This window comes from Rhamphochromis sp. 'chilingali' (genome assembly GCF_963969265.1).
Source record: "Rhamphochromis sp. 'chilingali' genome assembly, chromosome: 1".
NCBI classification, from domain to species: Eukaryota; Metazoa; Chordata; class Actinopteri; order Cichliformes; family Cichlidae; genus Rhamphochromis; species Rhamphochromis sp. 'chilingali'.
The window spans coordinates 70172027-70316205 of record NC_137929.1 but is presented as its reverse complement, the minus strand read 5'-3'; the positions used below and the strand labels follow the sequence as shown (position 1 = coordinate 70316205).

Here is a 144179-nt window from a genome sequence, read left to right as displayed (position 1 = left end):
TGGCTTCGATGTTTTTATCGTATGAGTAGTCTATTAAATTAAGTAATCTACGAGTGTTTGTTGAGGAGTGCCGACCTTTTATGAAACCAGTTTGGTCAGGATGAATTAAGAGGGGGGTCATTTTCTCTAATCTCTTTGAGAGAGCTTTGCAGATTATTTTAAGGTCTACATTTAAAAGAGAAATTGGACGATAGCTTGAGGGAAATAAAGGGTCTTTGCCTGGTTTTAGCAGGAGACTAATGTTGGCAGAATTCATATTTGGTGGTAGTCTGCCCTTTTCCTCGATTTCCTGCAACATGCTGTGGAATACTGGTGCCAAAATTGTCCAGAATTCTTTGTAGAATTCTGCAGGGAAGCCGTCTGGACCTGGAGCCTTATTATTGGGCATACTTATCAGGGCTTCCTGGAGTTCACTTGGCGTCAGTGGCGAATCCAATTCCATTGCTTGACTGTCTAGTAATTTTGGAAGAGTTACGTTGTCAAGAAACAGATCAATTTCATTTTTAGATGGGTTTATTTGTGGTGAGTATAAAGTTTCATAGAAATCCCTAAAAATGTTGTTTATTCTTCCAGGATCATATATTGTGTTCCCCGATAAATCTTTAGCAGCACATATAGTTGTTTTTTCTTTATTTATTTTTAGCTGGTTAGCTAGAAATCGACCTGATTTGTTACTGTGTTCAAAATTCTGCAAGCGAAGTCTTTGTATAAGGAATTGTGTTTTTTTATCAATTATCTCATTTAATTCTAGTTTTGTTTTGCATATTTTGTTCAATGTTTCCTGATCTTGGTGGGACGCGTAGGCTTCTTCTAGTGATTTGATGTTTTTTTCTAATTCCTGAATATTTTTGTTTTCTTCTTTCTTTTTGTGTGATGAGAAAGAAATTATTTTACCTCTCATCACAGCTTTCCCTGCTTCCCATAGAACAGAAGCAGATATTCCGGGAGTGTCATTAAAGTCTAAATATGAAGTCCATTCCTTTTTAAAGTATTTAATAAAGTCTTCATCTTTAAGTAGTGATATATTAAATCTCCAGTTTTTACTTGGCGTAGTATTATTCTTGTGCATTAGTGTTAAAGATACAGGAGCATGATCGCTGACAGCTATAGGATGAATCTCAGTGTCTGAAATGTCACACAGCAGTGAGCTGCTGACCAAAAAATAATCCAGACGAGAGTAAGAGTGATGAACATGCGAGAAAAAAGTATATTCCTTACTGGTGGGGTGAAGAGAGCGCCATGCATCGCAAAGACCAAAGTCGTTCATATACTGTTTGATTATATTTGTGGACTGCCAATTACGCTGAGTTCCTGTTGTGTTGAGCCTATCCATTTCTTCATTTAGTCCAAGGTTGAGGTCACCGCCAAGAATGAGTGTGCAATCAAGGTGTTCAGAGAGTGCACTAAAAAAACCGTGGAAGAATGAGGGTTCGTCAACATTTGGACCATATATACTAACAATACATAGTTTTTTGTTCAATATTGATAGTTTAATAATTAGAAATCTACCCTCTGGATCTATAACTGTATCGAGTACTGTAAAATTAACATTTTTATGTATTAAAATTGCTACTCCCCGTTGTCTAGAATTATAACCGGCTGCAAACACGTTAGGAAACTCAGGTGTTTTAAGTTCATTTAAACCTGTGACAGGTTTGTGAGTTTCTTGTAATAAAACAACATCTGCCTGTAGTTTTTTAAGCTGGTTAAATATTTTTAACCTCTTTCCTCTGGTGCCAGCTCCATTTACATTCCATGTGACAAACCTCAGCATGCCCTTAATTGTGCGTGTATGTTTAATGATGTATGCTGGGTGTTTCGTTTAGACAGGTGGAGAGAATATGGAAACATCCCTTGTTTGTAAATAGAAAGAGAAAAAGAAGTGTGGTGAGAGACTCCATAAGTCTGACTATGTGTGTGAATATTCACTAATATGAACAAGCGTGGCTTGCTTATGTGTCCTGCAAGTCTGTGCGTGCTGTGAGGCTGTTGTGAATGTGCTGCCGTTGAGCTGATGTGTTTGCGTGATCGTGTTGTGAAAATATGTAGAAATAGAGGGTGTTGTTTGTAGGTGAGTGGGGAAGTAGGTGACCACAGCAGTGAAAGACAAGAGAAAGAAAGAAACCACATGAACTGTGAGCGACAACAAAAAAAAGAAACGAAACGGAAACATTCCAATTAAAGCAATGACGGAGGGTGACGGTGTTATATCTGCTATGACATCATATTGATATTACTAGGTTAAACTCATGTTAAAGGAGAGAGTGTGAATGAATAAGAAAAGAGTGTAGCGGGTTCTTATCTGGAGTGCAGTCAGTATGACCACGGTGTGGTGCCGGGGTCGCGGTACAGCTGTCCGTCCACGTAGAGCCGGTCCACAGCGATGACAGCACGGGAGCCTTTCTGGATAAAGCTACGTCGAACTGGGAACAGGACCTTGCGTCGTTCCAGGATCTCTTTGGGGAACTGGTCGTTCACGCTGAAGTCCGTTCCTTTCAGCTCTCTGCCGCGACTCTTCACCTGTTCCTTTTGTTTGAATTGGCTGAATTTGGCCACGATAGGCCGTGGTCTCCCGGTCCGCGACCGCGCGCCCCCCAAGCGATGTACTCTATCGAAGTCGATGTTCTTTACGGTGTCCTCCGGCAGCTTCAGGTGGATTTTAATGAAGCTTTTCACCGTTGCCTCTGCGTCCTCTCCGGCAGTTTCTGGAATACCGGAAAACACAAGATTATCTCTCATGCTACGGGCTTGTAGATCGATAACGGACTCTTTTATTTTTTTATTTTCAATGTTTAGCTGGGTCACGTTATCGGTGAGAGATTTGACCGACTCCCGTAGCGTGGCATTTTCAGCGGCAAGCGTTTCCACCTGCCGCTGGCTGAATTCCAGGGATTCTCTCAGAGATTTAAATTCCCGGTGTAAGATCTCCACCAGGGACAGCCTCGCATCGAAACTGGACAATCGCTTGTCGATGGACTCCAGGATTTCTGCGATGTCTTTGCCGGCAGGCGATGTTGTACCGGGGGAGTCTGCCTGGCGACTTCTCTTCGATGACGGCGTCTCGATTTTGGCCGGGGAAGATGCACTCTGGGCCTTATGCATTACTAAATCTTGAAAACAGCGGTCGATGTAATCTTGGAGAGCGTCTAAACTCTCCCCGTTGTCCTCCAGGGTGTTAGAGATGATAAAACAGATGTTGTTAGTTATATGACAATTGATTAGTATTTTTGGTAATACTGAAGCTTGGAAAACCTTTGTTAAACTCTATGCTACCATTTGCTTTTTCTCCGCCAAAATCTCCGGCGTCTGACGTCACCTACAACATCACTTCCGTCACTTACCTCTCACTTCCGTCACTTCCGTCACTTACCTCCACTTACCTTGATTGTCACCTTTGTTTTCTTGCAGATTATCATCGTACACGTGAGCTCTGCTGATCTCTCCACCTTCTTCTACTTCTTGACACCTTTAAGTGACATCATCCAGGTGTGTTTGTGCTGATGCCTACAGGTGTGTGTGTGTGTGTGTGCAGGTAATACCCTGGAAGAGGTGAACATGATGAATGTTTCAGGCTGCTGTGATGTAACATGTTCTAATCAGGCCCAGACACAGAAACCATTTTAAAAGACAAATTCATATTTTATTTCTTCTTCTAAATCTTTGTAAACAAACTGAATCAGTTTTTCAAATAAAGTTTGTTTTATTTTGAAAATCATCAGAGGGGAAACTGATGACGATAAACATTATTGTGAAGAGTCTATAAATACTGATGATTGATTGGAGCTGTCTCCAGCTGTTTGTAGATCGTTTTCCCTTCAGCTGCCTGGATACTGATGACATCATGGGGTGTGACCTCTGTGATTGGCTACTCTGAGTTAGTGCTCAGCTGCTGCTAAACTTTCAGTCGGTTCACTCACACACACACACACACACACACACTCACACACAGTTTAACGGTCAGAGAGCTGCTGATGAAGATGAAGGAGCTGCTCCTCTTCCTCTCCTGTGTCCTCTGTGTCTCTGCCGATGGTGAGTTTGTCTCGGTAAACTCTGGCAGGCCGGCAGCAGCTTATTGATCGGTGTTTCATTTCAGGTCTGCACGGTGACGTTCATATAAACGGCTGTTCAGACTTCGATGCAGAGGACATGTATGGACTGGATGGGGAGGAGGTTGCCTACGCAGACTTTAACAACCACACGGAAGTCTACATGCTGCCTCCTTTTGCCGATCCTATGACTTACCCCGGCGCTTATAAACAAGCTGTGACTGAGCTGAAGGTCTGCAGACACAACCTGAAGGCTCTTGGCGCGGTGATGAAGGACTACCCTTCCAATAACCGTAAATACAAACATTTAACGTGTGTCTCACCTCACCTGTGTTTACCTGAAATGATCAGTCCAATCAAACACAGCCAGTGAAACAAACTGATTAAAGGTATGAAATCATTCCACCTTAAACACATTTAGAAACTGACATGTTTCTATTTGTGTTTCTATTAAAGACCACATTTATTTTTCTTCATTAGTTTCTCTGGAGCTGAGCAGAGTTCTGTCTGTGCTCCTGTTTCTCTAGTTTCTCTCACACAGACAATGATGGCATCATCTCAGTGAATGACTGAACAAGTCATTGATGTTTATCACGATCACCTGCTGATGGGAACCAGCTGAAGCTCTGATCCTCTGCCTGATGTGTTTGTGCACAGATGCTCCTTCAGCTGTGATGATCTACACCAGAGACGAGGTGGAGTTTGGAGAGGAGAACACTCTGATCTGTCACGTGACTGGTTTCTATCCTGCTCCTGTCAACGTCTCCTGGACCAAGAACGGACAGAAGGTCACAGAAGGATCCAGCACCAACGTTCCCTATCCCAACAAAGATGGACCCTTCACCCAGATCTCCAGACTGCAGTTCACCGCACAGCTGGGAGACATCTACAGCTGCACAGTGCGACATCTGGCCCTGACTCAACCACTGACCAAGATCTATAGTAAGAAAACTTTATTTAAACAAAAGACTGAGGCCAGTGTTCATCAGAGCAGCTGGATCTGATCTGATAGTTTGACACGATGATTTTTGTCACACATTTTGGAGCCAATATGATCATCTCATCCCACCAATGATGGGAACAGAGTTTAACACACTGAATCATATGAACAGTAAGTAAGAACATACAGAGAACAGCAAGACGACACAGAGCAAAGCAAGCAAAGCAAACTGTGGGCTGTAGAGCCTTAAGTACAGACAGCAGAGCAACACAGAGACAGACAGAGCAGATGTCTCTGTGGCTTCTCTTTATAGGGGCCAGTAACTCCACCTCCTGCTGCTGCTGCAGGGTAACTTTCCACTCGTCCTCCAGCCAAAAACAGCTGGTGCTGGGTCAGGGGCTGGTCAGGGCTCTGGATCAGGGTTATCTGCAGCTGGGGGCCCTTTGATGAACTCTTTGCTTTGCATTATCACAATAGGTCACGACACAGTCAAACGCCACATATTAATCCTGGTTGTTAAATCTCGCAACAAGCAGAATGCATCAACAGGTGCTCTGACAGCAAGTGGCATAATCTTATGATAAACATGTTAATAATAGCTGACCTAATTATACAGGTTATATACAGTAGTATTGTAATGATCGTTAAGGTGACTTTACTGTGATGTGTTCAGTATCTGTTACAACGTAACCACCTTAATAACCCACGGTGAGGGCAAAACTACTTGAAAGTTACAGTACATATGTTCACTGCACATAGATATATAGTGCATATAGTTATATAAGTATACTTTCCCAACATTCCCCTGGTCAACCAATTTAAGACAAATGAATTCCTGTTCGTTTGCAAAGCAGACGACACAGCATCCCTGAAAGAATTCTCAAGAAACTTAAAACGAGACTAATTATAGGAAAATGAAAATAAGGCATGAAACATACCAGTAGACACAAATTACATACGTGGATTACATGACACCATATGTGAAATTGATATAATTAAACAATTAATTCCCAGTTTTGGATTTCATCTTGGTGCAGCTTCTTTTTCTGAACAAAGGTCTCAGTGTGAGCTGTGAAATGTCCTTTGATAGCTTCAAGGTTTATTCTGGAGTTCCACAGGGCTCAGTGCTAGGACCAGTTCTGTTTACATTACACATGCCTCCTTTAGGTAACACCACAATAGGCACAACATACCTCCGTCATGCAGATGACACCCTCCTCCATGTATCCAATACACACCAGTCAACCTGCAGGAATGTCTCCAGAAACCAAAGACCTGGATGACCTCGAACATTTTGCTCCTACATTTAGATAAGACTGAGTTTACTGTCCTAAAAAACCTTAGACATATATGGTATCTAACCAGATACTTAGTCTGGATTTTTAACCAGGATCTGTCCTTCAATGCACATATTGAAAACTGCTTTCTTCCATTTTTGCACCCATGCTTCTATCTCTAAAGTTAGAAATATCCTGTCTCACACTGACTGAAACATGAGTTCATGCATTTGTTACTTCCAGGCTGGACGACTGTCATTCTTTATTATCAGGATGTCCTAAAAACTCCCTGAAAAGCCTTCGAGCATGAATACTGGCAGGGACTAGATGACACAGTATATCTCTGTCATCCGGTCGGGGGCAGGGATAGCTCAGTGGGTAGTGTGGACGCCCCCACTGAACGGCTACCCTGAGGCACTCCTGAGGGTCCCTGCACATTGCTCCTCGGGCGCCTGATTTTTCTGCTGCCCACTGTTACACTGAGTTACATGTAAGAGAGTAATTTCCCCACGGAGATCAATAAAGCATACGTTATTAGCATGACAGCCTTTGTTCTTACGGTAAAGGAGCCATTGAAAAGCTAAAGCAGCTGTAATAGACTAATCATACACATTTACACAGACATGCATGAATTTCAGTTTACAGTCATACAAAGTTCCCTAATTGGACCTTGTTACATATTTGGGTGGTTGACTCTGAGGCAGACAGTTTACCCTATAGATTGAACTAAGACCTTACAAATTTAAGAAGCACAATGACAACATTCAACAATTAGACTTAACAACCCCATTTCCCTTAATTTTAAATAATACATGTAACTGAAATCCTTCTGGTTTGCACCGTAATATAGCAGCACAGACAGGAGCTCTGAGTCAGCAAGACTTTAAATGAGACAGTGAGAGTGAGGAGGTCCGACAGATGTTTGAGGGTGCAGCTGATGGCAACATCAATGAACTCTGTCATTGGATATAGTGGAAAATGCATGGACGATATCATCACTAAAACCACCGTCTGCAAATATCCAAATCAGAAACCCTGGTAGATAAGGACATTCTTGCTAAGCTCAAAGTGCGGACCTCTGCCTTTAACTCAGGGCGTTCTGATGCATATGAAGCAGCCAGGTACGACCTCTGAAAAGGGGCCACAAAGGACTACAGGGACAAAGTGGAGTCCAGCTACCACAGCTTTGACGCCAGGCGCCTGTTGAATGGACTACACTCCATCTCTGACTACGAGAAGGAAAACACAGCACTGTCCAGCCCACAGCGTCTCTTGCAGACGAGCTCAACAACTTCTACGCTCGTTTTGTTGCAGACAACGAGGAGCCGCTGCTCTATCCTCAGGAGCACAGTGAGGCTGTAACTTATACTCTTAAAACAGAAGCTGTGAGATGGTCTTTCAAAAAGGTCAATCTTCACAAAGCTCCGGGACCGGACGGCATCTCAGGCCGGGTTCTCAGAGCATGTGCCGACCAGCTGGCAGGGTGTTCACCAACATCTTCAACCTCTCCCTGAGGCAGTCAGGGGTCCCCACATCCCTCAAAACAACCACCATCATCCCCATTCCTAAGAAATCAGAGGTCTCCTGTCTGAAATGCTACCGCCCTGTTGCACTGACATCCGTCATCATCAAGTGCCTTGAGTGGCTGGTCAAAGGTCACCTCTGCTCCTCCCTCCATGTTACATATCTGCAAAGTTTGGCATGAACGGCAACATCCCTCCAAATTTCTACAATCTAAGACCGAGAGCTTGCTGACGAGCTGCATCACAGTTTGGAACAGAAGCTGCTCTGCAGCAGCAGGAAGCCACAGAGCATCACTGGCACGAGGCTTCCTGCCACTCAGGATGTTTATCTCCAGCAGTGTCTCAAAGCACACAGCATCATCAGGGACCACAGCCACCCAGCACATCAGCTGTTCTCCTTGTTACCATCTGGCAGACGTTACTAAACCTTCAATAATATTCTAATGTAAGAGTGTTAATAATGAATATGTCTTTATGATCTCCTGTTAATGCTCACATGTGGCCTAATTCCTGTTATTTGTCTTCTTTTAGGATTATGAGTGAACTTTATTGTCATTGTTGTCATAAACATATAAATACAGAGTAATGAAATACAGTAACAGGGCAGGAGCTCTGGGCTTTAATCTTGGGAGTTTGTTGGGAGGGTCACTGCTGCAGCTGCTTCATGTGGTCCACTGCAGATATGATGGATAGTTAGGTGATAGTTGTTCCCCTCCTACGCCTGCCGACCCTTAGACGTCGTCCTCCGCCTGACTCCTCCACTCCACCTTTGTGCAGGCCCCATCGCTGACCCTGGCCTGCGTACTGCCGGTGTTGCTCCTCCACAGGCTCTGGCCTGCTGATCTGTGTTGTACCCTTCAGTTGGTGAGCTCCTTCATCTGTGAGCAGTTATGTTTTCCTTCATGTCAGGAGAGTCGTTATTGCGAGTGTGTGCAAACATCAGTTAAGTAACTGTTTTCTCGTCCTGTGAGCTCGACCTCTTCTTACTCTCCCTTTCTTTAACTTCCTTTTCCTCTCGCTTACATGTTTCCTCTTCCACAAACTGTCTAATCACACTCTCCAGTGTGTGTGTGACTTCCTGCATCTCTTACTTTCTCATTCTCAGTTTATTCCTTAAACATATAAAGTGCAATTTGCTTCTTTTGTTGAGCAGTAAAAATCCCTCTGATGTTGTGGGACTCTCAAAAACTTAGTTCCTGGTTCAAGCCTGACACTTTGGGCTTTGCAGGGTGAAGGCCTCGTGTTTCATGCTCCTCTGATGCTCTTTGAAATGTTGTTTCTATTTTAGCCATAGAAGAAGGATTGCACACAGTCTGACCAGCATCAAGGCAAGTGTTTCAGATACCACTGATCTCTTTATACTTCTCTCCCACACAACACCTAACTGTGCTCTTACTGTCCCTCCTAAGACCCTCCCTCTCTCTCTCTTTCATGGCATTTCTAATCTCTCTTTGCTGTTTGGGCTGATTGGGACCTGATGAGTGTAGAAACAAAGAATTACCTGATTTTTTTAAGCCTGATTTCTGTTTCTGAGAAAAATGAGATCCACATATGAGGACATTTGTTTTAAATGCTGATCGAGCAGTGACAGTTTAATGTCTATAATGGTCCAGACAACCTAAGATGTGATGTCCACATATGTGGAGGTTAATCAGCTATTCTAGTGATTCAAATAACTTGATCAGTTCTGCATCACACAGCTGTTATTCCTGTTTTTCTTTTCCCAGACAGATATTTCTGTTCTTTGAATTTAAATGTTTCTTTTCCTCTAAAATGCTCAAGTGTAGCTACTTTGCCTTCATTCCTACTTGTTTGGGAAGAGCTGTGATCCAGCTGTTTGAGTTTTTCATAGTTACCTCATTCTTGGGGCTCTTCAGGTTGTTTTGTTGCTTTAACTAATTTATTATTAACACCCATATAAAATTATGCTTAAAATGAATGACTAATGTAAAAAATTGTGTTTTCTTTATATATGTTTGTTATGTAAATGTGCTTTTATTTCTTCACTCCACATAAAATGTAAAAAATAGTTGTTTATTGTATTTTATAGCCTATTTACAAATTCAAATTTAAACTATTTACATTTTTTTTGCTTTGGGCTCTGGGTTGGTTCGGGTGGATGTGGTGGTGTACTGCATGCTGCTGTAGATGCAGCAGCAGCAACAGTTGCAGACACACTGGCACCTTCACACTCAACTGACTGTGTTTCATCTTCCCATTGCACTGATGGGTGGACAGCTGTCAGGAGCCTGTGCAGTTTGTGGAGCGGCTCCATGTGATATCCTCTACACTCTGCCTTTGTGTTGTCAACAACATTAAAATGCTTCCAGATTTGGCTTTTCTTGGTGTCACTTAATGACCCAGGTGTTTAAAAACATCTTTAAGAGTCTACGTGAAAGTTACAGTGCACATGCTCAGTGCAGGTAGATGTAGAGTGTATATAGTTACATAGACATACATGTCATCCTGTGTCCTGTTTGCCTCCAGATGTGGAGCTTCATGTTTCTCTCTGTGTGTTTGTGTCTCCAGAGGTGGAGGCGTCTGCTCAGCCTGATCCAGGTGTTGGACCCTCTGTGTTCTGTGGAGTGGGTCTGACTCTCGGTCTGGTCGGTGTGGCTGTTGGAACCTTCCTCCTCATCAAAGGAAACGAGTGCAGCTGATTGGCTCACGGTGACGATGTCATTCTATGACGAGCTCCTAATCAGTGTGACTGTGCTGTAGGTGAGTGTGCAGAGTTCGCCTGTAATGAGCATCAGATCCTTTGTTCTGTCTGGTTCCTGTTTACCTGCCTCAGCTGACGTGCTTAATAATGGAACATCTGTATGAGCTGTGCCGTCAGCCGCTGGTGTCAATAAAGTTTAACTCTGGAATTCAAAGCAAAGCTATTTTCAGCTGCTCTCGCACCACCAGCAGATTTTACCTGGACTCTGTTCCTGCCACAAAAGTGATGAGACTGAGATCAGTTTGATGTGACCTCAGTGTTCATAAACTCCTATAATGTGTCTTTGTTTACCAAACCGTGTTTCAGATTTTCATATATCAATAAAGTTTAATGACGGATTGTGTGTGTGTGTGTGGAGTCAGACTTTGAGCTCTAACAGAATGAACATTAATGATGTCTGAATTTGTCTTTGCAAACACAAAGATGTCAAACTAAATCCTGATGAAGACTCTGCTGATGAAAGCAGGTGAAAGAAAAATCAGTGAGTGTTTATAGAAACGAATCTAACATGTTTGTATTCCAGATGTTTTAATATCTGGCATTTAAATTTACTCTGAATATGGATAAAATCTCATTCTGATTTCATTCAGTTTAATTTCTACAGCACAAAATCACAACAACAGTCAGCTGAAGCAGCTTCATATTGTGATGTAAATACTCTTCAATAACGCAACATTAATATGAGCTGAGGTTCATCTGCTGCAGTCTGACTGGTTTATAAATGTGAATCTGAATTTCTCTGCTTGAATATTTAAATGCAGATTGAGTGTAATGTTAATGTAACAGTGAAATGTGATCCAGCTGCTCTGAAGAGCTCGCCATGATGACATCACACTGTGGCGTCCACGCAGGAACATCAGCCACACACGAGTCCCACACACCCACAGAGCTGATTGTAAATCTGATCACTGTCATTGTTACAGGTTCTTCTCATTGTTACAGCAGGTCTGACATCAGTGTTGGGTGCAGATAACTATTACACACGAATATGTTTCCATGACTGCAGACTGTGACTGAAACGTAAATGAAAGCAGGTTTTCAGTTTGCTCTGCTTTCAGAGCTTTAACGGACAGAAACACACGTGGAGGTGAAGGGTGTGAACTATGAGCTGATCCCACAGTAACAGATGATGCTGTGGTCATGTGACCTGACTTCCTGTTTCTCGAGCAGCTCTCCGTCAGACTGAGTCAGTTTGTCTGCAGAACTTAGAAACATGGCTTCATCCTTCCTCTGCCTCCTCTTCATCAGCCTCAGCACAGCAGGTACCATCAACACGCTCACCAGTGATCACTAATACACTGATCGGTGACATGATTCGCCCTCGGTCTGATGTTCTGTTTGTTCTCAGATGGATTCATGACTTACAGACTGTCTCGCTGTGACTTTAACTCCACTGAGCTGAAGGACATCCGGTTCACCGACTCTTACTATTACAACATGATAGAGATCATCAGGTTTGACAGCAATGTGGGGACGTTTGTTGGATTCACTGACTTTGGAGTGAAGACCGCAGAGGCCTGGAACAATATTCCTGCAAGGCTGGCTACCATGAGGGCTCAGAAGGGGACGTACTGCAAACCAAACATTGATGTTAGATACCACAACCTTATGTCTAAATCAGGTGAGCGTGCGTGGTCTGTGTGACATCATCAGGTGTTCCTGCTGACCTCACTCTGAATCATTTATGATGGACTCACAGCTGCAGCTAATTTTGATAAATCATCGATCACCGAACATAAGACGCCGGAGAACGACTCTGACCTGCGGCGCCCCCTGCTGGTGACACAGGCAAACTGCAGCTGTTCCTCATAACACACTCATTGTGATATTATTTTTTTAAACTGTTTGAGCTGAAAAATCATCCACAATTGTTTTTTAATATTTCCATATACATATTTTAACAGCACGGAGCAGCCTGACAGGTTAATTATTTCCTTCTTTTCATCTTATTCATCTATTTTAAATATGACAAATATGAAGCACTGATGTCTGCAGTTCATTTATTGGTTGTGACCTTCACAGCTTGTTTAGCAGCTTCACACCTGCAAACATTTACAGCTCAGATCTATGACTCAGTGTAACAGTGGAGTTATTCAATATGAGGCAACACTTATAAAGTTATCATCAGAACACACACATATAAATGTGACTGCTGTTATTTAATCTGTGTGTGTTTCACTCTCTACAGCATCTCTGCAGTAAAGTGAGCTAAAATGCTGAAACAGCTGCTGTGCTGACAGGCTGACCTGACTGATCAGTGAAATGTAAACACACACAAGCTGTGACTGTGTAACATCAGAAACAGAGAGTGCAGGGGAAGCTGTCCGATAGTGCGAAGTCATCCTGTGTGTTCTGCTTTTGGGTTATAGATGGTTCGATCTACGAGTGCACCTAAACACAGCATGAATGTTGAACCGCACGAGCAGGCTGTTTACAGCAGTAACTTCCTCTCCAGAGTGAGACGGTGCAACCTCAGAGAAAGAAACGTGTGAGAAGTTTCCTCCATCAGGCTGCAGCTCTTATCTGACCCATCTGTGTGAGACTGGTTACAAATATGATTAATTAAACAGGCAAAGCGCCCCCTGCAGGCCCCGGATGGTACAGTCTGATCAAAGTGCCTTCCATTGGGGCCTCGATCACAAGCTCCTCCACCGTTGTTTGCAGCCCACAGATTTACACGATCAGCTCTTCCAGTTCAGGTCCTGTCGCCTAGCAACCACCACCTAGAATGATAATGTAAAACTTTCATTAATCAGAAGCTCAGAGTTTTGACTTTAATTTTGTTAAAATTTTAAATCTAAACATATTGTAAATCAAATAAACGTATCTATCAAATATATATAACTTTGACTACAACAACCAACAGCAGCTTTCATTCTGTGCTGTCACCACAGCAGATTTTGGATTTCCGAGAGATATAATCTCTCCAGTGTGTCGTGGGCAGTGTTGGGTGTAATGCGTTACTAAGTAACGCGTTACTGTAATTAAATTACTTTTCCACTGAAAAAGTAGAGTAACTGATTACTGTTCATTTTTAGGTATTTTAATTACAGTTACTTACAATGTACTTGTGTTACATTGTAAAATAATAAAACTCGCTGAATATCATTATTTAATTTCATTAATTTATCTTCTAAACGTAAAAGTAAACTCTGCTCTTTAACATGGCTGTAGTGCAGCTGCACGTCATTTCGCGCCAGTTTGCTGCACAGTCGTATTCTACAGCGTAAGATGTCGGACTCGGCTGAAGCGAGTGGCTGTTTTATGAAATGGACATATTCCCGTATCTTCACTTTTCTGAAACAAGCAGACAAGAACATTACAGTAATATGTAAAACTATCGGCCGCTGTTAATAGTAATCTACTGAAGCGCCTGACACAGAGCATAGACGAACACTTCTGAGTGATCCTTGTTCATCATCCATGGATAACATGGCAACTCCTGCTAAGCAGCAAAACCTGATTTTACTTCAGCAGCACAGAAAGCATCTGAAGGTGAGCTTAAAGAATGATTGCAGGCTACACTGTGGAAGAGATGCTGCCGCTGCGTACTGTAGTCTCCGTCTTTAAAAAATATTTATTATTAAAGAGTTTAATTTCTATTGTTTGCCCACTCAAGGTTTATAGGGATTTTAAGAAGTATTTAGTTAAACTACTTATTTAGTAATTAAGTTACTTTTCTGGCACAGTAATTAGATAAGTATTTTAAATACAATATTGACTAAGTAATTAGTAATTAGTAATTAATTACTTTTTTAAAGTAACTTACCCAACACTGGTCGTGGGTCTGCCTTTGGGCCTCCTCCTGGTGGGATCTTATTCAGACCTCGCTCTGTCGGTCACTACCCACAGCTGGTGAACACGGGTGAGGGTGGGGCAGTAGATCGACGTAGATCGAGAGCCCTGCTTTTACACTCAGCTGTCCAATCTGTTTGTCAACCTCCTGTCACTCGTGAACAAGACCCCAAGATACTTCAACTCCTCCACTTGTGGCAAGGACTCGTCCCCAACCTGGAGTGGGCACTCCATTCTTTTTCTGAGGAGAATGGCTGCAGATTTGGAGGCGCTGATTCTCATCGGCTGTGAACCATTCCAGTGCGAGCTGGAGGCCACCTCCTCCTGACCTCCTGCCTGGTTGGGCAAACTCCCTCAATGCACTCAATGCACCCTTGAGTATCCTTAAGAGGATGAAGAGCTGGTCCAGTGTTCCATGTATAACGGACGGACTGTCCTTTCCAGCACCCTGGCATAGACCTTCCCAGGGAGGCTGAGTAGTGTGATCCCCCTATAGTTGTAAGACATCCTCCAGTCCCCCTTCTTAAAGATGGGAATCAATCCAGAGGTACCACCCCAAACACAACCAAAACATCCCCAAAACATCCAGAGTCTTCAGGAACTCAGGCTGAACCCAGGGGCTCTGCCACCAACGAGTTGTTTAACTGCCTCAGTGACTTGACTCAGTGGACATTGGCGGGTCTTCCCCCTCAACACCAGGCTCTGCTTCCTCCACGAAAGACGTGTCAGTGGGATTATGGAGGTCCTCGAAGTATTCCTTCCACTGCCTGACAATGTCCTCAGTCAAAGTCAGCAGCACTCCACCCGCACTATTAATATGCACTGTGCCTTTTAAATAAATGCATTCAAATTATACAGAGAACGTTAATGATAATACAAACTAATAATGTCTTGCAGCTCCGCCCACTGTCAAACTTCACTCCACCACGCCTCTCTCCAGTCACCATCCTGCCATGTTGGTCTGCAGTGTCTATGACTTCTTTCCCAGTAAGATCAAAGTGAGCTGGCACAGAGACGGACAGGAAGTCACCTCTGATGTCACTTCCACTGAGGAGATGGAGGATGGGGATTGGTACTACCAGACCCACTGCTACCTGGAGTACACACCCAGGTGAGCATCATGATAATAATAGTGCTAAAGTTTAAACATTTAAAGTCCAGATCTGAGAGTCACTAAAGTTTATGTTGAAGGTCTGGAGAGAAGATCTCCTGTGTGGTGGAGCACGCCAGCCTGGAGAAACCTCTGATCACTAACTGGGGTAAATACCTGTCTGCTTGTATCTACACACCTGTACATACCTGTCTGTCTCTCCACCTGTCTGACCCTCACCTGTGTGACTCAGATCCCTCCTCATCCTCATTCATGCCTAAGACAGAGAGGGACAAGCTTGCCGTCGGCGCCTCAGGACTGCTCCTCTGTCTGATCTTGTCTCTGGCTGGGTTCATCTACTACAGACAGAGAGCTCGAGGTCAGAGAACCACTCTCACTCACAGACCAGTTCAGACCAGAAACCAGTTCAGACCAGACTGAAACCGTTCAGAGATACAAAATCTCAAACCACATACGATGGGTCTAAAACTGGTTTACATCAGTATTTTTTTTTTTAAATATATTGATGTTTTAAAATGTACACTTTTGGGCAGGTTAAGGCCAGTTTCACACATTTCTAGAATAATACTGTACATTTTCAGACAAGTGTTAGTTTTTGGCTGCATTCAAACGCAGGTTTTCTACTGGTTTCAGAGAACTCTTGGTCCTTGTCCAATCCCTAAAACATGAAACTTTTCTGAATCATCAGTATTGCTCAGTTTAAAATCAGCTTCCATGAAGTGCTTTCAGAGTTTGCTGGTGACTGTGTCCTCATCTCTTCTTCTTTCTCCAGGTCGTATCCTGGTTCCCACAAACTGATGCTGTTCCTGGTCCTGGTTTTCTCTGATGTTTTAAAGTCAGCTGCTTCCTGTGTTTAGCAGACTGATGACGGTGTAGCCAATATGTCAGCACACCAAAGAATAACTGAAACAATATCTGTGCCAAAAGAAGAAAATGTATTCAGGATCTGACTGCAGTTTACCATCTGTGCTTAATATGTTATAGAGCAGCGGTCCCCCAACCCCGAGTCGTTTGGTGCCGGGCTGTGAGAGTTGAGGTTCGGGTGTAAAATGTATGGTTTTCAGGGTTTTTAGCGGTTTTTAGTGTTATTTTTGTTTTTGTCGTTAACTCTGTTTTTGTGGGTCTTTAAATGCGTGTTATGAATAAATCTTCTTTTTTCGTTAGCGGTGCTAATTTTCTTTTGTGGTGTTTATTTGCGACACCTTAAAGGCCGTGAAAACATTGTCAGGCATAAACCGCTCCGTGGCGCAAAAAAGGTTAGGGACCGCTGCCATAGAGATTTCTGGATTGGAGCATGTCATCCTTCAGGACTCGCATCCACTTTGAAAAGATGAGAAGCTGTTCTTTACGGGATATTTGGTGTATTACGGTAGCACAAAGCATTCACAGGCTACTGCTGTCTGAACTCTGCTTAGGTTTTACCGTCAGTGTTTTGCAATGCCGTAGCTCCTCCACCAACTGGGCTAGAGAGACATTTCAAAGACGAGCTTTACTAAACTTTACTGTGCATCATTACAGTCCAATCACAGATAAGAATTGATGATTGATTGATGATGATGCACGGAGCAGAGAGGCAGGAATGGAAAAGTGGCAACGCACAAAAAAAGAGCAGGAGATTTAAAAACTCCAGTGTGGCCCAGGCTGAAAAACCTTTTTATACATATTTTTTATATTTCATATTTAAAGTTGGTGTTGTGTTACATTTTGTTCATGTTCAATATCAGTTTCCACTTAAGTATAAAGCTGAAAAACCTGTCTGTTTTGTTTCTTTCTAAATGTCTGTGTATAGTCTGGCCAGCAAATACTAAAAATGAAAAGAGCTACAGCGGCTTGCAAAAGTATTCGGCCGCCTTGAACTTTCCCACATTTTGTCGCATTACAGCCACAAACATGAATCAATGTTATCGGACTTCCACATGAAAGACCAACACAAAGTGGTGCACATGTGAGAAGTGGAACGGAAATCATACATGATTCCAAACATTTGTTATAAATAAATAACTGAAAAGTGGCGTGTGTGTAATTATTCAGCTTGAACATGTGACTGCTGCATCAGTGCACACAAAAGTCTTTGATAGGTTTATAAGATCATGTCAGCGTCAGAGCGATCCAGCGATATTGATCAGTACAGGCAGCGTTATGTTTATATTCTCAAAAATCAACAGACTCATATTCATGTTTCTGTCACAGAGTGGTGACCTGTTCAGGTGCACCTCTGCTGTCATATTTGGATATTAGAAACTTCCTCTTTCTGCTTGTTGGACAGTCCAGTGTTTCTTCTTTCCAGAGCTTAATGTAAATGAGTCCCTATGTAACTGATATTAACAGTGTGTCTTTGAGTCAGTGGGAAAAACTCTATATTTTCATATTGAAATACTGAGTACAAAGAGAGAGTGTGTTAGTACAGATGGTTATTTACTGCACAGCTGTCTGCATGAACACCAGAGAAGAACCAGATGTAAGTTTCAAACCTGCAGGCTCATTTCATGTCTGTGTACAGAGGTGCTGTGTGGACCACATTTGAACTGTTGCTTTTTTCTTCATGGACAATTTTAAACAGATGATCATTTATTAAGAACAATCATATATTTCTTACAGCAGTGTGTGACAAACTAGATATCTGAGTTTAATATAAAGTGCTGCGTGTCCATCAAACACTGAAGAGCTGCTGGATTCATTGTTTCCTCCAAATGACAGAAAAGTCATTTTCATGTGACAGAGCGACGATGCAGTGGAGTCTGTTTCTGCTTCTTCTGATGGGTGAGTGATCATTTTACCAGGGCTCCTGATTGTTTCCACCTGAAATCCTTTAGTTTGATCAGGACTCATTAAACAAATGAACTCTTACTGAGAAAATCAAGGATTGACCTGTAAACTGGACAGTTTGATGGGAACATGAGTTTCCTGCTTGTATCAGCAGATATTCAACAGTATTTCTTCTGTTTCAGGTCAGTGTGTCCTCATCACATGTCAGCTGTATGAGTACCACTTTATTAAAGAAGAGATGAGCTGGGATGAAGCACGGGCATACTGCAGAGAGAACTACACAGACCTGGCCAAAGTGTTTGACCTGACAGACATGAGAAGACTTCAAGACTCTGCACAGAATCAAACAGAAGCCTGGATTGGACTGTACAGCGAGCCAGGAGACAACAGGATGTGGCACTGGTCTCTGCCGGGGGAGGAATACACTGAAAATAAGACCTGTTGGGGAGGTACAGAGCCAGATGATGGAGCATACCCTGAGAACTGTGTAATGACAAGCATGGCGTGGATAGATTTCCCATGTACTCACACATTTCAGTTCATCTGCTATAACGGTGAGAATATGTGGACAGTAATATGATAATACAATATTTAATAATGTTATAATGTAGTTTATAATCTGTGTTATATCACATGTTCTTGAAAGAGGCAGTTTTAAGAATGAGACGGATTAGCTGATAAAGATGTTTTTGTGTTTTTCTGTTGACTCGACAGAAACGATGAAAAACAACAAAACCTTTCATTTGACTGAGACGTCTGTGACCTGGACTCAGGCTCAGAGCTACTACAGACAGCATCACACCGACCTGGCCAGTGGACTCGATCAGATATACAGTGAAGAGTTTAAGAAGCTGAAGAACTCTACAGCCTCGTGTATCGGCCTGTTCAGAGACAGCTGGAGGTGGTCAGATGGGAGTAACTTCTCTTTCAGATACTGGGACTCATTTAATGATGGACTAAACAACAGGACATGTGCTACGACTCTGTTGGGGAGATCAGGAAGATGGAGCTCTGCTGGATGTGACCAAAGAAAGCCTTTCTTCTGCTATGATGGTGAGTTTACACAGATTTATCTCAGCTGTTTGTCCAATAGATGAACTGCTGGAGTCACTGAGAGGATTTAGGTCAGTGTGTTTCTTCAGCCACTTATTTTTTTTTTTTTGCCTGTCCCGTTTGGCTCTTTTGCATCAGAATTGTTGTCTAAAGGCAAAGAAAGATGCCCAACGGATTCACTTTACCAAATTGACCATCCCAGCCTTGCCGTAATGGTCTATTTGATTCACCTTTTATTGTTTATTTTATTTATTTTTTATTTTCACTTGCTAGATATGGGACAGACTTGAATGAGGAAAAGAAAAGGGAGAAAGGAAGAGGGGGAAAAACAGCTGAGAAGAGGGACGGGGATAAAGGGCAAAAAAACAAAAAACAACTAAATAAGCAGACAACAAAAATGCATATATCGATCACCTGGATCACCTGTTGAGAAAGAAAAAAGAAAACAAGCTGAAGAAAATGAGAGCAATACAGTAAACAACATCATGATGATATATGGGAATATGACAGTAAATACTAAATATTAAACATTATTGTGCAGCACATAAGATCAACAGCACACAGTGTGCTTTGAGGTAGGAGCCAAAAAGGGTGTAGTTTGTGGGTGTGATCACCCGTGTGTACACCTGTGAGCATGGACGCGCTTGTTTTTTTTAAAAGGTTCCTTCATGTAATGATCTGCTAGAGGGTGTGGGGGGGCCACAGCCCCGTCCTCCAGGGCATGAAGCAGGTATGGAGGAGATCAAAACTCCAGACATCCAGAGGCCCCCAGAACACAAGAGACCATGGAAGACCAACAGAGGGGCAGCCGCGCCACTGTCCCAGAAAGAGCTGAGGAGAGTCCCAGATGAGGGTTCACCCAGCAGCCGCGGAGCAGAAGCCAGGGGGGGTTGCAGTGACGCGCCCGTGAGCTCCACCGGCAGCCAGCTGTGCCTGAGTGACCGAATCCCAGGCCGAGGGGCCGAGGGCACCCAAACCCCCGAAGTGGCCCGAGCGAGCCCCAGGCTCCAGGCCCCGATAAGCGGCTGCCAAGGAGTGAGCCGGTGTGTACCTGGACGCCCATCCCCGGACACAAAGAACCACCAACGCACCGATGTCTGAGGGAGTCCGCCACTGGCAGGGGAAGTGGTGGTGGGGGGAGATAGGCCTCCAAACCTTGGAGGACCTGAGATGTCCCCAGAGAGGTGGCGTCTGATACCCAACCTGACATATAGACACAGACATACAGGCACACACAGACACAAACATCCATTCCCACCCTCATGCTCTCATATGCACTTACTCCACACTCAACCAACGTGGAGACAGACATAAAGAGACGCTGTACACACAATCACACTCCCCAAGCGTACTCTACGAACCGGGTCTAGGTACCCTTGCCCCTGGTGGGGGAAACTGCACCCAGACCCAGGTGGTGTTACCCTTTTCCCTGCAGTGGGGAGAAGCAGACCGCCCTGACTCTGCAGCAGCAGGGAGGCCCCACACTCCAGACCCCAGTCGGACGGCCAACTCCTCCTCCCAGACCCCCGCTCCAGCAGGCAACAGAGAACGGGGGTGAGAGAAGACTCCAAACCTCCCTCCACCCGCTCATTGTAGTGTTGATGCATATGTGTTCTAAGGTGCATTTAAAACCCAGGAGGGCATGGAGCTACCTGCCAGAGAGCAGCAGGTAAGCGCATAGTCCCTCCTGCTAGCCCTCAATGTCTACGTTTATTTAAAATTGAGAGGTGGGCAACGACGCCAGGGGTGAGGTGTACACCCCGATGGTAACTTGGACTCCGTGTAGCATGCCCACCCCCAAGATCCTATATGTATGTGTAATGAGGGTGTGAGTAATGTGAATGTCTAAGTTGTGGGATAAAATTGAGGCAGAGGCAGCCAGAAGGGGACAGAGGGGGGGGGGGGGGGGTAGCCTCCTCTGCACCCTGGTGACATACCTTTACCCCAAGGCCCTGCATGTGCGGGTGGTTGTGGTGGAGCGGGAAGAGGGAGGCAGCTGGAGATGGGGAGGAAAGGAAGGGAGGGGCAAGTGACCCCTCCCTGGGGCCAGCTGTATGGGGGTCGAGCCCCCATACACCCACCCGCCCACAACCCCAGCAACATACCAACCAGGACCCAAGCCCCCGAGGCCCAGCCAGGGCCCCAGCCCAGAGACGGAGCGCCCCCAGATCCTCACGCCTGTCCCGGACCCACCCAGGGGCAGCCAGACTACCAGGTCAGTAACCCACGTCCATCAGCACAGACCCTCCCCTAGCCCCGCTGCACGCAGCCACAAGGAAACCGTCACCTAAGAGTCAACAGAGCCCTTAATAGGCCATGACCGCTACCCCGGGTTGAGCCCCCCAAGGAAGATGCTCCTAGGGAACCCCCTGATGCCCTAAGCCTGTCCCTACCCCCACACCAATCACAACAGCGAAGGTGGGACCAAACTATGACCCCCCACCCCCACTAGGTGATGGAGCTGATCAAAGGAGCCCAGAGCAATTGACCTGATGTGGTGGCAGAGGCTGTATCAAGACTAATGTAATCTAATAGATAATTTCTATATTGGTTAGAATTAAGATTATTTTTATTTTTCCAGTTCATGAGGACAGTTTTCTTGGCTATGCATAGGGCAGTGAAAACCATATGGGCGATATTCTTTTCTGAAGTGACATTATCTAAGCTGCCCAACAAACACACTAAGGGGGAAGTTGGAATGTTACATTTCAGACACTTTGATAAGTCTTCACATATCTCGCGCCAAAACTTCTGAACTGGTGGACAGAACCAAAGAGCGTGGATGTAATTGTCCGGTGAATTGCCTTGACAGTGTGAGCAGTTGTTGGAGGATGTAAAGCCCATCTTGAACATCCGATGACCTGTATAGTGCACTCTGTGTAATATTTTGTATTGAATTAATTGAAGACTGGGATTTCTAATTAGATGAAAGGTTTTTAAGCAAATCTGAGACCAGAAGTTTAGGTCTAAGTTAACTGATAAATCCGCTTCCCATTTTGCAATAGGAAGTGATATTGATTCATCTGTTTTAGAAAGCATTCTGTATATTTTGGATAGTAATTTGGGGGTTTTAAGAGTAAGAAATTGAACCACACTTGGTGGTGTTTGTAGTTCAACTTGACCCGGTTTAAATTTCTTTTTTACTATGGATTTAATTTGTTGATATTCTAAAAATCTTTTCTTGTTGATCCCATATTGTGTAACTAGTCCGTCAAATGAAATAAATTCTGTTCCTTCTAGTATATGTTCTAAATATTTGATTCCTTTATCACTCCAATCTGAAAAGTTTATCATATTATTGTTTTGTAATATGTCAGGGTTGTTCCAGATAGGTGTACGTTTGCATGGGATTAATGAAGACTCCGCCAATTTTAGAAACTCCCACCATGCTGTCAGAGAAGAGCTGATGTTGATGCTTTTAAAGCATTCATGTCGTTGGATGTTTGAGCTGATAAATGGCAGATCTGAAATCTCTAGATTATTGCAAAGTGCTTGTTCTACATCTAGCCAAGGTTCATCTAAGAGGGTGTGTTTTAGCCATCCTGAGATAAACTGAAGCCTGTTGGCTAAGAAGTAGTGCTGAAAGTTAGGTAGTTCTAATCCTCCTTTATCCTTGGTCTTTTGTAGTGTTTTTAAGCTTATACGTGGGGGTTTATTTTTCCAAAGGAATTTGGACATACATGAATCTAGAGATCTGAACCAATCTTGTGGCGGTTTAGTTGGGATCATTGAGAATAAATAATTTATTTTGGGTAATACCATCATTTTTATAGCGGCAACCCTTCCCATAAGTGATATGGGTAGACATTTCCATCTAGCCAGATCACCTTCTACTTTCTTCAAAAGTGGGATATGGTTTAATTTAATTAGATCTGCAAGCTTGGGAGAAACATTAATACCTAAATATTTTATATTTCCTGATTGCAGTGGTGTAGAAGAGGAATTATGGAAGGAGCAATTAATCGGTAGGACTGTAGATTTTGACCAGTTAATTGAGTAATCTTATATTCTTGCAAAAGAGTTTATCAATTCAATCACCCCAGAGATATTGGTTTGTGAATTTTGGAGAAAGAGTAACACATCATCCGCATAAAGGCTGATTTTATGTTCCACGTTCTTGCATTTTATGCCTTTAATTACTGAATTCTGTCTAATTGCTGCTGCTAGTGGTTCAATAAAAATTGCAAACAGTGAAGGGGAGAGTGGGCATCCCTGCCTGGTGCCCCTCAAGAGACAGAAGCTGGAGGATGTCTGGTCATTTGTTCTGACAAGCTGTTGGGGAATTATATAATATTTTTAACCAGTTTATGAAAGAGGATCCAAAACCAAATTTGTGTAAAGTTGCAAATAGAAATTTCCAGTTAACTCTGTCAAATGCTTTTTCTGCGTCTAAAGAGAATATTGTAGTTTCTAGGTTTTTACTGTATGAGTAGTCTATCAAATTAAGTAATCTACGTGTATTTGTTGATGAGTGCCTACCTTTTATAAAACCAGTTTGGTCAGGATGAATTAAGAGGGGGGTTATTTTCTCCAGTCTCTTTGAGAGAGCTTTGCAGATTATTTTAAGGTCTACATTTATAAGGGATATTGGACGATAGCTTGAGGGATATACAGGGTCTTTGCCTGGTTTTAGCAGGAGATTAATGTTTGCAGAATTCATATTTGATGGAAGTCTGCCCTTTTCTTTGATTTCCAACAACGTTCTGTAGAAAACTGGTGCTAGAATCGACCAGAATTCTTTGTAGAATTCTGCAGGAAAGCTGTCTGGACCTGGAGCCTTATTATTGAGGCGATCGTGGCTCAAGAGTTGGGAGTTCGCCTTGTAATCAGAAGGTTGCCGGTTCAAGCCCCGGCTTGGACAGTCTTGGTCGTTGTGTCCTTGGGCAAGACACTTCACCCGTTGCCTACTGGCGGTGGTCAGAGGGCCCGGTGGTGCCAGCCTCGCCTCTGTCAGTGCGCCCCAGGGTGGCTATGGCTACAATGTAGCTTGCCATCACCAGTGTGTGAATGGGTGGATGACTTGATATGTAAAGCGCTTCGGGGTCCTTAGGGACTAGTAAAGCGCTATATAAATACAGGCCATTTACCATTTATTGGGCATACTTATCAGAGCTTCCTGGAGTTCACCTGGTGTCAGTGGTGAATCCAGTGCCATTGCTTGAGTGTCTAATAATTTTGGAAGAGTTATGTTGTCCAAAAACTGATCAATTTCCTTTTTAGACGGGTTTATTTGTGGTGAATACAACGTTTTATAGAAGTCTTCATCTTTTTTTTTTTTTTTTTCATGTTTAAGTAGTGATGTATTAAATCTCCAGTTTTTACTTGGCGTAGTATTATTCTTGTGCATTAGTGTTAAAGATACAGGACCATGATCGCTGACAGCTATAGGATGAATCTCAGTGTCTGAAATGTTACTCAGCAGTGAGCTGCTGACCAAAAAATAATCCAGACGAGAGTAGGAGTGATGGACATGTGAGAAAAAAGTATATTCCTTACTGGTGGGGTGAAGAGAGCGCCATGCATCGCAAAGACCAAAGTCGCTCATATACTGTTTGATTATATTTGTGGACTGCCAGTTGCCCTGAGTTCCTGCTGTATTGAGCCTATCCATGTCTTCATTTAGTCCAAGGTTGAGGTCGCCTCCAAGAACAAGTGTGCCATCTAAGTGTTCAGAGAGTGCACTGAAAAAACCGTGAAAGAATGAGGGATCATCAACATTTGGACCATATACACTTGCAATACATAGCTTTTTATCACGTATAGATAGTTTAATGATTAAGAATCTGCCCTCTGGATCTATAACTGTATCGAGTACTGTGAAATTAATTTTTTTATGTATTAGAATTGCTACTCCCCTTTGTCTAGAATTCTAACAAGCTGAGAACACATTAGGAAACTCAGGTGTTTTAAGTTCATTCGAACCTCTAAGAGGTCTGTGGGTCTCTTGTAAAAGGACAACATCTGCCTGTAGTTTTTTGAGTTGATTAAATATTTTTAACCTCTTTTCTCTGGAGCCAGCTCCATTTATATTCCATGTAATGAACCTCAGTGCACCCATAGATGTTTGTGTGTAACTAGGGGTGTATGCTGTGTGCGTCGCTTAGCCAGGTGGAGAGAATACGTCACTTGTTCATAAATAAGGAGAAGGAGAGAGAGAAAATGTGTGGCGAGATGCTCCCTGAGTCTGACTATGTGTTTGCATATTTACTAATATGAGTAGGCTTGGCTTAAGTGTGTGTATCCTATACGCCTGGGTGCGCTGTCTGACTGAAGTTAATGTGCTGCCGTTGAGCGCATGGTGCGTATGTGTCGAAATAAAGGATGTTGTTTGTGGATGAGTGTCGAAGCAGGTGATCGAAGCAGTGAAAGAAATAAAGAAAGAAACCAAGGACAGGGGTGAGCAGCATAAAACCAAGAGGGAGGAAAGAGAGAAAAAAAAACAAGAAGGAAAAAAACAAACAAACAAAAAAATGAAACATTCCAATCAAACCACTGATGGGGAGTGACGGTGTTAATTCTGCTATCATATCACACTTAAGATGCGATTTGATACCGGTAAGTTATACAGATGTTAATTTTAAGTTAATGCAAGTTAGTGTGAGTGGATAGGGAAAGGGTGTAGTGGATTCTTATCTGGTGTGAGGTTAATACAGCCACGGAGTGATGTTGGGGTCGCGGTGCAGCTGTCCGTCCACGTACAGCCGGTCCACAGCGATGACAGCGCGGGAGCCCTTCTGGATGAAGCCGCATCGGATTGGGAAGAGGACCCTGCGTCGTTCCAGGATCTCTTTGGGGAACTGGTCATTCACGCTGAAGTCCGTTCCTTTTAATTCCCTGCCGCGGCTTTTCACATGTTGCTTTTGTTTGAAGTGGCCGAATTTGGCCACAATAGGACGTGGTCTCCCGGCCGTAGCCCGAATGGCGATGTACCCTATCGAAGACGATGTTCTTCACCGTGTCCTTCGGCAGCTTTCATTTCATTTCATTTTCATTTATTTATTTATTTCACACTTGGTACAACAATTCAAACAAACCAACCACACTTTCTATCAATAAAGCACTACAACCATGTGTGAAAAGGAGCAGGAAGAAGAAAATATTCTTATTAAACCCTGCCCCTATCTACAATCCAATTTATATTACAAGTGGGCACCAAAAATCAGGAAACAAACTAACATTAACATTTATCTCCGGTCCTAACCCAAACTAAACAACAAATTTACAATCAGAATATACCACTCCACATAGTAACAAGGAGAAAAATAAAATTAAAATAAATAAAACAAAAATTATAATGGATCCTTTTTCAATGAACTCCAATTTCATTCACATTCTTCATATTGCGTTATCGTTTTAAGCATGTAACGCTTTTTAAAACAATGTAAACTTATACAATTCTTTAAATTATAATGAAGTGAGTTCCACAGTCGTATACCCCTAACCGCTGGACTCATTAATCTTTGTTGTCCTAGCTAACTGATGCTTAAAATAAAATTTCCTTTTGCTATCTTCTCCCCCTGAACACAATAAAAATACTGTCATGGTCCTGGGTCGTGCGACCCAGTGTTTTGTGTTTAGTCTATTTTGATGTTTATTGTTTGTTTAGGTTCATTAAGTTATTCCAGCTCATTTGTAATTATATTACCCTTGTATTAAGCCTCCCTTGCCCTTCATGTGTTTATGTGTGTGTGTCTTGTGTTGTCAAGTTCATGCTGTCGCTTCTGTCATCTTCCCCTGTACTCCGTCTCCCTGGTTCGTGCGTCTATCTGTCATGAGTCATGTCTGCGTGGTTATGTTTAGTTCATGTCATGTCTAATCTCCATGTTTCCTGTTTTACTTTGTAAGTCTGTATTCAATGTCAGTGTATTCAGTTTCACTTCTCCTGTCCTGTCGTTAGGTTCATGTGTTTCAGCTGTGCTCCCATGTGTGGCCACTTCCCCTGATCATTATCTCGGCAATACCTCTGAAAGATTGAAGATTGTATGTGGCGTTCCTCAAGGTTCTATTTTGGGATCTAAACTTTTAAATTTATATATTAATGATATCTGTGACATATCAAAAAGGTTAAATTCTATTTTATTTACAGATGACACAAATTTGTATTGCTCTGGAGAGAATTTGAAAGATTTGGTTGAAATTATGACTTCTGAGATGTTAAGATTAAAAAAATGGTTTGATGTAAATAAATTATCTTTGAATCTGACAAAAACGAAATTCATGATATTTGGCAATCGTGTAAAGGAAGATGAAGTCATTATGTCCATTGATGGAGAATTGATTGATAGAGTTACTGAATTTCGTTTTTTGAGTGTAATAGTAGATGAAAATTTATTAGACTAAAAAACAATGCACATTTTATATTTTTCATTGTTTTTCTCATATTTTAGTTACTGTATTGAAGTCTGGGGGAATACATATGAGAATACTATAAAACCTCTAAACTTATTACAGAAGAAAGTGATACGAATGATTCAGAATGTTAAATATAGAGAACATACAAATAAATTATTTATAAAATTGAAATTATTAAAATTAGGAGATTTAGTGAAATTACGGACACTATTAATTATGTTTAAGGCTAAAAATAATATTTTGCCCTTTAACCTCTCACACCATAATTATACACTTCAGAAATCAAAATAGAATGTTGTAACGTATCAAAAGCTATTTTTAAATCAACAAATACCCCAACTGTATATTTATTATTATTGGTTGCAGATGAAATATCGTCAATGAAAGTCAACAATGCTAATGCCGTTGATCTATTTTTACGAAATCCAAATTGATTTTCATTTATTAGTTGATATTTTTCAATAAAACTATCAAGTCTTTGCGCAAAAAGTTTTTCGAGCACTTTTGAAAACTGTGACAAAGAGACACTGGCCTATAGTTGTTAAAACTATGCTTATCTCCTGATTTATATAAGGGTATCACTTTTGCCACTTTCATTCGATCAGGAAATACTCCTGATTGCAACGAAAGATTAAAAATATAGCAAAGAGGAATACTTATACAATCTAAAGTCTTTTTAATTACAACCATGTCTATACCATCACAGTCAGTAGATTTTTTATTTTTAAAGTTTTCTACAATTGCTGCTATTTCTTTTATGGTAGTATCAGCTAAGAATATAGAATTAACCACTCTACTTTCTCCTTTCCAGGCTTCGTCATTTTTTCTAATTAAATTTGCTAAAGTGGGTCCAACATTTGCAAAAAGGAATTGAATTCGTTTACTACTTCAGTCTTGTCATCGACAACTTGATTATTCTTAATGAAATAATTAGGCCGATCTAAGGGTGTGTTCTTGTTACCCAATACCTCCTTAAAAATATTCCAAATGCCCTTAATATTATTCTTGTTTTCCTGAAAAAGTTTATTATAGTAGTCTTTCTTGGCTTTCCTCAATATTAATACCAACTTATTTTTATAAACTTTAGATTTCATTTCCGCATTCTTAGTTCTCTGTGTTATATAGTCCCTATATAAATTATTTTTCTTTTTACACGCATTTGCAAGACCCTTAGTTATCCAAGGTTTCATATTCTTATTCTTTTTCTTATACTTAAATGATACCAATGGACAATGTTTATCAAACAAGGCCAAATATGTATTTAAAAATGCTCCGTATGCAACGTCGACCTCATTAACATAAACCTCCTTCCAGTCCACTTCCATGAGATCTTGTCTAAACTTGTTAATTGCCTCGTTATTTCTTAACCTTCTATGACTCACAAAACCAACCTCTTCCTTTCTTTTCACATTTAAATCAAAAGTAAAAAAGACTGGTAGATGATCGCTTATATCATTTATGATGAGGCCACTCATAATATTACTCTCCAAACTATTAATGAAAATATGATCAATTAGTGTTTCTGATTTATCTGTTATTCTACTCGGCTTTATAATTAAAGGATAAAATCCCTTACCAAGTAATAATTCAAAAGAATCTGACGCAGCCTTATCATTTGCCTCTTTACAAAGATCAATATTGTAATCACCACACAAACATACAGTCTCTTTTCCCTTAGCCTTACTCAATAAGTCTTCTACTGCCTCTGTAAATAACTCAATCTGTGACCCCGGTTTCCTATATATGCACGTTACAATTACTTCTTCTTTCTATGTCCAACTCCACTGTCACAGACTCCATTACATCGTCTATAGCCACAGACATATATTCAACTTTTTTACATTTCAAATCACAATTAACAAAAAGTGCCGTCCCTCCTGCCTTCTTCTTAGTTCTGTTTACAAAGTATAAATCGTACCCTTCCATACAGAAACCCCCTCTTCTCATCTAACCATGTTTCAGACGGAGCAATTATTTGAAACCTGCCTCTCAAACTATACAGAAAATCTTTAATCGAAGCAAAACTTCTATAAAGACTTCTGCAATTAATATGAATTAATGAAAATGTATTAACTATTTCAACTGTATCCCTGAATTGCTCCTCTGTATAATATTCACATGTGACATTAATTGTATTAAGCACATTGCTTTCAGGGTCAATACCTACTTCAATATCATATGATTTATTATCTGAGTCGTCGAGCATTATGCATAATTATTCTAAAACTATTAACCTCAAAAAGAGAAAGGGATCCTTAGCAATCGCACATTCATTTATCGACATATTTTAAAGTCCGTTGATCTTGTTTTCTTCCATGTCCAATTTACAATTTCCTTTTGTCCTTTTCCACCCGAAGTAGCATCTGTTCTTGTAAAGGATGAACTAATTGTTTTTAGGCTCATAGCCATGATTGGTCGTAACCGTTTGCCTATCTTCAGGTGGGTTTTGATGAAGCTTTTTACCGTGGTCTCCGCGTCCTCTCCAGCGGCTTCTGGAATACCAGAAAATACCAGATTATCACGCATGCTACGAGCTTGTAGATCAATAACGGTTTCTTTTATTTTTTTATTTTCTCTATTTAGCTGAGTAACATTGTCTGTGAGACATTTCACCGACTCCCTTAGCGTGGCATTTTCAGCAGCGAGCGTTTTCACCTGCTGCTGGCTGAACTCCAGGGATTCTCGCAAGCATTTAAATTCCCGGTGAAGAATCTCCACCAAGGACAGCCTTGCATTGAAACTGGACATCGTTGGTCGATTGACTCCAGCATGTCAACAATATCTTTGCCGGCTGGCGATGTTGTGGGGAATCTGCCGGACGAAGTCTTTTCGACGACGGCGTCTCAGGTTTGGCCGGGGAAGCTGCACACTGGGCCTTCTTCATCACGAGATCCTGGAAGCACTGATCAATGTAATCTTGGAGAGTCTCTAAACTCTCCTCGTTGTTCTCCAGGGTGTTGGAGATGATTACCAACTCCGGAAGACGATCAAAGCAGCCAAACATGAGTACAGGGACAGGGTGGAGCGACAGTTTTACAACCCTCGGAGTATGTGGCAGGGACTAAACACGATCGCAGACTTTAGAGGGAAAACCAGCACACCGCAGACCACGGCCTCTCTGTGTGAGGATCTAAACGTATTCTACGCTAGATTCGACACAGCGAACACCATGAGACCGGACAGTGTGCGCACCGCGGATGACGTCAGTGCGCACACTGTGTCTGAGGAGGATGTGCGGAAGTGCTTCAGGAAGGTGAACGCACGCAAAGCTACTGGTCCGGACGGGATTCCCGGCCGCGTCCTCAGGTCATGCGCGGCTCAGCTGGCTGGAGTGTTTACACACATCTTCAACCTTTCCCTCTCTCTGTCTGTAGTCCCAGCCTGCTTCAAAATGGCCACCATCGTCCCTGTACCCAAATCCTCCACCATCTCCTCATTGAACGACTGGCGACCTGTAGCCCTGACCCCCATCGTGAGCAAATGCTTCGAGAAGCTGGTCAGGGACTTCATCTGCTCTGCACTACCCGACTCACTGGACCCTCTACAGTTTGCATACCGCCACAACAGGTCCACTGATGATGCCATAGCCCTGACACTACACACTGCCCTGTCACACCTGGAGAAGAGAGACACGTATGTTAGGATGCTGTTCTGTTTGTAGATTACAGCTCAGCATTCAATACCATCGTTCCCTCGAAGCTGGACAGGAAACTGCAGGATCTAGGACTGAGCAGCTCCCTCTGCAGCTGGATCCTTAGCTTCCTGTCTGACAGACGCCAGGTGGTCAGACTGGGCAGCATCACCTCATCCCCCATCACACTGAACACTGGTGCTCCACAGGGGTGTGTACTGAGCCCTCTCCTGTACTCACTCTACACCTACGACTGCACAGCCACTAACAACTCCAACATCATTGTGAAGTTTGCGGAGACACTACAGTGGTGGGTCTTATCACCAACGGTGATGAGACGGCTTACAGGGAGGAGGTCAGCGCCCTGACCCACTGGTGTCAAGACAACCATCTCACCCTCAACGTCGCAAAGACAAAGGAGTTGATAGTGGACTTCCGGAGGTGCAGAGAAGTACACACCCCCATCACCATCAACGGCGCTGCTGTGGAGAGAGTGAGCAGCTTCCGGTTCCTTGGAGTACATCTGGCTGAGGATCTTACGTGGTCAGTACACACAAACAAAACAGTGAAGAAGGCGCAGCAGCGCCTCTTCTTTCTCAGGAGACTGAAAAGATTCGGCATGAGCCCCCGCATCCTCAGGACCTTCTATCACTGTGCCATTGAGAGCATCCTCACTGGATGCATCACCACCTGGTATGGCAACAGCACCGCCTACAACTGCAAAGCTCTCCAGCGAGTAGTGCGGTGCTCTGAACGGATAATTGGAGGTGAGCTTCCCTCCCTCCAAGACATCTACAGGAAGCGCTGCCTGAGGAAAGCGGGGAGGATCATCAAGGACTCCAGTCACCCCAGCCATAAACTGTTCAGACTGCTTCCATCAGGAAGGAGGTTCTGCAGCATCCGGTCCCGTACCAGCAGACTGAGAGACAGCTTTTTCCATCAGGCCATCAGACTGCTGAACACGTCATAGACACCTCAGCTTCACTACTGGAACTTCAACACTATGCACTCCACACTGTATATAAATGCCACTTGTTCTGCACATATTCAACTCTGTATATTTTATATATTTTATTATTATTATTATTATTATTATTATTATTATTATTATTATTATTATTATTATTATTATAATTATTATTTTATTATTTTTTTTTTTTACTATTTAATTTGTAAAAATGTGTATACACACACACACACACACACACACACACACACACACACACACACACGTAGGAAAATATTTAGTATACACATCCAGAAATGCATACACTATTATATATTGTACATATATTTATTAGTTTCAGGTTGGCCATTCTTGTATTTTGCTCGTTTGTGTTGTTGTGTTTGCACATCTCTGTTGCTTGTGGGGCTCGCACACAAGAATTTCACTCGCATGTGCTGTGCCAGTGTGCCTGCACATGTGATGTGACAATAAAAGTGATTTGATTTGATTTGATTTGATTTAGACAAATGTTGTTAGTTATAAGACAATTGATAAGTGTATTTGGTAATACTGAAGCTTAAAGGAATTTGTTCAAATCTAAACTACCATTCGCTTTAATTTTCTGCCAAAATCTCCGGCGTCTGACGTCAGTTACAACACGAGTCGCTTACCTTGTCCGTCACTTACCTCCTTACGATGAAGGAGAAGGAACCGCAGCCACTTATTTCTGCATGTATGTTGAACTTCTGTCACAGGTGAAGATGTTTAGCTGATGGTTGGAACAGAGATTTCTCTGTAGAGCTGCTGATTCGTCTGAAGAATCACTGAAATGTTTTCTTTTGTTCTTCCAGTGAAACTGGACCAAACATCCAGAGACTTGAAGTCCAGATTTAACTGATTTCATGTTGTCTCTGATTTTATGGCAGATAAACTGATTCTGATCAGGGAAAACCAAACCTGGGAGGAAGCCTTGACTTACTGCAGACAGACACATCATGACCTGGTTACAATCAGCAACCCTCATCAGCAGCGATGGGTCCAGGAAAGAGCCAAAAACGCCTCGACTCCTTTCGTGTGGCTGGGACTGCAGTACTCCTGCACTCTGGGTTTATGGTTCTGGGTCAATGACAACCTAGTGTGCTATGAGAGGTGGGCTTCAGGGGGAAGGACTGAAGACTGTGACATGTCTGCAGCCATGACCACAGGAGGGCAGTGGGTCAGTCAGTGGAAAAGTGAGACATTTAATTTTATTTGTATAAAACACTAAAGTTTAAACCTAAAGTCACTTCTTAGCTGCACATGTAGATTTTCTGGGGTGAACTCTGTGTTTCTGCTCAGTGTTTACAGTCTCTGGGTTTGAAAATGACCAACAGATTTTTACCTGCAGCTTAGACATTTGCAGAGAGCAGTCTGTTTCATGTCCTCTCCTTTACCAGAGTCAGGAGCATCTTGGTTTCTTCCTTCATTGTTGCTGGATTGGTTCATTATTAAACTGTAGCAGGATGTTTGTTGTATTTAGTTCAGATAAGGTGATGGTTTTAATGTTTCTGCTTCATGTGCTGTAAATCTTTGTATCGCACCATTGTATCCTCAGCTTGAATTACAAAGCCTGTCACTAAAAGCAGGTAAAACCATGTTTGTGTCATGACTCCATATGAGCTCTATGATCTGATCATGTGTTCATGAAGACAAATAAACCTTCATTTAACCAAGTCTGTCACTGTTACAGCTTTCACAGGAACAAATACAAACAGCGCCACCTAAAGGTAAAACCAGGAAACTAACATGTAGCTCCATGACATTTCCACAAATGAAGATATGCAATGAAATGAGGACTGTGTGAACCAATCAGTGATCAGAGCTGCCGCCAGTTATGTTAACAGTTTTTTACCATTTTGGTAAAATGTTTTTGTCAAAGTCTTGATTAAATATAATGATGTTGTCAGGCTACTCTGCAGCTCCTCTCTCCTTTGTTAAGTAACTTGTTCTGGACAAAGCAGCAGGACAGATCTCTCCCCATCTCTGTGCGACCTCTGTAAACCTGGTCCTGTTTATCTCGCTGATTTTTTCCACTCTCATTCACGTGGACCTTCATCTGTTCAGCTTCAGTCAGTCTCCAATCCACTATGACGTCCTGACAAATATCAGATTTGGTTATAAGTGGCAGCATGTCAGACTCCTCCCTCTCTGTCTCCTCCACCATCTGAACCTCAGGAACTGAGAGGAGAACACGAGACAGACAGATGTCAGTGATGGTGATCCTCCATCATCTACAGCCACTGTTGTTGGGTCATTTCCTGTTTTATTTTGATAGTTCTACTCTGAGTTCCCTGATCTTCACTCCTGTTTTCAGTCACTGTGGACAAACAGCTGTTACACTCACCTCTGACTCTGAGAGTCACTGATTTCTGTAGCAGCATGAGTCCATCCTTGTTGTAGATGGTGCAGGTGTAGACTCCACTGTCAGTGAGGTGGAGGTCTTTCAGGGTCAGACTGAGGTCTTTAGTGTTCAGTGGGTCTTTGTTCATCTCAGTGCGCCCTTGTATGTCAGGCTGACTCTGGCCTCTCTGATACGTGTGGACCGTCACATTTTCATGTCTCCACAGCAGAGTTACATCCACAGGCAGGTTGTCTTTGATTCTGAAGGGCAGAAGGACAGACTTTTCCCCCCGGGTCACCTCCACCATCTCCACCTGCAGAACTGACAACAGAACATGAAACAGACTGACATCAGTGAGGTGGATCCTCCATCATGTCCTCTGCTGTGTAACCAGCAGCTCCTGTTTTCAGTGTTTCTCTGACTTGGGGCTGAAATGATGTGTGTTGATGTGTGAGGCTGCACAAACAGCTGTGCAGCTTTTATTCTCACTCAGCTGGAAACAGCTGGACCCACACACAGGTTTACACATCTGGGATTCAGAATATTTTTCTCACCTGTGATATTTAGTAACAGTACTTTGTGTAGCAGGATGTATCCACCCTTGTAGACGGTGCAGGTGTAGCCACCATGGTCACTAATTTGGGGGTCTTTCAGTTTCAGACTGAAGTCTTTAGTTCTCAGAGGATCTTCATTCATCTCTGTGGTCTCTGTGATCCTGGTCCTGTAAGAGATGCTGGTGTTCATTGTTCTGATACACATGGACCGTCGTATTTCGGTGTTTCCAGTCCGCTTTGATGTCCTGAGGAACATCATCTTTGTTTTTTCCTTTGTTTGTTTTCTGTTTTCAGGGTCAGACTGAGGTCTCTGCTTCTCGTGGGTCTTTTCTGTATTTCTGCTCCTTTAACACAGCTGTTCTAACACCTCAGATACACCTGGACCAAATCTCCTCAGGTGAGTAAAGGATGCCTTTAAATGCTGTGAGCTGAAGAAACATTCTGAGCTCTTGTCTTGATGCTTGATGCTCAATCATGCAGATGAGTAAATCCCAAAAAGTGGATTCTGTTCATCTGGAGCGTTTTCAGTGGGAGGAACATTTCTTCTCTCTGATGAAATGACAAAATGTTTCTTCCACTGAAAATGTTACGTCCAGATGAACAGAATCCAGCTTTTGGGATTCTGAGATCTTCATTAACCAAAGGATCCTCCTATCACAGCTCTGCTCTATCTATATTTCAGGAAGTACAGGATTTCCTTCCCATCTTTCAAAATGGGGAAAAAATGCTGTGCTTTCTTAGGCACAGGCCATGTTTTCAGGTAACTTAGCCTTGCCAAACATGCAGGGATTTTATAGGAAAGGACACTAAGGAAGAAATCTCTACAACCAGATCGAGCCAATACTGTAGCCAATTCCCTGCATTGCTATTAGGCATGCAATGTAGAGAACTGGCTGGAAAGACAGCTATAGGATTTACTGCAGGTTAGTGTGGTGAAAGATAGAGATGTACAATGAGGCAAAAAGTATTTATTCAGCCAACAATTGTGCAAGTTCTCTCATTTAAAAGATGAGAGAGGCCTGTAATTTTCATCATAGGCTGGGAAGACTGAATCTGCAATAGGTAAGCAGCTTGGTGTGAAGAAATCAGCTGTGGGAGCAATTATTAGAAAATGGAAGACATACAACATCAAACATTGTCTCCTGTAGCTGGTATAGTTGAGATGATTACAATGTTTAACTTGGGTTATATGCATTTATGTTGTCTTGGAGTTACAAGAAAACTCGTGAACATGTGGATGAAGGTACCTGCAGCTGTCCAGGCAGACTGTCGGGGAACTTTCAGTAAGGTTGAAAGAACTGGGAACTTACACACCAGTCGAGTTTAACCGCAGGCCAAGTAATCAGAGTAATCAGAAACTGATAGATGGAAAACAACAGAGCTTCAGTACTTTATGTTGTGTGCAGGGCCTGTGCTTAGGAATAGCATACCAGGAGAGCTCTATGATAACTTTGTTTTCTGTTGCAGTGCATCTGCTGTTTAAATCTAAATCCTCCACCTGTCACCTTGACCCTCTGTTATGACCCTCTGAGGCTGAAGCATCATTGACGTGCATGATCCACAAGCTTCAACTAGGATGTATAAATGTGTGCAGTGATGTGTGTGTGAAGCCTTTGAGGACTCACGGTGTTATTAGCTGTTAGTGAAACGCAGCTTCAGACGTTCAGTTATACGAAGCTGTGAAGGGCTGTCAGCAGGTGATGGCTCAGGTCACAGCCCACCTGTGTGATGTCACTGAACACCTGTGTACGAGCGCTGCTTCAGCCTCTGCAGTCGTGATGTGTTTATAGGACATCAGACAATCCTGCGTCCATGGACAGAAGTCAAACAGTGTTTAGTCTGGGTCACAGGTCCTCTGATGTTCACACAGTCTGAGGAAACTTTGTGTTAACATGTTTCTGTTCTTATAAAAACAGCTGATGGTTTTACAGAAACATGATGCAAACATGAGAATGAACAAATGATTTTTATTAACAGACACTGTTTATTTTTCACTTTGCATGACGTCATCAACACTGTGACACCAGGGGGCGCTCATCACCAGCTGAAGAAGTGTGCAGTGATAATGGGGGGAGTATTGTGTGTACTAGAGCTGTGCTGTGGGTACTGCAGTAATGACACCAGGAGAAACTTTCTGTTTTTCCACATAATCTATGATTATTGTTCCCACGGCGACACACACAGCATCATGACCTGAACAACATGATCCCTGATCTGATGTTATAATCCTGTATTTTACACGTGTGTCAGTTTTGGCCGGCGGTCATGTGTCCCTTCCAATAATACGACGCGAGACTGGAATAAAATCCATGGACTGGAAAACTTTATGAAAGAAGACACATGTTAACACAGCACAACACCAACTAAAAGCAAAACGGCTTCACTTTTACTCTAAAAACTAAACTAATAAAAATACAGACGAGGTAATGGACCCCTCCTCTGCAGCAACCTTGGTGGGAGCCATGGCAGACATGCTTCCACGTCTCAGGAGGAGGAGGACACCAAACTCTGAGGTCAAAGGGGAGCTGAGGTATGAATAAGTTGTTGGCCATGTTTGCAGAGCCCTTTTAAAAATATGCTTTCATGACATTATTGTGTGTGGGGTGGTGGTCAGGACTATCCAGACTGACCAGGGGGACGCTGAATGTCACCTCTCTGGTGGGGAGGGAGCCTGAGATTGAGTCTAAACTGAGGTCTGTTCTATAGCAAATGCAGAAAAATATGTTTTAATAAAGCAAATAAGTTGTTGTTCTAAAGAATTCCAGATCCTGTGTTGGCATGAAAAACAAATGTGTTGTTTGATGTAGAGACTGAACAATAAATACATTTATATTGATTATATCAGTGATATAACTGCAAAACACAGTTTCAGAATCATTAAACCTGGGACTTTGTTCCATTGTAAGATTATAACAATGATGGAAAGATAATAGTTTGTTGTTCAGCAGAACAGTGTCCAGGATGTTGGCTCGTATACTTTTTTGCATTTCAAAATAAATGTTGGGCTGATTTTGACACCATTACAGGAAGTGTTGTGATCAGGTTTCCACTAATTGCTTTTTAATTTAGTGAAACTTGAAATGTTTGTCAGTGGATACACAGACTCTGTTAGGACAACTTATTGCAAGTACTAAGAATAACTTGATGTTTCTGACTGTGCAGTATAAGTTTAAGTTGTGGGAACTAATGAGGTTTTACAGTGTATGAGGTCAAAGGGACTGAATGGGGAAGATTGGCAGCAGACTGCCACGTTCATGTTGGGAGAAGAGAGCCAGAATAATCTTGTTGTCACAGTATATAAGCTGCACGACTGTTTCAGGCTGATCCTTGGTGTGAGGCAGACTATTGTCACACTGGGATCCTGTAAACTTGTCACTTCACCTGCTGAAAGAAAATCTTTTTAAATCTTTTTCTCCTGAATTCCTTCTGAAAACATTCGAACACAACAAATCGATGACCCGACGTGATTTTTGGTTTGGAAAGAAGAAAGGAGGATTGGAGAGGCTCCTGACGGAGCTGCTGTCAGACGCCAGAACTGGAGGAAACTGATTCACCCTCACAAGAAGGCCTTCAAAATAAAGCAGAGCCTGTTATATCAAAAGCTGCAAAATTGGCCATAAACCAGATTAAAATGTGAGCGGTGATGGTTCAGTCACACTGATCGAGTGTTTATATGATAAGATACATGTTTAATACATAAAGTTGGAATTACAAGTTAGTAAGAAGCTTTTTAACAAAGGTTTGATTTAAGCCTGAAGTTTAAAGGTGAAAGAAATTTCAAGGCTAACAAGGAAATGGGTCAAAGGTTAAGATTAAGGATTAAGATGAATCAGAAAATTATGTAATGAAATGAAAATGTGAGATAAAGGAATAAATAGGTCAAAGGTCAGGTTAAGGTAAATTTTAAGCCTTTGTCAAACTAAATAAAATAATCAGAATAAACGATTGGAGGAAAAAAGCAAAGATGTTGTGATCAAATAGTTTGTACGGCAGAAAGAAAAACATGTTTCAGTAGATTGTATGTTGGAAACCACAGTAGACACAGTAGACTCAAATCATTGTTACTGAGGAATTCTGCCTTAAACAGTAAAGTGTTCTTTAACAGTGTGTGTGTGTCTGCAGCTGTTCTTTGTGTTGTTGCTGCATCGTTGCCTCAGGGGGAAAGTTGTGTGTGTGTTATGCAGACTAGCAGAGACTGCAGCTGTCAGCAGCCACACACACTTTCTATTCTTCAAATCAAATCACAGTGAAACATGTTCACTGACAGCTCAGCTTCAGCATCGTCTTCATGCTGTGACTGCAGCCGTTCAACTCTGTTTGTCTTTAACCCAAATCATCACAACATGCAAATATAATCATCAAAATGATGTGACTGGAAGGATGCAGCAGTCTGTGCTCCACCTTTCTCCTCCACACCTGCAGGTGGAGAACATGGATGCATGAATCTCTACAGAGTTCTTTGAATATTATCCGTCTCATCAGTTTTCAGTGAACAAAACTCCTCACAGAGCCAAAATAAGCAGTTTGTATCCAACATAACTCAGCTGGACTCTGATGCTCCGTATAACAGCCACACATGAGTCTGGATTCACTCAAAGCATTGAACAAACTTTATTGGAAATGAAGCTTTTGGACATTTGTTCTCTGATATTTGCTCTTCAGCTCGAGTCTCCATCAGTGGGAACATTTCCTGATTCAACTTTTCTTCTGTTCAAATCAAACTCCATGAGAATCAAAGTGTGAATCAGAGTCCTGATGATCAGATTCTATAGAAACATGGAGACTGTAGAGGATTTACACTCAATATGTTCATTTGTTCCCTTTAATACAAATTATCATAACGACGCTCTGTACACCTGAACCAGGGAAATCTAAACCTTAATTGATTGACAGGACAGATGATCAGAGGTGCAGAGTTTTTACCACCCTGATTGATAAAGGGACAGAAGAATGGGTGGAGTTTGTGAGTGAAGGAGCAGCCAGTAAAGGAGTAGATCAGAGCTGCAGCACCTACATCATAAAAGGAGACCAGACCCTCCTCATAATCCACAAACACCCCCACCTTCTCAGGACCAGGATGAAGACAGAGACGGACTGGAGGGTCAGCATTAGCTTCGTACTCATTTCCATTTCTCCGCCCTACAGTCCAGAAACCATCCTGAGGTCTCAGTGAGATGTTTCCCTTCCTGTTGATCGACTCTGTGGCCACTCCTAAATCCCACTCAGTCTTTCCGTTAACCTGAACCTCAAAGTAAAATCTGCCTGAAGAGAAACTCTGCTCTCCTAAAACACAAACACACACAGAAAATCTCTCTGGGTTGTCTGGAAGATTCTTCCTCACATCACTATGATAAACTTGTTTTCCATCATCAGACAGGATGAGATAAGGATGAGCTGTATCAGGATCCAGAGTCACATCCACCTCATGCTGCTGCACCCTCTTCAGCTCAGCCTCAAACAGCTTCTTCTTCATGGGTTTCCAGACTGTCTCCTCCAGCTGAGCCACAGCTCTCCCCACAGTCCCCTCATATGATGGTGGATGAACTCTGACCTCTGTCCAGTCCTTGCTGGGTGGAGCTTTCAGGGAGGAGAAGCTTTGGAGGAGGTGGAGGTGGTCTTCAGAGCGTGAGAGCTGCTCCACCTCAGAGCTTCTCTCCATCAGCTCAGAGATTTCCTGTTCCAGATCTTTGATGAGACCTTCAGCCTGTTTCTCTGTAGCTTCCTGTTTGTCTTCGATCTCCTTCATGAGCTCCTTCAGGCGTCTCTCAACAGACTCCATCAGAGCCGTGAGGACCTGAACACCTTCTGCTTTCTGTCTGTCTGCAGCATCTTTACTCATCTTCACCGACTCTGTGATCTCCTGAATCTTCAGTCGTCTCTTCTGGATCATCTGCTGAATCTCAGCCTCTGTCTTCTCCAGCTCTGCCTTCTTTCCTTCATATTCTTCTCTCAGAGGAACAAACTCGTGGTTCTTGTGGTCTAAAACAGAGCAGAGCATGCAGACACATGTCTGGTCGGTCTTACAGAACAGCTCCAGGAGTTTATCGTGCTTCGTGCACATCCTGTCTTCCAGGTTCTCCACAGCATCAACCAGCTGATGTCTTTTCAGATGTTTCACTGTCAGATGAGGCTCCAGGTGAGTCTGACAGTAGGAGGTCAGACACACCAGGCAGGACTTCAGGGCCTTCAGTCTGGTTCCAGTGCAGAAGTCACAGGGAACTTCTCCTGGTTTGGCAGCTTGTTGCTCTGAGCTGCTGCTGCTGGCTTTCTGCTGAGCTTCACGTCTGAACTGAGCAACCATCTCAGAGAACAAAGTGTTGATCTTCAGCTGAGGTCGAGTGTAGAAAGTCTCTTTACACATGGGACACTGACAGCTCTGATTCATGTCCCAGTGTTGACTGATGCAGGTTTTGCAGAAGTTGTGTCCACATGATGTAGTGACTGGATCAGTGAACACATCCAGACAGATGGAGCACAGAAACTGATCTTCAGATCGCAGATTGCTGGCAGCAGACATGTCTGCACTCTGAGGGAGAAAGAAGAGAAACATTTGATTCAAAATTCACTTTAAATTTCATTTTACAAAGAGAGAAACAAGCGTCAGTAGTCTGAGGAGCTTGGAGAGAAAAGCGTCTGGACTTCTTTGAGTTTCTTGAAGACGTTTCATCAGAGAAGCTTCTTCAGTTCTCAGAGTAACTGGTGGAGACCCAGCAACACACTCAGACACAAACTGGTTCATCCAAACACAAACCTAACATCGTAGTGTCTGCTGTACAGTGCAGCGTCCAGATGGACAGGATCAACGTTTGGGGATGAAGATAAATACAGTCGTTACAAAGATGTGAAATTGTTTCTCTGTTTTACAGAAGGTCCAAGATTCATCCAGATCATTTGTATACTTGAATAAATCAGTTTTGTTGGATATTTTCCATAAATCACTGTGAAGTAAACTTCGACCTTGTTGGTGACTGAATACTTCTTATTGTACGTCCAGATCAACGAGCCATTCATATTAAACAGTGACTGTTCCAGTAGAGCTGACAGTGAGGAGGACGATGAATCACAAACCTCAGAAATGTGTTATTAACTGTTGATCCAGTATTTTAATGGCATTGATGAGAACATGTTTATTCAGAGGTGTCTGTATATTTGGTCCATTTGTGCGTCAGTAAAAACTGTCCTGTTTTCTCTCACAGATACTGGAACATCCTCACAAACTCAGGATGTGGAAGAAGATGAACTTTTCCAGTCACTCGCTGGGATACATCATTCATGTTATTCTGGATCCTCAGAAAACATTGATTTATTTTTGTGTTTCACATATTTGTTTGTCCAAATCAAAGATTGATGTTAGTAGAGAAGAAGCCACCATGATAAAGCCTGTGTGTGAAAACGAGATCAGTGGATTTGATCAAAATCCCATTTAAGGAGGAATTCTGTCCTCCAGTTTGTTTAAATAAGCTTTGGGATTAAACAGCATCATCTATGTTTGTGTCTGATGACATGTTTGATCCAGGTCAGCTTGAATATCACAGCTGATGTGTGGAACTCTGACATGTTTAAAGCCTGATTATCAGGATGATTCAAACACATCTGTCTAAATAATGAGATTCATGTTTCCACACAAAGTTATAAAGTGCAGCATCGACTGTTTTCTGAATGATTGAGGATCATCTGTGACTCTTACAGGATACACTAAGTCAGATAATCTTTGTAAAATGTTTGAATGACTTTTTGAAGTACTGACCAAAATCTGCTGGTTTACAGTATCAAAGGCTTTATATCAATAAAGAATAAATAGGTGTTTTCACGTCTGTAATCCTTATGATCAATCAGATCCAGAATCAATCTAAGAGGAACAGGAAGTGATGAATAACCAGGAAGTGTGGAGTCAGTCTGAAGTCCAGAGCACAGCCTGAGTCCACAGTCCTGAGCAGAGCCACAGTGAGACTGAAGCAGCAGCTCGATGCTCCTACAGTGGATCTGTGGTTACATGAGCAGCTTTCTATGGATCCAGTGTGACTGTGATGAGTCCTGATGAAGTGAACAGAGTGAAGATTTGTGTAGAAGCAGGAAGTGTGATCAGCTGCACTCACCACTGTTGCTGAGAGGAACCTGATGGACTCCAGTGAATCTTCTTTTAGAGACAAACAGGACTCGACTGCAGCTCTGCTGCTGCTCTCTCACACTGTCACTTCTGCAAAATGACGTTGAGCTTCTTGTTTTTCAGCTGTTGCTCCGCCTCTTCCTGCCTCTCCCTTTACAGGAATCAGCCGGTCTGTACTCAGTGACTGTGTGCAGCGGGTGGAGGAGTGAGGAGTGGTGTGTGGGTTCACACAGTAATGACGGCCTCAGGTGATCAGGAGAAACTCACCTGGATTTCCTTTTTCCACAGCAGACTGAGAGCTTCAGGTGGACCCTGAAGGAGGTCTCAGACACAGGTGGTAAAAGTACACACAGTGTGTACTGAAGTAGAAGTACTACTGTTAAAAATACTCCAAGTACTAATTCAACTTCTTTACTGAAGTAAAAGTAAAAAGTACTGGCTGTGAAATGAGAGTAAAAAGAGCTGATTGAAGAACATTTCTAACACGTGTTTATACAAAGCTAACTGAACCATGTGCTGCATCAACGTGATAATAAAATAATATTATTCACTTTGTTTCTAATAAATATTCCCAGCTTGAATCAGACAAGTTGAACACGAGCAGAGAAAAAGAAGCAAATCCAAATATTCCTGTGTTCAGCAGCTCTGCATTAGGGGGCAGCACTGTGCTATGCTGGCCTTTGGCCTGCCGGAAATGATTAGAAGAAGAAGAAGCGTTGCCATGCTACTGTAGCTAACAGGCGCGAGCATGGAGAAGGACGGACCTTTGGGCGGAAAGTTTTACTTTAAGAAGTTGCCTAACGGCGTGTTGGACAAAACGAGAGTAACGTGCACGATTTGCGAAGCTGAGTTCAGGTACCACAGAAGCAATTCGTCTCTGGGGTATCACCTGAGAGCGAAGCACCCGGCTGAATCGCAGGACTATCGTGGGCTAAAAACAGAAGAAGTGAGTGAAAAGTTAACCAGCGCCTTGGTTGTTTGGATAGCTAAAAGCTGCCGACCAGCGAGCATGGTAGAAGATGACGGACTGAAAGAAGTCCTTCGCGCTGCATCGGGAGACATGTGCTACAATCCGCCCTCCACAGAAACCATTGTGTCGAGACTGCGCGCTGTGTATGAGGACCAGAGGGCTCAGCGGCACACCACGCTCCTGGGAGCAATGAACGTCGCCCTCACCGGAGACCACTGGACGTCGGTGGACAGCGATAACTACTGCGCCGTCACAGCGCACTTTATTGATAACGACTGGGCTCTACAGTCGTTTGCACTAGCGGTGAGTAAAACTGAAGAGAGACACTATGCTGACCATTTTCTGAGTGTTGCAAACGAGTGGAAAATCGGGGACAAGCTAACCACGCTCGGCACCGACAGTGCGTGGCTGTATGGCAACATGGTCGATGTGGCCAGCCTGCTTCCATTTGAACACATGCCCTGCACGGCCCACATTCTGCACAGTGCCATCACAGTTGCTCTGAACGACAGCGGCTTTGAAAGAGTTCTGGCCAAATGTCGCGAGATTGTTGGACATTTTGAGGATAGTCCGGCGAACGCTCAGGAATTAAATGCACAGCAAGCTGCACATGGACATGACACGGAAGCACTGGTTCAGGATGCTCAGACTAGATGGAACTCCACCCTGGAGATGATCAAGCAGATCCAGAGAAACAAATCCGTGCTCACCTCCATCCTGGCTCAGCAAAACAGCACGGTGACCATGCTGACTGAGCAGGAGCTCGACAGACTGCAGAAGCTGGAGGAACTGCTGGAACCTTGCAGGTAAATCATCCTGTTTCTCGTTTGTGCGCGTCTACGTTCCAGCTCCGTCTTCAAGAACACTCCTGTGTGTTTTCACGTGTTTGTCTCTGTGCGGTTGTGTCTTAGCATAGTTAGTGTTTGGGCTGAGATCAGGTGGTGCAGTGGTTAGAGCTGTTTCCTCACTGAATGAAGCTTCGGGATTCAAACTTCCTGGTTGGGATTCTGTGCAGTTTGTATTTTCTCCCACAATTCAAATGTATGCTTGTGATCTTAATGAAATGATGTTGATTGACACAGTTAATGTGATGTTGATAGGTGATTATAGATGGGGTTTTAAAGGGGAATGGTTTTCTGTCTCCGTGTTAGCCTACAACACACGGGAAAGCTTTGCAGGGTGAACCTCTCTCCCCTCCCACCCCAGCTCTTGCTTCTATTTTCCAGCACACAGTGCTAACAGTGAGTGAGATAACTGCAATACTTTTCAATTAGAGGATCACTTACTGACATATTGTGGTATTTGTGTTCGTCTCTGTGCGATTAGTAGAAAAATACACACTTGTTCTTTCTGTTGCAGATATGTGACCGAACTGCTGGGGGGAGAGCGCTATGTCTCCTGTTCCATGGTGCTGCCAGCCTTGCGTCATTTGTTCTGGGTCATGGAGCCCTTGGATGATGACCCAGTCTACGTTGTGACGTTTAAGATGGTTTTTACCACAGACCTAGCTCAGCGGAGGGCCAGCAGCAATCTCACATGGCTGAAGATCGCTACTGCCCTTGATCCCAGGTTTAAAGACCTCAAGTGTCTTCCCAAAGATGAAAGACGAGAGGTGTGGACTCTGGTACATGACCTTCTGATGGCAGAGACACAAGCACAACAACCATCTGTCCAGATAAAAGAGGAACCGTCACCAAAGAAGAGCAAGATGTCCATCTTCCTCCTGGGTTCTTCAGATTCAGATACAGAGGAGGAGGAAGACTCTATCGGCCGCTGTCTGGATCGGTACAAAGCAGAGCCCAAAGCGGGCGCAGGGGAGTGTCCTCTACAGTGGTGGTCAAAGAGAGAAGGGGCGCATGCCAGGCTGGCATCTATTGCACGCAAGTACCTGTCAACCCCTGCAACCACAGTGCCCTGTGAGAGCTTATTCTCACTCTCAGGTGACGTCACTGAAAACAAGCGTGCGTCTTTGTCCTCAGAAGAGGTGAACAGGATAGTCTGCCTCAGTAACTGGCTGAGCGCACAGAAGGACTGAGCTGGGTCGCTTCTTTGGAGGGAGAAACGTTCAACACTCGGAGGTTTTAAATATTGACTTTCGTCCCTTTTTGACATTCAGCTGGCATTAAGATGTTACACATTTTGTCTTCTACATTTCTGTGATAGTTGGATCATTGTTAGGCCTGGTTTCAGTATTATTTCCTATCAGCAGATGCTAGAAAGATGTCTTTAATCTGAGTCGTGCTGATCCTGAACACTATTAAACTTCTCTGAATTTAAGCATTCTTTGTGTTTATTCTGTATTAACTTCATTAACTCAGCATTAAAGGATTTAGCCTTTCATCCTTGTTCAGAAGCAGGATGGAGGATTTTTAATCATTTATATTACAGCCAGGAAATCATCCTAATATTTCTATTTGTTGCATGAATTTTGGTGTGCTGACAGACAGCCTAGTCAGAAAAGGTCAGGTCATCATCTTACAGGGCGAGACACCAAATAGGTCAGTTATTACTGTTATCGTCAGAATAACTAGCATAGGAGATGGCTAATGTGACGGGTTTAGAAAGTATTGTTTGTTACAAAGGTTGAACCCCTCTGAGAAAATGATTTCCAAATCCTAACTTGGGAGAACGTCCGAGGCCTGGCGAGCCTACATTCAGAACCCTTCTTATGTTGTGAAACCCTCGATGCTTTCGTACAACGCTAACTAAATGTGCGATCCAAGGGTCTAATAGAAGTATTTTAGTGTCCACCCCCATCAGAGTCATTGGTCTGAGTGATGAGCGCTCTGCAGGAGGTTTACCAGGTAAACAAGTACTCATTGCCGTCTCAGTGGGTGGAGAGCCTCACTTTGATATGCTTCTTCATCCATGTTAAAAAGTGAAATTATTCATTTTTCTTGGACAGTTTTGTAAAATTCAATCAGAAGGCCTCCGGCCCGGGTGCTCTTACCACTGTTAATGCTTGGATAGCCTGGGGTACCTCAGTGTCTATGACTGAATGTGAGCTAAGGTTCCTGTTCTGAAGCATGTTCCGATTTATAAACATTTTCATAAAATTCTCTAAAACTGTCATAAATTTCACATGGGTATACTGTTACATGCGCTGAAGAGGTCTTTGTGCTATTAAAGACTGCATTTCCTTAACTCCATGCCGAGGGCCTTCCCACTTTCTCCCACTGATCATAATAAGATCGCCACAGACTTTTTGTTGCTGTATCAGAAGATAATTGATTACATTCACTTCTCAAACGTAACAGTTTGATTCATCGCTAATATTTAAGTCTAATTCCAAAGATTTAATTAGTTTGTTCCATTTTTTTGCTGTTTGCACTCATAAAGCCGACGACTTCACCTCTAATATATGCTTTGAATCCTTCCATCTCACTGAGGCGCCGGTTTGATCTTTAACTCAGTCATTTTCTGTTTTCTCCTCTATGAATTTAACCAATTTTAGATTTTCTAGCCATCTTGTTTGAAACTGCCAGTTTGAGTTGTTATGGATAAACGTTGTTATCATACTGACCTGAATGACAACATCATTCGGTTTTATCGGGGTTTTGTTGATACATAATATAAACTGAGTGATTAATTGTCCGGTTTTGGCTTCATATCTGAGCCTGCTGATCTAGACTCAGGTTTAGAGCACAGTTAGAGTCCATGTATATGAAGCCCTTGCAAAGTGAATAACTGATTTTAAAAATGTAGGTTTATTTGAATTTGGGCTGTACAAACTCATGAAGTTCACAAATACGTTTTGAATAGAGTAAAAACAATAAATGGAGAAAGGAAACCACGTTACCAAGCAGCCGTATCTTATCATAGTGGAGGATCGTGATCGTCTGCCATGGATTATATTGAAAACTGCAGCGAACACTTTGCTGATGATGTTGAACTCGGCTCGCTGCGATGGACTTTCTTTCCATCGTGCTCGATGTTACGTTGTTTTGTGGAGCGGAAAACAAACTCCCAATCTTGGAAGTTCAGGGATCGGACGGTTTGGCTCAGTTTCCCTACCACTGTATTCTCTGAGTGTGATGAACTTGTGGAAGCTATAAAGTGATTAATTTTCAAATGTAACCTGAATTGTTTTGAATAAACAGACTGGGGGTCGTGGTCGAGCTCCGACGGCCCGACTTCACCCCTCCAGTGGACACAGCCACACAGAACCAGCTCGTATTAAATCAACCACCAACACTAACCTGATCTAGTTTACTCACATCCAGCTGATTCTCAGATCACAGCTGGCGACTCACAACAGCTGCCCTGCTGTAGCCACAGTTTCACTCCTGGTCTCCAGCTCCCTCTAGGGATCACTCAGTGGTGCTGAATGATGCCAGAACACTGACGATTTCCACAGCCAGGCATAAAACCACAATGACCTGGTGCATGCACGTCACCATGATCCACTAGAGGGCTGCAGAAAGCCCTGTGATGATCATTATATAAATAAATACACATTAAAATACTTCGTTCATCACTTATGTATATCACAGTTGTTCCTCAGTGCTGCTGTGCTGTTTCCGTGTGTTCTGATGATCCATGGAGCGTCCTGAATGCTTCCATCAAACACAAATATCCTGGAAGCTTCATGTGGGTCAAAGGTCAAAGCTGCCGACTGTCAGGAAACATCAGAGCTTTAGAGAAGATCGGCTTTTTAAACAAACAGCAGAGAAGAACATTTTGATCGTGCATGTTTCTACGTGTGTGCTGAACTGTAATGCTGCATTACAACTCACCTTAATCTACCTGTTTATTATTTATTGATCAGGTACTGTAGAGATTTAAAATGATTACATAAACATGTGAACAGGAAGTGATGTGTGATCAGAGAGTGAAGGCGGGGCTTCAGATGAAGCTCCTCCTTGTTGGCGCTCCTACATCGTGGGTGCAGCTTCACCTATGGATGCAGACCTACCTTCACCTGTCCCCTTGACAGATATTATTGATAGAGCTATTGTTTCTTTGACCTTGCTCTGGTTCACGCCCACATTCCTGCACAATCATGAATCTGTAACTTTTCTATTTTGATCATTCTGAGTGTTCTGGAGTGCGATTAACCACTACAGTGATCTACAATCAATTACAGTCTCTGCACTATTTGCTGGCACTGGATTTGTAAACCAAACTTTTGTAGTCTTCACAGTAAGCATCATGGTTTCTTTGCTTACAGGAACATCTTCTGTGAATAAGACTGAGACCTTAAACTGTTCTTGAGTCTGTGGGTACTGATGCACCTGTGGGCAGCAGGTTGAACAGGTCAAAACCAGGGTGCAGCTGTTCTTGATGATGTTTGTTGCTCTGCTGAGGCAGCGGGAGGAATAAATGTCCATCTGGGAGGGGAGAGGGCAGCCCATGGTCTTCTGTGCTGCCTTGACTTCTGTTTGAAGCCTCGCTCTATCAAGTATGTGATGGATCCGAGCACAGACACTGTTGGCTTGTGTTCTCCAGCTGAGATCCAGATGAACTCCCAGGTATTTGAAGTTAACTTGCCGGATGTCTTGGCCGTGTGTTATCTTCTTTTCTCCTCCCTGTTTAGGATTTGTGTGACTGCAGTAAAAGTGCCTCCATCCGTCACTGATCCAGCTGAATATGAAGCATCACCAACCACCATCAACGGCCCCGTGATCAGACTGAGCAGTCGAGGCATCGAGGCTGCAGGATCGCATCAGAACAGGGCCTGTGGGTGTGGTCTGGACATCAGACCGTCGTACCCGGGTAATCCCACAGTTTGACCCCAGAGCTGCAGGAAGGAGGAGACCATCAAGGTGTTTCAAAATAAAACCATTCAATCTGACCTGCATGAAAACTGTTAACTGCCAGATGGACTTGCCTCCCAGCAGCAGCAGGAGGACTTTAAGGGGATGAAGAATTTTGGAGTGATGATCTGCAGCTTTCAAAAACAGAACTCGCACACTTCTAATAACCCATCGCTGTGAGGTCTAAGTCTTTATGTGCAACATGAAAACTGTCCAAAACTTTAAGTCAACACTTCCTGTGTCCACTGAGTGTCTCTCAGAACTTCTTCTTGGTCCTCTGGAGCTTCTCTGTGATTGTTAACAAACTGAAACTGCAAAAACACAAAACTAAAAGAGCTAAACTGGCTGTGAGCGACTTATGACGCCACACTGAGTCAGGCCTCGTGCTTCTGCAAGGGACGTATCATCTGTAGTACCACTGAATGACCACTAGGTGGGAGAAAGAGACAGAAATGAAGCCTGTTCAGTCTGAGAATCAGCTGCTGCTGTAGATGATGCTGAGCGTTGGCATTTGATGGAAGACTGAGACGTCGACAGTTATTTGTACAGGCCGATGGTGAAGTGAACGTGAGCTTCATCAGCTCTCATACTCTGAGCTGTGTCCACTCCACTTAAAGTTGTAGGATCCCGTTAAAGTGGAAACAACACTCTTAAATGTGTAAAGGCTCATTTCCATCACTGAGCTCTGCTCTCAAAAACTGATGTAACTGTGAAGCTGGATTTAACAAATAAGAGCTTAAAGTTTTAAAAACGTGTAGCGCCATCTTGTGCGCATCATGACGTGATGTGGTTGGTTGAATGGCTGCAAATGACAGACTTAGTTTATGTTAGCTAACTAGCGACAGGCTCAATAACAGAGGAAAATAAGCAGAAGTACAGATACTACTGTTCAACTGGACCTCGTGTCATATTAATATAATAACATCAGTAGATGGAATTACAAACTTCGTTTCAGTCTAAATTATATTTCCAATAAAGATTCTCAGCTTTACTCAGGTAAGTTAAACACAAGCAGAGAAGGAAAATGTAAAAATATATCTGTCCTGTTTCTTACATTGAGGAGGATGACTTTGCCTCGAAACAGGAAATGGGCAGAGAAGAGGTTGGAGTGGTGGAGGTAGCTTTAAACCAATCACAGTGCAGCAAACTAACCTGCAGACGACTTTAAACAACACAGTCAGTCTGCCTCAGTTTGTTTAGCAGCAGGTTTCACAGTGTGAACAAACATAACGTAATTTAAACACGAGGACTTACATCAAAGCTTTAAATGAGCATCCTCCCCTTTAAATCCAAGCTTTCTTCTTCCTCTCCTGTCCTTCTTTCCTTCTTTCTTTCTTTCTTTCTTTCTTTCCTTCTTTCCTTCTTTCTTTCCTTCTTTCCTTCTTTCTTTCTTTCTTTCTTTCTTTCTTTCTTTCTTTCTTTCTTCCTAGCATCGATTTTCTGAGCGTGTAATAAAACATCTTCTCTGGCTTCATGTTTTATTTTATAATAAATAATAATGCCCCGGCTAACGTGTCCTCCTGAACCCACAGTGAGTCAGTGTGGGTGAGCTGTGGGCAGGACAAACCCACAGTTATCACCCACAGGGCCCCTGCAGTTTCACACATAAAGGCCTATAGGTTTAGTAAAATGTAGGTGGGATCACGTGGACTAACTGTGGGTTTGTCCTGGCCACAGCTCACCCACACTGACTCACTGTGAGCTTGTTTTACTTCTTATTTCCGACCACCTGCATTAGAACATCACTCCGGCGCATTTCACATATCTCCTGTCCAACACGAGCCACTGAGAGTTAAAAACACTCGTGTCTGGACACGAGACCCACTTTAGAGGTCCAGTAGAAGAGCTGGAGGTCAGATTCAAACCAGTCACTGCTGGTCAGACGTGGTCTGCAGCTCTGTGTGTGCATCCAAACAGAAGCCTCTGAACTCACAGGCAGGTGATGTGAGCGGGTGAGGAGCTTCTGTGCTGCAGGAACTCATTAGCTCAGAGGTGGCGACGCTGCCGTCATGTGACTGTGGTGCAGTTTGTTTATAGACTAACAATCTCAGCTGTTGTGTTTTCTTCAGACTGACTGAAGGACCTCTGATAGACTCACACAGCTCGCGAAGGATTTCTAAACTGCAGCGTTTGCAGGTCAGTTTTAAGAAGGCCGTACTTGAACGTGATTGGCTGAGAGCTCAGACCTTTGCTCCTGTTACCCCTCCTTATACTGAGGCTTCCGTCTTTAATGTGGTAACAGGCGGCTGTGAAAGAGCTGAAGTGAAAGTCTGCAGCTCACACTGACCCTCGGTGCTCATCCAGACACCATGAAGACTGCACCTGTGGCTCTGCTCCCCGGTGAGTCACACACAGCAATCCTACACCCACTCACCCACCCACTCACCCACTCAGTGAGTCCAGCTTCAGGTAAAGGACGGACACTGGATGAATCCTGAGAGTTTACTCCGTGTTGTCGGGGGAGAAAACAGGAAGTCTGCTCCTTTCTGTTCTGTGTAAATCCAGAAAATAATCCAATCAGAAATGTTTAATGCTCAGCAGGGTCTGTAGTTTAGAGTCAGGGTCTCTGTAAAAGATGTGCTTGTTTTTTAAATGTTTATTCTTAACATAGACACAAACAACAAAGGACACAATAAATATTACAAATGAGGAAAGAAAACCAGCAACTGGGAGTCTGGAAGGTTTTTGAAACCTTTAAAGTTTTTATATTTTGTCCCGTATGAGGAAACTTACACAATGATCTAAAAGCTGAAAACAATTAGGCTGTGATGATTCAGCAGTACTTCGGGTGCTTTATAGTGAGGAATGTGGAACCAAGAAAATATCGGTCTTTTGTCCCGGATGGTCCAGTCTTCTTCCTGATCTGTGGACGTCTGCCACAGTCTGTTAGTGTGCACCTCTGAGGACGTGAGAAAAAGCTCAAGTCTGTGGATTTCCTCCTGTTGCAGGTGTGTGTGTGCTGCTGCTGTCTGCACCGACTGTTTCTGCAGGTGAGGAGATGATGTGAAAACGATCAGTGAGACTCCAACAAGAACACAAATACATTTACACATGTGTCCTCCAGTGTCTCTGTCTGTCAGTCCAAACCTTCAGCAGGTCTTCAGCGGATCCTCTCCAGTGTCTCTGAGCTGTGATGATGGATGGACGGTGAGGAGGACCAGAGGAAACCAGACTGATGAGTGTGGAGCAGCGGCAGACTTCACTAGACTTGATGAGTCCTTGTGTGTTCAGGACTTTAAAACAACCTTCACAGCGATTTACTGGTGTGAAACCAGTTCTGGGCAGAAGAGTGATGACGTCACCATCAGTGTTTCAGGTAAAGTAAGTTGTTTCTTTTCTTCTTTTTTTCCACAGTTGCTCTGAACATTTAAGGGCATTACAGCATCAGGACCACCTGTGACAGGTGAAGTACAACCATATATTTATTTTTATATATATGCAGGTGCAGGTGCATTTAGCACAAAGCACCTTGAATGTGTGAATAACAGCTTGATCCATAGATCAACAATGTGGTGCTTATGTGGAGATGAGCCGTAAGAATCCAGTTTATACTTCAAATGACACGTTGTCTGAATTTTACTTTCATATTGTTTTAATATATGTTTCAATTAATGTCTCAGATTTTTGTTCATATTGTTTTGGATTCTTTAGGCTAGAAAACATTGATATACTTAAAATACTTGTAATTAGGAGACACTTAAGTACTTAGAACTCACTGCTACACTAAACTAGATGGTGTTAAATCTGCTGCACTGTGGTACAGAACAGCCATCGACCTGCGGGGCTGAAAGTTCCTGCAGTTCCCGTAATGTCCACTAGAGGCTCCAGCAGGGCGTTAGCCCTCACAGGCTCTCATGTTAAAATATCTAATAAATAAATAAGTGAATCTAATTTTGCCCTTTATAACAATAAAAGGGCAAAATACTGGGAGAGAATGTTTTTGTTACTCGCCTGTTTAAACCGTATTAAAGTGTCATCGGTGGGGGCGTGGCCTCTTTCAGTGACGGGGCTTTGACAGGCAGCTGTGGTTACTGGCAAAGTTACCTCTGGACCGTGTTTATGCTTTTGGACCAATAGGATGGCTGCTGGTTAGTTAATTGTAATAACAGAATACCTCAGAAGTTTGTGCTGCACTTCAGTTTTAATTTGGACGATATGTAGCACTGATTAGCAAACATCAGTATGGTCTATGGAAGCAGTTTGACAGCTACACTAGCTATCTGTTCTTCTCCATCATAGCAAGAAGAAAATGCCTCTGAGTGATCATTATAAAAGCAGAGGGTCAGACTGCAGTGGCCACACCATCATTTATAGTCTGTGATGATGAACGTTCATGAATTTGACCTCCTGCATGCTGTCTCCAGAAGCTTCCAGTCTACATGTGTGTACTTTTGTCTCTCTTACCCAGAAAAAGGAGTGATCCTGGAGATCCCAGCACTTCCTGTGACAAAAGGAAGTAATCTCACTCTGCGTTGCAGGCTCAGCACTGGTGAAACAGTGGCAGCTTACTTCTTCTACAGTGGACGTCTTCTTGGACCTAGAAATAAAGAGCACACCATCTCCAACGTGCAGCAGTCTAATGAGGGTTTCTACTGGTGTGCTACTGATCTGAGTGGATCATCTGCTCATAGCTACCTGAGGGTCAGAGGTCAGAACACTGACATCATTTGCCGTCATCATAAATTGGGCCTCTTTTGTGTTTTTCTAATGTCCTTGACCTCGATGGAGAGGACGTGGAGCAAAGACAGAGAATTCATCACTCTGAGATTTGACTGTGGTTATAATCACGATCAATAATGATGCAATAACTAGCACGCTCCTCTTCAGCATTTATTACTAATAGATGGAGATGAAAGCCTGTGTTTGTGGTGTAGCCTCGCTGCACCGCTCACATTGAGCCTTTCTATCGAACCCTGAGTGAATGAACTGAGGACGCCTCCTTATCTCTCCTGCAGATCCCCCGACGACCTCCGTCAGATCATCTGTCCATTCTCGTGAAACCATGTCCCCCTTCCCCTCTCTTCCCCCTCCTCCTCCTCCCACCAACTGTTCCTCACCTCGTCCTCCTGCTCCTTCTTCTTGTGTGCCTGTGTTGAGACTCCTCTCCCACCTGCTGGCCTTTTGTATTTACTCCATCACCACCGGCCTGCTGCTGTCCATCTGCTTGGACCGGCTGGCCACCAGGCGCTCAGGTAGATACCTGCACACAGGTGCATCACTGCTGCTGTCCTGCTGGCAGCTCTGACTGTAAAATCACAAACGTCTGCACTGCCTTTTTAATTATTACAGTAACCGGACTGCTAAAGCCAAACCATAGCTTTAATCTGATATTTCACCGCTCTTAACCAGGGTCAGGCTCACATACTAACCTTTATACACCAAAATAACAGCAGACAAGAACCAAAGGTAACAGCTTCTAGTGTCTGAAACTATTTTAAGAAGTTGGAACCTGATTGTGATCGATTCAACTGTGACCTGGTGCAGTAAAAGGTGCACACGCCTGATCTGTAGCTGCACAGACCTCCAGAGCTGCACGGTTTAAAGCAGAGATCTACAACTCCAGTCTTTGAGAGCTACTGTCCTGTAGCTTTAATGCAGAGAAACGGCTGAATCAAATGGTTGAATTACCTCTTCAGCTTTTCATCGAGTTAGGGAAAGGCCTGGTAACAAGCCATTCATTTGATTCAGGTGTGTCGGAACAAGGATGCATCTAAAAGCTGCAGGACGGTAGCTCTGAGGACTGGAGTTGGAGACCCCAAAGCTGGAAGACATGATGGAGACAAGACTAAAAGACTAAAACCCATTGCCCTGTATCATCGGTAATGAGTCACAGCCCTACAGTTCACCCACAGCTGCCCACTGTGGGCCTGCTGTGGGCCAACTTGGACATACGATGGTGCCCGCGGTGCAGCATGTCTCACTGAGGACTGTATGTATATGTGTGGAGACTAACATTCACCCCGATGCTTTGCCCACAGCAAACAGACTTCCCGTCTCCGTGGAGATGACCCAGTGCATTGAAGAAAACTACGAGGCGGTGGTTGACCTCACGGCTGAGTGCGCGCTCTTCGAGGACTCTGAATACTCTGAATGAGTCTGCTGCTCTGACTCCGCTGACGTTTCATCACACAGAGCAGAGGGAAGCGTCCATCGTGTGGGAAGCTCCAGCTTCTCATTTCTCAGACTGCACATGTGATACTGGTTTCTTCCCGCTCCTCAAAGTCACTTCCTGAAAGATTTGTTACTGAAACCTGTCACGGACTGTGGACACGCCTTTGTTCAGGGTCCAGGGTTTTCTCCCTGCTCTCCGCTCGCTCTCCTGCTGACTCTTTGAATCCCAGCTTTTGTGTATCGGCTCACAGATGAACGTCTGATGTTGGAGGTTAAACTGCTGTAACAGTGAAGCCCAGAGAGGGTTTCCCACTTTTACTAATAACATAACGTTTCAATCTGTATATGTTTAACTTTACACCTTGTAACAGTTTAATGTTGGAACTATTTTCTCTGTACTGTCTACATCCGCCAGCCATATAACAGCTGGAGGATGTTACAGCTCAGCTGATGGGGAAGCTTCCTGTGGTGTTGTCATGTCATGTTCTTGGGAGTCACACAGCCACAGGGTGGAAACTAAAACTCAAGACTAAAACCAGCTGTGAAGAAAGTATTCTCATCACATGATGTAAAATTAACTAAACTAAAACAACTGAAACAATATTGGAAAAAAATAAAATGATATATTAAAATAATCCTAGACTTTTGTTAAGTTTTTTTTCTACAGAATTATTCAGAGGAGGCTTTAGTTTAGTTGAGCTTTGATGTAATTATGAGTCACGGTTTTGTCTTCATGCATTTTCTAAATTCCTAAATGCGCCCCAGACGAGTACCCTAATATTAGAGTTAGCCTGTTTTTATTAGTGGACACATATCAGCTGAATAACACAATCTGTTATTTAACACTTTAACTTCGTCATGGTTTTTAACTCCTATTATGCGTGAAACTGCCCACAGACCGGAGGGTGAGCTGTAACCTAACCGACTCAGAGACAAGCGCAAACAAGTATAACTCTTCAAAGCTCAGTTACGATACAGTTATGATGTTGTTATTCTCTTTGAGCATCATTTTGATCTTCTTACATTCTCACACTTTATCATGTTTCCAGCCCGAGTCTCTTACACTCCTGCAGTTCACTCTGTTCACTGTTACTACGGTGAAAACCCAGCAGAGCTTCAGTCTGACACTAATTTTAAACCATCGCCGCCCACAATGACCCAGAAACTTTAGTTTTCTATGTAATTTTATAAAATGCTCCATTTAAAGGAAACATTTACTGGATTGACAAACATTCAGTTTAACACATTTGAACACATTTTCATTAATTATTTAAACAAATAATTAAAAAAACCTACATTTTCGTTGCATCTTTTTCTAAATGTTTGCTTCACGCTTTTTAGACGCACCTGACTCGGAGAGCTCACAGATAAACCACGTGCAGCACTTTATAATAAAGTTACACCATTAAACATTAGTGAGTATTCGCTTCCTTGCTGAGTCACTCATAAATACAGACATGTTACTGTTAGAGTTGCTGATATCAGCTGTTACTGCTGCTGATAATCATGATCACAGTCATAACAACACATCTGTGTTTATAAAGGTAAACTAAGGAGCAGCAATGGTATATAGAAGATTGATAAGACATGCACTGAGCTGTATTTATACACATTTATAAAACACAGAGTACTACTTATAAACTTTGTAAACAAACTGTGGTTTTTAACACTTGGTTTGTGTTTTTGTGTCTCGTCTGACCAGAATCCTGAACCGAGATCAGTAAATAAAGCTTGTTTCCTCTTATCCACTTCTCTGGGCAGTGTCTCAGTTTCACTATCGGTCATTGTCACATCTTCTTTGCTTCAGCATTAATGGTCATGTCTGATAACCTGCAGTACAAACATGAGCTGCAACTGTGAATGTGCAGAAAGAGGAAAGCGTGTTTTCAGTGTGAGCGGTGAGTGAGGTGTACTCACAGCTCTAAATAAATGTGCACTGAGACCGGGAATAAATGCACAATAAAGAAAAGTTAACCTATGTAAAACAGCTGCGCACGAGTCAGCCCTACATCATTAATTAGCTTAATGAGTCTCCTTTGTGGGTACACAATAAATTCAGGTATAAGGACCAGTTTAAACTACAGCATGGGTCTGTATGTAATTACAACCACACACACATCACAGTTATAAAACTACAACAGCCTATCCCAGCTGGTTTGGAGGATTACTGTCATGGCTACTGAACGGACCCACGTGCAGACAGTTCTTTCAAGGAAACAAAAAGGGGATTTATTTACAATAGGGATCACCTTAGTGCAAAATATATGTACAGTGAGTTGGGAGGGGGTCCAGGGCTCCAGGGAGAGAAGGGGGGGGGGGAATCCACACACACGCTTCCTCTTCCCCTCAGTCACCGCCACCGCTCCTCCGCACACACGCACTCTTCTTCAGCCGCACTCGCTCCAACACTCCACACACTGCCCCACTTGGACAGGTCCGGTGATTCGGTCCAGAATCTACAGACAGAAGGTCAAGGTTAGTTCCACAACATAAAACACGTGTAAGCGATTCTTCTTTGAATATGCCGCGAGCACGAACTCAGGTGGTTCGACGTTCCAGCGGTGAGCTGCTCTGTGCCACTGCCTTAAATAGCAGCTGGGGAAATCAGCCAGATCAGCCGCAGGTGGACACCATCCACAGGGGTGCGTGGGCCAAGAGTGAGAGCCCGTAATGAGCTCCACCCAGGCAGAGAGGAGGAGGAGAGACAAAAACTAACAACAACAAAACCTGTAGCCAGCGTGGGCCAACCAGAGAGACACGGGGACCGTGACAATTACAAAGGAACAGCTTTCATTGATGATGAATGCTCAAACTACAGTGTTCAGAGATGGACGCCACCTCAACCTGCTCTGATGTTTTTATGGAGCTCATATAAACAAGCTTTCTTCATTACACGTGTTTGAAGCTTAAAGAAGAACATTAAGGGTCAGATTCACTGCAGCACGAAGACTTCTTTACACATGGAGACCTTGGAGGTTTATTACAGAGGCTCAGAGTCAGCGACAGCCGTGAACAGGAGCAAACACATCTCAGGAGTTTGATAGACACTCCTGAGATTTATAGTTAACCTCACATGTGTTAATGTCATGAAAGAGTCACTTAAAAACATCCAGCTGTGAATGTTTCACACCACCTTAGGGGTTCTTAGGGAGCTTCTTCTCTCTGAAGCTTCAGAGCTGCTCTGAGGAGTTTGCAGCTTTGAGCAGAGGAGACAAACCGGAGACAGTCTCAGCTCAGAGACCACGACTCTACCTGCAATGAATCATACTGATTAATCTCTGTCTCTCTTCCACAGCATGTCTTTATCCTGTCTTCCCTCTCTCGCCCCAACCGGTTGTTGTGATTTGGCGCTTTATAAATAAAATTGAACTGAACGGAAGTGACCACGCTGAACCACATGACCACAGCGGTTAATACAGAAAACACCAGCTTTTAAAAGAAATGTGTGGTATCAGTCTGACATCTGCCCAGTTTCACTTTCAGTGTCAGAGTAAATGTGTGCTGTCGGACGGGGAACGAAAGCTGAGATCAGCAATCTTTAAGACCCAAAGAGCCACGTGGACCTGGTTTCCACGCAACGACAAATACAAATACTTTCTGACATCTAACATGAAGATAACACTTTGTTATTTACCTTTATGCTTTGTGTGAACAACTAGGGTGTGTTGCTTATGAAATCCATGAAGTGCTACAGAGAAAATTACATTTTATTTATGTAATTAAAGGAAAGCTGAACTAAAAACTGCTGTGAGCCACCCTTATATCGCCTTTGGGCTTTTGGAGCCTTGACCTGACTTTTAAAAAAAATATTGGGAAAAAAGCTGTATGCTGCTGAAAAAAAATAGATTTTTGCAAAATTCTGCCTAAATATGTATTTACCTGGTTAATGTGTGTGGCGGGGCGTGGTCTGCAGCGCTGCAGGGGAGGTGGACGCACCTGAGCGGCACCTGCAATCACGCCTCGCCGCCTTAACGTCTCTGCTGTTGTGTCGGTCTGTGAGCTTTAACACCGGCTGTGTGCGCACAGCAACCGTGTGTGAAAAGTGGTCAATAAAGAGATGCTGAAAAGCGCGTTCATGCAAACATCGTCGGGTCTGCCGTGATATGTTTACAACGGGACTTCTGCTCCTGAACCTCTGCGCACAGCGTCTGTACGAAGGCACGTTCATCTTTACGCAGGACTGTAAGCTGTCGTCTGTGAGGCGTGAGCGCTGTTTGTTTTTAACATAGTTCACGGTGGAGCTGCTGACGTAATGTGGATCCGAAGATCCATAACTGGCCTACCTGGGGTTGAAAGTCTCGATAAATGCAGGCGCTTCGGCGGCTACACCGGCTTCTGCGAGTGTGACGCTTATTTTGAGCGATGAAAAGTTAATAGAATATAATTTTATTTTTATATTTCAAAATCACAATAATCTTCCAATTTAGAACTGCAAGTTAAAAAGGAGCTAACATAAACATATATACACACAAACACTTCAGCTAAATACTTCTCATTTATTTTCCCAAACCACGCGGAGCCGCACTGAGGACTAAAGAGCCGCAGGTTGCCGACCAGGCTTAGACGATTTCTCAACAGATTGTGACAGAGCGCTTCTAGTTTGTGTCACTCATCTTCCCATCATGCACTGCTTCTCAATGACCTCTGTGATGTGTTTACCGACCTCTGACAAAGTCAGTTTTCTGTCTCTCTCTGTCTAAGGATGCAGACGCCACTGTGGTCAGACTGAGGTCTGTGGTTGTCAGTGGCTCTTCTTTCATCTCAGTGGGGCCTCGATGTTGACTTCACAGATTCTCCCTCTGTATTCTCTCTCGTCTGTAAAACCAAACATATCAGACACTCGTCTCCTGTGACTGTGGGTTCACACACAGGGCCACTTTATTAGGTACACAAGCACAGAGCGGCTGCCGTGCATCGGAACAGGTGTGCCTAATAAAGTGGCCATGAGTGTGTGCAGTGACATGTCTCTGTGACAATAAAGGATCAGACGGCTCCCCCTGCTGGAGACACTTGAGATGGAGACGTCGCGCAGAGGCATTCTCGATGGCCACTTTATTAGGTACACCGTGCCGGCACCCTGGTCCCTTGCTTGTTAATGACACGGACTCATCACAGTCCTGGAAACATCCTCAGAGGTTTGGGTCCATGCTAATGTGATGTCATCACACACAGGCTGCACAGGCTATGATGTCACTCTACCAAAGATGCTCTGCTGCACTGAGATCTGTGACTGTGGAGGCGTCTGTGTGCAGTGAACTCATCGTTATGCCTGATCTGAGCTTTGTTTTCCTGCTGGACACATCACAGGATGGTACACTGAGGTCATTATGGGATGGACACGGTCAGCAGCGCCGTGCAGGAGTTCATGCAGCGTTAGCTGTTAGCCAGCAGTCTCAGAAGGTTAGACATTATCAGCCAGTGTGAGCTCAACATCCACACCCACAGCATATTCTGAATCCACAGGTAACCTGACACACGTGTCTTCAGACTGTCTGAACATGAACTCCACACCTTGGTTGGAACGACTGGTTATCTGAGTCACTGCTTCCTCCACACTTTGAGGTGTTGTGAGGAGTGAACCAAAGTGATTAACTGTGTAAAGAATAACAAATGTCCATACATCAGACAGAGACAGATGATGGACTTTATTTCTTTTCTCTTCAGCAGCATTTTACAGAAACATTTTGTTCTTTTTCGTCGTACACTTCGTTAGCTACATGTATGTTAAAGTGTTAGTTGTCTTGTATTTTGTGCAGTTTCACAGACACAGCCAACACTAAAGCCTCACACATGTAGGAGCTCTGAGACCGTGCAGACATGAGGTCCAAACATCAACTAAACAGCACCCAGGTCACAGCTGAGACCTGAACAGCAAGGCATTATGGGTAAGTAAAATATAAATGTGTAAGTAAAAAATGAGTGTTGTTTGTGCTAATGTGGTAACAAATGAGTGCGCCGAGCTACCGAAAACCTCCTCACAGAACGTGGAGGAACTCAGCATCGTTCCCTCTTCATCCCCTTCAGCCCATTACTGGTGTTTTCCCTCTGACTCACAGACCAGTCAGATCCATGATCAGAGCCCAGTCAGATCAAGCTGGTCCATCAGAGGAGCCATTTCAAAAGCCTTGTTGTCCTCGGCTGGATCCTGGACCTGATCTGTCCCTGCAGAGGAAACACAAGAAGTCACAAACAACACTCGGAGCTAAACTAACACTTTGATGTTTTAATTGCTACATGCTGACCTTTGACCCGGAAGCATTGCAGACTAAAACGGTGTACTGAAATCTTTGGCTTCTATAAGCTGTGTGTGCCTGACTTAGTGAAACTATGTAGCATCATTGTGACGTCGTAGGGCATGAAAACAAAAGGTGTGTTGCACAGCTCTCTCTATGTCCTTTCTTATGACTTGAAATGCTTTTTTAAAGTTAACTGACAAACAGACAGAACTGATGTAAAGATAGGACAGTACGACACATTCACACCGATTACAACTCACCTTTGACTGTGAGCCACACCCTCTTGTATCTCCAGGCCTCCTTGCTGTTGACCTCACAGGCGTATCTCCCAGCATCCTTCACTGTGGGCTGTCTCAGGGTCAGACCGAGGTCTCCGGTGGTCAGCAGGTCAGTGTTCATCTCAGTGCGACCTCTGTAATGGTCGTCCTGTTTGTCGGGCCGGTCAGAGCCGTTCTCATACACACAGACCTTCATGTATTCGGGTTCATGGCGTTTCCACTCCACATCGCTGTCCCCGGGCAGGTTTTCTGTGGTTTTGAAGGGCAGCAGGACAGACTCCGCCCCCTCCACCACCTCCACCTGGCACTCTGAGAGGAGAACAACACAACATGAGCTGTACGAAGACACGGCATTCATGTTTGTCAATTAATTTTAATTTATGCAGCATTTGAAACACGTGTTCATCATGAAGCCACAGAAGCATCACATCAAAGTCTCAGCAGCAACATCACTAAGTCACCAGCTTCATCTCGATGCTGGTCCCAGTCAGTCATTTGAAGACGAGGGCCTGAAGATGTCTGATCAGTGAAAGGCAGTTACACTGTTACTAAGAAGCCATGTTTGCAGTTCATCTACACACTCATTGAAGAGGTCTGTCCAACACCAGGTTTGCTACAAGCTTTATCGTTCTTCTTCACACAAACGCACTGAACTGTTCTATAAACAGGGTTGATTTTATAACTTCATAAAGATTTGGACATCAGCAGAAATGCAGCACCAACATGCTGAAAAAGCCCTGCTGTACATACATGGGAGTGTGATTACGTCTTTCACTCTAAACAATGAAGAATCCTGACGAATGGAAATGATATTGTTATCCAGTTGTTTTTAAATCTATCTGATTAGAGTCCTGGTGCCTCACTTGGCCTTTATATAACTCACCGTCATTATTTATGTACTGATTTGTTTCTAATTGCTTTCACAGTGAACACTACACATGTTTAAGATTCAGAGTAGAGTGCAGTCCTGCTTTGTACCACATGAAGGCAGGAGCGTCCAGTACCAGCTGTTCCTGCTTTCCTCTCATATCAGTAGCAGACTCTGGTTTCCATCGCTGATAGAACTCATCAGACAAATGACAGAAAGCAGCATCGTGTTCCTCAAAGACTCACTGCTGTTCCTCTGAGAACACGAGAACGCTCCCCTGAACTCACATCTGTTCAGCAGCTGTTCAAACCTGCACCGTAACATCCCATCAAAGTCCACTGCTGCTCATATTTCTAACAGAGAGCAAACAGGAAGACCTAATGAAGTCTGACAGGAACTACAAAGATGGCCTCTGTGTTTGTCAGTATAACAGAGCTGCTGCACAGCAGGTGTGTGACAGACAAAGACATGCACTGTGACAAAATAGCTGTCAATAACAATATCCAAGCCTCTGTATCTGCAGCACTGACCTTTGATTTTCAGCTCCACCTGTTTCTCCAGCAGTTCTTTCCCCTCCCTGCTGTAGACGGTGCAGGTGTAGGTGTCCCTGTCGGTGTTTGTGGGGTGTTTCAGGGTCACGCTGAGGTCTCCGGTCCTCAGCGGCTCTTTCTTCATCTCTGTTCGGTTTCTGTAACGTCTGTGCTGTTTTTCAGGCTGCTCAGAGTCTTTCTGACATACGTGGACCTTCCTCTCATTCCTGTCCTTCCACACCACTTTAGCACCATCGGGCTGAACGGTGCTTCTGCAGGTCAGCACGACCGACTCATCACCTGGTTCTGCTGTGACCTGAACGACTGAGAAGAGAACGAAGCAGCACATGAGCTCCATGCTCATGTGGTAAATGCTGTATGTCATCATAAACACTGACTGATGTCCGTGGAGCGCTCTGATAACACACATACCTTCTTTGTTCTTTAACCTTTTATATCTAAAGTACATGAAGACCCCAAAGCCGACAGCCAGGAGAACCACAGGAACCAGGACACCCGAGAGAACTTTGGGCCAGACTGGAGGAGGAGTGGGACCAGGAGGAGGACGTTCTGTCCACACAAACACAAACAACCTGAACATCACCCAGCAGATTCTCAGAGTATGACTGACCTCTGACCTTTATCGACAGCACTGACCTGCCACCCTCAGTTGCAAATGGGTCTTGCTCTGATCTTGTCCATATCTTCGGGTGGTGCAGGTGTAGGTGCCGGTGTCATTGACTACGGGCTTCCTCAGAGTGAGGCTGAGGTCTCCGGTCTGCAGAGCGTCGGCTCTCATCGACGTTCGGTTGAAGTAAATAACATTCTGTTTCGTGAGATCGTCCCCGCTCTGCAGACGCAGATGGACTGTCGGGCTGCTGAGGTCCTTGCGGCCCCAAACCACTGCTGTGGCGTCCCGGTAAACGTCCTCTGGTACCTGACAGGGCAGCATGACAGACTCCGCCCCCTCATACACCTCCAGCCCGAGGCATGCTTGAAAACTGAGAGGAGAAACAGGAAACAGGTGAGAGCGGTGATGCTTTTAAGGCCCGTGAGACAGAGAATGACTTCAAACACTTTACTAATGTAAAGATGAGCACCAGTGAGCGATCGAGCTCAGCAGGCAAAACCAAAAGAACCAGAGCAGGAAAAACTGGGAATAACAGTGATCCACCAACCGTCACCCACACTCTGGTTTTAAGCTGGAAAACAGTTATTTCTTCTTTTATTGCACAAGCTCTTAAATACTGTTTAGTCTTTTTTTAGCTGTTTATCTCTAATATCAATGACTTCATGTTCACCAAGTTTCAAAGCTGTTTCTAGTCAAGCGTTCGTCTGGCCGGCTGAATAACTACAGCCAAATAAAAAAACAACCCAGGAACTTACAAAGACCGAGCCCTCATGCTGCTGCTTCTCTGCCTTAAAAAGCACCAGGCGGAGAGAAACCCTGACAGATGTTTGAAACTGACCCACAGACATGGGACTTCAAACAACTCAAGCCAGCTGAAAAAAGTGTAGGAGCTTTGGCTTAGTGCCTTTTTACTCATCAGCCATAAAAGACTGACGGTCCAGTCGTAGGATTCCAAACTGATACCATGGTGCAGCTTCATCTTGGATCAGTTTGAATATCAGGGACCATCACTGACCATCCCAAGGTCAGAGGTCACCTTAGGATTTTCCCATTTGTACGATAGATGCATCTACTGGGAAGCTGAGGGGTGCCAGTACTTTACATACAGCAGATTATAAAGGGTAACACGTGTAACAGCAGACTGCAGTATTAACCACACATTATACCTTTACGACAGCCCAGTGCAGCAGAGGGGCTTTAATAGGCTGCTGGGTCCCGTTCCCTCTCCTGGGAAGAACTGGCTGTCCTGAGCCGGCTGTGAGCACACCAGGACTCTGGACTCAAAACTAACAAACTGAGGAATTTAGGAAGCGAATACAAAGTAAGAAGTACTGTGGCTAGGATCAGAGAGCACACAGCACACAGGGAAGACACCACAACAAGGTAACGTAACACACTGGACCAGGGACTTTCAAAATAAAACAGGAAACACAGCTCAGAGACAGAGACCGGGACTTCAGGCATATAAACCTGACACTGGACAAGGCGAACAACCACAGAGACGAAGCGCAGAGCGAGAGGGGACACATGGGGACAGAGAGTGGACGGACCTCCACAGGAGACGCTGAGGACAAAGAGACAGGAAACATCGAGACACTGGAATGACCTAAACAGCACAAAGGTGGAGCTCCAGTCATCATGAATCCAGGACAAACCTCACAACACAAAGACACAAAGTCACAACAAAGTGTACTTTAAATAGTCTGACGCTGATAACAACCTCAGAGCTGGTATCATCACGAGCAGGGACGTGTTTCTCAGCTTTTACAGCAGAAACATCTGTTATCACCTGACGTCACGCCCTGCTTTACCCACACATGCCACAAACACGAACAACCTGTCTCACCAGGACTTGTAAGCGTCATCACAGCCTCACGTCACTAATGAAGCCACAGCAACCGTTTGTAAAACCTTTATTAGAAACAGCCAAACCGCACAAGCTGCTAGCATTGCTAACTCCATGCTACATTCATCCATCAATGAAGCCTCCCCACATGAAGGGCTCCTCCTCCGTCAGGGATGTCTCGTGGGCTCAGAGACGTGTCTGTGTTTCGGGTTTTCGCGTGTGTCACGGGGAGCTGACTGTATCCGCGGCGTGAAGGCCGCACAGGGAGCTGCGGACGGCACAAATCACTGCACCGCGGTCTGTAACCCGTCTGTACCCACTCTGTGTGTCAGGACAGGCCAGTCTGTGGGCGGCTGTGTGTGCTGCCGTGGGCCGGTTAGCTAGAGCGTTTTCCTGTCGGCTTTCTCACCTTGGAGCTTTTTAGTTACGCCGGTCTTCGCGCGTGCGCACAAAGAGGATAAGAGTGGGTTTCTTACCGTGGGGCTTCTTTATCCTCCATGAAGACTCCCGCAAACACAGAAAAGCACAGCAAAACACCGACAGCTCTCATAGCGGTGCTTCGTCACGCCACGCCCACTGTGACGTGGTTTACTTTCGGTTTCAGGGGAGTTCTCGGGGGATCACGCGTGTGGTGGAATGTGCCTGGGGCAGGAGTTCCAGGTATGCGGGGTGGAGGAAAGGTGGGGCTGATTTAGACTGTAGAGGACTTCTGTGGTGGATTCGTTTTCATAAAGTGGAAACAAAATAAAAGATAGAATCACACTGAAGCAGCTCACACGTAGCAAAACACACCTCAAAGATCACGAGTGGTAATATTGTGTCAGATATGAGGGAGTAGAAGCAGGAAGTACCAGAGCATGGTAACATTACATGTAATCCCTCAGAGTCAGTGGACTGAGTTATCCTGTGCGTGGGTTAGTGACTAATTAAAATCCCTCAAATAACGGAGCTTCAGGAGAAACAAAGAAGAAGAGGAGCAGAGTGAAGGATGAAGGTCGTCCATCAGACCCAGTGTGTCCTCAGCTTCCTGTTCAGAGACAAACATCACTGATGTCAGCTCTTAGCTGTTCACCTCTGACCTTTATTAATACCTCACAACAATGTCAATGCACAACACCTGGATCAGCTGACTGCTCTGAAACAGAAGGTCAGAGTGGTCACAGCCAGGCTGGTCCTGGATCAGATTCTGTCGGCATATAAACCCGTCTGCATGTGTTTCCAGGCTGATTTCGCTCTGCTGATGGGGGACGACGGCGCCGACGCCAAACACAAGCACTTCAACTACGATAAGATCATGGAGCAGCAGAACCTGAGCAAGAAGAAGAGGAAGAAGCTGATGAAGAAAGAGGAGGAGACCTTCAGGTGAAAAGCCTCCACGCTGGTGAGCAGTGAACATCTGATCTCACATATAATCCAGTGATCCAGCGTTCGTTTCTGGCTCACCGTTAGCCCACAATAGAGTAGAATAGAGTCATCTTTATTGTTTTCATACAGCAACAACAAAAATTATACTCTCTCCTTTTACAAATAGGGAAAAAAGACCTTATTACACTTTATTATTATTATTATTATTATCACTGCAAGTTATCCTCCTGCATGTGACATGTGGAGCTAGCTGGTTCTGATTGGTTCTGATTTGTCTGTACGCAACAGGATCATTTTATGTGACATCGTCTGATTGATAAGCAAACGGGTTTTCCTGTTTAGGCTCAGATCCTTTTGATGTTTAGAGGCTCGCAGTGACATGAAACAACCCAAATGTATTAAAGCAAAAGTAAGGAGCCTGTTTTGAAAATGTAAGTAGAAAGTACACTTAAAGTGCTTAAAATAAGGGAGAAAGAATTACTCAGGTACCTGAAAATTCTACTTAAATACAGTAAGAAAGTATTTGCACTTTGTTACTTCCCACCTCTGCAGACCACTAAAATCCACATCTTTGAAATGATGTAATAAAATATGCAGGAGTTTAGCCCTGCTGCCTCTTAGCAAGAAGGTTTGAATCCAGTCTAGGTTCTATATTGGCTGTGAGTGTGAAACATGGAAACAGTCATGGGAGAGGGGAGACACAGAGAGACACGTTAAGAGGGACATGACGGGCTGGGGAGAACATACTTGATACACATGTGTTTCATGGAGTGAGGGAACATGTAAGCAACAAGGGGAGACCAAACACGAAGGCATGACTGGGACCCAGGGAACAAGGAAGTGAGAGACACAGATGTAACAGCGGCACTTCGTCTCCGTTTCACCGCCTTCAGGACTCAGTCCAGCAACAAGCTTTGGAAGCACAAGCAAGACCATGGAACTTTCCTTTCAACAAAGATCTTTAATGAGACTCCATGCCTATCTGACTCCCCACATGTAATTACCATATACCAAAAAGCACATCAGAACTTCACATTTCCATATCTTATGTTTTTACCATAGCGGTATTTGGAAATTATATATTTAACAATAAAAATGTATATTTCTCATTTTAATCATTTTACCAGTACCAAGAAACCAGCCTTTAATTGGCTCTTACAACAGATGACACAACAAACTGGAAACACAGGAGAGACCAAAACATCACGGGAGCCTAACACACAAAGCAGTAAACAGGGAACAACGAACTCAGAATCACCTCAAGACTAACTAATGAACCTAAAATCATTATACATAACAATCACCAAAACAAAAGAAAGTCAGAGTCCTGGGTCAAATGACCCACACCCATCAGGTTTACTGATTTTTGAGTACCACCCTGAGCTGAAGCGGTTCTGTGGAGGCTTCCCCCGCTACAGAGAGCAAAGAGACACTGAAGAACCGTATGACAATAACCAGAACCCAGGATAAAGAGGTTCAGTGAATGTGGTGTTGAAGGTGTGGAGGTGGATCAGAGTGTCAGAGGAGACTCTGTAGAAGGACAGAGTGCCAGCAGGACAGTCCACATACACTGCTGCTCTGTTAGAGACAGAGGAGGAGGAGGAGGAGGAGAGGTCTGTTCTCCTGTTATTGTGACACACAGAGTACCGATCAGCATCGGAGCACCTCAAACTCCACGACTGACTGTTTGCTCCAAACCTGCCGTCATTGCTGCCTCCTCTCCCCGCGACTCCTCTGTAAGTCACTGAAACGTGAACCTCTCCGCTCCACTCGACCTCCCAGTAACAGCGACCAGTCAGACCATTTGTACACAGCAGCTGAAGCCAGTACTCAAACCTCTCTGGGTGATCAGGATAAGGCTGCTCCTCTGTTACTGCCGTCACTCTTCTGTTGTTGTTGGACAGTTTAAGTTTTCTGTGCACTGAGTTTGTGTCCAGTTTAAGATCACAGGAATCTGATGGAGAGAAGAAGAAACAACAAGACTTCATCTGCTGCCTTCTCCACAGACTGATGGAGACAGCTTCACAGTGATTCATCCTCTAGAATCTTTAGTGTGATTTAAACTAGTGTAATGCGTGCTGTCTTATTTTCATAAATCAAAGTGAGCACACACTCACACTTCCTCAGACCAGGTTTCAGCCTCTGCTCTCCACCATGGTCCAGCCTGGAAGAAGAAACATATCTAAATTCATCTTTAAAGCAGAGACAGAGACACATGGACATAAAAGAAAGACATGAAAGGCCTTAAAATGCTTCTACTCATTTAAAAGACTTTCAAATTGCAATTCTGCTGTGTGGTACCAACAGCCATGGGTAACCCTGGATCCAACAGAGACGCTGAGACAGGAACATGGAAACTAGTTAGTGGTATGAAAATATATGAAACATCCAGAATATCAATACATGTTTCTGATCCTCTAACATCATGGAAAATCAAGATCAATGAGCTCCTGGCCTCTGCTCTATGGGAGCTTTCTTTCTGTCCGGAGCTTGTGTTAGCACGCCGATGTTACACTTTAACAGGTAGTTCCACTGACACCAGAACAGCACGGAGTAAATGAAAAATTGGAATGATGAAGGGGGAGGCTGAGGTTTCCTGGTTCACCAAGAAACTGGACTGAAGTGCAGGAGATTGGAAAAAAGATTCACAGCTTTTTATTTCAAACAGGCTCAGAGTCAAGTGGTTCAGAGGGCAGGGGGGCTGTTTGAGTTGGCAGAAGAAAACGCAGGAATTTTTCAGGTGATCTCACTGGAAAGGAGGGCTGATCTTCTGAGACAGCAGAGAGGAATGTCCACAGGGCGAGGTGAGGAAAGTACAAAGAACCAGGGGAACATGTGACCCATCTAACAAACGAGGTGAATTGCTATTTTGTTGGTGATGGTTTAGATTAGAGCATTTTTGTCAGATAAATACTCCTCCCTGAAGTCGGATTGATTGATGATCAGATTAATGTTTCAGGTGAGATTTACCCACAACAAATATTGTAACTGCTACTGTGTTAAGAGAATACTGCTGTTAAAAAGCACGCTATTTGTTTAAAAGCTTTAAAACTGAATATTACACTTCTCATACAGCAGCACTTTTAAAATAAACATGTAATAAACTAATATAATAGTACATGTAACAATGTGATTAATTGATGACCAGCATTAATAAATACTGAAACTATCATACCTAAGAGTGTTCAGTCTCCAGCGTGGATCATCTAGTAAGCTAGACAGCAGCTTCATGCCTGAGTCACCTGGATGATTGTAGCTCAGGTCTAGCTCTCTCAAATGGGAGGGGTTGGAGTTCAGAGCTAATACCAGAGAAGTACAACCATCCTGAGTGATCAGACAGCCCGAGAGCCTGAGGGCAAACACAAAGATGTAAAACATAAAGCAAAGAGAATTATGTATATAATTTTATTTTATTTTGATATATATCTTTAAGCTTGGTTCCAAAAAAATATGCTTTTATTTTTTCAGAGATACTGATTCACTCTATGGCACATGGATTCTTTACTGAACCATTGTCTCCAGAAGATGTATTGAATCCCACAGATCTATAATACTTGAGGAAGCTGGATTTGAGAGCACTGTAAATACAACATGCTTCTATTACAGTGTAGATTCACTGTTTGCGTGATTTGTTTCAGGGTTGAAAAGTGTAGCAACGGCATGTTTCCAGCATCGTACAAATTAGCATTGCTCTCTAGAAACAGTTTTCCCCTTTGTTTCAGGTGTAAAGGGACAGGAGAAGGGACTAAGACTGAGCTAAGATTTAAAGTTTTAAATGATCAAGGACATCCCTGTTGCTAGCCATTTGTTTAGTTGTGACTCAGCTGACATATTTGTGCTTTTTGTAGCACTTTAAATGTGTTTATCTAAAGTCCGTGATCATGCCTTTTTTATGGTGATGTGTGTTAGTGCTATGGCTTGTGTGTACTCCAGTTTAGCCGTTTTTCTGTTTGTTTTGGTTTCCATGTTGAGGTCCAGCGTACTATGTGTATAATCTTTCGGTATCATTAATCTCTGGCTCTCTTCCACAGCATGTCTTTGTCCTATCTTCAATCTATTATGTTAAGTCTTTACCTTACAATATGAAGTGCCTTGAGTCAACTATTGTTGTGATTTGGCACTAAAGTTGAATGAAAAAATAAGTAGCACTGAATATTGTCACATCCCACTACCTGCTAAGGGATGCAAAGGGAGATAGGACTTCTGCTCTGCGACAGCCTGCTAGCTGGCCTAGCAACCCACCGGACTCGCCTGCTACCCCTCCCCGGGCAAGGAGGCGTCGAAAGCGGTGTGCTAGGACAAGGAAGCGGGGCAAGCGTGGAGGTGTCCGAGTCAGGCTTGAGGCTAAGCCAACTCGCCCAGCTATACCATCGATCCTCTTGGCCAACGTACGATCTCTGGACAATAAAATGGACAACATACGACTTCTGAGATCAGTGAATCGCAAAGTAAGTGACTGTTGTGTGCTAGTTTTCACTGAGACATGGCTTAATGACAACATTCCGGACTTGGCCATACAACTGGAGCAGTTAGCATGCTACAGAGCCGACAGGGCTCTCGTAGACGGAGGCAAGACCCGAGGTGGCGGGGTCTGTGTTTACATCCGTGACGAGTGGTGTCATGATGCCACTGTAGTACGCAAACACTGCTCATCACTGGCGGAGTTCATGATCGTGATCCCTTTCTATTTGCCCAGGGAGGTAAGCTCGATCTTGTTGGTCGCTACTTATATACCTCCATCTAGCAACAACAGCGATAGAAATGCGGCGCTGAACGAACTGTATCAGGCCATCAGTGAGCAAAAAACAGCACACCCAGACGGTTTCATCATCCTCGCAGGAGACTTTAATCATGCTGATCTTAAAACTGCTCTCCCAAAGTTTCATCAGCATGTTCATTTTCCAACAAGGGGAGACAACATATTGGACTTGGTCTACACACAGGAAAATGGAGCATACAAAGCCATCCCCCTCCCCCATATCGGCACCTCTGATCACCTCACTGTTATGCTAATGTCAGCATACAGACAGAGAGTGAAGGTCATCAAACCTGTTATGAAAGAGGTAAGAGTGTGGCCACAGGAGGCCACCTCTGCTCTTCAAGACTGCTTTGGGTCAACTGATTGGGACATATTCAAGGAAGCAGCCACCTACAGTAACATCATAGACATCGAGGAGTACACAGATACGGTGAGCTCATACATCACCAAATGCATTGATGATGTAACACAAGTGAAAAGTATCACAACTCGAGCCAACCGGAAGCCATGGCTAACAGGAGATGTCCACAGGCTGCTGAAGGCCAGAGACAAGGCCTTCAGAGCTGGGGATGAAATAGGCCTGAGAACAGCGAGAGCCAACCTGTACCGTGGCATCAGGAAAGCGAAACAGGACTACACACACAAGATAACCTCCCACTTCAATGATAGCAAGGACGCAAGAAGCCTATGGCAGTGCATCCAGGCTATTACAGACTACAAGCCTGTAGCGCGTAGCTGTGAGAGCGACACCACTCTGCTCAACAACCTGAACAGCTTCTTTGCACGATTTGAAGCACAGAACAACACACGCCCACAGAAAACACCACCACCTCCACACGACCAGCCTCTGTGCCTGTCTGCTGCCAGCGTGAAGAGGACACTCATCACCATCAATGCCCGGAAAGCAGCGGGTCCAGATAACATCCCTGGTAGTGTGCTGAAAGACTGCGCAGAGGAGCTGAAAAATGTCTTCACAGACATCTTTAACACCTCCCTGAGGCAAGCCACTGTCCCATCATGCTTCAAGACTGCCACCATTCATTTCATTTCATTTTTATTTATTTCACACTTGGTACTACAAATCAAACAAAACAACCACATCTTCTGTCAACAAAACACAACAACCATACCATACCTGTGCCAAAGAAACCATCCCCAGCCTGTTTCAATGACTACCGCCCCATGGCACTGACACCCATTATTATGAAGTGCTTTGAACGACTAGTCATGTCACACATCAAATCCACCCTACCTCCCACCCTGGACCCATACCAGTTCGCATACAGAGCGAAACGATCTACAGAGGATGCAATCTGCTCTGCCCTCCACACAGCCCTAACTCATCTGGACAAGAAAGACTCATATGTGAGAATGCTGTTCATAGACTTTAGCTCAGCATTCAACACCATAATACCACAACAACTCATCTGTAAACTGGACAGACTGGGCCTCAGCACCTCCCTCTGCAACTGGCTGCTGGATTTCCTCAGCCAGAGGCCTCAACCGGTGCGTGTGGGCAATAAGGTCTCAAACAGCATCACCCTGAGCACGGGGGCTCCACAAGGCTGTGTGCTCAGTCCTCTGCTCTTCACCCTGATGACACATGACTGCACACCAACCTACAGCTCCAACCACTTTGTGAAGTTTGCGGACGACACAACGCTAGTGGGGCTCATCACTGAGGGCGATGAGATCCACTACAGGAGGGAGGTTGAGCTCCTGACCACGTGGTGCAGAGACAACAACCTCCTGCTAAATGTTAGTAAGACCAAGAAGATTATTATCAACTTCCAGAGAGGCCACACCTGTCACCCCCCATTGACCATCAACGGCGCTGCGGTGGAGAGGGTGAGCAGCACCAAGTTCCTGTGTCACGGCGGGGTGTGCCGATGTGTGCGGAAACAGGACCCAAAAGCAGATGATGACGAGGAATAGTAATGATTAACAGAAAAGTGAACCTTTATTGCGATGACGGCAGGAAATGAACCAAGAGACCAAAGCAAACAGGCAAAACACTAAGAAACAAAACACCAAGCTGGCAAAACACTAAAGGTACTAAGACCAAAAACTATAACTATGACTGAGGTGGAAAATAAACAGGCTAAGACTATGACTATGACTGTAACTCTGGTGAGATAAACAGACGAACTGACAATGGCATGAAGAAAACAAAAGGCTTAAATACAGACATGAGGTGATCAGGGGAAGTGGCGACACATGGGGGAAAACAACTGACAGACATAAACCTAATGACAGGACCAGGAGAGGAAAGCTAAATACAATGAACAAAGAACACATGACATTGTCAGAATAAAACAGGAAATGACAACACAACTTAACAGACCTAATACGTGATGAAATAAATAGAAAACCCCAAAACATAGAAAACCCAGGAACAATAACTGCCTAAACTAAAGGCAAATAGGAAATAACACAAACTAATAACATATCAAAAAATACAAAGAAAACTCAGAGTGCTGGGTCGGAGACCCAGCCTGTGACATCCTGGGGGTGCACATCAGTGAGGACCTCTCCTGGACCACCAACACAGCATCACTGGCCAAGAAAGCACAACAGCGCCTCTACTTCCTGCGCAAACTCAAGCGGGCAAGTGCTTCACCACCCATCCTGACTACATTCTACAGAGGAACTATTGAAAGTATCCTCTCCAGCTGCATCACTGTGTGGGGCGGTAGCTGCACTGACTATAACAGGAAAGCTCTACAACGCATTGTGAGAACAGCTGAGAGGATAGTTGGTGTGCCACTCCCCTCCCTGCAAGACAGTTACACCACTCGCCTCACCCGCAAAGCCATCACAATTGTCAACGATGCAACCCACATGAACACTGTCTGTTCAGCCTCCTGCCCTCTGGAAAGAGATACAGAAGTCTCCGCTCCCGCACTACCAGGCTCACCAACAGCTTCATCCACCAGGCTGTGAGACTGCTGAACTCTCTTCCCTCCCGGCTCCCAGCCAGCAGAATCACCAGATTGGCAGAAGTATAGGAAGACAGACTGGACTCTACCCCTCCCACCCCCCATTCACGCACACTCTCCAACAAGGAAACACTCTCTGAACCAAGAACTGGAAAACATTCCTGACTGGAAGCAACTACCTCTGCATTGCAATTGCACACACCTGCTGCTATATATTTTTAGTATTTCTTTTAGCACTATTTATATTATTATATTACTATTACTGCTGCTATAGTCTTATGCTGCATTAAAACAAAATACCCCTATCAACCACAACCTGGGACTACCTCAAGTAGACTAGTATACTATTTTCCAGGGAACACTGTTGGAACACTTTATTTTATTTATTTTTTGTCTATCCTGTTACCTATTTAATATTACCTTATTGTTAGGGCTGTTTTTGTTGTGCATCTGCACTTTATTGTTGTCAATGTCTACGCATGAGACAGTGTGAAACGTAATTTCAATTCCTTTGTATGGCAAGTACATTTGAAGAAATTAACAAATAAAGTTTTCTATTCTATTCTATTCTCACCAGAGCCAGGCATATCATAAAAGGCTCCTCACACTTTGGCCGTAAACACTTCCTGTTGCTATCAACAGTCACTGACCCACTAAGTCCTTTTTGACAACCTTGACATTACAGTGCACTTTATACAATTCTGTTTAACAGGTTCTCATTTTATATGGTTAGTTATATATACACAAGGGCGTAGATTTGGTTTTGGCATTGGTGGGGACTAGGGCTGGGCGATATATCGAGTTTTTTTAAAAATATCGATATATTTTCATACGAGATATAAGATGTGACAATATCGTTTATATCAATATAGTCTATGTTACGTTATAATTATACTTGTGGAGCCGCAGGTTTGCCTCTCTTTCGTCCAGTTTTGTCTCTACGCAACGTTACTCGGCCTCGCCTCTCCTTCACTGAACACAACTCCGCCTCCCCCATAGCTTCACCTGCAGGCAATGACAAGATGAAAGCGGAAAATCTCCGTTAGCGAGTTACCGCGGATCGCCCCGTGCGTGGGGCTGGACGGCGTCAACGTGTTAGCGAGCTAACCGCGCTAACGACATGCAGCCCGGAGGGGCTGCACGGCCTAAAATCCTTTCATTTTCTCAAAACTCGACAGTGAGCCTTATGTATGAATTCTGGTTGCGCTTACTGACCGCGAACCGATTTTATGTGGTACACAGCGCTCAGCAATCTGTCAAAAAATGTTTTAATATGACTTTGCTAAGCTACGGAGCTGCACCGCTTGATGGATTGTCGGAGGATTACGGCTACCGGGGAGGAGCCTCGTGGAGTGATACGTACTGTGCTTCAACGTAATATTACCGTACTGTATGTGTATAAGGACCACAAATGGCACCTGTTCAGAGACGTGGTGCAGCTGTGAAATCTGTCTCTTTGTTATTATGCTCAGCGTCTATTAGTTTACATTTTGACTGGACAATTGTGAGCTTTTTGTCATGCACAAAAACAACATTGTTTTCTTTTATTTATGGACCATGATTGTTTAATAAATGCTGATAATTTATTTTTGAGTAATTTCTTCATGTACATCTACGCTGTATGTAAATAAAAGTGCCCGTGTGACATCTGGGACACAGTGTGACTAAGAACTCTTTTTGTTCTTAACTTATGGCTTTAAAAAAAAAAAAAAAAAAAAAAAAAATCGAGATATATATCTTATATCGCCATCCAGCTAAAAAAAAAAAAAAAAAAAAAAAAAAAAAAAAAAAAATCGAGATATGAATTTTGGGTCATATCGCCCAGCCCTAGTGGGGACGGATGATTCAACCACCAAACCATGCCCTATTTCTTATTTTTTTCCTTTTTGTCTTTGCTTCTTGATTAAAAGAAAGAAATATACTTGCCTACATATGCTATTCTGCATGCTTTTAAACCATTTAAAATTACAATTAATAGTTTTATATGTGAATTATATAATTTTAAATTACTATTAAACAAGTGACTGACTAAAGTATTTTAGGCTTTAGTTTACTTAAGCCATAATCCATATAAATCTGGTATCATACAAACATAAAAATAGCTTCAAATACAGTCATGACAATAACAGAATATGACTTTAAGGACTTAACAACATTACTTCAGTTACACCAACATCTCTTATACATTAGCACTAAGGGAACACTGAATGACCTGGTGGTTTTTCTACATAAAACTAATCTAAGATTACCACAAAGTAGAGATGGCACGATACCACTTTTTTATGTCCGATACCGATACCGATATCATAAATTTGGATATCTACCGATACCGATATGAATCCGATATAGTGTTTTTTAATAAACAAAACTGTTTTTTAAAATATCTTGCTGCATTTTGCAAGTCTGCAAGTTCATACTCAAGTTTAAAACAACAACAACTACACTAAAGCTATTCTGTTATATCTGTATACAAAAAAGATATTTCATAGTTCAGCAATACTGATCAATCTAATAAACTTAGACCTACACCATCCTCCCTATTCTGGTATTTTAAAGCGTACTTAGCGTAAATATTAAGCAACCTAACTAATAGGGTTCCAACTCCCAGCAACAACAAAAATAAAAAAATAAAAAAATAGGGAACCACCCCTCACGCGCCACCTCATGATGCTTAATAGACGTAATCAACCTTAATTTGATGCAGTGTGAAAAAAAATGCACAGAAATCAATTATTTTTCAAGAAATATTAAATAGATTCAACATCTTTCTTCAACAAAATTGCAGACTGCACAGATGGTACCTTCCCAAAGGAAAAAGTACTATAGCTTACTAGGGTATATATATTAGACTTAATAGTCACTATATACAGTAATTGACTTCTATTCATTTTACATCAAATTAAAACTTTGGGTGTCAGATAATTATTTATTAAAAGCTCGACATTTTAAATGAGAATAAGAAAGAAAAGTATGTCTTTGTGCCCCCTTTTCCCTGTTCATGCCCTATCGGCCCCCCTGGCTAAACTTTGCTAGATCCGCCCCTGCACAGTTACCAGCCGTCAGCTACGTAGAAAAAGATCCTGGTGTAGAAAGTAATATTAAATAAATTCTAACAACAGCTTATCAAGCTTAAACGTGCTGCTGTTGTTCAGCCGCTGGTTTCCTCTTTCTGGTGCAAAGTGGGGCAAAAGCAAACCAGAGAGACGGACTCGCGACAGAAAAGCCGATCAGCTGATCGTTAAGCAGTTTCATGATTGAAGTAGCAGCCGGAGAGCGAGAGGCAGTCGCTCGTTAAGCTTAATGTGGGAATGCTTTACAAACATTCAGAGATGGACTTACACACTTGCTTTACTTCTCTCGGGGATAACTTTGTCGGAGATGAAATGCCGGGTTGCTAGCGAAGCTCCACATGCTATCCAGACCACCGACAGGTCCCGCATGCCACAGCCGCTCACGTGATGCATACTGCTCCGACGTGCTAACGTTCTGAGGCGAGTTACGGCGTGTTGCAAGTTTTGTGAGGTGCTTTCGTGATATTTAATGGATCGGATTACATTTTTTATTTTTCTCCGATATCCGATCCAGTAATTTAGGTCAGTATCGGACCGATACCGATACGTAATATCGGATCGGTCCATCTCTACCACAAAGTGAAAGATCTGTCAGCAAAATTATGCAACATTTTAGGCACATTATTGACCCAATCAGTTCAGTGAGCTGGGATTGTTTATTCTAAACATGAACTACTGTTACAGCAACAGACATGGACTACTGGTGCCCCCACACAAAAACTCAATGTACACTATGTGAAGGAGCCAAACACATGCCTTCTCCTCTCGTTAATCTATAGCACCAAATCATCAGTCAGTCACCTGTGACCTCGCCTCTTCACCTCTGAGCTACAACATGGCAGAGCTGCCTCTGTCACCTGATAAATAACAGTGAGACATTCCACATACATGCAGTCACACATGTGCTTCAAATACAACAATGAACCAACAAGTCATCTTCCAATTCCACCTGGGATCTTGTGTCACCATTACTCTCTGAGCTTTGTGTTGGTTCTTCTGTCACGTGACAAATAGGACATACATGACAATAAGAATAAAATGTGTAGCTGCTTCAGTGTTTCTGTCACTTTGTGCAGATCTTGACTCGTCAGTAATGTTTGTAGGCTGAGTGCATTTTTAAAACAATTTGTGCAAACTGCACTACAAGGTGGAATATTTGCAAAATCATGACTACCTCATGACATTTTGTCTCAAAAATTAACCTTATGAATATGTCAGTGCCATTAGGATGAAATTATTGTGTCACCAACATTTTAACGTTAGACATATAATTCTAACAGCCTCTGTAAACTAATATCCTGGCTGCTCAAAGCTGCCGTTTTCTCTGACAGTTTCAATCAAAATTAGAAATGCTGCTCTGAGACTGAGAGAACTAATAGTGCTGCCTGTTGTGCAGTTTACAAAACACGTTATTCATGGTTACATACAAATTGAGACTGATGTGGGCCAAAGCCTAGCATAGCCTGTAAAGTTATTATGACGGACACATTTTATGTGTTAACTTGGCTTTAAGTGACTGACAGGTTTCTTTGAAAAATACTTTCTTATATCCAGGTTCTTCCTTCTTGCTGCCATCCTCCTCCTTTCAGGTCCTCACAGCGCAGGCTTGCCGCTGCTAAAACTAAACAGAGCTCCCCGAAAGCCATAGCCAATCACATTTGCCATAATTGTCACATGACGTAGGACTCCAGTAGAGAACTTTCTGCACCGCTGGGTGAATGAGACGTTGACAGATCGGTTTTTTCCCTCCATCGGGTTTGTTTTTCTTCACTTGAAGAGATCAAATTATTGGTGGGGACAATTCAATAATGTCTGGATATTGGTGGGGACATGTCCCTTTTGTCCATGCCAAATCTACGCCCTTCTATATACATATATTTTAGTCATCTTGTGTGAATGTGTGTGATTGTGACTTTTTAAATGCACCTGATAGTGGAGCAAATTTCCTGATTTAATTGTAAGTCAATGACAATAAAGGCACATTACTTTTTTGGTAGTAAAATGAAAATATTATTTAACATATTTGCAATAATTAGTGGATATCTGTATTTGTACCTTGCATCTATACATTGTATGAATGTGCCTTGTTGGCATGCCCAAAATGCAAACCGCAAAGGTTCATAATTCTGCACCACAAACCAATGATTGACATCAATGTGGCTATGAATTTTATATGCCATTTATCTAAATACCCAAATAAAAGAGGGCTTATTATGGCTGCATCATCAAATACCGCTTAAGTAGTTAATTAATGTGTATATAAAGCTACATATCAAGAAAATCATCTGCTGGTCATCCACTAAAGATAAGCCAAACCCTAACCTCAGAGCCTCCAGTGTACAGTGTAGACTCTCCAATCCCACAGACAGCAGCTTCACTCCAGAATCCCACAGGTCATTGTTACTCAGGTCCAGTTCTCTTAGATTAGTCGACCGTGAGCTGATGACTGATAACATAGCTCCACAACTTCTTTCCGACAGATTGCAGCCACTTAGCCTGGAGAACAGATAAAGACACACAGTGAAACAGATTCTATGATAGACAGTGTAAAACGCTGTTAGGTTATTTCAGTTAAAGTTTTCATGAGGAAAAAAAACGATGGTAGTTGAGTAGTGGTTTTATGTTGCTTTTTCACAGGATAATCTCAGCTATAATTCAAATATTAAACTTAAAGTAAGCTTTATACTAAATCTAAAGCCATAATTAATGTTAGCATGTAGTTATATGAAGATCTGCTGACTGAGAATTACTAGTTGATAACAGCCCTGTGTCAGTTATTCGTGCACTCACAGAGCTCTGTGGGAGGCTTTTACAACTGGCAACAGCCTCAGAAGAGCCTCCTCTGAAGCAGAGTATTTCTTCAGGTCAAACACATCCAGATCTTTTTCTGATGACAGTAAGATGAAGACCAGAGCTGACCACTGAGCAGGAGACAGTTTATCTGTGGAGAGACTTCCTGAACTCAGGGACTGTTGGATCTCCTCCACCAGAGAACAATCATTTAGCTCATTCAGACAGTGGAACAGATTGATGCATCTGTCCGGAGACAGATTCTCACTGAGCTTCTTCTTGATGTATTGGACTGTTTTCTGATTGGTCTTTGTGCCACTGTCTTTCTTCATTAGAAGGTCCTGCAGTTTATCCTGATTGGTCTGCAGTGATAGACCCAGGAGGAAGCGAAGGAATAAGTCCAGGTGTCCATTTGGACTCTGCAAGGCCCTGTCAATGGAAATCATGTGGATCTTCTTTGAAGATGTCTTCCTTAAAAGCAGTCGAAGGTTTTTCAGTGATGGTTGTGGTAAAGGCATGACATTTATGTTGCTGTTACTAAGTGACATCCTTACATAAAGAGCAGCCAGAAACTCCTGAACACTCAGATGGACAAAGCTGAACATCCCGTCTTTCCCTTTCCTTCCTCGCTCTTCTTTGAAGATCTCTGTGAACACTCCTGAGCATACCGAGGCTTCACTAACATCAGTGCTGCTCTCTCTCAGATCTTTTTCATAGAAGATCAGGTTGCCCTTGTCCAGTTGCTGAAAGGCCAGTTTTGCTAATGACTTAATGTATTCAATGCTTTTCTGTGGGCCATACTTTTCTTTTGTCCGATCAATCTGAAACACCAGGAACTCTGCGTACATCTCAGTCAGGGTCTTGGGCAGCTGTCCTCCTCTTGTTTTCAGCACATCTTCTAGAACTGTAGCATTGATCCAGCAGAAGACTGGGATGTGGCACATGATGTGGAGGCTTCCTGTTGTCTTGATGTGGGAGATGATTTTGTCAGCTTGCTCCTTACCTTTGAATCTCTTCCTGAAGTACTCATCTTTCTGTGGGTCAGTGAACCCTCTGACCTCTGTTGTACTGCTGATAAACTCTCGAGGGATCTGATTGGCTGCTGCAGGCCGTGTGGTTATCCAGATGCGAGCAGACCGTAGCAATTTTCCATTGATGAGTTTTTTCAACAAGACATCTGTTTTAGTTGACTTTGTTACATCGACAGAGCGAATATCTTCAGAATGAAAGTCGAGATGAAGGCGGCTCTCATCCAGCCCATCAAGCACAAACAGAAGTTTGAATTTACTTTTGTCATAGTTGGTAATTCCCGATGACTGAATATCTTTAAAGATGTAATTAAGAGCCTCCTCTGTGATGCCTACAGTTTCTGGGATACATTCATGAATGAGCTCTGCCAAACTGAATTTTTTTCCCTTCAGTGGATTCAGCTGACGGAAGGTGAAGGGGAAAACCAGATGCACATCTTGATTGGATCTTTGTTCAGCCCAGTCCAACACAAACTTGTGAACAAGGAATGTTTTTCCAATTCCTGCGATTCCATTGGTCATCACTGTTTTAATGGGTCTGTATTCTCCAGAAGGATGTTTGAATATGTCTGTGGGTTTAACGGCTTTCTCTGTTTCTTCCGGCTTCCATGCCTTTTCAATCTGCCGGACCTCATGCTGTATGTTGATATGTATGTCATACCCAGCTGTGATGTATAGTTCTGTGTAGATATCAGCCAGACGCTGTTTATCTTCTGCCCACCCTTCTTGTGCACACATAAACTTGTCCTGGAAGTTTGATCGAAGCATCTGTTGGTAATGCGTGATGGGTTGAGGCTCTGGTACTGGAACCATCACATCTGTGTCAAACAGGGTGATAAACATATTGTGTGTAACTCATATTGCTGTCATGTCATTCTCTAAAATGCCACACTACGACTGTACGACTGGACATGTATTGGCTATCTGCAGCTGACCATTTTTTCTGGAGTGATTTTATGCACGTCTATTAGCTGTCTGCATCTTTTGAACTCAAATGAGTAAATGTGAACGGTAGGAATCTCGCTTGATCATCATGAACTTGAGGGATCACAATGTCTAGCGAGCCATTGTCATTATCAGCTGCTTGGTGAACTGGAGAAAGAAAAGGACAACCCCTGAAAATGGGAAGCATTTAGCACAGGCGTATGGCACTCCAGACCTCGAGGGCTGGTGTCCTGCAGGTGTTGGATGTATCCTTGATTCAACACAGCTGATTTAATTAGCTTGAAGTTCTCCATAGGCCTACTGATGAATTAATCATTTGATTGACCCAGGGTGTTATCTAAAACCTGCAGGACACTGGCCCTTGAGGCCTGGAGTTCAACACCCCTGATTTAGCATGTGATGGCCATAGAGCATATCCTCCCTCTCTGATCTTTTAATAGTTTTGGTTTTTGCTGTTCCTTGCCATTGCTAGCATGAGATGGTAACTGCAATCCATTCAGGATGCACAGGGAATCTGGCCTGTCGCATATCAGTACATGTAGACAGGTTTGCTGTGTCTGCCAGGACATTTTCAAGAATGTGATGGAGATCACAGGAGAGAAGCTATCGTTAAAGAACTGAACTAACTGAGGCTGTAATAGTATACTGTAGTAACCTAAATAATTATAAGGATAATAGGAACACTGAAAAAAAATTTTTTTAAGTAAACTCGGAGGATACCAGGTCTAGAGCTGTGCACCTCAAAGGGCTAACACAGGAATTTTGTATAAGTTCCTTTACAGTGGAGTTCAACATTATAAGTGACTATAAAACAACCAAGAATTATGGGTAAAACCAGGTGACAGTTCAATGTCATGCTCACAGTTACTTCACATTGAGATATTTGGAGTAAAGAAGCCTGGAATGTATGGAAAACAAAGCAGTGACTTACCTTCAGTCTGAGGAAGAGGAGCCTGAGAGGTCAAATCACTGACATTCACTGACAAACAGATGTTGAAAGTGTTAAAGCTCTATGTAACTTTCTCAGACTGACTTCCTGTTTGTCCCTTGCTGTGACTCACCTTCGGGTCTGGGCCTGATAACAGACAAACCGAGCAGCAGGTCATTCCTGCCGATCCTCTTTAAAACCCTTCTGGTCACCTCAACAGCTCCAGAAAGTCTGTAGGTCTGCACCATCAAGTCCACGGTGTCCCACCTGCTTGTTGTCTCCAGTCGGCTCTTCTTGATGGTCATGGGGCCTTGAATGACGTCGGTCTGCTGTAGGAACCACTTGAATTTATTAAACTCTTCATCTCCCAGATCTTCCAGAGTGTTTAGAAGGTCCTCCGACATCATCACAGCTGAAGGAAGATAGATTAGCTGTTAAGTTAAGCAAGCAAGTACGGAATAGCCAGACAGATCTGACTTTTCCGCCCTTCTATATATTATTAGTAAAAAACTAATACTTAAAATGTTAAAATTATAACTCTGTAATTGACATAATTTCTGGTTGTAATAGAGCAGGGGTGCCCAATCCCGGTCCTCGAGAGCTACCGTCCTGCAGCTTTTAGATGCATCCCTACTCCAACACAGCTGAATCAAATGGTTTGATCTCTTCAGCATGCCATCATGTTTGGCAAAGGCCTGATAACAAGCCATTCATTTGATTCAGGTGTGTGGGAACAAGGATGCATCTAAAAGCTGCAGGACGGTAGCTCTCGAGGACCGGGATTGGGCACCCCTGTAACATCACCCCTGAGTGATGTTAACAATCATAATAACAATGACTATTGTTGCATGGCCCAGTGGAGCCACAGTTATGTTGAGCTAAGTACAATACTTAATTCTTGATGTTGGTGTTCTGTATTGTTCACTGGTACTGTATTTATGTTTTAATATCTATATGTTTTCTGTCATGGTCTGTGTGCAGGCATGCTGGAAGAGAACCCAAGTGCAGGACTTATGGAGGCAAAAGTGAACTTAACAGAACCACAGCTTTATTGCTGGCCGAAATACAAAACTGAAATAACATAAGAACAGAACAAACAGGCAGAAATGATGGTATGATGCGGCAACAAGCACCAAAGGACACGCACTATAAATACACAGACAGGAATGGGCAGTGGCGGTCCCAGCCTGTTTGGCGCCCTGGGCGAACACTCCCTCTGGCGCCCCCCCCCTATTTGGAAGCAGCAGGCCCCTCCCCTTTCGACGGGTTGTGTGTGAGACTTTAAATCATCCATCCATCCGCTTCCTCTCATCCTTTTCAGGGTCGCGGGGGGCACTGGAGCCTATCCCAGCAGTCATAGGGCGAGAGGCGGGGTACACCCTGGACAGGTCGCCAGTCTGTCGCAGGGCCAACACACAGGGACAGACAACCATTCACACTCACATTCACACCTAGTGACAATTTGGATTATCCAATTAACCTATCCCCACAAGCTGCATGTCTTTGGACGGTGGGAGGAAGCCGGAGTACCCAGAGAGAACCCACGCAGACACGAGGAGAACATGCAAACTCCACACAGAAAGACCCCGGCCTGATGGTGGAATTGAACTCAGGACCTTCTTGCTGTGCGGCAACAGTGCTAACCACCGTGCCACCGTGCTGCCCTTTAAATCATCAAACTGTAAATTTTAAATTGTTATTGATCCCTTTACCCCTGGTCATAAGGTGTATATTTATTTTCTTACTCTTCTTATATATATTGTTTGTTTACTTGCACTGCTGTAACTGGAGCCTCGTCGTCTCCTCTCTCTATATACTGGACTGTCTGTAGCGGAGATGACAATAAAGTTTACTTTGACTTCAGCAGCGAGCAGGCGCACCGAGGGCTCTCGCGCTCACTTTTCGCATATAGAATTTCGAAAAACATCTGTGCAAATCATAAGTCTGTATCATGATGTCTGATGTTTCCGTGTTTGTTGGTTTGTTTTTATTTTGCAAGTTGGTTATTAGATGTCGCTCCAGCTGGTCAGAAAATCCCCCGCCCTCTCCTCCCTGGGCGCACCTCGCAAACGGAGGGTGCCCTTACTCCCAGCAAATGGGCGATAGAAAACCGATCGGTGCCTATGCCATTCCCCATATGCGCTGGCTGACGTCGGGGCAGCATGAGTTAGAGCATTTTTTTTTTTTTTTTTGCCGATGTCCGTGATGCTGCCCCGCACCACGATGTCGCCCCTGCTACTGGGAACGGGGGAGAACGAGGAACAGGTGAAATAACAGCTGGAACCAATTGGGCAAATTGAGACCAGGTGCAGAAAACAGAATACACCAACAGAAGACACAGACTTTGAAAATGGAAAAAACAGGAAATCCGTAGACAAATCACAGAGGCACAGAACTAAACTTATATTAAACACTACAGATAACAAATTACAATAACAATACACTCAGTCACTGACCCAGGACCGTGACTGTTTTGCTGTATAAATAAAGTTAGCTTGGCTTTATTCAATTCAATTCAACTTTATTTATATTGCCCCAATTTACAACAACAGTTCTCTCAGTAAAATAAACCTTACAGTAACAAACAGTATATTAGCACAGTCTGTAGAATAGTTTATTAGCAAAATAGTTCAATAGCATCAATCTAACTCAGATTCGCCAATTCTCTGTCGAATAATAGATTTTAATCTGAAACAACTTCATGGTTGAAAAATACAATATGAAAAAACCAACAGGGTGTTCTAGACCTTTTAAAGCTAATGTTGCTCACTGTAAGCTAATCATGTCACCATAAATACAGCATCAATAATAATGTAATCACCTTTAAATATAAACGGTTCTAAGTGTATATATATGATTAATTTATTGAGTATATATATATACACACACACACACACACACTGATAAATAGAACAGAGGACTTCTCCCTTTCACTGTGCTGCTCTGAGGTTACAGCTGAAGGGAACTTTCTGGACTTGTGAAATTTCCTGTTTATTCTCATATTTCTTTACAGTAAATCTCAGGAAGTGTGTTTAATTCCCCATAAAAGCAGATAAATCAGATAAAAAGTGGTACACGAGTCGGTGATCGTTCATGTATGACTGTGGCAGAAAATAACCAAGAAGTCCCTCTGTTTGTTCAGACAGCACTGACCCTGTAAAACTCAAACACTGATACTACAAATTAGTAACTACTGCTACTACCTAGAATAAGCTGTCGTCAAGTCAGTTAAAGCTGTGAGCAGAAGGTGGGAATGTGTTTCAGACTTACAGAAACAGGAGCGCTGATGATACTTTGGAGGGTTTCTGATCCGAGCAGCTGTGAAAGACGGCAGGAAGAGGAAGATTGAGTAATATGAGGCAAGTATGAAATGTGGTCACACCTCTGCTGACTATTACACGTGAAGCTTTAAAACAGTCCTGACGTCTCAAAGCACATCAGGACTTTAACAGGCTTAATTTTTCAGTGTGAACACGAACAGAGGAAAAGAGCAGGACTTTGTCCTAAACCATAAGAACATAATCTGACTCGTATGTGAGGGTTTGCTGCCCCCTTGAGGACAGAGCAGTGTGAAAATTCAGGAATCAGCATTTTAATCTGCTGTTTAAAATACTGCGTAGTCTGAAGCAAAAAACAAACAAACAGCAAAAACATGCTCACCAGCGTGGAACTCCATAATTAACCTAAAACTGGTCAATGATAGCCCATAATTATTTAAGACAGCTGACTGAAAAGGTAGTCTGTCAGGTCCTTTTTGATCCCTGGGTCATCTGCAGGAATCACACTGTGATCCACATCCAGTTTAGGCCATTCCTCCTCTTCTTGTAGGGAAATTCTGGACTATTTAACCATCCCCACATTTGAGGAAACCTTTCATACTTATGGATGGATCATCTCTGCAAGGTTCTCCTTGGAGGAAACATCTCTCCACTGATTCACATCTGTTGCTTCTCGAATGACAGAAATTCTGTTTGCAGCAAAGATACTAAATGTTCGGTTTTCATTGGAGATGCATTGTATTATATTAGTCCAGAAAAATGATTTGTCCAACCTTATCTGCAACTCTTTTTGCAGAAGCATGTTCACTGGAACTGCAAGAGCTGCAGCAGTGAATTCCAGCCTGGGAATTGTAGTTTTCTTAAGGGGAGCAACCCTAGCTTTTCCCAGGATAAAGTCAACATGTGATGTTATTCTTTTTCAGTTTTAAATATGACACTGTTCCATAACTATCTTGACTTGCATCAGAAGAATGATGAAGTTGTGCCTTATCTGGTCTTCCATAGAAACTCAGTTTAATGCAGCGTTTCACTTTTAAATCAGCTGGAGATCTTCCAGATGATGTAGGGAGACAAGATTCCCAACGGTCCATACAATGAGCTGACCACAGACTAAATGTGCCTTCTGGTTGGTGGATTGTCCTGCACAAAGGTGAACTCATCTGTTTCTATGCACCACTCTAAACCCACTGCTCTCTCACTTGGAAGTTGATCTGTGTCCAAATCCAGATCCTTGATTTTCTTTGCCCTCCTTTCCTGTGGGATTGACATGAGCACTGTGCGACTATTGCTGATCCATTAGTACAAATATCAGTCAGGCTCTCCACCATATGTACTTTTTCTTCTTATGAAGCAATAGATTGTAAACACTCATAAACATAAAAAATATTTTTGACTCTATTCACCACTTCAGCTGGAAACTGTTGTGCATTATCATTTGCAGTTCTCTGCAGAGCATAATTTGGACAGTTTGGTGAAGATACTCCTCCCAAATTAAAAAAAGAAAAGAAAAAAAAAAAAAGCACTTTCATCCTATACTCTTGTGCAGGCCTTGTAGTGTGACCATGTTGCCACCACAGGAAAGAGACACTTGACATGTTTCTCTAATATGTAAACTTGGTGAAGCATGGCATCGGTCAGCCATTAGTGCAACAGGCTCTTGTCTAAATCGGATGAGAACTCGTACGATCTGCAGACACAAATTCAGCATATCCTTCCAGCATGTTGTTTACACAAGCGGTGTATTCGTCTTCATAGCGAGCATCCTTTTCAGGCTCTAGAGGCACTGCTTTTCAAATCAATTTACACAGTGTCAAATCATAACAACAGTTGCCTCACAGCGCTTTATGTTGTAGACCCTACAATAACACATACAGAGAAAATCCCAACAATCATATGACCCCCTATGAGCAGCACTTTGGCGACAGTCGGAAGGAAAAACTCCCTTTTAACAGGAAGAAACCCCCAGCAGTACCATAGCCAGGTGACGAAGGCTGTCACAATTCGTCGACTCCTTCAAATGTGGCGACAAATGCGTCTGTCATTTCAATTTGAAGGGTGGGTCGTGTGTATCCTTTGTAGCCCACCATATCCCAGAATTCATAGCGCGGCTCTGCCAATTCCAGTTTCCAGCAATGGCGGCAGCTATGGAGGTGGTAGACACAGCGGTCGAGGACAACTACATTTTTAAATGTAAGTTAAGACGTTGATTTTTAAGTTAATAAGGCAGTTCAATGGAAGTAATTTTTACAGTCGTTAAACTTATGACATGTACATAGGTCACGTAGACGTACAGTTCTGCTCATTTTTAACATTAAAAGGTTAGTTAATATTACTCAGTGTCACAATATAAACTTAACATATTTTCAGGCAAGAATGTATCTGTGTAAACTTCAAATATATACTCCGTTTATCAAGACATCACATAATTGCAAAAGTGCGCCGACGTTTTCAGAGACGTCTGTTACCCACCCGCTCGATAGCTAGCCGGAGCCGGCGAGAACACTGGCTAGTTGTCGGTTTTCCGACCCTGCACTATCTTTCGCTACAATTTTAAACGTGATAAATAAGTCACTTAAATAACTTCTAAGTGACTTCACATAATGTCAAGAGATTTATTCTAAAAGACACTTCTTCAGCTAAGAGTCAGAGGGTAGAAACACACGCTGCAGTTTTTACTTGCAAGGGCATTCACAGAGCGCTCACATGAGAGTGGGGGCCCTGTGATGTGCGCTCTCTTCTTTCACTTGTCTCTATTTATATACAAAAGTAATACAACAGTGAATACAGTGGGGCAAAAAAGTATTTAGTCAGCCACCGATTGTGCAAGTTCCCCCACTTAAAATGATGACTAAATACTTTTTTGCCCCACTGTACGTCTGTTCATAGACAGGAATGTTGGTGCGTATGCATGTGCGTGCATGTCATTCTGAAGGATGCAGCCCCTCTTCTTGTTAAGGAGCGCAGAGTGTACAGCTCTCCTCTTCCTGGTTGAAAGTTAGCAGCCATCCAGCTCTTTGTCTTTAGGACATTCTTGCAGTTTAACTAATTGGTGTGTGTTATGTGGCTTGGCTTCATGGATAGATAGAGTTGGGTGCAAAGCAGTGAAAATGTATACCATGCCATGTTGTTGCTTTTCTTTAAAACAGTAAGAATAAACTTACGCCTGATAGGTTCGTAGCTTGAACCTATTCGCTGGAACGTTGAAGACAATATAATTACACAGCAAGCAAGACACGAGTAGGCAAAGTTCTTCAAGTTTCTCGTGCACGGGAGAGAACCGGACAGACGCCGTTCCTTCGCTTGACCCCAGTTGCTCTCGTCCATTCTCCCGTAACACTGTTCTTTTATTGAGGTTACATGAATATGCATAGGTTCATTAACATACGACGTCTACATACAAACAAAGAGTACCTTGCCCGTGTGTGTGTGTGTGTGTGTGTGTGTGTGTGTGTGTGTGTGTGTGTGTGTGTGTGTGTGGGGTCAGTGTGACCCCATAAATGACTTCCCTAAACCTGCTGGTCTGGAAGTCCAGCGGTTCATCTAAACAAAAGGCACTTAGCCTAAAACAGACACAGCCACGTTAATCCTACCATAAAACAATAAGACAATGTACGACCTCTCTCGTGCTCCCAGAGTGCTCTCTAATACACTCGAAGTTTGCAGACTATCACTACACAATTGATTATACACCTCTAAGCATATATGGTTAAATATTTCTAAGCATAAATGACAATCAACAATACAAAACCTAACAACGCCCAATATTATCAAGGTATAATGGGGAGTGCCGGTGAAATAACAAACAGGGTTTTCTCACATGCACGTCCAGGCGATCTTATACAATTAGAGTTGATAGGGCAACAGTTACAAAATGTTTCAGTCATTTTGTGTGATAATCATGATTTGAGGAAGTGACGAGTAAGGTGAGCGACCCATGTTGTAGGTGACGTCAGACGCCGGAGAATTGGCGGATTAAAAAAAAAAAAAAAAAAAAAAAGCAAATGGTAGCATAGAGTTTAACAAAGGTTTTTCAAGCTTCAGTATTACCAAATATACTAATCGATTGTCATATAACTAACAACATCTGTCCTGTCATCTCTAACACCCTGGATGACAACGGGGAGAGTTTAGACGCTCTCCAAGATTACATCGACCGCTGTTTTCAAGATTTAGTAATGAAGAAGGCCCAGAGTACATCCTCCCCGACCAAAATTGAGACGCCGTCATCGAAGAGATATCGCCCGGCAGACTCCCCTGGTACAACATCGCCTGCCGGTGTTCTGACAAAACGTCCTACCCATCAAGCTGCCCTACTTGTTGTTACTGCGCATGCGCACAATTCAAATCGGCTATGTTTCCGGTGTAAATAGTACACGCCTATTATTTCATCCTACCCCGATCTTGTGTCGATCTCGTTGCTTTCGAAAAAGGTTTGTATTATAAGTTTTACTTCTTTATTACAGATGATAATTGTTTACCTTAAGCTGCTCACTCGAAGTCATATTCCAAGTGTTTATTTTGTGCTTTTCAACTTCTGCAAACCTTCTCAATTTATTTTAGTCCTCCTGCAGTTACTGGACACCACGCTCCGTTGTTATGTTGAATAAACGCTCCGTTGTTATGTCGAAGAAAGTACTACTGCACCACATACTTGTTAATTGCGTGATAACGTCGTGTAGTCGTTTTATTTACTGTATGGATTCCGAAGCCATGTTGAAATTGTCCGATTTTCTCCTTAGTTATGGAGAACAAATACGAGGAACTGCTCATGTTTCCGTCTGCTGGGTCCTACCCATCGGAATACGATAAGTCCCAGAGGCAAACCCTTAGGAGATATGCCGCAAAATTCAGGCTGAAGGGTCAGTATTGTAATGTAAATAAACAACCAAATGTAATTATTGGTTAAATACATGTTATAATTAATTTACATTTTTTAAATATAGGCGGAGTGCTCTTGTTTGGAAACAGGAGAGTGATAAAAACAAAAGAAGAAGCCATGGGACTATTCCAAGAGTTTCATTCAAGTCCCATCGGTGGACACACTGGTGTACTCAAGACTCGAACTGCAATTTGTTCCAGATTTTACTGGTATGGCATGTCGGTTGACATTGGGAATTGGGTATGTATTTTTAAAGTTGTTATTTATATATAGTATGTTAATAGTGCACCAATAGAATGCATAGTTATCCTGAAGACACGTACCAGATTTCAGGATGATGTACAGTAATTAACACTGTTTCGCCACTTGATCGAATATTTTTATAGAACATTTGCAATTCTGTTGTTTAATTAATTGCGATTGTTGGATAATATAAAGATCGTTCAATATGTTTAAGGTCCTGGCTTGTGACCAGTGTCAAAAAATGGGAAAACCATTGGCTGCTGTGCAACCACTGCAGTGTATAAAGGTAAATATCAGTAGCATTTTAGTAGAAAATAGTAATGTTATAATGTACATTACATATTAATGTGATTCTTCTATCATTGACAGGTGTCACATGTCTGGGAGCTAATCGGAATAGATCTAACTGGACCTCTTCCAAAAACGTCTAGTGGCTTCCAGTACATTATGACTGCAACAGACTATTTTTCAAAATGGGTTGAGGCTTTTCCATTAAAAAGCAAAAGTGCTGCTGAGGTAGCTCATCAGTTGTGCTCACTCATATATAGACATGGCTGCCCAAAACGAATTTTATCCGACCAAGGAAGAGAATTTGTTAACGAGGTAAGTGTTAAGTTTACTTTTCCATACCTCTTTAGGTAAATACTTGGCCACAGTGTGCCAAGTAGCTGCCAGGCCAAAGGTTGTGTGATTTTTAAAAAACAATTTTCTTTTTTCTTTGAAGCTCAACTCAAGACTTTGCAGCTTAATGAAAATAGAAAGAAGCGTCACAGCAGCATATCACCCTCAGACAAATGGCCTAGACGAAAAGACAAATGACAACATAAAAAGGTATGTTTTATTTGTATGTAACATTTCATTTGCTTTTAAGACACTGTCACTATTGTGTTTTTTTTTATGTCCACATGTAGAGCCCTGAGAAAATTAGTCAACAGTCAACAGAATGACTGGGATGTGTATCTGGATGCTACACTGTTTTCTTTGAGGTCCAAGTGTAACACTTCCAGCTCTTCAAGAATCACAGACGCTCAGAAGGGTTGGCTTTTCACAGTTTACTTCTGCAGAAGACATAAAACACATTCAACAGGTGTCTTCTGGTGGTACCGGCAATTGTAGCTCCCTCACAGTGCAAGCGCGCGCTGTGTTAACAGACTTACAATTAACTTTTTAATAAAGAAAAGGTGGAAAATAATAATTTCTCCCATTTTACAGTCTGTCATACTGAGCTTGTATACAAAAGAAATCTTATGACTAATAAAATACATTCCACAATCGTATAAAACAAAATAACAGGATAAACATAAATACCACCGACTAAACATTTCCCTCTAGTGGACAAATTAACAATAGCGCATTACATCTTCACTTGCTTGTGCTTTACAGACAAAATGGCTGTTAACAAGCTCACATACCTGCAGAAGACATAAAACACATTCAACAGGTGTCTTCTGGTGGTACCGGCAATTGTAGCTCCTACAATGTAAAGCAACATCACAAAAAGCACAGAAAAACGGTAAATCCAAACACATTTCCTGCTATGCGCAGCAACCACTAGGGGGCTGACAAAGACTAACTGCCAAAGAGCATAAATACGGCAGAAACACTATTTAACAGCAACCCGCCTTTGTTTCAGTTACACAGAAACTTTCTAATATCAATATGAACCTATATACATCGACATATATAACTTATGTAACAACATTCACACCAGAAACCATAAAAATGCCAGAGCCTTTCATTACCGGACTTACCCTCACAGTGCAAGCGCGCGCTGTGAGGAGCGGAAGCCTTAGCAGCTTCTAAACGTTAGGGTGAGATCCGGTTTCTGGGTTTTCAAAATAAAAAAAAAAAAAAAATGATAAAATTCACACTTAAAATGATAATTAAGAACAAGTAAGTGCATGTTTTTCATATGTATTATTAACTCTGTTACACAAGGTCCACACCACAACCAAATACACACCATTCCGTTTAATGTATGGGAGAGAAGCTACATATCCTTCTGAAGTTCCTGTTGAAGTCCCAGTAAGTGTTATTAAGGAATTCTATTTATGCAACAACTATGATAATGCATAAATTAAATGTGTACAGCACTCAAGCAGTTACTTCAGAACTTGTTGCTGCTGGTGTATAAACTCTGACTTTTCAAAACAGGTCATTGATGCATACCTGCACCGTGTCATTGAGAGACGAAAGGTAAGTAAGAAATGTTCTTTGCCCACTTATATTGAAATACAAAAAAATGTATTTACTGTTCTGTAACATTTTTGTATACTTCTACAGAATGCTGTACACCTGCTCTGTTCAGTAGTTGCAAGCTCATTGTTTTCTGGGCAGTTCAGATGCCTCACCAAGGTAAGTTGAAAGTTAAGAAGTGGTCCAAAAAGTTGACTCATTTCTATTTCTGAGGACAGAGTTCAGTTCCTTTAAAAAAAATACTATATTTGAAAACACCCTGAGATGCATGGTACCTAAGTTAATCGAAATTACTCTGCACTTCTAATCCCACAGATGAAGTTCCCAGTTGAAGACATGTGGTTGTGCCCTGTGAACTTTGGTACGCACTGGATTCTTGTGGTATGTGTTCATTTAGTTATTAATTTGTTGTGAAACAGTTTCTTGCTCAAAGTGTTATTCTTAAATAGGTTTACAGTGGCAAAACCTATAGTAATTTTTCAAAGGAGCTTGCAAAGAGCTTGCAAAGAAAAGCGTCTGGACTTCTTTAAGTTTAAGTTAACTTAAAGAAGTCCAGACGCTTTTCTTTGCAAGCTCCTTTGACTACGATGACCTGGATGACTGAGAACCTTCACAGACATATAGTAATTTTTAATTTATTAACTTTTTCTTTAGATTGTCAACATTTCTGCACAGAGAATACTGCTCATAGACCCCATGGGGAATGAAGGTGTTTATGACAGGAAAATTCTGCGCAACTGGAGGTATGCATGATACTGAGGTATTATTCTTAGATAAAACATTTCTTGTTTCATTAAAAACATATTTGTTCAACTAGGAATTTTCTGAGGATGAGAGGGCATGAAGACACCATGGAGTGGCAGTTACAGACTATGCAACACAACAAGCAACAGGATTCCAGCAGTTGCGGAGTTTTGCTGTTAAAGGTAACCCTTATTCAAATGATTCCATTTATTGTTAGCTACAATTAGGACTTTACATTATAATAATGAGAAATCTCACAGTTTGCAGAACACTACCTTGCTTTTGGAGAGGTCAGTGAAGTATTAACCACTACAGAAGCAGTTGTGCTGGAGCGAATGCAGATAGCTTGCACCCTACTTGAACATCGAGGTAAGTCCAGTAAAGTCCTTATCACGTTAGAGTGTGTACTTCCAATTTAAATACTGCTTTTCAAACACTTTCAGATAAGACCCTTCTTTAAGTCTAATTAAAAAAATTCAAGGGACTAATTTGCCATGAAGTATTTGTGGAACAAATTTACTATTATTTTTTAATTAATCAATAAATAATGTTTGATTAAAACCTAAAAATGAATGTGTTTCAGGGAACGCTGAGGATTACTGCATTGTTTGCTCTATGTTAGATGCTGACGCTGACCGCAGCATGATTGAAATGGTAAAACAAAACCAAACAAAAGAAACACAAGTCTTAGTATCATTACTTGCTAATCATGTTTAAAATGTTGACTAATAGTATTCACCAAACATAATGAGCTATTTATTTTTTCCTTTCCAGGTGCAGTGTGAATCTTGCCAAAGATGGGCACATTTTGCATGTGCAAAATATAAAGAAAGCAACCAAGAATATAAATGCAAAAAATGTAAGGAAAACACATCAACTTCTAATAAAAACAGCTGTCTTTCCCCCTCCATGTCTCTTTGCATTCTTTGTCAACATTAGATGATTGTGTGCAGGAAGCATGTTTTAATAGTGTGATTTGGCCATCTGAACATCCTACCTATACGACGGAGACATTAACTACGTAAGGTAGCATATTCTGATAAGGTAGCACGGATTGATAGACAAGACCATAAATCTACGCTACGGTAGGATGTTTTGACAAAGTAGGACGTTTTGTCAGAACACCGGCAAAGACATCGCAGACATCCTGGAGTCAATCGACAAGCGATTGTCCAGTTTCGATGCGAGGCTGTCCCTGGTGGAGATTTTACACCGGGAATTTAAATCTCTGAGAGAATCCCTGGAATTCAGCCAACAGCAGGTGGAAACGCTTGCTGCTGAAAATGCCACGCTACGGGAGTCGGTTAAATCTCTCACCGATAACGTGACCCAGCTAAACATTGAAAATAAAAAAATAAAAGAGTCCGTTATCGATCTACAAGCCCGTAGCATGAGAGATAATCTTGTGTTTTCTGGTATTCCAGAATCTGCCGGAGAAGACGCGGAGGCAACAGTGAAAAGCTTCATCAAAATCCACCTGAAGCTGCCGGAGGACACCGTAAAGAACATCGACTTCGATAGAGTACATCGCTTGGGGGGCGTGAGGTCGCGGACCGGGAGACCACGGCCTATTGTGGCCAAATTCGGTCAATTCAAACAGAAGGAACAGGTGAAGAGTCACGGCAGAGAGCTGAAAGGAACGGACTTCAGCGTGAACGACCAGTTCCCCAAAGAGATCCTGGAACGACGCAAGGTCCTGTTCCCAGTTCGACGTAGCTTCATCCAGAAAGGCTCCCGTGCTGTCATCGCTGTGGACCGGCTCTACGTGGACGGACAGCTCTACCGCGACCCCGGCACCACACCGTGGTTATACTGACTGCACTCCAGATAAGAACCCGCTACACTCTTTTCTTATTCATTCACACTTTCTCTTTTAACATGGGTTTAACCTAGTAATATCAATATGATGTCATAGCAGATATAACACCGTCACCCTCCGTCATTGCTTTAATTGGAATGTTTCCGTTTCGTTTCTTTTTTTTTGTTGTCGCTCACAGTTCATGTGGTTTCTTTCTTTCTCTTGTCTTTCACTGCTGTGATCACCTACTTCCCCACTCACCTACAAACAACACCCTCTATTTCTCCATATTTTCACAACACGATCACGCAAACACATCAGCTCAACGGCAGCACATTCACAACAGCCTCACAGCACGCACAGACTTGCAGGACACATAAGCAAGCCACGCTTGTTCATATTAGTGAATATTCACACACATAGTCAGACTTATGGAGTCTCTCACCACACTTCTTTTTCTCTTTCTATTTACAAACAAGGGATGTTTCCATATTCTCTCCACCTGTCTAAACGAAACACCCAGCATACATCATTAGACATACACGCACAATTAAGGGCATGCTGAGGTTTGTCACATGGAATGTAAATGGAGCTGGCACCAGAGGAAAGAGGTTAAAAATATTTAACCAGCTTAAAAAACTACAGGCAGATGTTGTTTTATTACAAGAAACTCACAAACCTGTCACAGGTTTAAACGAACTTAAAACACCTGAGTTTCCTAACGTGTTTGCAGCCGGTTATAATTCCAGACAACGGGGAGTAGCAATTTTAATACATAAAAATGTTAATTTTACAGTACTCGATACAGTTATAGATCCAGAGGGTAGATTTCTAATTATTAAACTATCAATATTGAACAAAAAACTATGTATTGTTAGTATATATGGTCCAAATGTTGATGAACCCTCATTCTTCCACGGATTTTTTTAGTGCACTCTCTGAACACCTTGATTGCACACTCATTCTTGGCGGTGACCTCAACCTTGGACTAAATGAAGAAATGGATAGGCTCAACACAACAGGAACTCAGCGCAATTGGCAGTCCACAAATATAATCAAACAGTATATGAGCGACTTTGGTCTTTGCGATGCATGGCGCTCTCTTCACCCCACCAGTAAGGAATATACTTTTTTCTCGCATGTTCATCACTCTTACTCTCGTCTGGATTATTTTTTGGTCAGCAGCTCACTGCTGAGTGACATTTCAGACACTGAGATTCATCCTATAGCTGTCAGCGATCATGCTCCTGTATCTTTAAAACTAATGCACAAGAATAATACTACGCCAAGAAAAAACTGGAGATTTAATACATCACTGCTTAAAGATGAAGACTTTATTAAATATTTTAAAAAGGAATGGACTTCATATTTAGACTTTAAGGACACTCCCGGAATATCTGCTTCTGTTCTATGGGAAGCAGGGAAAGCTGTGATGAGAGGTAAAATAATTTCTTTCTCATCACACAAAAAGAAAGAAGAAAACAAAAGTATTCAGGAATTAGAAAAAAAACATCAAATCACTAGAAGAAGCCTACGCGTGCAACCAAGATCAGGAAACATTGAACAAAATATGCAAGACAAAACTAGAATAAATGAAACTATTAATAAAAAAAAAAAAAAAAAAAAAAAAACACAATTCCTTATACAAAGACTTCGCTTGCAGAATTTTGAACACAGTAACAAATCAGGTCGATTTCTAGCCAACCAGTTAAAAATAAATAAAGAAAAAACAACTATATGTGCTGCTAAAGATTTATCGGGGAACACAATATATGACCCTGGAAGAATAAACAACATTTTTAGGGATTTCTATGAAACTTTATACTCACCACAAATAAACCCATCTAAAAATGAAATTGATCTGTTTCTTGACAACGTAACTCTTCCAAAATTACTAGACAGTCAAGCAATGGAACTGGATTCACCACTGACGCCAAGTGAATTCCAGGAAGCCCTGATAAGTATGCCCAATAATAAGGCTCCAGGTCCAGACGGCTTCCCTGCAGAATTCTACAAATTCTGGACAATTTTGGCACCAGTATTCCACAGCATGTTGCAGGAAATCGAGGAAAATGGCAGACTACCACCAAATATGAATTCTGCCAACATTAGTCTCCTGCTAAAACCAGTCAAAGACCCTGTATATCCCTCAAGCTATCGTCCAATTTCTCTTTTAAATGTAGACCTTAAAATAATCTGCAAAGCTCTCTCAAAGAGATTAGAGAAAATGACCCCCCTCTTAATTCATCCTGACCAAACTGGTTTCATAAAAGGTCGGCACTCCTCAACAAATACACGTAGATTACTTAATTTAATAGACTACTCATACAATAAAAACATTGAAACCATAATATTATCTCTAGATGCAGAAAAAGCATTTGACAGAGTTAACTGGAAATTTTTATTCGCAACTTTACACAAATTTGGTTTTGGATCCTCTTTCATAAACTGGATAAGAATATTATACAATTCCCCAACAGCTCGTATCAGAACAAATGACCAGACATCCTCCAGCTTCTGTCTCCTGAGGGGCACCAGACAGGGATGCCCACTCTCCCCTTCACTTTTTGCAATTTTTATCGAACCTCTAGCAGCAGCATTTAGACAGGCTACAACAATTAAGGGCATAAAATATAAGAACATAGAACATAAAATCAGTCTCTATGCGGATGATGTGTTGCTTTTTCTGCAAAACACACAAACCAACCTCTCAGAGGTAATTACTTTAATAAACTGGTTTTCAAGAGTTTCAGATTATTCAATTAACTGGCCAAAATCTACAGTTCTCCCCATTAACTGCTCCTTCCATAATTCTTCCTCTGCCCCACTGCAATCCGGAAATATTAAATATTTAGGTATTAATGTTTCTCCTAAGCTTTCAGACTTAACTAAATTAAACCACGTCCCACTTCTAAAGAAAGTAGAAGGTGATCTGACTAGATGGAAATCTTTACCCATATCACTCATGGGAAGGGTCGCCACTATAAAAATGATGATCTTGCCAAAAATAAATTACTTATTTTTGATGATCCCTAACAAACCATCACAAGATTGGTTCAGATCTCTGGATTCATACATTTCTAAATTCCTTTGGAAAGATAAACCCCCGCGTATCAGCTTTAAAACGCTACAAAGAACCAAGGATAGAGGAGGATTAGATCTGCCTAATTTTCACCAATACTTCTTAGCCAACAGGCTTCAGTTCATCTCAGAATGGTCAAAACATACCTTCTTAGATGAGCCCTGGCTAGATGCTGAACAGGCACTATGCAAGGATCTAGAGATTTCAGACCTACCATTTATTAGCTCAAACATCAAAAGACATGAATGCTTTAAAAGTATCAACATCAGCTCTTCTCTGACAGCATGGTGGGAGTATCTAAAAATAACGGAGTCTTCCCTAATTCCATGCAAACGTACACCTATCTGGAATAACCCTGACATATTACAAAACAATAATATGATTAATTTCCCAGAATGGAGTTGTAAAGGAATTAAATACTTAGAACATATATTAGAGGGAACAGAATTTATTCCATTTGACAGACTAGTTGCACAATATGGGATCAACAAGAAAATTTTTTTAGAATATCAACAAATTAAATCCATAGTAAAAAAGAAATTTAACCTCAGTCAAGTTGAATTACAAACACCACCAAGTGCGGCACATTTCCTTACTCTTAAATCCCCCAAATTATTATCTAAAATATACAGAACACTTTCTAAATTAGATGAATCAATATCCCTTCCTATTGCAAAGTGGGAAGCAGATTTATCAGTCAGCTTAGACCAAAACTTCTGGTCTCAGGTATGCTTAAAAACCTTTAAATTGATTAAAAATCCCAGTCTGCAATTAATACAATACAAAATATTACACAGAGTGCACTATACAGGTCATCGGATGTTCAAGATGGGCTTTACATCTTCCAACAACTGCTCACACTGCCAAACCAATTCACCGGACAATTATATCCACGCTCTTTGGTTCTGTCCACCAGTTCAGAAGTTTTGGCGCGAGATATGTGAAGACTTATCGAAGTGTCTGAAATGTAACATTCCAACTTCCCCCTTAGTGTGTTTGTTGGGCAGCTTAGATAATGTCACTTCAGAAAAGAATATCGCCCATATGGTTTTCACTGCCCTATGCATAGCCAAGAAAACTGTCCTCATGAACTGGAAAAATAAAAATAATCTTAATTCTAACCAATATAGAAATTATCTATTAGATTACATTAGTCTTGATACAGCCTCTGCCACCACATCAGATCAATTGCTCTGGGCTCCTTTGATCAGCTCCATCACCTAGTGGGGGTGGGGGGGGGGGGGTCATAGTTTGGTCCCGCCTTCACTGTTGTGATTGGTGTGGGGGCAGGGACAGGCTTAGGGCGTCAGGGGGTTCCCCGGAGGCATCTTCCTTGGGGGGCTCAACTCGGGGTAGCAGTCATGTCCGGTTGGGGGCTCTTTTCTGACTGTTTCCTCGTGGCTGCGTGCAGCGGGGCTAGGGGAGGATCTGTGCTGATGGACGTGGGTTACTGACCTGGTAGCCTGGCTGCCCCTGGGTGGGTCCGGGATGGGCGTGAGGTTCTGGGGGCGCTCCGTCTCTGGGCTGGGGCCCTGGTTGGGCCTCGGGGCCTTGGGTCCTGGTTGGTGTGTTGCCGGGGTTGTGGGCGGGTGGGTGCATGGGGGCCCATCCCTGGCGCATGGTGCCGCCGGTGTGTCGAGCCACCTGGGGGGCTCTTCAACTGGTGGGGGAGATTGTCACACCTTGCAGGAGCTTTCCTCTCCTCAGGAACTCTCTGCAGGAGGGGGAGATACAGGAGAGGTGGAGGAAGATCTCAGCCTGGGCGTCTATCGTCTCATGTAATCTGGAAGATGAGTGGATGGGGGGGTGGGTGCAGTTTTCTCTGTGGTGGGGTTGGGTGGAGTGTCCCGGGCTCTGTGGGGCCGGGGGGCGCTGCTGCGCTGGGCCCCGGTCTGGATGGGCCTGGGCCCCCTTTCCCTGGCGGGTCGCAGAGTATGGGAGTGCCTACTGGGGTCAGCGGGGGAGCTGGCCCCAAGGAGGGGTCACTTGCCCCTCCCTTCCTTCCCTCCCCATCTCCAGCTGCCTCCCTCACCCCGCTCCACCACAACCACCCACACATGCAGGGCCTTGGAGTAGGGGTATGTCACCAGGGTGCAGAGGAGGCTACCCCCCCCTCTGTCTTCTTCTGGCTGCCTCTGCCTCAATTTTATCCCACAACTTAGACATTCACATTACTCACACCCTCATTACACATACATATAGGATCTTGGAGGTGGGCACGATACACGGAGTCCAAGTTACCATCAGGGTGTACACCTCACCCCTGGCGTCGTTGCCCACCTCTCAATTTTAAATACACGTAGACATTGAGGGCTAGCAGGAGGGACTATGCGCTTACCTGCTGCTCTCTGGCAGGTAGCTCCAAGCCCTCCTGGGTTTTAAATGCACCTTAGAACACACATGCATCAACACTACAATGAGCGGGTGGAGGGAGGTTTGGAGTCTTCTCTCACCCCCGTTCTCTGCGGCCTGCTGGAGCGGGGGGGCTAGGAGGAGTTGGCTGTCCGGCTGCGGTCTGGAGTGTGGAGCCTTCCTGCTGCTGCAGAGTCGGGGTGGTCTGCCTCCCCCCACCGCAGGGAAAAGTTCCCCCCTCCAGGGGCAGGGGTACCTAGACCCGGTTGGTAGAGTACGCTTGGGGAGTGTGATCGTGTGTACAACGTCTCTTCATGTCTGTCTCCACGTTGGTTGAGTGTGGAGTAAGTGCATATGAGAGCATGAGGGTGGGAATGGATGTTTGTATCTGTGTGTGCCTGTATGTCTGTGTCTATATGTCAGGTTGGGTATCAGACACCACCTCTCTGGGGACATCTCAGGCCTCCAAACCTTGGAGGGCCTATCTCCACCCACCACCACTTCCCCTGCCGGTGGCGGACTCCCTCAGGTGTCGGTGCGTTGGTGGTTCTTTGTGTCTGGGGGTGGGCGTCCAGGTACACACCGGCTCACTCCTTGGCGGCTGCTTATCGGGGCCTGGAGCCTGGGGCTCGCTCGGGCCACTTCGGAGGCGGGGTGCCCCCGGCCTCTCGGCCTGGGGCTCGGTCACTCAGGCACAGCTGGCTGCCGGCGGAGCCCACGGGCGCGTCACTGCAACTCCCCCTGGCTTCTGCTCCGCGGCTGCTGAATGAGCCCTCATCTGGGACTCTCCTCAGCTCTTACTGGGACAGTGGCGCGGCTGCCCCTCTGTGGGTCTTCCTTGGTCTCTTGTGTTCTGGGGGCCTCTGGATGTCTGGAGTTTTGATCTCCTCCATACCTGCTTGATACCATAGAGGACAGGGCTGTGGCTCCCCACACTCCCTAGCAGATCATTACATGGAGAAACCTTTGGAATGCAAGCATGCTGATCCACACAGGTATGCACACAGGTGTACACATGGGTATTCACAGACGCGGACTAAAGCTTTCTTGGCTGCTGCCTCAAAGCACATTGTGCGCTGTCTATCTTGCGTGTTGCACAATATCGTTTATTATTTAGTATCTACTGATATCTACTGCTAGCTAGTTTATTTTGATGGTGCTTTTTTTCTTATTATGTTGCTCTTTGTTGTTTGCCGTCTCTGTTTTTTTTTCTCCATACAGGTGACCCAGGTGTTTTGTTTTTTTTGTTTGTGTTGTGATATTTTGATACCATGGTAGCATTTACAGGATATTGTTTTATAGTGATATCATACATGAAACTGTTACTCAATAAGGCCCATTTACTAGTTGTTTTTCTCTTTCTCTCTGACCCAAGAATTGATGTGTAAGACTCACAGGCTGGTACCCCAAGGTCGAAAATACCACAGAGACGAGACCACTTCCTTACTCCCATCCTCCCTTCTTTATCTCTTAGAAAAAGGCTCGTTAAAGGCCAGGTGGTTTGTTTCAGAATTCACTAATGAAAGAACTCTGTATTCTATGTCTAGGAGTGTATTTTGCTGGGATGATCATAAATTGTAACTGAAGAGAAACTACACACAGGATACTTCTTTGCTCACAAGGCAGGAAGACGTTTCGTTATTTGGTCTGTACCGGAACTTGCTGACACACGAACCTTTTTTTCCTCTATATAAGCTGTTATGTACTAAATAAACCTTTGAGTCGATTGGGAAGGCAACCTAAAGCAGTCTGTTTTCTTGTTCTCCCAAGCTGCTCCCGAGCTCGTACTAACACGCTGAATGGCATACCTGAGTGTTACTTTAAATAATTAGGAATCTTAGAAGGAAAGGACAGAACTCTGCTTATCGCTCGTGCCTTGGAGGGAAAACTGGGATGGACATTTTTTTCCTTCAATTTGGCGTCAGAAGTGGGATTGACTGACAGAAGGTAAATATGCGTCTTTCATATTTATATAAAGACCGTATTATACCTCTCTCAGTGATCGATCCATAAAGAAACGGGATATGCTGACGAAGTTTCACTTAGTGATCCAGAGAGATACACTGACGACTTCCTCAGTCCCCGAATAAAGTAAATTAACCCTTGTGTGGTGTTGGTGGACCCGCTAGAGTTGTGGCTTTCCAAATTAACACTATCAAACAATTTTATGTTAAATTACTATGAATTAATGTGCTTCTCGTTTTTCTTTTATATAAAATGTTATAAATAAATCAGTTATAATCAAGTGGAGTGAGTGGAAAGACAACACATTTATACGTAAAAAATAATAATAATAATAATAATAATAATTAATTGTTTAATTTTTCTTTTGAAAAAAAAAACAAAAAAAAAACAAAACACGGGTCTCAAGGGTTAAAAGCAGTAAATTAAAAGCAGAAAGACACAGGAAGTTGCCTGTTGTTTTGCGAGAAGTTGCTCGTTAAGTGAGAGTTGCTCACCCAAACAAAAATTGCTGGCAATAAATTTAAAGTGACCTCAGCTGTGCCGCAGCGAAAATACTAACCTAAATCCTCCCAGCGTGTAAACCCCTCTGGAAATCACTGAACATGGGTCAGAATTATTCAAAGACCACAGACAGGTCCGATAAACAATCTAAAGTACCTGTAAAACCAAAAATTAATAAAATACAAAATAAAGTCTCAAATAACGGCTCAGTACGACTCCCATTTCCGGTTACGTGTAACCTACGTCCGCGAATCGGTGAAGACGTCCATGATCACGTATCCAGAACATGCGGAAGTGCTTACGGGACTGACTTTGTCTACAACTTAAGAAGTTCAATGCATTCTAATTTATTTCCGGAGCCCTATCCCGAACGATTATCGCCAGAAAACAGGTCAGTAAAACTGAAGGCCAGTGCAGATACTACCACGAAAGCTAAAAGTGTTAAGATAAAGTTGAATTTTGATGTAGAAGGCTCAGAGGAAAGTGAGAAACTAATGTATGCAGGATTACCCGCTCCAGCACAGCAAGGAAGTTTCAGAGGACGGAAGGATAAAAGTAGAGATATGTGTTTTTATTGTGGCTCAGTTTTCCAGCAGCCGCAGACACCCAGAGCAAAAATGAATTTGTGTATTTCATTTAACATAAAGGGTGAAATGTTTGCTGACACTGATAACAGCTTATGTTTTCTCTGCCCTATGTACCGACATGATGGAGAAGGAACATCCTCTGTGTCAGCTGGACCCTCAGCAGAGAATGAACTCAACATCCTTTTTGTCCGGTACTCTATGTCACACACTGTGCCAAAAAAAACGTGTACAGACGCCACTACCAGGTAATCCCATGACTGGGAGCCACACTTTTGTTTCTCTAAGGTCAAACAGTGATTTTGTCACATAACTCAGACATAGGTTACGAAATATGTCGACACATAGATGTAACCTACCTTATATTGACTTTATACCTTAAAACACAACAAGCCAGTATATGTCAAGCAACATCCCATTTCTGCCGAAAAAGCCGCGGCCCTAGATGTCATGATAGGAGATTTATTGACTACAGGAGTAATAAAGCCTACAGTATCTCCATATAATACTCCTGTCAATCCTGTGCCAAAGCCTAACAAACCTGGCGTATGGCGTTTCATACAAGACTTAAGGCAAATTAATGCAGTCAACATTCCTCTGCCACCTCTCGTTTCAGATGTTCACAGCATATTGACATGCATTGCATACACATTTTACCGTGGTGGATTTATGCTCCGCTCCTTTTTCTCAGTACCTGTGACACACAGCCGATATTTGCATTCACACATAGAAATAAGCAGTACACTTGGACTCGTTTGCCCCAAGGCATGGTAGACAGCCCTGCTGCTTTCTCAATGGTGGTCCGTGCTACCCTGGACAGCTTCACTCCTCCAGGGCTGTACTGGATGACCTCCTCCTCTGTGCTGAAAGTGAAGAACTATGTCAAACTGCTACACACATGCTTCTCCAGCACCTCCAACAGACTGGCCACAAAGCATCAGCAAAGAAAATGCAGTACTGTCAGACTTCTGTTCAATATTTGGGATTCACACTGTCTCACGGAAAACGTTCCATGACTGCAGACAGGGTCAAAGCTGTGACCTCTGTCCCTCGGCCCACTACACAGAAGGAAATGTTGTCCTTCCTGGGCATGGTGAACTATTGCAGACAGTGGATACCAGACTGTTCTTTTCATGACCACATTCTGCGTGACTGTTGTAAAAAAGACAAGCCTCCTCGAATACTGTGGTCCACAGAAATGACTGCCTCTTTCAATGCATTAAAGGGAGTGCTGACCTCCGCCACTCAAAGGTGCTGCCTGAATTGTTCAGGGAATGCCGGCCTGCCTGAGGGCAGTAGCAGCTTGCTCTATCATGATAAGGGACTGCGAGAAGCTTACACTCTCACATGACACTATTCTACACACCAATCACCAGGTCACGACCATTCTAGCAAACCTAACTACACAACATATGCAAATCTCACTATAAAAGCGAGCAGCACACCCAATTCGCCAGCACATTTATTGATCCGCATGCTGTGTTCCTCTGACCGACAGGATGGCTCAGACAGGCTTGATGTTCATGACTGCATGACACGTATACAGGAATCCACAGCACCACGTCCAGATTTAGAGCAAACACCTATCCCAGACTCAGCCACGGTTTATGTGGACGGGTCCTGTTCAAGGCCGAGTGACAACTCATTTCTTTGTGGCTATTCAGTGGTGACAGTGCCTGACATCATACTAGAGGCTCACTCATTACCATTTCACTCAGCACAAAAAGCAGAGCTCATGGCTTTAATACGCACCTGTGAGCTACATTTGGATAAGCGTGTGACAATTTACACAGACAGCCGCTATGCGTTTGGCGTCGTACATGACTTTGGCACATTGTGGAGACAGAGAGGATTTAGATCTGCTGATGGAAAATAAATTGCTAAATTATGATTTTGTTCAAAGACTTTTTCAGGCTATACAGCTGCCATCGGCCGTTGCAGTTGTAAAAACGAAAGGACACAGTACAGCTGACACAGACGAAGCAACAGGTAATGCCCTAGCAGACGTGACTGCCAAGGCTGCAGCTGCATCACAGCTCCCACCTCCACAGGAAGTATTATCTGTGCCCCTACAGCTGCCACTTGTTACACTCCCAGACTATTTAGAAACAAATGTTGATTTAAAATTCATACAAGAGCAAGCCTCTGCATGTGATTACACCTATTGGGAGAATAATGACTGTACCTTAGATGACAGAGATGGCTTATACAAAATCTTAAGGGTTTGATTGCCCTCCCATATTCCCTGATGCCAGTCCTTGCCTGACATTTTCACTGTGTGAGTCATGTCGGACAAAGAGGGGTAATAGGGGCAATAAAATCAAGATTTGTAATTGAGAAAATATCACATGCAGTAAAAAGCATATTAGCAACCTGTCTAACATGTGCACGAACTAATGTAGGAAAATCAAAAGCAAAACATCAGCATTTACCACAACCAGATTTTCCATTTCATACATTATGACTCCATCTGCAGTAACCAAATTATTTCCATTTGAAATAAGACTATTTCCAACACCATGGTCAGCTTCCAGAGGGGCACCGCTAGTAGAAGGTGATGTATATTGCATTGTCCACTGATGTTCACAACCTGGTAGAAACACTGAATAATAACTATCAGAAAGTTTGTCTCTCTCAGCCTTTCCCCTCCACAGTTCCACCAGTGGAGACAAGGAGATGCGTGTTGGTGAAGTCGCTAAAATCAAGGACACTTTGGGAGGCCGCACGTGTTCCAGCCCCAGACTGTACTGGCAGTGACGAAGAACCAGCATCCTCACAGACGGACAACTTCAGTGGATTCATGCCAGCAGGGTTAAGACCAGCCCAATCGGACCATCTCAGGCGTCGGATCAAGCAGATGACATCTCCGGCGGGCCAGCGCCAGGATCCAATTCAATCCACCTACACACACAATCACTGATTAACACACAACGCCTGAAAGAGCCAAGACTCAGAGAGCTCTTTGATGCTTCACCTGAACAACAACAAGGTACTCAAACATCCAGCAGGAACAGAAAGCCAAAAGTACCACATGATGTCTAATCTGATAAAGCTAGACTCATTCCATCCTGATAATGGAGAAAATGAAATGCCCATTGTCATCATACGACGCTTATTCTGTGTCTCTCGAACCTGGGACCAAGCCAGGAGACGACTGAAGAACTGTTTTTCTTATATATTTAGGTTATTTATCATATCTATCGCATTAACCTTAGGATTTCTCTTTGCTATTTTGTATTGTAAACTGCAACCATGTTCACATTTCTGCAGGTCATATTTTGCTGACTATACCTCATGCTCTTTTTTGCAAGACACCTACTTAATGCACTCATTACGTTCCCTAAAATCAGTAAATAGCAACATAGACGCCACTAATAAACCCTTTTATGCGCCTTGTAGAGCAGGAGTCAACTCCTGGTACGAAAATGCCAGAACAGCCGCTCGTGATTTAGGAAACAGTAACTGTTATGTCTGTTCAAAGGCTAATCCAGAACAGGTTATAGTAGGATACCCCATATCCGGTTTCCCCCTCACTGAGGGACTAGAGAAAATCGGCAGAGATAATGCTCTCCTTAAAGACGCTTTACAGTTGACTCTGAGCCCCCTCGACTGCCTACTTAGACACACACACACACACCAACTAACCCTGAGACTCCATTAGGCGAATTATTGAAGTTATCTAATGACACCGCAGGGACCTGCGCCCCAATGAAACGCCCCAAGAATAGGTTAAAGCCCTCACTGCCCTTAGGACAGATCCCTTTCCATTTTAATACCAGTATGATATGTCTGCGCAGACTAAAGTTAACTGGCCCAGACACCCACATAGATTATACAAAGGATAACTACACATTTTTCTCTGACTCCCCAGGTGCACGCTGTAATGAGACATGGCTAGCTGTCTCTGTGGCTGAAGTTTTATCATATCTGGAGGAACACACACACAGTTCAAGTTCGAGCAGAGAATCGATCATTGTTCCCCCAGAGGGTGTCTTAAATGATACTGACTGGGGGGAGTTAGTTAAATCACACATGGTCACGCGCCTAACTAGAGCAATCCCTAACGGTTATTGGTTGTGCAATAATACTCTTAGATTAGCTTTACCTGTTAATTGGACCGGTACCTGTGGTCTAGTGACCGTTGATGTATGCTGTACTTTCATTCCCAATAATACCGCTCCTAACGGTTCATTCACACAAGCTATGAATAGACTTGAAGCATTGAAGATAGAACTAATTGCCAATGCAGGCCACGGTCAGTGGCTAGATAAGTGGCTACAGGACACGTTTGGAAGATGGAAGGAACTAATTGTAGCCTTTGTAACCGTTGCAGCATGTTTTCAATGATTATTGTCTGTTGTGTGATACCATGTATACGCTCTCAGAATTTTTGATATTAAGCTTGCTCGAAGGACCAGTTACATTTATGATTTGTTTTATGTTTATGATTTGTCTTTATATTATGTTATTACATTCTGTCTTTATACTATGTTATCATTTCATGATAAAAGGAGGGAACTGTTGTGATATTTTGATACCATGGTAGCATTTACAGGATATTGTTTTATAGTGATATCATACATGAAACTGTTACTCAATAAGGCCCATTTACTAGTTGTTTTTCTCTTTCTCTCTGACCCAAGAATTGATGTGTAAGACTCACAGGCTGGTACCCCAAGGTCGAAAATACCACAGAGACGAGACCACTTCCTTACTCCCATCCTCCCTTCTTTATCTCTTAGAAAAGAGCTTGTTAAAGGCCAGGTGGTTTGTTTCAAAATTCACTAATGAAAGAACTCTGTATTCTATGTCTAGGAGTGTATTTTGCTGGGATGATCATAAATTGTAACTGAAGAGAAACTACACACAGGATACTTCTTTGCTCACAAGGCAGGAAGACGTTTCCTTATTTGGTCTGTACCGGAACTTGCTGACACATGAACCTTTTTTTCCTCTATATAAGCTGTTATGTACTAAATAAACCTTTGAGTCGATTGGGAAGGCAACCTAAAGCAGTCTGTTTTCTTGTTCTCCCAAGCTGCTCCCGAGCTCGTACTAACACGCTGAATGGCATACCTGAGTGTTACTTTAAATAATTAGGAATCTTAGAAGGAAAGGACAGAACTCTGCTTATCACTCGTGCCTTGGAGGGAAAACCGGGATGGACATTTTTTTCCTTCAGTTTGTTTGTTTGTCTTTCTTTCTCTCTTCCCCCCCTTCTCACTGTCTCTTCTCCCCTTTGGTTTTCTTTCTCTCCCTCTCTTTCATTCTTTCTCCCTGTCCTATCCCACAGTCATGTCTGTCCCGTTTGTAGCAACTGAAAATAAAATAAATTCATAATTATAATAAAGGTCAATCAAATGGACCAATATGGCAAGGCCACGATGATCCACTTGGTAAAATAAATCCGCTTGGCATCTTTCTTGGCCTTAAGACAACAATTCTGATGGCTATAGATCCAAACGGGACACAAAAAAAAAAAGAAAAAAAAAGACATCACTTATCATTGGTGATTCAAATGTGGCCACACTCCCATCCTTTTCAATGCAACACATACAAACAGTTTTCCCGGGGCAAAATGGTGCCATGCACAGGCCCTGCTGGGAAAAGCAACCTGCAATGAAGACGTGGAAACACTGGTGTTATCTTTCGACCTGAACAACAGGTCACAAAGGGACAAGAACACACCAGTCAGAGCTGAAAAAGGTGTTGAAGACAGCCAGGAAAAATGTCCTGAGGCTGACATCTACATCCCAGTTGTTAACTTTTCCTTAGCTCTGCCCCAGAAGGAGCAGGAAACACTGCTGCACTTGAACACTTTTATTGCAGGTCTGGACAATCACATCCCTGTTCTTCCTGCCTCAATGTTCAACACAGAGAAGGACAATATCCACTGGACTGATAAGACAGCAAAGTGTGTGTTGGAGCACTGGAGTGACTGTGTAAATGTGGCGTCCCCATAAGCCCAGCGAAAAGGGAGGGGGTGAGTAGTGGTGTTATTAATCTGTCTAAACTTTCAGCCTTCCACTGCTCAGCGGACCCTTTTGAACAGGGGCCTAGATTTTATTCCCACAAAGGGTTATAATAAAAACTTCCTGTTGAAATGCAAATATGATATCTAACAATACCACAGAAGAGTCAAATTGGCCATGCATTATGGGGACAAGTCTGACACAGAACCCCAGCCTTTCACTCCCAAATCTGACTGGTCTCCTCCCATAGGTCAGCTTCCACCTGAGGTATCCACCTTGGTGAAAGCTGATTATGAATATTTTCAAAATCATTTCCACATTGACCGCATCAAACCCAATTTGAAGGGAGAAGAAACCAAAGCTCTAAAAGAACTAAGAGAAAACAAACAAATAATTATGAAACCGGCATATTAAGGGAGTGCTCTGGTCATCCTGGACAGAGATCAGTATTTACAGGAGGGCTACAGACAACTAAATGACACAACGTATTATTCAAAATTAAATAAACCCATCTATTTGGACACACTGCCTATTGTGGAGGAAATAATCAATAACTTATATCAAAAGAAATTAATATGAAACAAAAACAATTTATTAGGCTCATCTGAGCCAAGAGGAAGGCTGTTTTATCTGCTGCCCAAAATCCACAAAGACCCGGCAAAGGGTCCGTACCATTCCAGGTGCCCCCCCCCCCCCCGGGCGTCCCATCGTGTCTGACTGTGAAAGTGAAACTTACCGCACAGCAGAATATTTGGACTTTTTCTTAAATCCCTTGTCCACAAAGCATGACAGCTACATTAAAGACACCTATGGCTTTGTTGAAAAGGTGAAACGAATAGAAGTACCCGCTGAATCATTTCTCTTCTCTACTGACATTGACAGCCTGTACACCAATATTGATATTAAGGAGGGAATTAACTCCATTAGGAATATTTTCCATAAATATCAGGACAAGAAAAGGCCAGAAAAAGAATTACTACAATTATTTGAAATTAATCTCACGAGAAATGACTTTGAATTCAACGGGGACTCCTTTTTGCAAATAAAAGGGACGGCCATGTCAAGAAGTTTGCCCCAGCATATGCCAACATATTCATGGCTGAATGGGAGACTGCAGCAAAATGTGTTAAACCACTGTATTACTACAGGTTTCTTGATGACATCTGGGGAGTATGGCCTCGTTCTCAACAAGATTTTGAAACGTTTCTAAGCACTCTGAATGATCACAATGACTCAATTAAACTCAAATCCACAATTAGCAAAACCACAACTCACTTTTTGGACACAACCACCTTTAAAGGCACAAATTTTTCACACACCCACAAATTGTACATTAAAGTATTTTTCAAACCCACGGACACATATGCACTGTTGTTTAAAACAAGCTTCCACCCGAAACATACGTTTGCTGGTTTAATTAAGTCCCAGTTGCTAAGATTCCATAGAATTTGTACCCAGCAGACCGACTTCAGAGCAGCGACCAAGATCCTATTTTCAGCTCTCACCACTAGAGGGTACTGTCGCTCTTTCCTTAGGAAATGCTTTAAATCATTCCCACAGACCAAACCCATTGATTTAACTCCTTTTTTGCCAGTGGTTGTGACATGTGCCCCATCAACGTGCAAATTGATCAGAGTGATTAAGAACCACTTTCAAGATCTTGTCCAGAAAACCCAATTGCTGGGTGATTATAAGGTGTGTAAACTGTCTATTTGATTACTTGCAGTAAATGTGGCATCCAATATATTGGTGAGACAGGCAACACACTCCTGACCAGATTCATCCAGCACAGATACAATGTGTTAAGAAAAAAAAACACACACACACACACACACACACACACACACACACACACACACACACGGTACAACACTTTTTGTCACATGGCTGGGAATCTGTCAGGGCCACAGTGACAGAGGCTAATCCCAGATGGACAGCTCAGCAGAGGAGGAAGGCTGAGAGAGTCTGGATTGCCAAATTAGACACTGTACACCCTAAGGGGCTAAATGAAATAAAGTTTTTGAAGTTTTTATTGTTGCTTTGATTGTTGTTGCCTTGATTCTGCCTGTCTGTATATATTTGATGTAGCGTCCTGACCCTGAGGTTTATCCTAAAACTAACCAGTTTTAACCCCGTGCTGGGATGACCCTAGACCCCAAACTCAACCCCCCCCCCTCTCTCCCTCCCTCCCCCATCCGGAAGCCTCATACTCAGGATGCTAAAATAATCCCTTTTTCAGGGCACCAAGTGAGGGACATGGTTCCTTGAGCCAGGAGCAAGGATGGCCTGCGCATTGGTGCCCCCCATCTTATTTTCTCCCGACCTGTCCAGGGATATTACCAGGACAACAGCTTTGCGCTTTCTTGGAAAAGTAAAGCAAAGCAAACCAAGAAATAAGCAAGCCCCACCCCAGTTTAGTTTCTTTCATATAAAAAAGACAGAATGTGTAAATTTGCAGATTTACAAGTTATGGAAAAAAAAAACCCTCAGTAATAATCAAGCAAAACTTGTCTTTTTGAATTGATCTTGAGAATTGAATCATAACTTGCATAAACGATCAGCGTCGTTGTGTGAGGCAGCGGGACTTTGAAGCGCATTTCAAGTCTCAAGATGCCATTTACTATCGGTGATAACGCTTGGCTGTCATCTGAAGGATTCATATTGAACACAAGCAGAGTATATCCTTGTTCAAATTTTTGTCAGTGCACAAGGACAGATGTTTCAGGTTTCTCCCGGTAGCAGTGTACAGGCTGTAAAACTTTGACGCACCATAAGGCTAAAAGCGTCGCTGGCTCTCGTGAGCTTAACCCTCAAATCCACATTGAGCAATAATCTTTCACAGGGCCGTTATTGACGACATGAGTCATGGGCGCCTGCAGCATCTTTGTAAAAAAGACCTACATTAAATCATTTTTAAGACTGTCTTTGTTATTTAAATATGTCTCGATTATGGCCCTATATCTGTCAGTTGAGCTGGCTTGAGAAATCAACCTGTCACCCAGAGTCATGTCACATTGTGAGAAAATGGTATTTAAAGGGTAATTTATAATTCCAACATTAGCGTCTGCAGCAATATTACTGCCATCGGTGTTTGTTATTTTCCAGTCTTAAACTCAGCAATGTGTCATTTAAATCCAGGTAATGCAACCCATTTCCAGGCACATAATTCCAGAGGGCCCCTATCAATGAGCGCGGTTACTGGTAACATTTTTTTTTTTTCCATTTGTTTGATTGAAAACTGAGTCAGTGGTGCTGTAAAAAGTACCAATTCACTCAAGGTACACCCCACTCGATCGTTCCTAAGTAAAGCCATTCTTGCTTGTTCTTAGAAAATATCTTGCTCACACTTGCGTCCTGTATGTGTAACCGTTTTACCTGCTTGTCTCCTTCTGCCACTTTTTTTTTTTACTCTGCCAGTCTTTGGCCTGGGGGACTTCAACCCTCTAGGGTCGTCTGACGCGCTGGCGCATCAAAATCACATGACCAACTTAAGATGACACTGCTACAAGATGCAGCGAAAGTGGAAAGGGTCGAAAGTGCGGACTTCAAACTATATACCAGCTTCTGAATTTGGTTTTACGTGGCCCATTGACACGTGAAACCAGAGTTATGATACAAAATACACAACGTTTTTTCTGAACAAAACAGCGGTGTTTACAGCGGGAAGGACGTTAAAAACAGCGTTTCTATGGTCAGCGCTAACAAGTACTCTCCGCTTGAGATTTAAAAAAAACAAAAAACAAAAAAAACCCCCAACCCCTTCCCTGTTGGTGTTAGAGTTTACCATGTCAGCCACATTTAAAAAAAAAAAAAAAAAAAAAAAAAAAAAAAAAGTGATATGGCAACATGTTGCACTTGGTTGGTTAGAAGGGGAAGTACGCTTGGGGAGTGTGATCGTGTGTACAGCGTCTCTTTATGTCTGTCTCCACGTTGGTTGAGTGTGGAGTAAGTGCATATGAGAGCATGAGGGTGGGAATGGATGTTTGTGTCTGTGTGTGCCTGTATGTCTGTGTCTATATGTCAGGTTGGGTATCAGACACCACCTCTCTGGGGACATCTCAGGCCCTCCAAGGTTTGGAGGCCTATCTCCACCCACCACCACTTCCCCTGCCGGTGGCGGACTCCCTCAGACATCGGTGCGTTGGTGGTTCTTTGTGTCCGGGGATGGGCGTCCAGGTACACACCGGCTCACTCCTTGGCGGCCGCTTGTCGGGGCCTGGAGCTCGCTCGGGCCACTTCGGAGGTGGGGTGCCCCCGGCCTCTCGGCCTGGGGCTCGGTCACTCAGGCACAGCTGGCTGCCGGCGGAGCTCACGGGCGCGTCACTGCAACCCCCCCTGGCTTCTGCTCCGCGGCTGCTGAGTGAGCCCTCATCTGGGACTCTCCTCAGCTCTTTCTGGGACAGTGGCGCGGCTGCCCCTCTGTTGGTCTTCCTTGGTCTCTTGTGTTCTGGGGGCCTCTGGATGTCTGGAGTTTTGATCTCCTCCATACCTGCTTCATACCCTGGAGGACGGGGCTGTGGCCCCCCCACACCCTCTAGCAGATCATTACATGAAGGAACCTTTTAAAAAAAAAACAAGCGCGTCCATGCTCACAGGTGTACACACGGGTGATCGCACCCACAAACTACACCCTTTTTGGCTCCTACCTCAAAGCACACTGTGTTCTGTTGATCTTATGTGCTGCACAATAATGTTTAACATTTAGTATTTACTGTCATATTCCCATATATCATTGTGATGTTGTTTATTCTATTACTCTTGTTCTCTTCTGCTTGCTTTCTTTTTTCATATGTGAGACATTAGTGACGTTTACCGTTATTGGAGGCTATAGTTAGTTTGTTGTGTAGCTATTATTTTGTATTGTGTGTCAGTTATACTGCTGAATGTCACATTTGTCCAAAAAAAGCCACCAAAGGCAAATTCCAGTGCAAATGCTGACTCCACATGGAAAAAAAGGACTGATTCTGTTGAAGAAAGATGTTGAATCTATTTAATTATTCTTGAAAAATAATTTATTTCTGTGCATTTTTTTGCCAACCTGCATCAAATTAAAGTTGATTACGTCGATTAAGAATCATGAGGTGGAGGGCGGTTCCCTATTTTTTGCTTGCTATTAGTTAGCAGAAATATTAAGCAACCTAAGTACTCTTTAAAATAGCAGAATAGGAAGGGTGGAGCAGGTTTAAGTGTATTACATTGATCAGTGTTGCTGAACTATGAAATATTTTGGGTGCATTTTTTTTCTTTCCACATACAGGTATAACAATAGCTTTAGTGTTGTTGTTTATTTAAACTTGAGTATGGACTTATACAAAATGCAGCAAGATATTGAAAAACAGTTTTATTGAATAAAAAAAAAAACTATCGAATTCATATCGGTATCCAAATTTATGATATCGTATCGGACAAAAAAAAAAAAAAAAAAAAAAAAAAGTGGTATCGTGCCATCTCTACTCAGTACTACTCTTCCTGTGTGACAAAAATGCTTTTTGAATTACTAATTCCAGAAGAGGTTCAGGGTGGTGTATGATAAGAGGCGGCTGCTCAAAGGTCATTTTGAATATTGAAATATTTGACCCAACTTCAGCTGTCATATTCACTTCAGGCTGTGGGAAGACGCGTGAAAGAGCCAGAAAAGCAGCAGTGGATACTGATGTAACAAACTTCTTTATTTTTGCCAATAAACAAAATCAGCTCATACAACACAAATGTAGTACTTTTCACAAACACTTCTACTGCTGTGCCAAGAGAAGTAGTCCTTCAATAAAAAGTATCAAGATCAAAACTCCTAAAAAGACCAGAAGACTAATACTGACATTTTAGTTTCATCCTGGTCCTGATATTTTGATTATTTTGGTCCTTGGTTACTTCATTTCTGGAAATGTTCAAAAAGATGTGTTGTAAATCATGCCATGTCAGATCTGTTACTTTATATAATTGACCAGTAATGGATTAAATGACACAATGGTAGTGATTGGGAATCGTGCTACAGACTTACAACATTCCACTGCATGGATGAAGTCCCAGTGTAAAAGGAAAGGCTGGCTGAAGGCGGTTACTATTTAATAAAAACTGCAAGACTCAAACACATTTGGATTATTTCTCACCAGTGATAAAAGCATCAGAATATAAGAAGAATGGTAAGTTACCAGTCGTGTTTATATTCGTTTCCTTTCATACGTATGGGAAAACCATGAAATTTAACGTGTTTTATCGGTCGTCTCAGATAAAATTAACTTTGACAGACTTTTAGTCGAATGACTAAATGAGCAAATAATCTTTAGCGGAGCTTTGCAGTATAAACAGCTCAGACACCTGAGCTGAACTCATGTAACAGTGAGACGTTTCTGCTTCTTCACTCATGTCAGTTTATGACTGAACTATTCAAAGAAATAAATAGAAGCAGAAGCATATACCTGGACTCTTAGGCTCCATAGGAATGTTTGTATAATGCTTCTATGGACAGTTCTCATTGTTAATTTTTATCATTCACTAATCTGGTGGACACTTACTGGTTCTTTGCGCTAAATATTAATACCAGGACCATCAGACCTGCTTTCAGGCTCAGTGTCCCCAGCCTGCTCATGACTGATGATCACTAAGAATGAAGAATATTGGGATCAATTGGAAGAAACCTCTCCAGCTGTGGCCCTCTGCTGATTCAAATCAAATCTGTGATCTCAAAACATCCGTCTCACCCTCCCTGATGCTTTGTGCTGTGTAACAGCTAGAGGGAAAACCTGCAAACAGATTCCAGAGGAAACCACGTGGGTTACGTTTCTCAGGGCCACCTCCCACGGCGGAACAAGTCGTTGTTTTAACCCTGTACTCTTTAAAACTTTTAGTATAATCACAAAACCACCATTAACAGAAACTAAATGATTCAACTCGAATTAGAGTCAGGTTGGGGTTTGATGGCTCCGTTCATCGTCCTTCCTGAAATTCACTCATTCCTAAAATGAAGATGAGCTGAAAAGCAGCAGCTCTGTGGACATGTCTGTTAGGAGTCCCCATCAATGTAATCTTGACTGACACAACAGGGGCAAGGATTTCTCATTTGTCTGGTTCGGTTGTTCTGTCCTTACATCAGGAGCTGAGATAAGAATTACACCAGTGAAGGAAACAAGCAGACATGTAACTAAGTTTACCCCTGCCTTGCTTAAATATAGCTTCTCCAGGTATTAGACCAAAGTGATCCAATTCCTCATTTTGGACTCGTTTCTCTGTCTCTCCATTTGTGCTTTGGCTTCAGAGCAGGTTTGCATGTTTGATAGTTTAAAATGTTTGAGCTCCACTTCCTTCAAGATTTTGACCAACTCAAACTGAAGGTTAGAGCAGCAGATCTATTATTAGTTTTTATGAATGTTCTGACACCAGCTCAAAGGTGGGTGGGGGGAACCTAAAGCACTGTTTAGAGCCATGTGCACAGGAACATACTCTGATTCTGACATGACCATCTTCCACTGGTAGACGCCATGGGACAAAATAAGGTCCCTTTATGGGAGCAAAGTAACTGCAGAGTTTGAGCAGAATTTTCTTTAGCTCTGAGGAACATGATCTGCTTCCTCAGCATTAAGATTTCATTTTCACATTTCCTCTAAATGTGCAACAGGAAGCATTAATCATCCAGCATGTCAGATCATAAATTTGATTTAAAGTTCTAACCAAACTCTGAATGTAAGCTAGTTTGAAGTGCCCCCCCCATCTACATGCACAAATTGTCTTTCACTTATTTATCAGTTTATTTTATTAGACAAATTGCCTAGAATTGCAAACTAAACCAATTCAGTTGCAAACTGATTGCAGTATTTTGTCTTTAGAGAGATTATTCAACAAGATCAAGAGTTCATTGCATGGTTTTGCTACAGCCTTGATAGTTTTCCTGTAATGTTTCAAGTTCTAGTAAACCCATCTTGACTGATCAGGAAAAGCAGGTTACCATGCAAAACACTGCAGCATGCACAGCCCCAAGATAGTTCACAATATTCCCCTGTAGCTAGACTTGTGATGGGAGACAAAGACTGAGCATCAAAAGGAGGCAGTGACAAGGCCCTAGAATGGAGTCAGACATAACCATGAGCATGAGAAGGACAAACTGAAGCACTCCCAAAGCACAGACCTATAAACCATCAGTGAACCAACCGCGAACAGGTGAAGGCAATCACACATGTGATGCTAATGAGGGCGGGGCAAGCACTAGCCTTCAAAATAAGATGTGAAGTAGCTACAATAGAAAAAACTAAAGAAGAAACAAAAACAAAGAAAACTAGATACATACATATTAAAAGGACATTTTATTGTCCAGCAGCGCATTAAGAATATTCAACAGGAACTAAAGCATTGAATCTCCAGACCTGAAAATCTGCCCACCGCTCACTTCAGCCTTTCAGATTTGGACCCACTAATTAAAGATGTGAAGAGAAACAAACACCACTCAGTTTTCATGTACACACAGTGAAAGAGCAGCGGAAGTCATTTATTAATACATTTTTTATTAATCTATTCTTAACCCTGCATGTTTTCCCTCTTTTTTCTTTTTTTATCCTGAAGTGGCTTTTTGGACTTTCCCTCCTTTGTTCCTTTTCCCTTTTGGACCCACCTGAGCCTTGTTATCCTCAGTGTGAGTCAAAAACATTAGATTATGAGAGCAAGGATGAAGACTTGTGGATGTTTTGCATCTATGTTGTAACTTGCTGTGATGTATCTACACCAGGGCCCTGTTTCAGGAAGCTGGTTTAGAAAACTCAGAGTGAAAAACGATACTCAGGGTTGAGTAACCCCGAACTGTCCAACTCGGAATATTCGGTTTCAGAAAGGCTGATAACAAGTAGTTCAGTCAACGCGGAGTTGCTTTAACCCCAAGTGAAGCGCGCGGACGAGGATACATAAAGCCCTGATCAGTGGAGCACAGATTAAGTGAGTCACCATGGAGACGGAGGGAAAGAAGGCGCGGTCAATGTATTTCACAGCGCTTGAGGCCGAAATTCTGATGGCAGCATATGCCGATAACGTGCAAATTCCGCGGAAAAAAGTAACACAGCCACAGCTGCAAAAGAAAGGGAGCATGCATGGCAAAACATAGCTGACAGAGTCAATGCGTGAGTGTTAATTTAAACATTGATCGAGGGATTTCCACCCATTTAACACGTTATTTTATCATATGTTATTTTATTTGTTATTTTATACATTTTATTTTGTGACGTGATGTGAGCGCAGGTGCAACCCAACAGGCCCCAAACGTTCCTGGCAGCAAGTAAAAATGAAATATAAAAATATAGTCCAAACAGGTAAGGTGTAATTGTATTATGAGCCATAGTGCTTGGTCTGTTTGTCCGATGTAAATCAATTGCAGTTAGAGGCTACATTAATTTTCTGTCTGTAAGCACTTATTGAAATTATCTGAGCACATTACAAGTACATATTTGCTTACTCTGTATGCTCAAATGTGGCCCGTTATAGCCAACAGAAAAAAAGCGGAGGCCCGAAAAACAGGTGGGGGTCCTCCACCACCACCACTCACAGAGGCTGAGCAGTTGGCCCTCAGCCAAAACAGTGGGCGCCCTGTGGCCGAAGGCATCTCTGCGGGGACATCCTCTGAGTCAATAACCCCGCAAGACACAAGTGCCTACATAGGGGGTAAATCCAAAATAATACATGATGTGCATACATCCTTTCTTCACAGTCACCTTTGCAGTGCGACACATTCATTTGATAAACTCTTTACCATAATGGATTATTTTGTAGTGAAGTTATTTTCCGACTGATTTTGCCTTCCCTCAGTCTTGGTTGTCTTTGAGAGCATAATGACAATGAAGTGTAAGGTGATTGGTATGTTTGTTAATTGCCATTTGGTCCCTTGTAAGTTATAAGTGACCTGTATAAACCTCATATTCTATCAGTTGATGGTGGTGGTGTACTGCATCTGGTGCAGCCTCCTGTTGAGCCAGACCAACATGCAGTTGTGAGTAATACTCCACAGATTATATGAGTTTACAGTAGAACAGCAATGTTGTTTATTTCTTTACTGCAGGAAAATAATGAAGAAACATTGACAGCTGTTACAGAGGAGGAAGCAACAGAGACACTTTATGAGGTTTACATCTTTTAATACTTTGTGTACAGGAAACACAGGTGACCAATAAAGCCAGTTGAACAAAAAATCTGTTTATTCTTCTTTCAACATGTTGAGGTGATGGGTCAAAAGAAATGATTGTGACATATGGTGTCTCTGACTGCTCTTCCATCTTGTATGTCCGTGGGAGGGTCAGGATGTTCATGGTTTGGATCACTGCTGATGTTTGGTTCAGAAGGACAGTGTTCTCCTCTAATTGTGGCAATGTTGTGAAGAATCACACATGCCACAATAATGTCACATGCCCTTTCTGGGGTGACCCTGAGTCTTTGCAGGCACTGGAACCGGGCCTTAAGCATTCCGATAGTCATTTCAATTCTGGCTCTTGTCCTGCAATTAGCCAGATTATATCGCTGCTGTGGGCCCGGTTCAGGGTCAGAGTAAGGGGTAAGCAAATAGGGTAAACATGGATACCCCCTATCACCAAGCAAGTAGCCAGTGAACTCTCCTAAGACAGAAGGATACACTTCAGTTCAAATGTCCCTGAAGCAATTGGTCTTTATATATTTTAAAGTATTCTCAACTCACCATGTCCAAATTTTGTGCTCAGTGTACATTCACGGAATATTTGTGAGTCATGGACAGAGCCTGGCCACTTGGCTTCCACATTTGTGATAATGTTGGCAGCATCATATATGATCTTCACAGTGCAGAGAACACAAATTAGCATCCATTACTATAATGAAATAATTTGTTAGTTTGAAATGCTACAGGGAACTATGTACCTGTACATTAATGCTGTGGAAAGACTTCCTGTTCACATAGTCTCCTTCATTTACTGAAGGAGCAATGATTGGAATGTGAGTGCCATCTATACAGCCAATCACGCCTGGGAACCGTGAAAATAAATGTAAAATTTAAGTAGTAGTTCAAGTATCACCACATCATGAATTAAGTTTTGTTCATCCTGCTACCTGCAATTTTGTGGCATCCCTCTTTGATAAATCTTGTGGGTCTATGACCGGGGAACACCACAGACGAGTACAGGAGACGTTTCAGTGCAACTGTAACATTCCTGACTGCCCGACAGACGGTAGCCTTGGAAACGTGCTCAGCGTCACCAATATTATACAGAAAGCTCCCGTTTGCAAAAAACCGAAGTGCAATACAAATAATATGTAATGAACTGAGAGCATGTCCGCGATGTGTCACATGCGTAATATATGGCCTGAGGATGTTATCCAAATAACTTATAGATTGTGCTGAGAAACGGTAACGTTCGCACAGACAATCATCAGGAAATGATAAAATGTCCAAACGCGCTCTGATCACTCTCTCCCGGCGGAGAGCTCTGCGGAGAATTTGGGCTTCACGATCTACTGGCTCTTCAAGGAAGGGACACGCCATGTCTGACACTTCCTACTGTCAGGTTTCCGACAAAGGGGCGGAGACAGTCAGGGTTAGTTGTAGTAAACCTGCTAGGGGGCAGGTTAGCTTCACGGCGTGTGTCGTCATAGTGACTCACTCAGGCTTCAGCTGAACTCGCTTTGTGAAACCGAAAACCCAGAGTTTTCGTTAACTCAGGGTATACTTACTCAGTTTTTCCACTAAACCGGCTTCCTGAAACAGGGCCCAGGTAACCAGTCTTTGTTTGTTTCTTTTAGATTTCCTTTCTGTTTAGTTTTGTTGTTTTTTTTCCAAGGTGAGTTTCTCGTGTGGCTTTCTGTGATTTTTATTTCCCTCTTTTGCAGGGAGGCCCTCGTTATTGTCTTGGTTGGATTCACCTGTGCATTGTTATCCCGCCTCCTGGAGCCGGTGTATTTAGTGTGGCTTCTCTCTCTCTCAGCCTTCAGTAGGTTGTTGTGCCTGCTGGGTCTTGCTGTTGCTTTGGGTCTTTAGGCTTACGCACTCCCCATATGCAAACTGATAGCTGACTTTTTCCCAGAAGGAAAAAAATAATCTGCCTGTCCATAATTAGCAAGGGTGTAAAGACTCACACGGCTTCCTAAAGTTTGTCTGCCAGCATCAGAGTGAATCAGGACTATTTTACAATACGCTATGCCATAAAAGACAAGACACAAATGTGACGTAGTGAGCCATTAGCCTTAAAGATAAAAACATAATCTCAACACTAACGCTGCCACTATACAACATTAAAACAAGCTGCTTGTTTTACTAGTGATTCCCATTTTTGATAACATTTAAAGTGGATGGCATCTACTCCAGCTCTTCCCATCAAACACTACTAATGTTAAGGACAAAAGAAATAGTTTTTTAATGTGTATCTGCTCATTAAACTGTTAAGTGCTCAGCCAGACTGAAAAACAGGAAGTTTTAGTGCACAGGCATATTAATAGATAAGACACAGAAAAGAGGAACTTTCCATATAAGCAATGTTTGAAACTGTGTGACGTGTAAAGTACAGAAATAAGACATATGTTGAGATTCTAATGTTAGAGATCCTGCAACTGGCGTTTGGGCTGTGCAGGGGTCTCTTTCTTCCGGAAGATTGAATAAAAAGAAATATCAATATTTTAACACACTGAGTGGGGTTTCTGTTCTATCATGGGGACAAAAGAATTGGGGTTAATACTAACTTTGCATCTGTGCTCCATGCAGGGCCATAAGCTCTGGTGCTTTCCTCTCTAATACAAGCATTTTAAAGCCAGAGGGCGGGTGTCCCGAAACTTTTACGTGTCCCAGCTGCAACACACCTGAATCTAAAATTTAGTAGCTCATAAGCCAGACTCTAGACCTTGACTGCATGTTAAGGTGGCAGTTGAGCATGTGGCAAATCTAAGGAGTGTCAGGCCTCATCTTGCAGGTGTCACTGGTTCCTAATCGCCCCACATGCGACCTGGATCACAGATGATGTACACCTGCCAGTGACACTGCTGTCATCACTCCAGGGTCTGGTGGTAACGGCTGCAGCAGAACCACACAAAACTCGTCTAAAGTGGTTCTTGTTTGATAACCATTTTAAAAACCACCATCTGCATAACTGACAAAGGCTAACAAAGCCAGGGGAAGGACCATATACACAGACTAAAAATGTATGTGAAGTTATTTTATTTCATTACTTGTGGTCTTACCAATGAGGACACTTTAGCCCAATGAAGGGTAGAGCTACATCGATTTGCAAGTTTCTGTCATTCGCTCTGAACAATCAGCTCACGCAGCGTTGGCACAAATCTGTCTCACTTTGAGATTTCCCCCCTTTTTTTTTTTTTTTTTTAATTTATTTATTTTTTATTTTATTTTAAAAGACTAAAAACATTTTCACAGGGTATGCCCCCCCCCCCCCCCAACGGAGATGTTTGTCCAATATTCTCACATGGAGTCACTTCCTACCAGCTTCAAGGCATGACACATTGCTCCATATGCTTTTCATTTCAATTATGCATCTCTAATATCAGAATACTTTATTCCCTAGGGAGATTATGTGGGTTACAGTTGCTCCAGCAGAATAACATTAACAAAAGCAGACTACACTATTAATATTACAATATGTTAAGATATGGAATAGCACAATATATACAATTTACCAAATAATAAATATCCAGGGTTGACAGACGTAATTATAAATTTCACGACAATAGACAGCAACATTACAGAGTTGGTGTGAAAGAGTGTAACTATTGCAGTTGTTGGGTCTGTCGAGCACAGACCCACTGCTGGAACGAGACAATTCTACTACAACAGCAAAAAGCTGTTAGGCCCCGAATGAAGTTAATTCAGACAACGCAACGCTAGTATTTCCAAAACCTATATGGCACTTCTTCTATTCCTTGTAGAAAAAAGGCCATGAAATTTAAAAAGGGAGATCACGTGAGGCTGTCCAAAGTTAGAGGTGTTTGATAAGCGGTATGAGCAAACCTTCACGGGTGAGATATTTACTATTGACCAATGCATACCTAGAGAACCTCCTGTTTATAAAATCAAAGCTTACGATGGGGAAGAAATTATCTGTAGTTTTTACGAGCATGAGCTGCAGAAAATCGGTCTTGTCAAGGATACGCTCTATCACAGACACAATTCTCTTAAAACGTAAACAGAGTGGACGGGTTTATTTCCTGGTGAAATGTGGGAACTGGCCTGAAAAGTTTAATAGCTGTGTTAAAGCCTGTGAGCTTAAAAACCTCACATAACAAACTCCGGACCTCACACTCACCTTGGTAACGGGGTCAGCATGACTGTCAGATCGCAAGGCTTTTATGTCACACTACCATCAAACGCAAGTTTGAATGCATTTAAAAAATAATACCAGTAGCTGCTTCCATGTTGATTTGGCCCACCATCTCAATGGCTCTCACTGAAATTTCATATCCCTATACATGGCTTAGTCTCCCGAATGATAAGGCTTATTTTGAATGGAGGAAAAAGAGTGATGATGAGCAGAGGCCTGATGATGTGGTTAAGACAAAAATGCGCGCCGGTTTTTATGAGGACGCTAACACGCTGAGATTAGAGGTTGAAGCCTGCCTTAGGCGTATCAACTCGGATATTTATCTAAAATATCACCAATTGTTAAAGTTTGAATTCACATCTATCTATGCATGCTTGGTGTCCTGCAGCGATTCCAGCGCAAATTTGCCTCATATCCTGCAGATATAGAGGCTGGGTGTTATCACCTGTTCTGTTATTCTGATATAGCAGCGCTACAGCTCGTTGGTGAAAGCTACTCACCCCTGCTGCGTACTGTCAAAATAGAGGGCAATTATGGAGATATTATCACACTGTTTTACGAAACCAGACTACATTCCTGTTGCTTGCAAACACATCTAAAATATCATAACGAAATGAAAACCGATCAGAATGAGCCTGTAAACTTTACCTACGGTAAAACGATAGTGAAGCTACATTTCCGGGGTAAAACCATCAGACGTACAGGACACAAGCGTAAGCAAGATATTTTCTTAAAAAAAAAAAAAAAAAAAAAAAACTAAGAACAAGAATGTCTTTACTTCACGAATGACCAAGCGATTGCAATTGGATCCGTTTACAGCACCGCTGACTCTGAGTTTTAAATCGAGACAATTGTTGTTCAGAAATGTTACCAGTAACAGCTCTCACTGATCGGGGACCTCTGGAATCTTATGTGCCTGGAAACTGGTTGCATTACCTGGATTTAAATGACACACTGCTGAGTTTAAGGCTGAAAATAACAAACCCAGACGGTAGTGATATTGATGCAGACATTAATGTTGGAATTATAAATTACCCTTTAAACACCATTTTCTCCCAATGTGACGTGACATTGGGCGACAGACTGATTTCACAAGCCAGCTCAACTCACCCGTATAGGGTTATAATTAGACATATTTAAATAACTCTGAGGAAAGTCTGAAAACTCAATTTAGCGCAGGTCTGTTTTGCAAAGATACTGCTGGTGCCCATGACTCCCATGTTGTCAATAACGGCCCTAACAGAGGATTAGTCCGGAGAGCTGGCAAGCGTTCACGAGTTTCATGTGTTGGGCCTGTGTTGTGGAAATTTTAATTACCAAAGCCTGCAGACACGATGAGTTGTAACAACACCTTTATTTCAGCTATCTCATGCATAAGGAGGGACGTCAGTCAGGGGACACTGAAAGTCGTCTCTGACAATGAACCACTCAAGTCCTTTTTAAACACAGTCGCAGAACAAAAGGCTTTTACAGTTGCAGTTCACACCTTGGCTCTAAACAGGAAGAATCACCTGTGTGAATCTCCCCCACTCTGGGGTCAAGTCTTCCTGTGTGAGCTTCGGTCTCCTGGCTTCGGTCTCCTGGGAGACATTCACCAGTTTCTCACAGTCTGTTTTCCGGCATGAATGAGGTGTGAACCAGACGTACTAAACTAAGTAACATGAAAGCATTTCATCAAGACAATACATTAAAGGACAATACATTAAAGAGAAATCCCACAACACCCGTTACACTCTGACATTATTTTTTTTTTTTTTTCTCTTCTGTGAAAGATTACTGCTCAATGTGGATTTGAGGGTTAAGCTCACGAGAGCCAGCGATGCTTTTAGCCTCATGGCGCCTCAAAATGCCAATTACCATCTCAATATTCTGGGCACGTTATTGTTCATAAGAAAAGTCAGTGTCCTCTGCTTCCGCATCCGTTCTCATGCAAGCCAAGGCATTGTGTCCCATTTCCCGGATTAATGTAAAAACATTTTCAATACCCGAGAATTCGCGGATATCACATCATGAGAATCTGTTTCTGGGTTCACTGCCCCGCTATATAGTCATAGGCAGGGTTAACCATAAGGCTTTTACAGTTCGATATGATTTATTCCCCCATTTATTTCCAGCATAACAATTTAGAGTTTTTGGCTTTGTGTCATGAGAGTAAGCAAATACCAGCCAAAGCGTTTCAACCCAATTTTGCTGAGAATCACTCCGTAAGAGTTTTACAGCCTGTACACTGCTACCGGGAGAAACCTGAAAGATCTGTCCTTGTGCATTGACAGACAGGAGTTTGAACAAGGATATACACTGTTTGTGTTCAATATGAATCCTTCAAATGACAGCCAAGCGTTGTCACCGATGATAAATGGCAAGTTGAGACTTGAAATGCGCTTCACAGTGCTGCTGCCTCACACCACGACACTGATCGTTTATGCATGTGATGATTCAATTCTCGAGATCAATTCCAAAAGAAGTTTTCGTTGATTATTACTGACGGGTTTCAGCTTTGTTCAAGCTTCAATTTAAAAAAAAAAAAAAAAAAAAAAAAAAATCAATTGTAGAGTATCATGAGGCTGCTAGTTGGTGACAGTTTTTTCAGAGTATATGCAGAAGATGAATTATTAACATTACTCAAACGCTCGTTTAAACGGCCTACATATATGATCATAAATACAGATCCAAGGAACAAACCTGGAACTCATTGGCTGGCGATTTCATTAGATGGAGGTCCAGGTTTTTATGATTCGATTCTCCTGTTTCTCTTGAATCTTTTAGCGCTGCTATTTCCCTTCTGACCCACAAGTTTCCAATAGTGGACAGGGGTATTTTTAGGTCCGCCAAAGTTCGTGCAAGTGAACTCAAGCCTGTTGGCTTCACGCTTGTCCTAGAGCTTGCTAAAAACTTCATCAAGTCGAGCATATGACTTCCTGGTATAGGGTTTTCTCTATGCATCAATTCTCCGTCCTCAGTCCATCTTCCCGTGAAAGAAAAACAAGGCAACAGCGGGCAATCGTTTTACTTGCAAGGGAGGCCTCATCGGTATCTCAGAAACGCACTTTGAATCTCATTACGAATGACCCCGACGACGGCATCCTCTCGCTGCCTTTTATTGAAAACGTTCATAATAAACAATACAAAGTACCTCCTGTGTGTGTGTGTGTGTGTGTGTGTGTGTGTGTGTGTGTGTTAAAGAGGGTAACCTCCCTCACACCCAATGTATGGTTCACCCTGGATAACACAGTGAAGCCATAAAAAGGGCAGGAAGCTTACCAAACAAACAGTCACAAAGATGTGCTTGTGATAAAACATTACAGCCCCCCCCCCCCGAACCTCGAGAGGCTGTGGAGGGGGACAAAGGAATTCCTTTCATCAGAGTTAAAACAATGTAGAGATGGTGAGCATAAAAATGACAACATTTAACAATTCACTTTAACATTTCCCTCCTTTGTTTTTATGCTCAAAATTATTCCTGTGTAGTATATCCTTAGCCATGCGCCTCTTGCGTACCATTTTCAGCGCAGGTGTCATTTATACAGAGGCTTCTGTCATTTTATGTAGTAGTATCAGTAGTATCATCATGGTAAACAAATCTCATTTCCAAGAGAGACCTGGCATCATAGCAACAAAAGTCACATACCACATAGGTATATAACATTTAAAACAAATACAATATCCCATACAAACATGTGTAAAATATACAATAACAGATCAAATCAATAAATGTATTAGGAATCATTTTAGTTAGCATTGATCTTATACACGGTAAAATGCATCCTATACAAAAACAAATCAATGTCAACAGTCCAAAAACGGGAGTTAATATTTTTCAAAATTAGATGCCACCAAGGACCAGACATTAACCAAGCCATCCAGCCTTGTGGTACAACCTGTTTCCTATCAATTTGCATACTCCTCCTTGCGATGCAGTTATCAAGTCCAAAGTCAGTCTATTTTGCAATACCATTGTCCTTATGGCCTTTTGCTCCTCTGCTAAGGCTGTTCCAAGGGTCTGGGTCCAATTTATGTGTCTCAGTAGTGCATATCTGTTGATTTCTACATAAGTTCCAGCTTTCCCAATCCTAATCCATGGGAACAATCCTTGTAAGAACTTGGCTCCGGGTCCCCAGATTCAAAACTTCCAGGGGACCTCACTTAAATCCGTGAGCCCTGTACGTCTCTCTTTGTCTTTGATCCTGGATGATGTTCAATTCTCTCCATGAAGAAAACATGATCAGACAATTTCACGAGTGCACATAGACCACCCCATTTTGCTGGTAAAGATGGGTAAGCCTTATGTCCACATAAGTACCAATCTGCTAACACCCTCGTACCTTTAGGCGATCGTTGAGCATTTGGTACGAGGGGTCAAATGCAGTCTGCTACTCGTTGAATTTCATCACTCGCACACCTGGCATTCATCAAACACGTCAGGCACTTAATTCTGTTCAAACGAGGGCAAAAAGAATAGGTGACGTTGCATAAATGCCATGGAAAATCCCCAACTTGGGCTGACCCATTGCCCTTGATACACATGGGTAACTGGCCTGCTTCCAGTTTGTTTAGCAGTATGTCCGGCAGTGGATCAGATACTTGGAGCCAGGTCAGCAGATCTGTCTTACCAGAGCAATTCACCTTCCCAGCTACTGGTGAATCAATCTTCCCGTTCAGGGGAGTTGAAAAGTTGGCAGTGTTCCAAGTGTGTTTTACTCAGTGTGTTGCTAAAGCAACCAAACAAACTGTCTCGCTCAGTGATGCTATATGGCCACAGTCCAGAAGAATGTGTAGACAGTGGCATCACAAGCATAACAATTGGTCTTGCTTATGTGAGCGGTTGTGTTCATAAACTGCCACCAGTAGTTGGTTGAAAACCCATGCGGGTACTGGGTGTGGTTTGCTCTGTCTTCTTGCAGTGCGCTTGATGTAGTGTTTCTTTCAGCAATCTTCACTGCTGTGGGCGTTGTCAGCAGCACCTGATAAGGACCTTCCCACTGTGGACTGGACCAGCACTTCCTCTTTATGGCCTTTATCAGCACCCAGGCTTCAGGCTCTGTTCCTGTGGAGAAACAGAATTATCTGGCAGATCATTTGTTCTCATGACTTTACTTTTAAACATTTTAAGCATCTAATCTGCTAATGTGTTCTCCTCTTCTGCTTTTCTGTCATCACTACAGAAAACTGGAACTCTAAATGGTCTACCATATATAATCTCAAAGAGTCAGACTGTTCTCTGTTGGAGTAATCCTCATGTGCATCTTAACTAATTCTATACAGTCTAACCATGTCCTGCCTGTCTTTTCCATTGACTTCCTAAGTCTTAGCTTTACTGTGCCATTAGTTCTCTCTACCAACCCTGCACTTGTGGGTGATATGAACAATGTTTTAGTGTTATCCTAGATGCTGTGCTATTAATCCAATCACTTCATTTTCAAAGTGTGGACCCTTATCACTATAAATGGTCTCTGGAATCCCATGTTCCGGGATGATATTCTTACATATTGCTTTGGCGACTGAAATGGCATTGGCTTTCCTAGTTGGGAAAATTTCTACCCACTTTGATAAAGGGCACACTATCACTAAACAGTACTTATAGTTATTACAGTTGGACAGCTCTATAAAGTCCATGTGAATAACTTGTAATGGGTGACTGGGTCTGGGGAATTTCCCTCTTAATTCTCAAATTACCTTGAGAATTGTGTTTGCAACATATCATACATGACCTACAATTTTTTTTGAAAAGGTATTAAATCCTAGAGTATAAAAATGTTGCTCCACTGCTTCCATCATCCCTCCTGTGGAGACACGGCACAGCCCATGTCTCAAAATAGCAGCAGTCTTATACAAATTCCTAGGCAGTATTGGTTTATCACACAGACAAACACCATCCTGCAAGCTCGCTCCTCTTGTAAGCCACAACTGCTTTTCTGCAGTAGGTGAGTGGGCCTGCATGTCTGCCAATACATCTCGTGTAATAGGCAACATCTGCTGGTGTTGCCTAGCAGACGTTGCCTATTACAACGTCTGCTAGGAACATGATGTTCTCATGGTGTTCTCAGCTTTAGGAGAACACCATGTTCTCCTAAAGACCTCCTATTACCACTCCTGCAGTAAGAATAATTTTATTCTCACACTAGAAGTAACGGATAGCAAATCAACATTGCAGTAATATTATCTACAGTTCAAAGTTGTTAATGCTGGTCAAATTCTGCTGCTGTTCTTTCGGGAGCAAAAACAAGAAATTAATGAGGGGAAAGAACACATCGGCATTCGGGAAGACAGATTGTGCCTTTTTGTAAAGCATTCTTAATTGTTTAATGGAGGTTTTATCCACATCCTGGTCCCTATTATTAATTCCTATTGATAAGACTACTAGTTTGGTATTTGGATGGACCGGCGTCTTTTCCAAAATCTGAAGAAAATGGTAGAACGAGGCCCCTGGATAACTGTCGATTTGTATGTTGTCATTATTGTAAACCGGTATGTGGTTCAAATTAGAGTCCCCTAAGAGCCAGATTGGTCGAGTCCCACAGAACGCCCAGTCTGTGATTTTTCTGCCCTTACGAGCTTTGTGGTAAGTCGGACGACACTGATTAACAACCTGTTGATCCTCTGTGACTACTTGTCTCTCTTGTCCGTTCTTTGTTGTTACAGGAGCGAGACCCTGGGAGGAGCCAGGTTAGTTGGAGGAGTGGCCAGGTGGTCATTTTTGGGCTCAGATGAGGTCTCTATACCTTTGTGTTTAGCCACACTGTGGTTGACAGACCCACTCATCATCATGTTAGAGTTATTTCCCACCAGGTTTGTTCGGCCGCTTACACTCCTTTCACTTATGGAGTTTAATTCCATGCTTTGTGCTCCCCCAGGGGGCGCCCCTGCATTGTCAGCTATGGCCCTGGCAGCAGAAGAATAGGTCTTGTTGGTCACTTGAGACCCCTCACTGCAGATTTGCATCTCTGGGCTAGCCTGGAACACTGAGACATTAGAGTGCACATTTTTAGTCAGATGGAATGAGTGGGATTTAGTTGCAATCAGTTTTTTCTGTGACTCAGGTCTGATTTGTACCTCGCTCCTGTTTGCTTTATTCATGGGTTTTTTCCAATTTGTTGTAGACTGAACAAAATCCTCATCTATTTGAGGGATCACAGGCCTGACCTTAAATCCCCCAGGTCTCTCCCCCTCCCCTGGTCCCAACACTGGGCGTGAAGTCGAGAGGGGACAAAGAGGCTCGTGAGGAGGGCGCGATAGCACAGGAAGCCTTGCACCTGTCGGTTCTGGACCCTGAATGGATCCAGTCACCTGTTGGTTGTTATCAGGAACGACAGGAGAGAACCCGGTTTGGCGAGACGTTCCTGGTGTTATTAAACTGTGGTAATGGCGCAGGGTCTTCTATTAGAGGGGTCGATTGAGAGTCCCGAACGGTAGGATTCCTCGTGACCTGAACTTCAGGGTACAGGGATGTTTGATTTAATCTATTTACTTGGCTCAGAGGCGGGAATTCCTCCTCGCTCTAAGTCTAATTCCTCTGCCGTCTCTTCTTCAAAAGATTCTACAGACTGAGGGAGCAGATGTCTGAGTCTTCCAAGTGTTCAGTAAGTAAAGATCTAGCTGCCTCCAACGTGCCTGCAGCTAACCTGGCTTTATAGCGCTTTGTCATCCAATTGGCCGCGACCTGAAAAGCTGTATCGTCCCATGTTGTATAATGATAATCTACAACAATCTTAGCGTAATGTTCCTGCAATATGAGAAGGCTATTTTGTAGCCATGTCTGTGTGTTCCTGCTCACTGCCTCCCTAAGTTCCTCCGTGGGGGAGGAAGGTCTGATGAACGCTGTGAGTTTTGGTCAAAATAGCTCTATCAATAATAATTTTATGATGTATGGCCTGCATTAATTTGAAATAGCATTTTGCTACCCGTCTAATATTTATATTTAATGGTTGGTATCCAGAATAACAGTCACGCTGTGGACCTGTTTGTCCCCCCTCCCTCTCTGAATGTTGTTATAGTGTTTTTTGGCAGATGGGTTCCCTCTAACCTCCGCTGGAAGGCTGAATTGGGCCCGCTGGAACCTGTTGGAAAAATCCATAGTCAGTTACCGAGGCTTTCCTGTGTTTGGGCCTCAAGTTCACTCCACCCTGGGTCTCCAGCAGTTCTTTTACTCCAGGTGCTGTATACGTGTATTGTCTGGGTGAAAGAGGTCCAAAACGCTCTGTCTGCAGGTGGAGTCCTGTCCCTTATCAAAAGGAGGACAAAAAAGGGGGGCTCCAGCCCACAGCTTCTGGCCTCCAACCAACAAAAGTGGGGCTCAAGCAGACTTCTCTAAAAGGTAAGGCCTCACTGACATACTAAAAAACCAAATGTTTATTAACAAATTTAAAAAGCAAATTTCAGACAAAAAGAAGTCCAATAAAATCAATTCCTAAAAGTCCAGAGGGTTAGAATTAACATTCCACCCTTTGAGACCAATAATTTGATCAATAAAAAGGCTCCGTTTGGGCCCAATACAACCTCTTTCCCTTACGTTTCGCAGCCTGCTGCTGCTTCATCAGAGGGAGTCACAGCAGAGAATGGACAGGTGTGTTAATGAAGATCCCGGAGGTGGGAGCTAAGTTCCTCCCCCCCCCCCCCCCAGGAGCTCATTGGTTTGTACCACTCTGGGTGTTACTTAGGTGACCCATCTGCCTGAATGAAAGTGAAAAAAAAAAATCAATGGAAAAGGGATAAAAAAGCAAAAGAACCCAAAACAAAGACTGATTAGTTACTAGGGAAGTGGGGCCTGTGAGGGAGTCTAGAGGCTGTCGCGGGCCAACGGGGAGAACCCGACACTGGGTAACATCCGGAGCAGGAACGTGATTGGAGAACAAATTAAAAACAAAAAACAAACTAGCAAATAAGAACAATACATAAGATGAAAAGGTTATAGTCTATTAAACCCCGACTGGATTTAGGTGTTTCTGGTGAAGTGGGTTCAATTCATAAATCATTCTGGAAAAAAAGCAAAAGAGGGAGAGGAAGGGAGGGGGAGAGAGAGGGAGGAGGAGAGACATCAACTTTCGTATCTATTATAATGGACTCCTGGTTAAGGTTAGGATTAGGGTCAGGGTCCGTTGATCAGCGGACAGAGGCAGTTTCTCGCAGCTCAAGTACAGTTTTTTGTTTTACGGCGGTTTTTCCCGAAGTCGCAAAAGTATGACGTCACAACATTCTGATTGGTCACTTGCAATGTTGATCCTGGAACAACATTTTCATGATGATGTGGGAACAACACCAACACGAGGATATCAGATCGTGCACATCTGACCCATGTTAAACTCATGGACTGAACATACACACACCCACAACTGTACCCTCAAAGACACAATAACATGGACTGAACCACCACTCACAACCACCAGCACTTTATATAGCCTCTTTAGAAATCATCCACATATCTCACTTATCTTAACTGCACTACTGTATAGCTCTGTGTAAATAATCATTCTGTACATACGATAATTTTTAATCCTACAAACTGTTTATAACCTGCATAGTTCCCATTTCTTTATAGCTGTATATCTCAGATTTCTGCATAGTTTTTTTTTTTCATATTTATATCCTGTACATAGCCTGTACATAGCTTGTACTCACTACAGCCTGTACATACTTATAGTTATAGAATATTCATAACATACTTCACACCGTGTAACATACCATAATAGACCCATTTCTGTAATATACTTGCATATCTATATTATTGCTAATATATATTGTAATATATCTATATCATGGCTAAAGCACTTCTGGATGGATGCAAACTGCATTTCGTTGCCCTGTGCATGTGCAATGACAAAGGTAAATTCTATTCTAATTCATCTCTGTGGTCAACATCTTACATTTTATCTGATCTGGCCTAGAGGTTGACAGGTCAAGTGTCCAGTAGTAATGTACATCGCTACTGCCCTGGTGAACCATTGTTTCAGCAGTTTCTCCTTTTCCTGCAGTTATCATTCCAACAGCCGTGGGAATGATTGAGATTCTAAGTTTTACCATCATATCTCTACCCAAAAGGTTTACAGGACATGTTGGACACATTACTACTGAACCCTGAGCTGCCTCTCCTGTGAATGGATCTCTGATCCATACTGGCTTAGAGATCCTATGTTGATTTAACTGTCCGTTTGCAGATTTTACATAAATGACACAGTTCGAGGGGTCTATTCCTGACACATGGTCCCTCAGGACGGTTTTATCTGCTCCTGAGTCACATAAAAACTGTAGTTTTCCCCTGCACTGTTAATGTGCGAACGGGTTTTACTTCTTTTCCTGATAAATTCAACAAAACCTCAGTCAAATCTATGGTTTGGGGCACTGGTTGTTGTTTGTGGCAGTGTGATGGGGTGTTTAAACATCAGAATCAGAATGGGTTTATTGCCAGATGTTGAGGTTTACAACATTAGGAAATTGCTGCGGTGCTTCAGTGCAGACAATAAGAATTAAAGTGCTATGTAGAAAGAAAGATATGTGCATGAGATATACATGAGATATATACATGAGAATAAGAATTATGAGTGCTACGTAGAAAGATATATACATGAGTGCAGGTGGTGATCAGTGCCAGACATGAAATGATGCAGTGACACAGCGTAGGGTCATGTGTTAGTGGCAGGGACAGTCATGTGGTTATTGTTCATGTGTCCAACAGCAGAGGGGAAGAAACTGTTCTTGTGGCGAGAGGTTCTGGTGCGAATGGACCGGAGCCTCCTGCCTGAGGGGAGCAGGTCAAACAGACTGTGTCCAGGGTGAGAAGGGTCAGCTGAGATCCGGGCTGCACGCCGCAGTGTCCTGGAGGTGTACAGGTCCTGCAGAGATGGGAGTCTGCAGCCAATCACCTTCTCAGCAGAGCGCACAACACGCTGCAGTCTCTGTTTGTCCCTGATAGTGGCTCCAGCGTACCACACGGTGATGGAGGAGGTGAGGATGGACTCGATGATTGCAGTGTAGAATTGCATCATCGTCCGTGTTGGCAGGTTGAATTTCTTCAGCTGCCTCAGGAAGTACATCCTCTGCTGGGCTTTCTTGATGACGGAGGTGATGGTGGGCTCCCACTTCATGCATGTGTATTGGCAGTGTCAGCAGATACTAGTCATTTATTATATGAGGGGTTATGTGGATCTGGTCATCTATACTCCTCATAGTTCCTCAGGGCACTCTTTAGCATGATGACCTATTTTTCCACACCTGTAACACTCATCCCTGTTCCTTTGTCCTCTCCGGGGTGGCCTATTACTTCTGCCCCCCCGACGACTCCTCTAACTCCTCCTCTGCCTCTGCCACATTGAGTCTGCCCTTGAAAAAAATATCTGAGATTCTTCATCAACATAAAGTGTGGCAGCATTTAATGTATTTTGCATTTTTTTTCCTTTTACTCTTGATCACATCCTGTGCATGCCTTGCCCAGTTCATACATTGAGTCACTCCATCATCATTTTGCTTTCTGATAAAATCTGCAATGGATGGATGGAACCCACTCATTAAGGCATGTTTCAGCTGCTGTTGATAGGGGCCTGCTGGGTCTGCATTCTCTTCAAGTCCACTATGCCTCTTAAACACTTCCTCCAATCTACCTCGATACTCATGAACATCTTCTCCTTCCTTCTGTGTGCGTTGTGAAATTTTGGTGTAGTCTGCAGTTGTTCTAAAAGTATCTGATACACTCCATTAATTTGGACAACCTGCATCTCCATAGGGCAGGGTGTTATCACCTGGCCCTTTGCCTGTGTACCCTCCTCTGACACGGGTCCAATTATAAGAGAGACATCTCCTAAAAGTAATCTCAGTTTCCTGTCCATTTAAACGGTACGAGGAACAAAGATGTCTGTGTCGAGCTATGAACTCAACATTAGTCAATGGGTCTGCAAGGCTCTTGCAAGCATCAGCACATTCAGACTCGGTCCATGGCCGGTAAACACGAATGGTGCGGCTGTTATCCCCGTCCACTCCAAAATGTGGGTTAGCAACCTCTACCATAGGGTAAGTGCTCACCTCATGGAATGGATCAGGTTCAGGAGAAAAACGTTCTTCATCTGCACACACTGGGGCTGAAACACCATGTAGTGTTTTTTTTGTTTTTTGTGCTGTGTCAGGGATGGATATGTGGTTGCAACCTTTGTGTTCACTTTCTGTCCTTTGTCTCCTCACCTGCCCAGTCTGTCTTGGACTCAATGCTGCTCCTAATGCCTCTCCATTTAGTCTCTCCTCCTCTTCTGCCTCTCTCACGCTCTTCTCTGGCTTTCATTTCTGCTAACATTCTTACTCTTTCTAATGCTTTTCTACAGTGTTGTTCTAGAGTAGTTGCAGTGGATTGAGCTGTGGTTTCATCCTCAGGCTTCACAACTACTGCTTGTAATATTGCTTTTAACATTGTGTGCTTCTTTTCTCCTTTGAGCCTGCTCCAGCCACAGCTTAGCAACTGCTAACTGCAATTCCTTCCTCCGCTTCGCTTTCCCTGTTTTACCTGCTGCACTTAAAGCTATTTTTCTGCAAGCATTTTACCCAGAACCATGACAATATCTTTATATTTGTAAGATTTTTTGAAAAGTGCCCCAATTTGTTCTAATTAAAAGTTTGTCATATTTTTGTTGTGATGTAAGAGTAAAATAAAAAGCTAAAAACAAACAAACATTTAATAGTCATGTTGTATTTTGCATTTAAGTACAACATAACTATTACTGTTTTACTGTTACAAGGCAGCAGGTGAAGCGAGGGAAAGGCATATTTTGCAGAGGACATGAATGTGATTGCCATTGCAACAAACAGTGACGAGGTTGAGTGGAAGCTGCCTCATCACACTCTGAGCAACTTTCTTCCCACTTGCCTATCCCTGTGCAGACAAGTAATGCATGCATGGTACTGAATTTAAATCACTGTCATTTATGAGACAACTAAATAAGGCTCCATTAACACCTCATGCTAAAAATAAGCATAAGAAAATAAAGAAATGTTGAGTTTTAAGCCAATACTAGTGTACTACTGTTAATGAAACACAAACTGCAACATACGTATAATAATAATTCTGGCATTAGCTCACTGTATTTGTATTTCTTCATGTGAGTGAAGTTACACACCCCCCCCCCTTCTTCAAATGCAACAAAAGTGGTATCAAACATTTGTGCTACGTTGGTGCTGGTATCATTTTAAAGATATTAATAAAATTATGCCTTGATGCGTGCTTAATCACGTAAGGTAAGTAAATCCCAAAAGGTTGATTCTGTTCATCTGGACATTTTCAGTGGGAGAAACATTTCGTCATTCATCCAGGTGACTTCTTCAGTCTCAGCTGACTGCAGGTTTCCCCAACCTTATAAACAGGACATGTACAGAGAAGAGAGATGTTACATCTGTCTTTACTTGCATCCCAGTCACAGGAGCGTTGGAGGTAGTTCATAAGTGTTGGGTGTGGCTGTGTGCAGGCAGGAATAGGACCCAAGGTGCAGACTCCTGAGATGGACGTGAACTCAAAAAGGCTTTAATTAGGTACTCAAAAAATATAACGTAACTGAAAAAACTCAAAACAAACTTAAACTGGAGAAATGACAGAACACACAGCTAAGAAAACGGTAGATCGCGACACAGACACAGAGAAACACTGGGCTTAAATACACAGAGGGAGCAATCAGGGAATGAGTAACAGGAGGGAAACACAGCTGGGGCAAATCAGAACTGACGAGACCAAAGAAGCGTAAATTGAACACACTGAGATAAGACAGAAACCTTCAAAGTAAAACAGGAAACAGGCCCTCCAGCTGACGAGGCGTGAGGCTGAACGGGCTCCTCGGGCCCCCAGCTGACGAGGCGTGAATGAATGCCGTTTCCTTCAGGATGAGGAAACAGGAACCGGTGGAGAAAAAGAGACCTCATCCTCTGACCACATAGCTGCCAGGAAAAAGGCAGGTGAATGAGAACCCAGCTGGTGTGGGGAGGGAGAGGAAGTCCGTGGCAGTGTTGAAACAGAAGGAGAGTGTGCGTTGTCCTGGAGTAACGGTGGGGAAGATGTAGAGAGAGAGAGCAAGCTCACCAGCCTTGACTTGCTCTCTCCAGGCAGTAATGGTGTCGTCCAACTTAGTGTCCTTAGCAAACTGGCTAAGCCGGGGGTTATACCGAATGATGGCCTCCACCGCACTCAGCCCCACTGCCATGGTCCTCAAGTCAGGGGACTGGGCGATGCGGTCAAGCAGGCTCACCATCCGCTCCATCTCAGTGTTGTACTCCGAGGAAAAAGAGTCTGCGGGGTCCATGTTCTGGTCGCGATCTTCTGTTAGGTATGGCTGTGTGCAGGCAGGAATAGGACCAAAGGTGCAGACTCCTGAGACAGAACTTAAACCAAAACAGCTTTAATGCTGAACGCAAACATAACATAACTGGAAAAACTCAAAAAACAAACTAACACCGGCGGATTGACAGAACACACAGCAAAGTAAACAGTAGATCGTGACACAGACACAGAGAAACACAGGGCTTAAATACACAGAGGGAGCAATCAGGGAATGGGTAACAGGAGGGAAACACAGCTGGGGCAAATCAGAACTGACAAAAGGAAGCGTAAACTGAACACACTGAGATAAGACAGAAACCTTCAAAGTAAAACAGGAAACACATAACACAGACTGAACAAAGACACAGACTTGCACGCACTGTAACAGAGGGAACAGAGACGTGGGACCAGGGCAGACACAAACACTGACTGAACACGGGGATATAGCAACTAAGGATACACAGAGACTCGAACTAGATAAGGGGATGCAGGTGATAGGGGAGACAGAGCAACTAAAGAAGACAGAGACATAAGCCATAAGACAGAACTCAAAGAAACCAAAGACTAGAAAGTATAAATAATATCATAAACTCAAAAACCCTGGGTCGACGACCCAGGCATCCTAACAATAAGAGATTACAGGATCACCCCAAGCTCAGGAACAGGACCACTCTCAGCACTGATCAACTGTGTTTGCTTTTGGAACTGTGTCTTAATTCCACCTATTTTGCATAAGGGTGAGTACAGGCAGAAACGTGGGTGTGCCATGATGGATTTGAAGAAGGTGGGGGGGCAACTTCACTCACATTATTTCCTCTTCTGTCCTTTAAGTTTAGTCTTCATCATTCTTCGCTCACTACATCCACTCTCTCTGCTCTGCACATATATACACCATCTCAGCTTCACGCTTTCTCTTTGGCTGTCAGCGAAGGTGGTCGCACTTTTTCTTCCCTGCTTAGCTCCTCATGTCCTAATCTTGTCTCGTGTGTTTTTTTGTTTTTTTTTTATTACTCTCCCTGGAACAGTCTCTCACAGTCTGTGTCTAAAACCTAAAAGAGAATTATGGATTTGATCAACTGGTCTCTGAATGCTATTGACACCCTTTTCTCAATGAGAAGTCTGGGCTCAGGAGAACCCGAGTGCCCTGGAGGAACTTTCCCTACCGGATACACGATGGACGGGTGGCAGAGGATCGTGTTCCTGGCGGGACTGTTGATCGAGGACGCTGAAGATATCTACCTATTCGGAACTATGATAGCTGATCGGAGCTGGCTTGGCCCTCGGTTATCGGAGAATTAAGAGAGAGGAACCGGCTGTTCAAACCCCCACCAGGCTGCCCGCTGGGATTGGAACGACAGGTGCGACTTCTCAGAAAGGGCTCACTGAAGGCAGCATGGTTAAGAGCTTGGAGGCGCTTACGACTGCAGTGAATGCTCAGAATAACACCTTTGAGCGTATGTATGTTGGATTACATCAGGAAAGAATCAACTCAGAACAACATCTCTGGGCGGAGCTGGATTACACCTCGGATCAGTTGGCTGCGGTCGTGAGGTCTCAGAATCTGCTATGTGAGCAAAAAAGAGTGACAAGACCACAGAATCGACGGCTGATAACATCACGGAGAAGCTCGCAGCTATTAACGGGAGACTGAGAGACCAGTGTCGGAGTGTTAAAAACAGCTTGAAATTCTCATGAGTTGTTTGTAAAAGAAAAATCACCATCATAATGCGGCTACCCCTTCGGTGCCAGCTGTGGGCTCAAGGCTGGAGCCGAACAACAACTCCCTGATAACGACTGTGTTTACTCTGTTCCTTCCCATTCCCTACAAGGCCACCTGGGTTGGCTGGTAGACTGTTTACTTAGCCTGGCAGGGTGAAGGACACTGTCCAGCTGAACTCTGGACACACATACACTTACACTGATAAGCACACACTCATACCCCTCCCTTTCCAAACGCCTTCGATGCTTGTTTGAATGGTAGCGCTGTGCAGGGCGGCTGCTGTGTTCGCTTCGGATTACTCCTCAGCCCCCACCCAATCCTGTGGCTTGTCATGTCTTTCACAAAGTTGTGCTGTGGACATTTATGTGCTTTTTGTGCTGTCCTACCATGGAAGCACAGCATGAGTAGAGGTCTTTTTTTCCTCTTGTGCTTTCCCACTGTAGTGTACATTTCAGTGTTTTTCGGTAACGCTACCGATCTCCGACTTGTATCCCCATGTAATGTCTGTGTTGTGTGTGTAAGGTCGTGGGGGGGGGGCATTTCACTGCAGGGCAACCTGCATGTGGCGAATAAAGCTTTGATTGACCTCTTCCAGTGTCACTTTGGTTTGGTGGCCTCAGAACTGATTGGTATCTAGAACCTGGATCGTCCGTTTTTACCTGCCCACATGTAGTTTGTTCTCGAAACAACTACAAAAACACAAAGTTGTGACTACAATGATAATAATCAGTTTCAAACATATTTCTGACACACGGGGTAACACTTAAAGACATGAAGGTGATATGATGTTTTTCAGAATCTTCTGGGTCACAGCTATAAACCACTTGTTGATGAAGATTACCAGCCAGTGAAAGTCCTTCAGAATGACTGTGGAGGTCTCCAAGCACTGCTGATCGATTCCTTGGTGATAGTTGGAGTGACCTATGAACCACGCTTACTAATATAATTGTTACCAAGGGCCTGAACAACACTGTAATCATTCAGAGTTCAGCATTGTATTTGCTGGTAAACTGTTCTCAAACTTGTGACACCAAATCAGAGCACAGGGTTTTGTGTTTCTTTTTTTTTTTTTTTTTTTTTTTTAATCTGTTTCACTTTTTGTACTTTTTATACACAAGTTAAATGTTCCTTCACTAATGTTTGTGTGTGCCCTAATTACAGTGCTCTGGGGTTTGTACAACATATATATATATTACATTGTTTTTGGAGAGTAATTCAGCTGTTTTCTGATACAGAACTGATGATGGTTGAAAAGTGCAGCCGACTACACTAACCAAGGAAATTAATTCACACTGCTGCATTTTTAAACTCCGCCCTCCCTGTTACCACACTGAGCATGCTGACACTCTGCTGCCCCCTAGTGCCCATGTGTCTTCACTGTATCTCTGCCCTCCTGATGCTGGCTGTTGTAGAAGCCTTCAGTCCAGCCATAGTGTGACTAAGAAAGTCTCACTGTGCTCACAGTAACAGTCTACTCTCTCCACTCCACATGTTTGCTTGTGTTCTGCCTTAGCATTCATTTCATGCCTGAACTGACAGACTGGAAAGTTTTCACGGATTAAAGTTGGAAACCAGTTTATTCTGGTTGAGAGAACTATTCCTGTGCGTTTTTAGCCTGTGAAACACATCACTGCTGTGTCCCAAATATTATGGAGCCCTGAAAACAAACTGCAGAAATGTGTGTAAATAATATTTAATAAAACTTAATTGTGAATGAAAGTTTCTCCTGCTCTGATTGGAGGTTCTGAGCACAGACGGGTGTCTGTGATGTTTGTGTGCACAAATCAAACTGACTCTGCTTTTCATTCAAAGTCTTTATTAAAAAGCTGCTCACAGACACACTAAACCAAATGCTTATTACAGTGGTTGATTGGTCAGCTCTCCTGACCTGAACCCCACAGAGAATCTGTTATTATGAAGCTGAAGATGAGAAACAGCTCAGACACCATCATTTTCCTCAAATACGTCCAATGGACGAATTGAAAAGCAGAATTCATGAGCACATTGCTTCATCTTTACATGAAACCAGACAGTAAAGTGAGCGGTCCACACACAGAGTCAACGTCTACTTTCTGTCA

General features: G+C 43.0%; 8 protein-coding genes and 4 long non-coding RNA genes across 12 annotated transcripts; 7 read left to right on the top strand and 5 right to left on the bottom strand.

The window, feature by feature from the left end:
• Positions 1-994: 994 nt before the first annotated feature.
• LOC308396777 (uncharacterized protein) lies at positions 995-3219 on the bottom strand. Its single transcript, XM_080882335.1, has 2 exons — positions 2831-3219; positions 995-2705 (listed from the first exon to the last, which is right to left on the bottom strand). Exons 1-2 carry the CDS (start codon positions 2844-2846, stop codon positions 2314-2316), a joined length of 408 nt encoding a protein of 135 aa, XP_080738461.1. The 5' UTR covers positions 2847-3219; the 3' UTR covers positions 995-2313.
• A 699-nt stretch (positions 3220-3918) lies between these two features.
• On the top strand, positions 3919-10941 carry LOC308396637 (H-2 class II histocompatibility antigen, A-U alpha chain-like). Its single transcript, XM_080882109.1, has 4 exons — positions 3919-4029; positions 4094-4339; positions 4704-4988; positions 10316-10941. The coding sequence occupies exons 1-4, from the start codon at positions 3972-3974 to the stop codon at positions 10444-10446; spliced, it is 720 nt and encodes a 239-aa protein (XP_080738235.1). The 5' UTR covers positions 3919-3971; the 3' UTR covers positions 10447-10941.
• On the top strand, positions 10425-17419 carry LOC308396601 (H-2 class II histocompatibility antigen, E-S beta chain-like). The gene is made up of 7 exons (XM_080882046.1): positions 10425-10507; positions 11679-11770; positions 11857-12129; positions 15201-15414; positions 15495-15562; positions 15647-15772; positions 16187-17419. Exons 2-7 carry the CDS (start codon positions 11722-11724, stop codon positions 16210-16212), a joined length of 756 nt encoding a protein of 251 aa, XP_080738172.1. The 5' UTR covers positions 10425-10507; positions 11679-11721; the 3' UTR covers positions 16213-17419.
• Positions 17420-37060: 19641 nt separating this feature from the next.
• LOC308396924 lies at positions 37061-39910 on the bottom strand. Its single transcript, XR_013971661.1, has 2 exons — positions 39603-39910; positions 37061-37674 (listed from the first exon to the last, which is right to left on the bottom strand). It is a non-coding gene; the product is annotated as an uncharacterized lncRNA (long non-coding RNA).
• Positions 39911-39918: 8 nt separating this feature from the next.
• On the bottom strand, positions 39919-43342 carry LOC308410084 (E3 ubiquitin-protein ligase TRIM21-like; the record flags this gene model as incomplete). The annotated part of the gene is made up of 2 exons (XM_080903164.1): positions 43193-43342; positions 39919-41622 (listed from the first exon to the last, which is right to left on the bottom strand). Exon 2 carries the CDS (start codon positions 41611-41613, stop codon positions 39919-39921), a length of 1695 nt encoding a protein of 564 aa, XP_080759290.1. The 5' UTR covers positions 41614-41622; positions 43193-43342.
• Positions 43343-43814: 472 nt separating this feature from the next.
• Positions 43815-46450, top strand: LOC308396284 (E3 SUMO-protein ligase ZBED1-like). The gene is made up of 2 exons (XM_080881471.1): positions 43815-44979; positions 45533-46450. The coding sequence occupies exons 1-2, from the start codon at positions 43952-43954 to the stop codon at positions 46206-46208; spliced, it is 1704 nt and encodes a 567-aa protein (XP_080737597.1). The 5' UTR covers positions 43815-43951; the 3' UTR covers positions 46209-46450.
• A 3765-nt stretch (positions 46451-50215) lies between these two features.
• On the top strand, positions 50216-56561 carry LOC308396547 (uncharacterized protein). Its single transcript, XM_080881942.1, has 8 exons — positions 50216-50925; positions 51999-52065; positions 52172-52269; positions 52878-52919; positions 52994-53245; positions 54338-54577; positions 54885-55121; positions 55908-56561. The coding sequence occupies exons 3-8, from the start codon at positions 52239-52241 to the stop codon at positions 56021-56023; spliced, it is 918 nt and encodes a 305-aa protein (XP_080738068.1). The 5' UTR covers positions 50216-50925; positions 51999-52065; positions 52172-52238; the 3' UTR covers positions 56024-56561.
• A 4963-nt stretch (positions 56562-61524) lies between these two features.
• Positions 61525-67025, bottom strand: LOC308396447 (uncharacterized protein). The gene is made up of 6 exons (XM_080881756.1): positions 66906-67025; positions 64610-64953; positions 64385-64522; positions 63953-64276; positions 62537-62863; positions 61525-62202 (listed from the first exon to the last, which is right to left on the bottom strand). The coding sequence occupies exons 1-6, from the start codon at positions 66977-66979 to the stop codon at positions 62114-62116; spliced, it is 1296 nt and encodes a 431-aa protein (XP_080737882.1). The 5' UTR covers positions 66980-67025; the 3' UTR covers positions 61525-62113.
• LOC308396968 lies at positions 67016-85441 on the top strand. Its single transcript, XR_013971673.1, has 3 exons — positions 67016-67089; positions 67652-67810; positions 85236-85441. It is a non-coding gene; the product is annotated as an uncharacterized lncRNA (long non-coding RNA).
• Positions 68931-84661, bottom strand: LOC308396095 (NACHT, LRR and PYD domains-containing protein 3-like; the record flags this gene model as incomplete). Its single annotated transcript, XM_080881170.1, has 7 exons — positions 68931-69748; positions 69912-69958; positions 70970-71143; positions 80886-81059; positions 81354-83199; positions 84258-84305; positions 84388-84661. 7 exons carry the CDS (start codon positions 84659-84661, stop codon positions 69207-69209), a joined length of 3105 nt encoding a protein of 1034 aa, XP_080737296.1. The 3' UTR covers positions 68931-69206.
• A 7404-nt stretch (positions 85442-92845) lies between the features above and the next one.
• LOC308396958 lies at positions 92846-93407 on the top strand. Its single transcript, XR_013971670.1, has 3 exons — positions 92846-92940; positions 93024-93257; positions 93379-93407. It is a non-coding gene; the product is annotated as an uncharacterized lncRNA (long non-coding RNA).
• A 2117-nt stretch (positions 93408-95524) lies between these two features.
• Positions 95525-96247, top strand: LOC308396954. The gene is made up of 4 exons (XR_013971669.1): positions 95525-95593; positions 95668-95776; positions 95855-95963; positions 96178-96247. It is a non-coding gene; the product is annotated as an uncharacterized lncRNA (long non-coding RNA).
• The last annotated feature ends 47932 nt before the right edge of the window (positions 96248-144179 follow it).

What these genes read in the sequence shown, in the direction of transcription:
- LOC308396284 (XM_080881471.1), top strand. Translation starts at nt 43,952, where the DNA reads ATGGAGAAGGACGGACCTTTGGGCGGAAAGTTTTACTTTAAGAAGTTG. An exon ending in GAACTGCTGGAACCTTGCAG is followed by an intron (nt 44,980 to 45,532) that starts GTAAATCATCCT and finishes TTTCTGTTGCAG; the next exon opens with ATATGTGACCGAACTGCTGG.
- LOC308396547 (XM_080881942.1), top strand. Translation starts at nt 52,239, where the DNA reads ATGAAGACTGCACCTGTGGCTCTGCTCCCCG. An exon ending in ACCTGTGGCTCTGCTCCCCG is followed by an intron (nt 52,270 to 52,877) that starts GTGAGTCACACA and finishes CTCCTGTTGCAG; the next exon opens with GTGTGTGTGTGCTGCTGCTG. An exon ending in GCTGGCCACCAGGCGCTCAG is followed by an intron (nt 55,122 to 55,907) that starts GTAGATACCTGC and finishes CTTTGCCCACAG; the next exon opens with CAAACAGACTTCCCGTCTCC.
- LOC308396637 (XM_080882109.1), top strand. Translation starts at nt 3,972, where the DNA reads ATGAAGATGAAGGAGCTGCTCCTCTTCCTCTCCTGTGTCCTCTGTGTC. An exon ending in GGACTACCCTTCCAATAACC is followed by an intron (nt 4,340 to 4,703) that starts GTAAATACAAAC and finishes GTTTGTGCACAG; the next exon opens with ATGCTCCTTCAGCTGTGATG. An exon ending in ACCACTGACCAAGATCTATA is followed by an intron (nt 4,989 to 10,315) that starts GTAAGAAAACTT and finishes TTGTGTCTCCAG; the next exon opens with AGGTGGAGGCGTCTGCTCAG.
- LOC308396601 (XM_080882046.1), top strand. Translation starts at nt 11,722, where the DNA reads ATGGCTTCATCCTTCCTCTGCCTCCTCTTCATCAGCCTCAGCACAGCA. An exon ending in ACCTCTGATCACTAACTGGG is followed by an intron (nt 15,563 to 15,646) that starts GTAAATACCTGT and finishes TGTGTGACTCAG; the next exon opens with ATCCCTCCTCATCCTCATTC. An exon ending in CTACAGACAGAGAGCTCGAG is followed by an intron (nt 15,773 to 16,186) that starts GTCAGAGAACCA and finishes TTCTTTCTCCAG; the next exon opens with GTCGTATCCTGGTTCCCACA.
- LOC308396447 (XM_080881756.1), bottom strand. Translation starts at nt 66,979, where the DNA reads ATGAGAGCTGTCGGTGTTTTGCTGTGCTTTTCTGTGTTTGCGGGAGTC. An exon ending in AAGGTTAAAGAACAAAGAAG is followed by an intron (nt 64,277 to 64,384) that starts GTATGTGTGTTA and finishes TTCTCTTCTCAG; the next exon opens with TCGTTCAGGTCACAGCAGAA. An exon ending in GGTGGAGCTGAAAATCAAAG is followed by an intron (nt 62,864 to 63,952) that starts GTCAGTGCTGCA and finishes TTCTCCTCTCAG; the next exon opens with AGTGCCAGGTGGAGGTGGTG.